The sequence below is a fragment of the Gopherus evgoodei genome, chromosome 3, assembly GCF_007399415.2.
Source record: "Gopherus evgoodei ecotype Sinaloan lineage chromosome 3, rGopEvg1_v1.p, whole genome shotgun sequence".
Lineage (NCBI taxonomy): Eukaryota > Metazoa > Chordata > Testudines > Testudinidae > Gopherus > Gopherus evgoodei.
This window is the reverse complement of record NC_044324.1, coordinates 298098-438389: the sequence shown is the minus strand read 5'-3', so window position 1 is coordinate 438389 and position 140292 is coordinate 298098. Positions and strand designations below refer to the sequence as shown.

The 140292-nt window shown below is 59.4% G+C and overlaps 2 protein-coding genes across 5 annotated transcripts; both read right to left on the bottom strand.

Moving 5' to 3' along the window:
• Nucleotides 1–59983: 59983 nt before the first annotated feature.
• GPR84 (G protein-coupled receptor 84) lies at nt 59984–61590 on the bottom strand. The gene has a single exon (XM_030558383.1). The coding sequence runs from the start codon at nt 61510–61512 to the stop codon at nt 60349–60351; it is 1164 nt and encodes a 387-aa protein (XP_030414243.1). The 5' UTR covers nt 61513–61590; the 3' UTR covers nt 59984–60348.
• Nucleotides 61591–83423: 21833 nt separating this feature from the next.
• Nucleotides 83424–135902, bottom strand: ZNF385A (zinc finger protein 385A). Of its 4 annotated transcripts, none has more exons than XM_030554390.1 (7): nt 135798–135902; nt 104222–104332; nt 97575–97740; nt 94285–94605; nt 90588–90766; nt 90139–90234; nt 83424–84999 (listed from the first exon to the last, which is right to left on the bottom strand). In XM_030554390.1, exons 1-7 carry the CDS (start codon nt 135885–135887, stop codon nt 84775–84777), a joined length of 1188 nt encoding a protein of 395 aa, XP_030410250.1. In that variant the 5' UTR covers nt 135888–135902; the 3' UTR covers nt 83424–84774. The 4 variants fall into 4 exon arrangements, with proteins under 4 accessions (XP_030410250.1, XP_030410248.1, XP_030410247.1 ...); XM_030554388.1 differs by lacking the exon at nt 135798–135902 and adding an exon at nt 127588–127626; XM_030554387.1 differs by lacking the exon at nt 135798–135902 and adding an exon at nt 126976–127005.
• Between the last annotated feature and the right edge of the window lie 4390 nt (nt 135903–140292).

Here is a 140292-nt window from a genome sequence, read left to right as displayed (position 1 = left end):
GTCGCTTAGGACAGAAGAGACCAGATAGTTTCAATTAAAAGTCATCCCCCCCTCAGCGACCCAGAGCCCCTGCCCCCTCCCACAGCCCCCCGAATCACACAGCTCCCCCCCCAGCCCCGCCCTCCTGCCTAGCTCAGCAAACAGCCTGTCAAGCTGCAGTGTGACTGATTGCTGGGTAACTGAGGACAGCCAAGGACAGACCCAGCCCCCCCCAGCCAAATCCACCCCTGCCAGCTCCTTGGTAACTTTGGGCCCCTGCTGCAGATGATGTGGGTTCCTGGCACCCCAGGGCTGAGGGGGGTTGCTCTGCAGCCTCTGATGGATTGCAAAGGTCAGCTCATCTCTGTTCCCCCATCTGGCCATCTGCACCCCCCGGCTGTCTGTGCCTCTCTCTGGCTGTCCCCATGAAGGCACCAGGCAGATCCAGCCACACTCCTCCCAGCACAGCCTGGCTCCCCCTCCCCTCAGGGCTGGCCCTGGCTGGGAGAAGGGACAAGCTGGGATTATTTATGCTCCTTTTGTCCCTGCTGCAAAAAATACGGTTTGAGAGGGAAAGCAGCTGCCGGAGTGCCCATAAAGCACCCGCCCCAGCTATGGATGAGCTCACGGCTTCTCCAGTCCGGGCCTAACTCCTGGCCCCATGCTGCCCTAAGCACTGGAGCCCACTCCACACCCAGAGCTGGGGAGAGAACCCAGGAGTCCTGGCTCTCAGACCCACTCCATCCCTTTACCCACTAGACCCCACTCCGCACCAGAGAACCCAGGAGTCCTGGCTCCCAGCCCCAACCCACCCCTGTACCCACTAGACCTCACTCTGCTCCCAGAGAACCCAGGAGTCCTGCCTCTCAGACCCACCCCATCTCTGTACCCACTAGACCTCACTCTGCTCCCAGAGAACCCAGGAGTCCTGCCTCTCAGACCCACCCCATCTCTGTACCCACTAGACCTCACTCTGCTCCCAGAGAACCCAGGAGTTCTGCCTCTCAGACCCACCCCATCTCTGTACCCATTAGACCCCACTCTGCACCAGAGAACCCAGGAGTCCTGCCTCTCAGACCAACCCCATCTCTGTACCCACTAGACCCCACTCTACTCCCAGAGAACCCAGGAGTCCTGCCTCTCAGACCGACCCCATCTCTGTACCCACTAGACCCCACTCTGCTCCCAGATAACCCAGGAGTCCTGGCTTCCAGCCCCACCCCATCCCTGTACCCACTAGACTCCACTCTGCTCCCAGAGAACCCAGGAATCCTGGCTTCCAGCCCCACCCCATCCCTTTACCCACTAGACCCCACTCTGCTCCCAGAGAACCCAGGAGTCCTGCCTCTCAGCCCCCCCCCCCCCCCCCAGACCCAGCTCCCCTCCCATTTCATTTAACGTTTCCTGTTCCCCTGCATGCAGTGTGGGGACCAGAGATGTGGGGAGAGGGGTCTGAATGCCAAGGAGCTGGCAGGTGGGGGAGGGGAGACAGGTGAGCAGGTTGGGCACTGGAGGGTCATGGCCTGGCGGGGGAAGAGGATGAGCCATAGGAGATGGGCAGGAGCATTGGCAGTTGGGGAGAACGTGAATGGGGAGGGAACTATCCTCTGTAAATACCAAGCCCAGGTGCTCCAGGCAGGCACTACCTCCCCATTAGCCAAACACTCCCCCTGCCCCACAGGAGAGACCCCCCACCCCTCACAGTCCCCAGCAGGAGGGGGGCCGAGAGGTGCAGGACACAGCTCCTGACACAGAAGGTGGTTGGGATGGGGAAACGGGTTCCCTGTTCACATGGGGTATATAAATCAGGAGTGAGGCCGTGGTGTGCATCTAATTCAGGAGTGAGGCCCAGGGTGTGTGTGTGTAAATCAGGAGTGAGGCTGGATGCTGAGAGAGACACAGGGTCAGCCAGTGCCCTGCCGCTTTGGGCTGGGCCCAGCCCTGTTTCCTCTCTTCCCCATGCAGGGTAAGGGGAGGTTCCGGGGGGGGTCACCAGCGAGGGGTGGGCAGGGGGGAGCCTCCAGGGTCAGGTTAGATGAGCTCAATGGGCCTAACAGAAATCTCTGGCCTCACTCCTGATTTACACCCCCCCAGCCTTACTCCTGATTTACACACACACCCCGGGCCACACTCCTGGTTCCCCAGGCAGAGCCCCCCCGGCTCCCCCAGCCGGAGCCCCCCTCTCCAGCTACCCCACTGCCCCGGGGGCCAGGGACAAGGAACGTTGGGGGAGGGAACCAGCATCTTGTCTCTGGCTGTTCTGGGCCCTGGAGTGGGGGTGGGGAGCCATTGTTCCCATTGTGGTTTGTCTGTCTCCCTCCCCTCCGGCTCTCCCAGCCCCCCCCCCCCTTCTCCGTCTCAGGCCAGTCTTCCTCCCCCAGATGGTCCACCCTGGAAACATCCCGGGATCCAATGGGCAATGGCTCATTCCCAGCTCCTTGCGACTCCCCCACCCGGCTCTGACCCTGTGTGGTCCCCCCTCAGCAGCTGGCAGAGTAGCCCCCAGATCAGCCTGGCTCAGACACCGGGTGCCTGCGGGGAATGGTGCTCTTGGGTGGGGCAGCGAATTCCCATCCCAGGTTCATGGAGGAGGCTCCACTGGTGGAGGATTCAGTCCCATTAACAACAGCGTCTCCTCTCCGATTGGCTGCTGCCCTGGGACAGCCCTGGGACCTGCCCCCCAAACTAATGGGATTGGGGCTGCGGCCACAGCTTGTTGAGGAAAGAGCCCTATCTGGTTCGGACACTGGGGAGCACCACACGGTCGGGAAGGGGAGACGGGGGGGGGGGTGTTCTGGACCTCGTTGGGAGCCAGGGGCTGAAATCCACCCCTCACCCCACGGTGCTGAGACGGCTCCGATCCTGCTCTCTGGGCTGAGCAGCGCCGTGCCCGGAGCCGGCACTGAATCTCTGCGCAAAGGCCAGGGGAGTTACGGCCCCTTATTAGCCGAAGTGGACAATGAGAGCCGTGGGGATGGGAGAGCGGGAGGGGAAGAACGCAGTGCCCTTCTGCTGCCCCCCCAACTGACAGCTCTGAGGGCCAATGCAGCGCGGGGGGGGGGGGCGACGACGACAGATTCCACCCCCATGGGAGCAACACCGTTACAGCCGCTGCCCTGCAGCACCAGCCACTTGCCACTAGGGGACGCTATGGGGACAAGGCTGCTCTGGGGCAGAACCGGGGGTGGGTGGTTTGGTGCATGGATCTCTCAGCACAAGCCCTGTGAAGGGGGAGGGGCACCCCATGGGGCTGATTTGAGCTTCTCAGAGGTCGGTGGGAGGCCGGGGGGGCTGGGGCTGAACCACGGCGGAGGCTGGGGCTGCCTGTGGTGCCGTTTGGTTTCTCGCCAGGGACGTCCGAAGGCCTGGTTCCCCATAACACCACGGGCGGCTCCGCTCTCCAGCTTGGTCAGCCCATCTGGCCAGTTTGTCTCAGGCCCCCGCTCCCTGGCTCGCCTGCTCTGTGCCTGTCTCTGCTGGGCCCGTCTCGCGCTGTGCGGTTTTGCACCGGGCCCGCCTGCTCTGAGCAGGACCCAGCGACCCCCACCTGGTGCTCAGGGCTGGGCCTGCTCTGCCAGGCCTGTGTTAGCTGCCTGCCTGGCCAGCTGAGGTCCCACGGCCGTTCTAGCCAGGTTCCCCAGGTCTAACCCAGCGCAGGACAATAAATATTTCAAAGCCTCCTTGGAGCTCAGACCTGAATGGTTTTACCCCCCTCTCCTGGTTTCGCTATCAGCATAATTTTAGTCTCCTTTGCCCTGGCTCAGGGCCAAGGACCAGCCCACCTGCCTGGCGTTTGCTGCGGGCCCTGGCTGGGTCCCACTGGCCTTGCTGATCCCTCCCCAGCACCAGAGCCGGGGCAGAAGAAACCCCATGCAGCCAATGGCCCCGTGGCAGGAGTCCCACCCAGGTCACAGGCTCCAAAGGGCACTGAGCTGGGAGATTTATGGCCCGTCGGTGGGAGCTGCTGGAAACGGAGCAAGGCCGTTTCCCAGGCTGTTGGGACGGCAGCTGAAGCTGCCTTTGCCAAGCACAACAATGTGCCGGCCGTCCCGGGGGCAGCACTGTGAAGAGACGCGGCTGCAAATGCCTGCGCTCAGCTGAAAGCAAAACCAAAGGCCAGCGCTCAAAGCACATGGCTGGGGACTAGGCTCCTGGGCACTATTCCCAGCCCTGGGAAGGGAGTAGGGTCTAGTGATTAGAGTCATAGAATATCAGGGTTGGAAGGGACCTCAGGAGGTCATCTAGTCCAACCCCCTGCTCAAAGCAGGACCAATCCCCAACTAAATCATCCCAGCCAGGGCTTTGTCAAGCCAGGCCTTAAAAACTTCTAAGGAAGGAGATTCCACCACCTCCCTAGGAAACTCATTCCAGTGCTGGGAACCAGGACGCCTGGGTTCCATGCCTGACTATGCCCCAACCCGCTGGGTCAAGCTTCCCTGTGCTATTGCCCAGGCCGTGATACTGTCCGGCTCACTCATCACATGGTGTTTCCCACACCTGCCTGTGACAGGTCCCATCACCTCCTGCTCCCATCCCCAGTTGGAGGAGCCGGGCCCAGCAGCCACAGTGCAGGTGTGAGTGTTGGTGGATCGCAGCTCAGCCCCTGCCCGGGAAGCCGGAGATTTGGGCTAGGAGGAGGGAGGGGTGCCATAAGCCAGATGGGCATCCTAGGGGTGCTGAACTCAGCTGGGCCACTGCTGATCCCCTATAATCAGCCTCCACCAGCTCAAATGAGGGGAACACCAGGGGCTTCAGAGCTTGTCCCCCTCAAGCCATCAGCACGCCAGTCAATAGCTGGGCTCAGGCTAACGCTAACGGCTCCAGGGTGCAGCCCTGTAGCAGGCGGGCTGTAGGGCGCCCCCACTTGATGGCACCTGAGCTTGCAGGCTGGGGGCCAGTGAGAACCGCAGTCTCTGGCCGGCATCCACCAGTCGCAGCAACAAAGGTGCTTCATGGTCATGTCAGGTGTTGCTGGCCTTTCTCTGCCACAAGGGGGCGCTCTAAGCACTGGGATTCCAGCCCTGACAGGGCTGGGGTCCTGACTGAGGGCACACACCCTCCTGGAGTTGGGGATGGAACCCAGGAGCCCTGACTCCCAGCCCCCCTGCTCTGACCACTAGACACCACTTCCCTCCAAGATCTGGGGATGAACCCAGGAGTCCTGGCTCCAGCCAGATGCTTTGAGCACTATGGCCAAGCAACAGCACTTGCCAGGCTAAGTCATGTCCCTACCTCCCATGCTGGGGTCCCCTGCTGGAGCGTCTGGAGCCAGTGGGGACACTCAGTTGGCAGCCCCTACCTCATCACCCCCATTCCCACTCCATCCCCCCTCAGGGGAGGGCGGCTGGCAGAGGGCTGCGGTCCACACAGGCTGGCAGGGGCACTGATGTGAGTAGGGAAGGGGCTCTGTGCCCTGTGGGTCACCCAGTCCCAAGTGCCATGCCCACAGCTGGCCCCCCCATTGGCAGAGGATGCAATGGTCATGGGGGCCAACCTCGCCAGTGGTGGGTCCCTGCAGGGTGTGGGCAGGGGCATCAGAGAGACCCAAGGGCACAGGGGGTCCTGTGTCTGGCTCTGTCCCTATCCTGGTTCCCCACAGCACTGGCCCTGGATTTGAACCCCAGCACTGTGCTTCCCACTCTGGGTTCTCTCATCCCACCACCACTCTCGCACCACAACACACTAGGGTGGGGAGCGCCAGCTACCCCAGCTCTGCCGTCACCGGGGGGTTGGTTCTGCCCAGCCTGGGCCTGGAGCCAGGTGGGGTTTGGAGCCACTTCAGCCTCCAGGGGGTTGGATTTGAGAGCCCCGGGCCAGTTGCGCAGCACAGCAGGGACAAACCACATGTGTAGAGACAACGTATGTGTGTGTGGGGGCGGGGGGGGGTGTACACCACTGCCCCCCGCAGGACAGGATCAGCATTGCCTAGCTGTGTGGGCATGCGCTGCCCTCTGCTGCATGGACCCAGAACTGCTGGGCTGTGTGCTGTAGGCCCTGCACTGCATTCCGGTATCATGTGAGCAAAGAAGACCATGTCTAGGAGAAACAACAGGGGGGCCTGGGAGCCAGGGTTTCTAGGTTCTGTCTCCGGCTTGGGATGGGGAACAGGGTCAGTGGTTAGAGCAGAGGGGGGGCAGGGAGTCAGGACTCCTAGATTCTAGCCCCAGCTCTGTCCCTATCTGGCTACGTGACCTTAGGCAAACACATCTCCTGTGTGTGGGTCCCTTCCCCCACCTCGGGGGCGGGGGAGGATAATGCCCAGGTATTATGGTAGAGGGGGGCAGAGAATCCTTAGAGACGCACGCCGTTGCTCACCAGCTACACTATGGTCTGGGTCAGGGGCCGATCGCATGCTGGGCAGGGGGACCTGGCCTGTCTCGCAATGGGGCAGGGAGGAGCTGGGCGCTGACAGAAAGGACAGAGCTGATTAATTGACTGTCCTAGAGGTTTGCCATTAAGAATGTTCAAGACGCCCAGGGGCGGCTCCAGGCACCAGCACGCCAAGCGCATGCCTGGGATGGAAAGCCACAGGGGGCGCTCTGCTGGTCGCCGCGAAGGTGGCAGGCAGCTTGCCTTCGGCGGCTTGCCTGCAGAGGATCCGCTGGTCCAGCAGCTTCGGCAGACCTCCCGCAGGCGTGCCACCGAATCTGCGGGACCAGGGACCTCCCGCAGGCAAGCCGCCAAAGGCAGCCTGCCTGCCGGGCTTGGGGCGGCAAAATACCTAGAGCCGCACCTGAAGACGCCAAATAATCAAGCTCAGCAAAATTTGTGGTCTAAAGCCCAAACAATACGGTGCGGGAAGGAAGGGTGACTCGATCACAGGACCTCCAGGAAACCAAGTCTCCCAGCATGTTTAGTCCCTCTTGCACAGGTCCCTTCGCTAGGACGGCCGTTTGCAGCAGGGCTCTCATCACTTAACATGCACCTCGCCGGCTGGTACCGGCTTTGGCACTATGATACTGTGCCTCATATTCTTCATAGAGATAGTGTTATGATCTGAATATGGCATAACTGAGATATGCTTCATGCAAGATGGCTTGTGAGGTATCACTGGAAAGGTAATGATTTACTGAATGTGATTGTTCTATTTTTAGGCATGTATCGTTTCTGTATCCGAAGTTAGGAATATCCACTATGTAACAATTACAAGTGGGTTTGCACCTGGGGAACGCCCACCAGAGAAAATGCAGTCGCCTGTCTGGTTAGACAATGGGCCATTAGGAGAACAATAGGAGAGCAATGCCCCTCTGCTATGTACATCGGCCAAACTGGACAGTCGCTACGGAAAAGGATAAACAGACACAAATTAGGAATGGCAATATACAAAAACCTGTAGGAGAACACTTCAACCTCCCTGGCCACACTATAGCAGACCTTAAGGTGGCCATCCTGCAGCAAAAAAACTTCAGGACCAGACTTCAAAGAGAAACTGCTGAGCTTCAGTTTATCTGCAAATTTGACACCATCAGCTCAGGATTAAACAAAGACTGTGACTGGCTTGCCAATTACAAAATCAGTTTCTCCTCCCTTGGTTTTCACATCTCAACTGCTAGAACAGGGCCTCATCCTCCCTGATTGAACTACCTCATTATGTCTAGCTTGCCTGCATATATATACCTGCCCCTGGAAATTTCCACTACATGCATCTGACGAAGTGGGTATTCACCCACGAAAGCTCATGCTCCAAAAGGTCTGTTAGTCTATAAGGTGTCACAGGATTCTTTGCTGCTAATAGGACTTTAAAAGTGCTAATCTCCCACCTTCCTGGGAAGTCTTCCTGAGAACTTATGGCTTCTTTGACACTGCAGGGTCATGTGATCATGTCACCTGGTACTGGACTCCATCTTGGACTGCTAGTGGTTTTCCATAAAGGGGGTGGGGGTCAAACTGGGAAGCAAAAGGATTCCCGCCATATGTAAATCCTATTTAAGGCAGAGAAGTGAGTTAATCAGGGTCCGTTCTTCACTGAATCCCAGCCTAAGATGATTGCTGAAAACATCTATGAATGATCTGGGGAAGAAAGGATTGGACCCAGGTTGTCTGGCCTGTGAAAGGAATATCTGGAGTTCTAAGCTGCAAGCAAGAGCAGTTTGTCTTCAAGAAACTCTGCAACCTAGGGTGAGAAATCACTACCTGTGATTTCTTTAGTGTATTAAGCTTAGTTTGCACGTTGGCTTTATTTGCTCAGTAATCTGCTTTGATCGGTTTGCTATCCCTTGTAATCACTTAAAATCAACCTTTGTCATTAATAAACTGGTTTTTGGTCTCTCTAAACCAGTTTTTGCCATTCATAAAAGGGGACAAAAGGCTGTGCCTCTCTTCCTCCACATTGAGAGAGGGAGCGGATTTCAACGAGCTGACGCTGGACAGTTCTCTGTGCCGCGCAAGGCAACACAATTTTGGGTTTACACTCCAGAGGGGCTGTGCACTTGAGTGCTGGGCAATTCCCGAGCTGAGTGTTCCTGTGCAGAGCTGATCTCAGTGTCTGTGTCTTTCTGCAGCTGGGTGTGTCCCTACCTGTGTGCGTCCTGGAGGAGGCTTGAGGGCCTGGCTTAGCAGGACAGTGCAAGGGAACCTATGCTGATGGAACCGGTGGGCTTAGTGATAACCCAGTACATCATGCTGCACCCTGGGGGGGACAACCCATCACAGGCGCCTCCTGCACTTTCCCATCTGAATGTCAAATGCCATCCATTAATGGGCGGAAAGGTACTTCCAACTGCAAAGCATCCGTGCAGCGTCCACCACGTCCTTGTACCCCCCGTGTACCGTGGGTTCATAACACTCTGCCAGCTATCTGCCTGTGCCAGGTGCTGAGCTCTGCTTGTCCCAGGGCACTGTGGGAGATCTGCCTTAGCATAAGTGAGCAAGAAGAAGCAGAGTACGATTTAGCAGGATTACCCAGCCCGTATTAGTACCACGGGCATAATATTCTATGATATAGATTATATTAGTACCATGGGCATAATACCTATTTGTGTGTGTATCTAGCCTATGCTGCCAGGGAAAGCGCTGGGCTGACCAGACCGTGCTGTACACAGCCCCTTCTTGACCCCTCCGAGGTGCCTGCATCCTACAGCATGAGGATGGGGTTGCCCCCCCAACGCCTCGACAGTGCGAATTCTCCCACCCCCCATGGCAAAAGGGATTCCCCTGTGACTCTGCAGAGCACCTCGCTTTAGGACGGAGGGGCAGAGATGGGGTGGCCCAAGCCTGCCCCAAAGGGGAATGGTTCACACACGTTTGTCCGTCTTGAAAGGGCTGGAGAGCTAAAGCTGGAGCACCCCCTGCTGAGGAAACTGCCCCCTTCTGACCTGACCATAGGCACCGGTGGCAAGATGCCATTCCCCACATCACTATTGAGAACCTGAACTTGCCAGGCGAGGAGAGGAGAGAAAGGGGCCCAGCCCCTCCGCACTTGGCCCCTGATCAGAGCTGGGGGCATAACAGCAGAGCCCCTTCCCTGCGGCAGAACAGGGGTGTCACAACACCACTCAGCTTTGACTGCTTCACCCCCCGCCCCATTCACAGTCCTGCCAGTGACCTGTACCTGACAATGTCAAAGGCCAGCACAGATCGTGAACTGTGCCACAACCCATCCAGAGGGGAGCCAGGACTTATCCCACTGTAACAGGGCAGCAAAGTGATGCACAGAACAGGGACGGAGCTAACCCCAGCTCAGAGAGTCAGTGGCAGAGGTGGGAATAGAACCGGGAGTCCTAACTTCTCCCCCTCCCCAATACCACTTCCCTCCCAGAGCCAGCACTGGAACCCAGGCGTTCTGGATCCCAGCCGCCCTGCTCTGATTCTCACCTATGCAGTCACAGGCACCCCGGTTCTGCCTCTGGCACGCCGCATGTTCACACTGCACGGCACCTCCAATCTCCTTGCCCCCATCCCTGGTGCACAAGAGCAGCGGTTGTGCTCCTCTCACAAAGGGGGAGGGAGCCCCAGGCTCTGCAATGATAACCCCCTCCTCAAAAAAGCTGCTTGTAATAACCTGGCTCTGTGGCTGGCCATCAGCATTGTCCTCTGCTGGCTAGAAACAGCACTGCTCAGCTGGGAGTCACAGACCCTGTACTGCTAACAGCTAGTGGGGATTCTCCTGTGTCACGGAGTATGGGGGAGACAAGTCCCTGCACCCCCAGCTTCCTGCAACTCACCATGACTCTTAGCCAGCCAGTAAGACAGGAGGTTTATTTAGATGACACGAGCACAGTCCAAGACAGGTCTTGAAGGTACAGACAACAGGACCCCCTTTAGTTAGGTACATCTTGGGGAGCCCAGGGAGACCAGAGCCCCGTTCGGACACCTGAGCCCCATCTGAGCTCCCCTCCATTTTCCCAGCCAGCTCCAAACTGAAACTCCCTCCAGCCGTCTCACTCAGCCTCTCCCCGGCTCCTGCCCCAGCCTTTGTCCATTTCCCGGGAAAAGGTGTCACCTGGCTCCATCCCCCCTCCTGGTTCTCATGTTACACGCTCAGGTATCTGGCCTCAAGGAATTTCTCCCATCCCCAGTGCAGACAGTCCCAGCAAAACTCCCCTGCAACCTTCCCAGGTCAATACTCCCCTCTCCCTGCTGCGTCACAGGCACCCACATAGTAGTCAAAGAAAACATTAAGAACATTTCCAGTTTGTCACATCGTGTAGCTCAGGTGGGGATGGGCCTGGGCATTTGTGGCAGGAGGACATGAACTCTCGCCTTGCTGTGTGGCTGTCAGGGAGCACAGAGACCCCTGGGACGGGTCCTTGCTGTTAGAAGTTTGGGAGCTGTTGCATCTCCTGGGGGAAGCATGGCAGGGGAAGGTAGATCCCTCCCAGGTCCCTGGCAAATCCAGGGATCCAGCCCTGGATGGACCCTGATCAGACACACTAGATACAAAATAACCACCTGACCAGGCTCTCAGCAGTGTGGGATCCCGTCACACTGGAGAGGGCTCAGGGGTCCAGAAATTGCAACATCCTACCAGGGGCTCAGAAGTGGGGGAGCCCTTCACCCTGCTGTGGTCTTGGTGCTGGGGGGAGCCTGTTACTTGGCCAGGGGCTTGGTGGTACAGGTAGCCCGTCACCCATGGCGTCATAGCTAGAGGGGAAGGGATCACAAAGCTCCAGAGGAGGGGAGCTGGCAGGGTAGGGATCCCAGCACCTGTGGGGAGCCTGTCACCATGGCATCAGAGCTGGAGGGGAAGGGACCACAAGGCTCCAGATGCGGGGAGCCAGCAGGTCAGGGAGGCTGCAGAGGAGAAGGCTCTTGACTCACCACGGGGCCGACGAGTGGAGGCAAGGCGGGTCTGAGGAAAGCAGGGACTTGGAATGGGGTCCCAAAGCACCAAGGCTGGGGGGTGCCAAGCCCTCGGGCAAGCAGAGCCTCGTTAGTGGAGCGAACAAGCTAACGAGAATTGCAGGCCAGGCCCCGATGCCAGGCTCCCAGCTTCCCACGTTCTGAGCCAGCGAGACAACTCCATGGTTGGCTCCTACTGGAGCAAGGTCACCCCCACCCCGCGTGCCCATCCCCCCTTCGCTGCGTCAGCCTCCCGCCCTCTCCCCTAGCTCTATAAATTCTACACTATTTTCTTAAAGCAGCTTGGCGCGTTGCTCGGGGAGACGAGAAATCATCTTAATGGGGAGCTGGAATTGCTGTTTGCCCACCCATCTGTCATTCGCCTGTCACAGGAGAGGTGGTGCAGGGGGGCTGTGGGGGCAGCAGCTGGCATGGGGGGGTTCCCCAGAGACAGTGCCCCCCAGCTGGCGGGGGGGGGCAGAGCTCAACGTTGGGTCCTGGGAAGATCCCATCCTTCCTTTGCTGGGGATGTGACGACGCAGGCTGATTTGGGGCTCTGTGTGGGACGCACCAGTCCAGTGTGGAGGGGTTGGATGGAATAGTTCTGGTCTCTGATCTCACGCCATTCAGTGTGGGGCTCAGAACCCTTCCCAAAGGTGGAAAAACCAAGGCAGGGAGAGAAGAAGGGACTTGCCCACGGTCACATAGTGAGTGGGGGGCAAAGAAAGGAATGGAACCCAGGAGTCCTAGCTCCCAGCCCCTGACCCCCACTCCCCTCCCAGAGCTGGGGATAGAACCCAGGAGTCCTGGCCCCCACTCCCCTCCCAGAGCTGGGGATAGAACCCAGCAGTCCTGGCTCTAACCACTAGAATCTACTCCCCCCCACAGAGCCAGAAAACTGCTAATGAGGAGACTATAGTTAGCATGTTGTGCAATGTTCTGCTCCCAGTGGTTCCTGTCTGGGCATCGTGAGTTGCTCCATGGTGACCAGTCTTGGCTCTGTGACAAGAACATGCGTCTCCCACCAAGGCCGTACCCAACACCTGTGCAGGGCAACAGACCCCCCGCTCCTCCCCAAAGGCTGGGACCGGACTGTAGTGTCCTAACCCAGTTCCCCAGACTTTGGATCCCGAGAGGAATTTTGTAGCACAAGGTTTTTTTTACCAACAACCTCATCTTCCCTCCCTCTTGATATATCGCCGGCGGCTGGGCTGGCGCAGGAGTTATTGGGTGGGATTCTCTGCCCTGTGCCCTGCTGGGTCAGACAGATGTGACCACCATGATGGTCCGTTCTGACCTGCCCATCCATGCGTATCCCCTGCATTACAGTAACAATTTGCAGCGTGTGTGTGCAACCAAAGCAAGAGTCTGTCATTGCAGCCTGTCGAGCATCGTCCTTCCAAGCCTGTGCCCCCGATTTTTCCTGGGATGAGCACCCTCAGTTGGGGCTGGTATCCCCGAAGTGCTCAGCCCCCAGGCACGATCTCCTCGGTTCTCTCCCTGGCAAGTTGGGTCCCCAAAGGCTGGCTTAGAAATCATGAGATTCCCCCCTCCCCCATGCACGGTTGGGTTTTTTTTTCTTTGCCTTCGGGATCATTCTTTCAGCCCCCCTCCCCAGCGGCCTAGCCGCTGCCTTTCCTGTGGAAACGGAGAGCCGAGCTTGTGATCTACGCCCCGTGAGTGGGGATTTACAGGAAAACACCAAACAGCGGGAGCCCCCTGCAATGCACTGGATGCTTTGGAAAATCCAGCCGCTGGTTTCAGGGCCTGCCGCAGCGCTAGGTCCGGCGTGGAGTGCTGCACTTGGAGAACAATGTGGCCAAACTGCAGAGTCCAGGGGAGAGCAACACAGATGATCCGGGGTTCAGAAGACGTGGCCTCCGAGGACAGGCTGAAAGAAATGTACATGTTCAGTCTAGAACAGAGATGGTTGAAAGGGTGACCAGATGTCCTGATTTTATAGAGACAGTCCCGATACTTGGGGCTGTGTCTTATAAAAGCTCCTATTACCCCCCAACCCCCTGTCCCGATTTTCCACACTTGCTGTCTGGTCACCCTAAGGCTGAAGGGGATACCTGGCCACAGGCTCACACTTGGCAAAGGTCGTTATAAAGAGAATGAGGATCAGATGCTCTCCATGTCCACTGAAGGTAGGAATCGGCTGCTTACAATGGGGGGTGATGCTGGCAGACCAGGTGTCAGCTCACGCCGAGGCCTCCGGGCCTCACCGAACCACACCAAATGCACGGCTGGAGACCAGGTTGGCAGGCTGGGGGTTAGGATGGTTAAAATCAGAATTAGATTTATAGAGACGGGTTTAGTGTTTGGACTTTATGAAGGGCTTGTGAATTGCTGCCTGCATTCATCTCACTTACAGTAGCTGTGCCCTGTGTTACCAGCTAACATGAAAGTGTTTGCTCTGAAACTGGAAACCCTCCATCAGGAGAGAAGCATGTGAAATGCCAGCTTAGCGCAAGAGGTGTCATCTCCTGCCTCACACAAGAAGGCCCCTAGACACCTGAGGAAACCATGGAGGAACAGCAGTGGACAGGAGACTTTGTGCATTGTTTTCCTCACATCCACAAAGAGGGGATGTGCACATCCTGGCTTGACCGCTGGAGGAAAGGAATACAAATCCCTGCTCAGGAGGAATTGTTATCACTGCGCTGTTTGGAATTGAAGAGGGAAAGATTTCTAAGCATAAGCAAGGGATCCCCAGCTGCTTGGCTTGGGTTTGCCCTAGAGGACATTGAAAGCTTGCAGATAGCAGCAGCTTCTAGTACCATTTGGAACCTAAGACTGTAACTCATTTGTGTGCATTTGTTTGCCTGCTTTAACCTTGTCAATAACTCTCATTTCTTTTTCCTAGTTAAACCTTTAGTAAGTTTATGACTGAACTGGCTACAAGCGTTGTCTTGGGTTAGAGATCTTGGGTGCACTTGAGCTGGGGACTGTGACTGGTCCTTGGGAATGGGAGTAACCTGAATATTAGTGTAATTTTTGATGAAAGGACCCAGGTGTCCCAAAGGCAGGCTTGCTGGGTGGCAGGATAGACCCAAGGGGACTGTCAGTGATGCCATGTTTAGGCTGTTCTAGCACTTGAGGAGTTCACACTTGACACGTGGTTGGTGACATTGGTGCCAATGTTCTCTGCACTGGTGGGTGCCCACACCCCTGCCCTTTTCCCCATCCCTGCCCCGACTCCACCCCATCCCCCTGGCCCCGCCCCAATTCCAACCCCATCTCCAAAATCTCACCTTAATTCTGTCCCCTCCTTGCCCCTTTGGATCCCTTCCCCAAATCCCCACCCCGGCCCCAGCTCTTCCCCCAGTGCGCCACATTCCCTCTCCTCCCCCCTCCCTCCCTGCCCCGCGAATCAGCTGTGTCATGGGGAGAAGCAGGACACTTCAGAGCACTCACAGAGGAGGCAGAGTGAGAGGTAAGCTGGAGCAGGGGAGTGGGGCCATGGGGAGTTGCTGGTGGGTGCAGAAATCTAAGTGCAGAACTCACAGCCAGTCCAGGGCTTGTGCCCTGGTTTGTACCAGTCTGCCCTGGGGTTGACAGTCACGGGCATGAGCTGCTCCAAACAGCATGTCAGGGTGGTTTAGGTTAGATATTAGGAAAAACTTCCTATCCCTAGGAGGAGTTGGGCTTGGAAACAGGCTTTCCAGGTGGTTATGGAATCCCCGTCACTGGAGGGGGAGTGTGGTGGGCGTGATGGGTAACAGGAGCTCTGGGGTGCATGTGTGGTGGGTGTGATGGGTAACAGGGGTCCTGGGGGGGGTGCAGTGGGCATGATGGGTAACAGGAGCTCTGGGGTGTGTGTGCGGTGGGTGTGATGGGTAACAGGGGCCTTGGGGGGATGTGCGGTGGGTGTGATGGGTAACAGGGGCCCTGAGGTGGGTGTGGTAGGTGTAATGGGTAAAAGGGGCCCTGGGGTGGGTGTGGTGGGCATGATGGGTAACAGGAGCTCTGGGGTGGGTGTTTGGTGGGTATAACGGGTAACAGGGGCCCTGGCGTGAGTGTGGTGGGCATGATGTGTAACGGGGGCCCAGGGATGGTGCAATGGGCGTGACAGGTAACAGGGGCTCTGTGGGGGCGCAGTGGGCGTAATTGGTAACAGGGGTCCTGGAGGGAGGTGGGGCGTGATGGGTAACAGGGGCCCAGGAGAGTGGGGGGCTGCAGTGGGTAAGAGGGTACTGGATGGTGCACTGGACATGATGGGTAGCGGGCCCTGGGGTGTGTGTGCAGTGGGTGTTACCCAGGGTGTCCAAGTGTCCAGGGTTGGGTGCACGGTAGGGGTGATGAGCATCACGGACTCCCAGGTTGTGCCCATTCTTAGCCCCATGCGATCCCTGGGGGAACCCCCTTCAGTGCGACAACCCTTCTCAGGGGTTCACTCCCTCTTGGGGACATCCAAGTCTCCCCTGCATGCAGGTGGACTTTGCCTGCTCCTTCTCTCCAGCCCAGAGCCCCCCTGCTTCCCAGCTGGGTCTCCCATATCCGCGGCCCCAAATCCCACCTCTGTCCATTGTCTTCTATCCGGATAAACAGGCTTGCCTGGGCCTCCTCTCCTTTTTTCTGTCCTCTGGCCCCCTCTGGCTGGAACCAGCTGCTCAGGTCACTGGGGTCCGGTCCCTGCAACCCATTGTCCCCACACTGGCCAGAACCGACTGTGACTCCTGGTGACTCCTGAGCTGGGCCTCCCGGTCACCAGGTCACCAGTCGCTGGGGTCTCCATTCTCCTGGCCATTGGCTGCGGTCCCAAGTTCCGTAGCTGCTCCTCTGTAACAACAAATGCCCTCTCCCAGCACCTCGTTAAATCCGTAACACCCAGGGAAACTGAGTCCCACCCCCTCTGCATGCAAACCATTGGAAAAAACAAGAACCCCCCCCCACCTTCGTCACAATGGGCAACAGGGGCCCTGGGGTGGGTGCGGTGGGCGTGACGGGTAATGGGGGCCCTGGGGTGGGTGCGGTGGGCGTGATGGGTAACAGGGGCCCTGGGGGTGGGGTTGGGGGTCGTAATGGGGAACAGGGGCCCTGGGGTGGGTGCGGTGGGCGTGACAGGTAATGGGGGCCCTGGGGTGGGTGCGGTGGGCGTGATGGGTAACAGGGGCCCTGGGGGTGGGGGTGGGGGTCGTAATGGGGAACAGGGGCCCTGGGGTGGGTGTGATGGGCATGATGGGTAACAAGGGCCATGGGGTGGGTGTGGTGGGCATGATGGGTAACAGGGTGCTGAATGGTGCACTGGACGTGATGGGTAATGGGCCGTGCGGGGGCATGAGGAGTAGCGGGGGCCTGGGGTGGATGTGCGGTGGGCGTGATGGGTAACAGGGGCCCTGGGGTTGGTGCGGTGGGCGTGATGGGTAACAGGGGCCCTGGGGTGTGTGTGGTGGGGGTGACGGGTAACAGGGTGCTGGATGGTGCAGCTGAGTGATTGCAGGGTGGGGGTCCCAGTGTGACGCAGTAGGGAGCAGGGCGGATTCACCTGGGAATGTCGTCTAGTTTTGCTGGGACTGTTTGCACTGGGGATGGGAGAGCAGGGGATGATTTTACTTGAGAGTTACCTGAGCTTGTAACCTGACACCTTTGCCCAGGAAACTGGACAAAGGGAGGGGAGGAGCTGGGGGAAGGGGGAGAGAGATGGCTAGAGGGGGTTTGGCTTTCAGTTTTGGGCTGGGTGGTGAAACGCAGGGACCCCCAAAGCTGGGGTCTAAGCTCCCTAAGCCCCCCCCAGAAGGACTTGACTGAGGAGTCCTGGTTGGACACGTCAACCTCAATATAACGTTGTCCTTGGGAGCCAAAAATTTTTACAGCGTTAAAGGTGAAACCGTGTTATATTGAACTTGCTTTGATCCGCCAGAGTGCACAACCCCCCCTCCCCCCTCCCCGGAGCACTGCTTTACTGCGTTATATCCAAATTCGTGTTATCTCGGGTGGCGTTATAATGGGGTAGCAGTGCACCTACAAGTCCTGCTTGGGACTGCGTTCCCGTCGTCTAATAAACCTTCTGTGTTACTGGCTGGCTGAGAGTCATGGTGAGTCGCAGGAAGAGGGGTGCAAGGCCCTGACTCCCCCACTCCGCTCTGGTGGCCTGGCTCCGTGACGGTCAGACACGGGGAGCGCAGGGTCTGTGCCAGGGTCCCTGCCCAGCTGGCACCGAACCTGGCTCCGGTGGCCCCTTCCCCAGCCCCAGGCCGGCTGCTGAGGCTGCAGTGGGGATGGAAATGTGGGGCGTGGTCGCCACCGTGTGGCTCTTTGCACAAAGTGCCCCGTCCTGTCGCGTTCCCCGGCTCATGTTAAAGCCAGCACAAAACAGCTACATCCTGGCCAAGCGCGTGTTTGGGGCGGCATGCCGGTGGGGGGGGGTCGCTCTGCAGGTGCCACAAGGTCCCTAGAGCCGCCCCTGATCCTGGCAGAGGTTCTCAGGGAGCCAGGCTGGGGATGTGATGAGAGCAGGGGAGCCAGGACACCTGGGTTCTCTCCCTAGCTTGGGGAGGGTAGTGGGGTCTAATGGGTTTGAGTTAGGGGTGGGGCTAGGACTTCTGGATTCTAGACATGGCTCTAGCACTAACTCACTTGAACAAGTCACTTCCCTTCTTTTTACCTCAGTTTCCCCATCTGTGAAATGAGGCTAATACTCACCCCTACAGGGAACCCGAACACGATTTAGGGAGGGCAGGGGGGCATCTGTGCTCCCCCCCGCCCCCGAGTTTCATACCACATTTGGGTGAAGTTTGCAGCAGGAGGGACATGCTGCCCCTGCCCCCCACACTCCCACCATGACTAGCCGCACTGCTCGGGACTGGGAGCCTGCCTCCTGATCATCTGATGTTGGGGGGTGTATCCTCCCCCCCGGCCATTGTGTACCCAGGCTAGGTAACCTGGGTGGAGATGGTGATCTTCTTCTCTGGGCCCTGCCATGCGGTGCTGGCCTGGGCCCCACGGGTTCCCACCTGCCCAAATACCAAAGTCAGACTATGCCTTTGAAAAAATCTAGAGTTTACAGGTGCCTAAGTAGCCCCTGGAATCCTGATTAAAGTGCCCCCCCACTCCCAAAAATGTGAACTGGCATCCTCTGGTGGGGATGCGGGTGTCTGCGGTGATCAGTGTGTCTGACCTGCCTGCGGCAGCTCTGCTGTGTGGCCTGGGAGGGTTGTTGTAATACCTGTGGTGAGCTGCCCCCGCACAGACAGACCCGCTGCCCCCACTCCTGGCCTCTTGCACCCAGTGCCGACTCTGCCCCAGTCGTGTCCTGCTGGCTGCACCTTCTGGCTCCCAGCGGATTGTCCCTCATGCTGCCAGCTGGGCAGCCCAGGGGCTTCTCATCAGAGTGGCGCAGTAGCATGAGGGTTGGAGAAACAACGAGGCCCGGGGGGAGGGAAGAGCTGAATTCAGAGTATGAATGAGACAAGGAGGTCGCCTCAGGGGGTCTCTCCCCCCACCCACTGGGGACAGTTGCAAGGCGGGGGAGCGGAGCACTGAGATCTTTGGGTCAGGGACCCAGGGGAAGCCTTGGCCAGAGCTGGCTTATGGGGGCTGATTAGTCAGGCCAGTCCCCTGGAGGTGCCAGCCCAGCAGGAGGTGCTGCCTGGCCAGGGGCCTGGTGCTGGGCACCTGCCTCAATCTGGCCCCAGTGACAGAGGCCTCAGGTCTGGCTGATGAGACGCAGCTGCCCAGTTACCCTCCTGGGGCTGCCTGGGCTTAGCCGGGCCTGACCCTTCCTCTTTGGGGGCCCGGGGAAACGCCCCAGGAAGGGGGACGTGGCGGGAAGGGGCTGGATTGATCGTCTAGGCTTGTCTGTGACTGCACAGACCTGGCTTCCCAAAGCAACCCTGGGCGCTGCATCCAGCAGGGACCTGCCCACAAACGGGGCTCGTTTGCTGGTGGAAGACCACGCGGAGAAGCAATCAAGGCTGCAATCTGGAGCCATCCACGTGGATTGTCTCCCAAGTGCTAGCCTAGCCCCTGGATCCCAGGGCTCCCAATGCAGGGGCCTGCCTGTGGGGCAGTATAGGGCAGGGGCTCAATGTCCAGCGGGGTGAGAAAAACTGCTTCATCTAGTTTAATAGTGTTGAGAGTTTAGACTGTGTGCTTATTTTCTTTCGGTAACCGCTCTGACTTGTTATGCTTTGACTTATAATCACTTAAAATCTATCTTTATTGTTAATAAATCTGTCTGTTTATTCTACCTGAAGCAGTGCGTTAGGTCTGAAGTGTGTCAGAGATTCCCCTGGGGAGAACAAGCCTGGTACATATCAATTTCTTTGTTAAATTGATGAACTCCTATAAGCTTGCAGTGCCCAACAGGCATAACTGGATAGTGCAAGATGGACGTTCCCAGGGTTGTGTCTGGGGCCGGAGATATTGGCTAGTGTCATTCACTTGCAAGTAGCCAGGAGCAGCTTACATGCCAGAGGCTGTGCGTGAACAGCCCCGGAGTGGGGGTTCTCACAGCAGAGCAGGGTCAGGCTGCTCCCAGAGTCGAGGATTGGAGTGACCTAGCAGATCACTGGTCCAGATAACACCAGGGGAATGTCACAGCAGATGAGCAGGGAGCCTTGGCGGGGGGGGGGGGGGTCAGGCAGGTGAAGCGTGGGGCTTGGGGAGCAGCAGGGCTGGTAGGATGGGGAATGGGGGGGGTGAGCAGGGAGCCGGGGGGTTGTTGGGAGGGTGAAGCGTGAGGCTAGGGGAGCAGCAGGGCTGGTAGGATGGGGAGTGGGGGCGGTGAGCAGGGAGCCGGGGGGGTTGTCAGGAGGGTGAAGCGTGAGGCTAGGAGAGCAGCAGGGCTGGTGGGATGGGGAGTGGGGGGCGTGATCAGGGAGCCGGGGGGGGTCAGGAAGGTGAAGAGTGGGGCTGGGGGAGCAGCAGGGCTGGCAGGATGGGGAGTGGGGGGGTGAATAGGGAGCCGGTAGGGGTCAGGAGGGTGAAGAGTGGGACTGCGGGAGCAGCAGGGCTGGTAGGATGTGGAGTCGGGGGGGGGGTGAGCTGGGAGCCAGGGATGGTCAGGAGGGTGAAGAGGGGAGATGGGGGGAGTAGCAGGGCTGGTAGGATGTGGAATCGGGGGGTGAGCAGGGAGCCGGAGGGGGGTCAGGAAGGTGAAGAGTGGGGCTGGGAGAGCAGCAGAACTGGTAGGATGTGGAGTGGGAGGGGGTGAGCAGGGAGCCAGGGAGGGGTCAGGAGGGTGAAGAGTGGGGTTGGGGGAGCAGCAGGGCTGGTAGGATGGGGAGTGGTGGGGGTGAGCTGGGAGCCAGGGGTGAGTCAGGAGGGTGAAGAGGGGAGATGGGGGGAGCAGCAGGGCTGGTAGGATGGGGAGTGGGGGCAGTGAGCAGGGAGCGGAGTGGGGGGGTCAGGAAGGTGAAGAGTGGGGTTGGGGGAGCAGCAGGGCTGGTAGGATGTGGAGTGGGGGGGTGAACAGGGAGTAGGGGTCAGGAGGGTGAAGAGTGGGGCTGGGGACAGACCATCAGAAGGTCCATAGCTGGCGCACGGGCCCGTGAAGTCATTTGGGTAGGTTCTATATTCCTGAGCTCAGACGTTCACTCTCCAGCCCCCACCCCCTGGCTTTCTGGGCTAGAAATTACCCCCCCTTCCAGAGTCTGCATTTGCAGAGCCTGAGCCAGCCAATAAATCCAGGGTTGCTATGAACAGGCCCAGCCCCTGTCTCGCTCACCCCCCAGCTCCCTGCTCTCCCCTCCCCATCCCCTGTCCCCCAACTCTGGTTCCCTGCTCCCCCCACCCCCACAGACACACTCCCCTCCAGGGTGCTGCTCCCATCCCCCACCTCTTCCCCACTCCCCTCTCAGCTCTTGACTAGGGTTGCCAAGTGTCCAGTTTGCGACCTGAATGCCCGGTCGAAAAGTGACCCTGGTGGCTCTGGTCGGCACCGCTGACCAGGCCGTTAGAAGTCCAGTTGGTGGTGCAGTGGGGCTAAGGCAGGCTCCTTGCCGTCCATGGCTCTGCGCAGCTCCTGGAAGCAGCCGGCATATCCATCCCCCTAGGTGCAGGGGTGGCCAGGGGATCTCTGCGCACTAACCCCGAGTGCCACCACCGCAGCACCCATTGGCTTCCGGGAGCCACCGGGGGTAAGTGCCACCTGGCTGGAGCATGCATCCCCTCACCCCCTCCTGCACCCCAACCCCCTGCCCCAGCCCTGAGCCCTCTCCTGCACCCAAACTCCCTCCCGGAGCCCACACCCTGCACCCCCTCCCACACCCCAACCCCTGCCCCAGGTTGGAGCCCTCTCCTGCACCCCAAACCCCTCCTCCTCGGCCCCACCCCAGAGCCTGTACCCCCAGCCAGATGGCCGTGAAGCTCCATGGCGACCCTTAGGTCCCAGGGTTTGTGTACCCCAGCGACTTCGGTGAAGCACTTCAGACCATAGCAGACCTCCTTGTTCTTCACCCCTCCAGCCCATCCGGACCTGCAGAGGAAATGGAGCAGGGGCTTTAGCCATAGGCCATTGTCCCCCTCTGCCTTGGCATCAAAGCCAGTCCCTTCCAGACAGTCAGGGGGCCCGCAGGCATTTTCACGGGACGCTCACAAACGTTGTACCAGTTTCAGAGTTTCTGTATCCTATTTCTCCTTTGTTTATGAACCACTTGTCCCACTTCAGCCGGGCATGGTCCAGTGTTACTACAGTCCAGTTCTACCCCTCCTTCCCACCCTCTCCCCTGGCCCTCTTCAGGACCCCTCTCATGAGCAACTTCTGGCCAGGATGGTCAGTCGCTTCTTCAGGCGGGGGGGGGGGGCGGCGGGGAGGGAGCCGTGGAAGGGGTTCCACAGAATCTCACTGGGGGAAAGGTTTTGCTCCTGTTATTTCCTAATCCCGAAAGCCAAGGGTGGTCTCAGACCTATTCTAGACAAGCACCAGCTCAAAACTATCTCAGGAAACTAAAGTTCTGCATGGTATCCCTGGCTTCCATTATCCCCTCCCTGGATCTAGGGGACTGCTATGCTGCCCTTGAGAGATGCCTGCTTTCACATAGGGATCCTACAAGGCCACAGTTTCCTCAGGTTCATTTTGAACCATACGCACTACCAATTCACAGTTCTCCCATTTGGCCTGTCAGCGGCCCCACGAGTGTTTACCAAGTTCTTTTTTGAACCCTGTTATAGTCTTGGCCTTCACAACATCCTCCAGCGAGGAGTTCCACGGGTCGACTGTGCATTGTGTGAAAAAAATACTTCCTTTTGTTTAGTTTAAACTTACTGCCTATTAATTTCACTTGGTGGCTCCTAGTTCTTGTGTTATGAGAAGGAGTAAATAACACTTCCTTATTTACTTTCTCCACAGCAGTCATGATTTTATAGACCTCGATCATGTCACCCCTTAGTCGTCTCTTTTCCAAGCTGAAAAATCCCAGTTTTATTAATCTCTCCTCATATGGCAGCCATTCCATACCCCTAATTTTTGTTGCCCTTTTCTGAATCTTTTCCAGTTCCAACAGAACTTTTTTGAGAGCGGGGTGACCACATCTGCACACAGTATTCAAGATGTGGGGGTACCATGGATTTATATAGAGGCAAGATGACATTTTTGGTCTTATTATCTATCCCTTTCTTAATGATTCTCAACACGCTGTCAGATTTTTTGACTGCCGCTGCACATTGAGTGGATATTTTCAGAGAACTCTTCACAGATCACTCAAGATCTCTTTCTTGAGTGATAACAAATAATTTAGACCCCATTATTTTATAAGCTCGGCCTGTATTTCATGAAGTGCTGATTCAGGAAGCTTTGCAGCATTCTGAATTGAAGAAAACTGGTTTGCAAATTAACCAACTTACCCCTGAAGTGTACAGGGCAAAATTGAGAAGTCTTAAAAGGAGTGGTTATGCTCACGGCGAAGCAATGTGACAGGCACCCAGGTTGGAGCGTTGAGAGGACACAACTGTTCAGACTGGACCCTGGGGAATGTCACAGCCTCCATCCCGCACGCAGAACGAGCCAGGGAGCCTAGGGAAACAGAGTCTGCGAGCTTGTCGTTAGCGATGGCTTCAGACTACGTAGCACAAGGAGACCGAATGAAGGTTGTGAAGGCCATGGTAAATCTGGCACCTCCTAACTTTTGAGTGCTTGACTTTGCAACCTTATGGGGTGTGGGAGGGGGGTGTCGTCAGTTTTGTAGTTGACTAGGGCTTTTTAAAACCATTTGTATTACGTGCACCTGTCAACCCCCATCAGGAAGTTTTGAACCTGGGGCCGCCTGCACCCTACCACACAGCCTGGTGCTGGCTGAGCTACATCAGCCAGAGAGAGGCTGGTGCATTTGGTCTATGTACTTGCTGGTGAGTCTTGCCCACATGCTCAGGGTTTAGCTGATAGCCATATTTGGGGTCAGGAAGGAATTTTCCTCCAGAGCAGATTGGCAGAAGCCCTGGAGGTTTTTCACCTTCCTCTGCAGAGTGGGGCACGGGTCACTTGCTGGAGGATTCTCTGCACCTTGAGGTCTTGAAACCACGATTTGAGGACTTCAATAACTCAGACATAGGTTAGGGGTTTGTTACAGGAGTGTGTGGGTGAGATTCTGTGGCCTGCATTGTGCAGGAGGTCAGACTAGATGATCATAATGGTCCCTTCTGACCTTAAAGTCTATGAGTCAATGAATCTACTTGGTCGCCGGGTCATTGAAGGGGCCCGGACTCTCTCTGCCCCTGCAAGAGCTGGGGGAGTTCCTGCTCCATGTGGGGCCTCCGGCAGCAGGGGATGGGCTGCGGGGAGCTATGTACTTGTTCCAAGGGGTGGTGGGAGGGAACACAGCCAGGGGTCTCAGGGCAGTGTGTGCTCCTGACGCCAGCATAAACTTCGTACTTCAGAAGGCTTGTGTTAGTTCTTGTGTTGGCAGGTGACCAACCCTTTCCCAAGTCACACGGACACAGGGAAGGACATGGAGATGTTTTCTGAGTTTATATCTCAGCAAATCCCCTTACAGCCTTTAAAGGGGCAAAGAAAAGGCACTTCCCTGGCCTGAGGGCTTCCCCCTGCTGAATCGGAATGACCTTCTGCAAATCATGGAGCTGTTGGAGTGTCTCAGAAAAAGTTCTCAAGACTCTTTTATGCTGGAAAGTGCTGGGCAGCCTAAAGACAGTGGTTGCTATCAATCCCCCCAGTCATAAAAGCCCAACATAAACCAACACAAGCTGGCCTGGGCCAGATTCTGAGCATCTGTTCTTCAGTTCCCCAGCACCCCACCCCACCTGTCCTGACACACCACTCTTTGCTCTCCCAGGGCCTTGTCTAGACCTGGGGGAAAAGATGCTTTTTTCAATCAAGTTTGCTCCATCATGAAAACCTCCCTTCACTCTGGCGTAGCCTTTACTCTTCTTCCCTTCGCTGTGTTGCTCTGAACTAAGGCAGCCAGACGGAGGGTGTGGGCTTGCTCCTCGTGCATGGAAACCCCCAGCCTGTGCTGTAGCATCCTCTGTGATGTACAGTGCCGAGCCATTGGAGATATTCAAGAATGAAGTTGGGAAAGAGACTCTGGGAATACCCAGAGTGTAGCCTACTTAACAATCTACCCATTAACTTTCAGCGTCTCCTGATTGGGTGGTGATGAATGTCCACGTCAGGGTGACCCTGGGACAGGGCAGTAAGTCTCCTGGAGATGCCCAAATGGAAGCCGCTAGGTATGTTTGGAGGGATACGTCTCATTCCTTGTCTCTCTCAGGGGCCCGGCTGAAGAGGGGATAAGCAGGCCCAGAGCAGGAAGGGATCTATAGCAGGTGAACACAGACAGGACAGGTTTACGCTACTGAGCAGCAAGCCCTGCTGAAGTGGCTGCCCTTGTTCACAGTGGCTGGGGTGGGGGGAGAGGGGGCCCTGCAGCAATCTCCTGCCTGATCTGTACATTCTGCTTCACCAAAGGATAGAGTGGGAGGTCATCAGTGAAAGCTGGGATCACATGGGTCATTAATGTAGCAGTGAAATGTACGTACAGACCATGTACGGAGTCTTGGGTGTATGCGACAAATCCGTTCTTAGACTCTGTATCAAGGTCTGAGTCACCAGCAGATGTGGGAAACCAGGCTTTCCGTCAATTTGTTCCCCTCGCTTTCTGTTGGGAGGTAAATGAACCGTTGGACGCTAACACAATGGAGGCCCATTGACACACGATGTCCACAAAGCTGTGACATCAAGAGGGACGCAGCACATAGGAGAACACATGCCCCAGGTGGCAGTGTTGTAACAAGGGCGAGGCGAGTGAGGCACAAAGTGCAGGGGCAAAGTGGAGGGGCACAAAGTGGAGGGGTGCAGCTCTACTGCGATGGGCAGTGCTTCGGCAGCAGCTCTACCACCGTCTCTGAGTCCCTTTCAGAGGGAAGGACCTGGCGCCGAGTTGCCACCGCCGCTTCATACATTCTTTGGTGGCAATTCGGTGGTGGGTCTTTCTCTCTGAGAGGGACTCAGGGACTCGCCGCCAATGAATGAACGAAGCGGCGGCGGCAATTCGGCAGCGGGTCCTTCCCTCCAACAGGGACTCAGGAACTCGCCGTCGAAGCGCTTGGAGCTGGCCCTTGCCTCGGGCACAAAAATTCCTTGTTACGGCTCTGGCAGGTGGGTATCCTAGCTCTGAGCACAGACCTTGGGGGGGGGGGTGTAGGAGGCAAAGAAGGGCCCACCTCCCCCTGCACCTAGGAAGTAGACAGGCAATGTGTTTGCATTCATCCAAAGGGGGTCTCAGCCAGGAAACATGGCAGAGGACTTTGCGGGCGAGAGAAAAGTCTCTCGACGGGAGGTTAGCCTGCTAGCTGTGCGCAGCCTCTAGGAAGCATGTGGTGCTTTTGTGTTATACGTAACCATTTGCCTCCACTGTCCTCGCTCACGATCACTTGCCTAGTGGCTAACGAATGGATCCCTCCTTTCCCTATAAATCCAGCTCCGGGCTGCGGTGTGAAGCAAAGTGCCGGTCCCGCTGAGTCCTGCGTGTGCGCCAGGCTCTGGAGCCAGCAGAGCTGATATTTCTGGGTGCACTCAATGTCAGGGGCTGGAGGCCACAGGGCAACGCTTCAGAGGGACTCGGGGGCACACCGCTGACCCGCAAGGCAAAGTGAGTCCTGGCAGAGCTTGTTCAGTGACTGGCGGGGGCCCGGAGCTGCCACCCAGCTAAGCACAAGCAAGTCCGCCTCTCGCGGGAGGCAGGGGGGTACCAAGGTGACGCCCAGTCCTGGGCACCCCGAGAACCGTCACCCACACGCATGCCCCAGATGGAGTACTCCGCCCTGCTCTAGATGCTGCCCAGCATGTTCAACAAACACAAGCCTAGCAACAGCCCATGCTTGCAGCCCCACTCACCTGATGACGCAGGTGTGGAACAACCCGGTGGCAGGGAATATGGTGAAAGTCACAGTCTCCCACCAAAGCCCCCCTCACTCTGGCTGGGCAAGGCCAAGAGTTCGAAGGAGGCTGGAACTGGCCATCCTGTGAGCCCTCATCCCTGTGGGATCCCTTGGCCGGCAGGGGTGAGGGGGCTGTTGCGAACTCCGGGGGAAGAGGATTTGAGAAGCCAGCTCCTAAAGGACCAGAGGGGCTAGCGACCAGGGGAGGCTGGTGAGGGAGCTCAGAGATGGAGCGTGAGAGCAGGATACACCTAATGAATGTTCTCTTAACACATGGATGGCAGGGGTAGCTTCCTCTTGGGAAGATGAGCCCCCCCCCCTCGCTGTGGCCCCTGAGACCAGAAAAGCTCTGTGCCCCTGCCACAGGTCCAGGGCCACAGCAGGGAGCAAGATTTTCTCCAGCCTCAAGGATGTAGTGGGGGGAGATTTTTCTGGGGGCTCCAAATTCGCCACTGCCCTCCTGGTGACACGAGGTTTGGGGAGGCTTAATCTCCCCCAGCCTCCATTATGCACTGCCTATGCCTAAACTTAGACCAGTAATACCCCCCTGTGCACGTGTGCGCACACACACACTCACACCCACACACACGCCAACAAATCAACCCTGCACAAATAGAAAAAATGCAGCTGGAAGTGCAACTGGTGTGTGTGCGCGCTCGGGGCAAGCAGCTCCTGGTGCTCATAGACCAGGTATGAGCTCTTGGGACCAGAGTAGCTGAAGTGGAGGAGTTAAAAGAGACAGAAAGGTACAGAGACGAAACTTTCCGGGCACCGTAGAATGGTCCCACCACCCATCTGACAGCCTCTGTGCCGTAGGCACCGACTCCGGGGGTGTTCAGGGGCTGGAGCACCCAAGGGGAAAAAAGCACCCACTAGCAGCCCACCAGCAGCTCCTCCTTTTCCCCCCAGCACCTCCTGCTCACCAGTGGGTCCTGCCAATCAGCGTCCTCCCCCTTCTCTCCCAGCGCCTCCCGCCCGCTGCGGATCAGCTGTTTAGAGGTGCTCAGGAGGCTCTGGGTGGGAGGGGGAGGAGCGAGGATGGGGCGTGCTCAGGGTAAGGGCTGGGAAGAGGTGGGGCAGGGGCATGAAAAGGTGGGGCGGGGGGAAGGGGTGGAGTGGGAGCACAGCCTGGGGCAGAGTGGGGGGTCGAGCACCCCCTGGGAAAGGACAAAGTCAGCGCCTGTGCTCTGTGCTGTTGAGGAGGATAAAAGTCTCAGGAAAGGAGAAAATTCAGCTGGAGTGCAGAGAAATGAGTCCATAATTGGGACCCTCCTTCCAGCAGATGTCATGCGATCCTCTTGCACTGAGGACACCCCACCAGGGGAGGGGATCCTGGTTATGAGGAAGAGACTGGTCATAGCGATGGAGGAGTCGATTATTAGAAATAAAGGTAGCTGGGTTTGTGATGACCAGAACAGCCTGGTGAATTGACTGCTGGTTGTGAAGATTAAGGGCCTTTCAAGACATCTAGCTAGTTTTATGGGCAGTGCTGGGGAGGAGCTGGTGGCTGTAGTACACATAGGTACCAGTAACCCAGGGAAAGGAAGGAGAGATGTTCTGGAGGCCAAATTTAGGCTGCTCATAGATTACAGTCCAAGACTTCCTCTTAAATGCATGTGCAGGACCAGCTAGGTGGAACTGCAGGGTCTCAACGCACGGCTGAGAGATGGCGTTTGGAGGAGGGATTTAGATTTATTAGGGACTGGGGAACCTTTTGGGAAAGGAGGAGCCTACACAGGAAGGACGGGTTCCACCTAAACCAAAACGGAAGGAGGTGGCTGGCATGGAAAATTAAAAAGGTCACGGAGGAGTTTTTAAACAATGGCTGTGGGAAAGCAGACAGCTGTGGAGGAGCACACGGCTCGGACAGGGACAGCCCATTAAAAATCTGAAATGACTCAAACAGTGCTATCGCATCTCTGTGGATAGCACAGGCGCCAGCTTCCTTCAGGGCCCCAGAGGTGCTCAACCCCCAGCTCCGCCTCAGGCCCCGGCCAAACTCCACACTTTCCCCAAGCCCCCACCCCTGCCCCACCTCTTCTCACCCCTGCTCTGTTCCAGGGCCTGCCCCCACCCTGCCCCACCGCTTCTCACCCAGTTCCGCCCTCTCCAGCAAGCATGCCCCGTCCCCACTCCTCCCCCTCCCCAGCGCCTCCTGCACGCTGCAGAACAGCTGATTGTAGCAGACAGGAAGCACTGGGAGAGACGGGGAGGAGTTGATCCACAGGGCTGCTGGTGGCTGGGAGCTGCTGGTGGGGGTGGGGGAGAATTGGCTGCTGGTGGGTGCTAAGCACCCAAAAAATTTTTTCCATGTGTGCTCCAGCCCTGATGGATAGAAATTCCAGGCTTGAATAATAAGAGTATAGCAGTAGGAAGATACGACTGACCACCTGTCACGGAGTCACCGGGCGATGCTCCGGAACTCCTCCCCACCAAGCCAGGCAGGACTTTGGGGAGCCTCCTCTCCCTTGGAGCAGACTTGTTCAGGGCAAGAAGCTCACACGTCTTCACCTCCTGGGTCTCTCCTTGGAGCATTCAGCATCCTCTGCCCCTCTGTGCACTTCCCACAGCGAGTCCACGCCAGCGGGGTCCTGGGGAAGCCACCGGGTCCTGCACCCCCACTTTGCAGTCAGACGTGACTCTTAGCCAGCCAGTAACACAGAGGTTTATTCGATGACAGGAACAGGGTCTAAAACAGAGCTTGTAGGTACAGAGAACCGGACCCCTCGGCCGGGTCCATTCTGGGGGTCAGTGAGCCAGACCCCCACGTCTGCCCTCAGCCAGCTCCCGACTAACAACCCCTCCTAGCCCCTCCTCTCTGCTCAGCCCCTTTCCCGGGCCAGGAGGTCACCTGATCCCTTTGTCTCCAACACCTTCAGCTGGCACCTTTGCAGAGGAGGGGCCCAGGCCATCAGTTGCTAGGAGACAGAGTGTCAGGCATTTAGGTGCACTGGCCCTTTGCTCTGCCAGATACTTAAGAACTGCCATGGGGACACTGAGGCACCAACACAGTATTCAGAGAAAACATTAAGAACTTTCCCAGTTCGTCACATCTCTCCCCCATTTGAGACCGAACTGAGCGAGGTCACTTCAGCCAGTGACCTGGGAAAGTTCGAACCCACCAAGGTTCCCATGGATGCCCCAGCATCTCTCCCATTCCTTGGTGTGAGTTACACCAGGACAGTCCAGTCTCACGCCCTCCCTTAGGTCGGGTGTGCTTGATGGCACTTGCAGGCCGCATGTGGGAAGGTTTATGCGGCTTGAACCCTTTTGCTACCCCAATACCCCTGGGGTTCACACTGGGACGGGGTCTTCTCCCAGCACTCTGGGCTGCAATTCAGGCTCTCTTGGTTAAGAGCCCCCATCTTGGCCTTGGCCAGCTCTGGGCTTGGGAAGCCGCTTCCCACTTTGTGGCCCAGACACAACACCTCTGCCGTCCCCCCTTGCACTTTTCAGCTTTTACCGTCAGTCCCACCTCCTTGAGGCAGCCCAGCCCCCTCTTCACCTGGGACACCTGTTCCTCCCAGGTCTGGCTAAAGATGCACATGTTATCACTGTCTGCCAGGGCCAAGTTCTCCATTGCCCTTTGCTTGTTTAGAATCTCCCCAGGCCTAGGCATGGGGTCGGCATCGGACACTGTGATGGCTTTAAGCTTCCGATAGCCCCCACATAACCAGATCATCCTGTCTCCGTCGGGGATCAGCCCCACGGGTGAGGCCCATGGGCTGTAAAACGGCTGGATCCCATCTAAAGCCAGCAGGTCCTTGACCTCTCTCTCCAGGTTCTGGGCTGCTTTCCCAGTGACTCTGAATGGGGAACACCTGATGGGGAGATTGGCTCCCACCTCAGGGAAGAGATCCCCCTGGGGGTCTTCCCCCTTCTCCATCCAATCCTCCCTCTTCAGGTCTAGGGGTCCCCTCACTCTCCTCCCATCCAGCAGCTCGAATGGGAAGAACCCTGTGGATTCCTGGGGTACCACCAGCTGCCTCCCGATTCCCCCCAGTTCTACTTCCCCTTGGGGAGCCCATTCCCGGTACAGGAATCCCTTCTCCTGCAGGACTCTGTCCCTGCAGCCTTCCCCAAGGGGGTTTGCAGTGCTGTGGCCAGAAAGTTCCCTCAAATTCTCCAAGGAGGGATCCCTCTGCAGCTCAGTCTGGGATTCAGTGGCTGGGGCAGGGAGTGGGACCTGCTCCCTCTCGCTGGCTGGACCTGGGGTCACAGCCCCCCTGAGCCCTGTCCCTGGTAGCTCCCTTCCTGCTGTGTAATCACTTCCCAGCAGCACGTCTGGACCAGGCAAACCTGTTTGGCAGCTGCCCTGCCCTGCCCCGGGTGTCCTCCCACTCAGCTGGGGTCTCAGCTCCCCCCGTGCTCAGCGCTGCCCTTGCTGTCCCAGTGGGGACAGGCAGCGAGCTCTCTGCTCTGGTCACAGTATCAGAGCCAGCGTGAGCCCCGTCTCCGATGTGCAGGGACGCGGGGAGCATCTCTCCCTGCCACTCAGCCCCAGGGGGCTGGTTACAGGTAGGCAGGTATCCTGAGCCCAGCAGCCCCTCTCCCCTGCCAGCTAGGTTATTTGCATTTTCACTGACCATTTCCATCCTAGCCAATTGGTTCCCTGGATTTGAACTCAAACCCTCGGCCATTACAGGAGCGGGGCCTGGATCCTGTCCCATAGGGAGACAGTCACCCCCCAACAGGGCCTCTGAGCCGATATCCTGGAGAACCCCAACTATCAGCCAGCCCGACCCCTCCTGGGTCTGCACAGGGATCTGGGCCATAGGCAGGGTGAGGGGCTTCACCCAAGGGAACTTCACCCAGGTCCCACAGTCCCTCAGCATCTGGGGCTGCACGACCACAGTTCTCTCTGTCCCAGGGTCTCGCCCTCGCAGGCGTGTTTCCCCACTGACCCCTGGGCAGCCCCCTATGTCTCTCTGCTCCACCATCACCAGTCCACGCTGCTGCTGCTTCTCCTGCAGCTTTTCCTCGGGCTCTTGCTCTCTCTCACGGTCCTGTCGCTCTCTCGGGCTCTGCTCCCATCCCATCCGTCTCCAATCTCCTGATCGGGAACCCAATCGTGAAGACCCTCGTCTGATTGGGGACCAGACTCCTGGGGATGCCTGGCTGATGCTCCAGCTGCTCTCAGATCCTCTTGTAGCCCCATCTGGGCCAGGAATCTGCTCCTCAGAGCGGTGCTTCTCCTCCAACTGCATGATTAACTGTGCCTTGTTGAATTTCCCCATGTGTAACCCTCTCTTTGTGCACAGGATCACAATGTCCTTCTCAAGGAGATGGTGATAGGCCATCACTTCACCGTTCCCAAGTGGCTCTGGACTCACAGGCCTGTGTGCTCTTGGCTCCCCCATGGTTTCCAGGAAGAACCCGTGGTGTGCCAACCCTTCTCGTGGTCACCACCTCTTTGCCAGGGTCGAGCTGCAGACTCCTCTGCCCCTGGGACTGCTCCTGCAATCCCCCGGGGAACCCTGCTACTGCAAAATCCTTCTCTCTCCCAGGGTCGAGCGGCAAGCTCCTCCGCCCCTGAGACTGCTCGCTGCAGTCCTCAGGGGGACCCTGTTACTCCAACAGTCCTTCTCGCTGGTCACACACTCCCAGAGGTTAACTGCCCGCTGAAACCGTCCCCCTCTGAGCCTTCAGCACGCCTGGTCCTCATTATCCCTCCTTTGTTTTACTGCTCCCCAGTCACTTACTGCAAGCAGAGCCATTCATGGGGTTACGTCCCGCCGCTGCCACCAGTTGTCACGGAGTCACCGGGCGATGCTCCGGAACTCCTCCCCACCAAGCCAGGCAGGACTTTGGGGAGCCTCCTCTCCCTTGGAGCAGACTTGTTCAGGGCAAGAAGTTCACACGTCTTCACCTCCTGGGTCTCTCCTTGGAGCATTCAGCATCCTCTGCCCCTCCGTGCGCTTCCTACAGCGAGTCCACGCCAGCGGGGTCCTGGGGAAGCCACCGGGTCCTGCACCCCCACTTTGCAGTCAGACGTGACTCTTAGCCAGCCAGTAAAACAGAGGTTTATTCGATGACAGGAACAGGGTCTAAAACAGAGCTTGTAGGTACAGAGAACTGGACCCCTCGGCCGGGTCCATTCTGGGGGTCAGTGAGCTAGACCCCCACGTCTGCCCTCAGCCAGCTCCCAACTAACAACCCCCCCTAGCCCCTCCTCTCTGCTCAGCCCCTTTCCCGGGCCAGGAGGTCACCTGATCCCTTTGTCTCCAACACCTTCAGCTGGCACCTTTGCAGAGGAGGGGCCCAGGCCGTCAGTTGCTAAGAGACAGAGTGTCAGGCATTTAGGTGCACTGGCCCTTTGCTCTGCCAGATACTTAAGAACTGCCATGGGGACACTGAGGCACCAACACAGTATTCAGAGAAAACATTAAGAACTTTCCCAGTTCGTCACACCACCTGATCAGGATGGTGATAATGACTGTGAAATGCTCAGGGAAATTAGACAGGCTACAAAAACAAAAAAACTAATAATAACAGGGGATCTCAGCTATTCTATATTGACTGGGAACATGCCATCTCGGGGCATGATGCAGAGAGACAATTTCTAGACACCATTAGTGACGGCTTCTTGGAGCAGCTAGTTCTGGCACCCATGAAGGGAGGGGCAGTTCTTGATTTACTTCTAAATGAAGCACAGGATCTTGCCCAAGAAGTGAATATAGCTGAACCGCTTAGTAACAGTGATCACAGTGTAATTAAATTTAACATCCTGGTAGGGAGAAAAACACCAAAGAAATCCACCCCAGGAACATTTCACTTCAAAAAAGGGAACTACACAACACAGAGAAGGATAGTTAAATGGAAATTAAAAGGAACATTCACAAGCGTGAAATGCCGGCAAGCAGCATTGAAACTTTTTAGAAACTTAATAAAAGAGGCTCAAACTATATGTGTACCCCAAATAAAAAACAAAATAGCAGGAGGACCAAAACAATCTTGCCATTTAATAAGACAGAAAATACCATATTGCCTCTATATAAATCCATGGTGTGATAAAGTGGGGGTGTTTCTTGGTTTTTCCTTGTTTTTTTTTCCAATGGTTTGCATGCAGGGGGGGTGGGACTCAGTTTCCCTGGGTGTTACTGGTTTAATTAGGTGATGAGAGAGGGAATTTGTTATTACAGGGGACCGTGACGGAACTTGAGACCCCGGCCAATGGTCTGGAGAATGGATACCCCAGCGACTGGTGACCTGGTGGCCCAGCTCAGGAGTCACCAGGAGTCAGAGACGTTCTGGCCAGTGGGAGGACAATGGGCTACGAAGAGAGGACCCTGGTGACCTGACCAGCTAGTTCCAGTCAGAGGGGGCCAGAGGACAGAAGAGAGGAGAGAAGAGGAGACCCAGGTGACCCTTTTATGACCCTGTTTACCTGGATAGAAGACAATGGACAGAGGCGGGACTTGGGGTCAGTGATATTGGATGCTCAGCTGGGAAGCAGGGGGCTTGGGACTGGAGAGGGGGAGCACGCAGAGCCCAGCTCAATGCAGGGCAGACTTGGATGTGCTGTGCTGAGGGAGGCCAGGCCTGATGCCATAAGAGTTTCCTATGTCGTGTTCAGACGCTCAATAAACCCTCCTGTTTTATGCTGGCTGACAGTCGCTCCGGTCTAGAGACCAGGGGGCATTATTCCCTCTGGGAGTGGAGGCCTGGGGGGTCCAGAGCGAGTGGACTTCCTGAGGGGGCCCATAGCAAGAGACAGGCATGCGAAGGCTCAGAGAGGTATGGCTCCAGCAGGTGGAGAGGCTTAACCCCTGAGAGACAGTGGACGCCAGAAAAGGGCTGTCACACTGAAGGTGGTTCCCCCTAAGGACTGTACAGGGCCAAGAGTGGGCACAACCTGTGAGTCCGAGACACGTGGTACACCCACATCTTGAACACTGCATGCAGATGTGGTCACCTCCTCTCAAAAAAAAAATATTTGAATTAGAAAAGGTTCAGAAAAGGGCAAAAAAAGTGATTAGAGGTATGGAACCACCTATGAGGAAAGAATAATAAAACTGGGACTTTTCAGCTTGAAAAAGAGATGACTAAGGGGAGATATGATAGAGGTCTATAAAATCATGACTGATGTAGAGAAAGTAGATAAGGAAGTGTTATTTACTCCTTCTCATAACGCAATAACTGGGAGTCACCAAATGAAATTAATAGGCAGCAGGTTTAAAACAAACAAAAGGAAGTATTTTTTCACACAACACACAGTCAACCTGTGGAACTCCTTGCCAGAGGATATTGTGAAGGCCAAGACTATAACAAGGTTCAAAAAAAGAACTAGATAAGTTCATGGATGACAGGTCCATCAGCAGCTATTAGCCAGGATGGGCAGGGATAGTGTGCCTAGCCTTTGTTTGCCAGAAGCTGGGAATGGGCAACAGGGGATGGATCATTTGATGATTACCTGTTCTGTTCATTCCCTCTGGGGCATCTGGCACTGGCCACTGTTCAAAGACAGGATACTGGTCTAGATGGACCTTTGGTCTGACCCTGTATGGCCGTTCTTATGTTCTTACCATGACTAATCAAAAGAGTTAGAGACAAAAGGACATTATTTAAAAATTAAAAGTAAAATCCTACTGAGGAAAATAGAAGGGAACAACTTCTGGCAAGTCAAGCATAAAAGTATAATTAGGAAGGCCAAAAAAAGAATTTGAAGAGCAACTAGCAAAAGACACAAACTAACACTGAAATTTTTTAAAGCACACTCAGTGGCGCCACTGGACAACTGAGGTGCTAAAGGAGCACTCAAGGAAGACAAGGCCATTGAGGAGAAGCTAAATGAATCCTTTGCATCAATCGTCACTGCAAAGGATGTGAGGGAGATTCCCACACCTGAGTCATTCATTTTAGGTGACAGATCTGAAGAACTGTCCCAGACTGAGGTGTCAATAGAGGAACAAACTCATAGATTAAGCAGTAATAAGTCACCAGGACCAGATGGCATTCACCCAAGAATTCTGAAGGAACTCAAATATGAAATTGCAGAACTACTAACTGTGGTTTGCAATCTGTCATTTAAATCAGCTTCTGTACCAGATGACTGGGGAGAGCTAGCACCAATTTTTTAAAAAGGGCTCCCGAGACGATCCTGGCAATTACAAGCCGATGAGCCTAACTTCAATACCAGGCAAACTGGTTGAAACTACAGTGAAGAACAGAATTATTGGACATATAGATGAACACAATAAGTTGGGGAAGAGTCAACATGGCTTTTGTAGAGGAAAATCATTCCTCACCATATCTTCATCAACAACTTAGATGTTGGCATAGAAAGTACGCTTATTAAGTTTGCAAACGATACCAAACTGGGAGGGATTGCAACTGCTTTGGAGGACAGGGTCAAAATTCAAAATGATCTGGACAAATTGGAGAAATGGTCTGAGGTAAACCGGATGAAGTTCAATAAAGACAAATGCAAAGTGCTCCACTTAGGAAGGAACAATCAGTTTCACACATACAGAATGGGAAGAGACTGTCTAGGAAGGAGTATGGCAGAAAGAGATCTAGGGGTCATAGTGGACCACAAGCTAAATATGAGTCAACAGTGTGATACCGTTGCAAAAAAAGCAAACGTGATTCTGGGATGCATTAACAGGTGTGTTGTAAACAAAACACGAGAAGTCAGTCTTCCACTCTACTATGCGCTGGTTAGGCCTCAGCTGGAGTATTGTGTCCAGTTCTGGGCACCACATTTCAAGAAAGATGTGGAGAAATTTGAGAGGGTCCAGAGAAGAGCAACAAGAATGATTAAAGGTCTTGAGAACATGACCTACGAAGGAAGGCTGAAAGAATTGGGTTTATTTAGTTTGGAAAAGAGAAGACTGAGAGGGGACATGATAGTAGTTTTCAGGTATCTAAAAGGGTGTCATCAGGAGGAGGGAGAAAACTTGTTCACCTTAGCCTCTAATGATAGAACAAGAAGCAAGGGAGATTTAGGTTGGACATTAGGAAAAAGTTCCTAACTGTCAGGGCAGTTAAACACTGGAATAAATTGCCTAGGGAGGTTTGGAATCTCCATCTCTGGAGATATTTAAGAGTAGGTTAGATAAACGTCTATCAGGGATGGTCTAGACAGTATTTGGTCCTGCCATGAGGGCAGAGGACTGGACTCGATGACCTCTCGAGGTCCCTTCCAGTCCTAGAGTCTATGAATCTATGAATCACCAATCTATTAGAATTCTTTGAGGGTGTCAACAAACATGTGGCCAAGGGTGATCCAATGGACATAGTGAACTTGGACCTTCAGAAAACCTTTGACAAGGTCCCTCACCAAAGACTCTTAAGCAAAGTAAGCAATTATTGGATAAGAGGCAAGGTGCTCTCATGGGTCATTAACTGGTTAAAAGACAGGAAACAAAGGGTAGGAATAAACTGTCAGTTTTCACAGGGATAAATAGCATAAATAGCGGGGTCCCCAAAAGATCTGCACTGGGCCCAGTGCTGTTCAATGTTGTTACAGGCTGTCACCCCCCAGGGTGCAGTCTGGGAGCCGTGGGAACTGCTGCGCCCCTCTAACCTCCCAGCTGGGCTTACCTTTCCTAAACTGCTTTGTTAGTGACTCACAGCCCCTTCAGGCCCTGTTATCACCCAACATGACAACAGGTGGCGCCACACACCCAAACTGAGCTACCTGTGCATCTTAGTCGAAAACGGCAGGAGACAAGGTCCAATTTCCCAGCTCCTCCGCTTTGCACTAGGGTGACCAGACAGCAAGTGTGAAAAATCGGGACAGAGGGTGGAGGGTAATAGGCACCTATATAAGAAAAAAATATTGGGACTGTCCCTATAAAATCAGGACATCTGGTCACCCTGTTTTGCACCCTTGTTGGAGTATAAACCCAGAATGAAACCATTTTACACTGCACAGGGCTCTCTACGAAGTAAGCTTACGAATATGTTTGCTGTCCCCTCAATGTGGGGAAAATATGCACCACACGCTGGTGTTAACCAAGGTGAGATTTTTCTCAGCCGCTTCACTTAAAGGCACACTGGTTTAGATTAAAACATTAAAAAAGTTTATGAACTACAAAAGATAGATTTGAAGTGTTTATGAGTGACAGCAAACAGAACAAAGCAGATTACCTAGTAAATAAACAAAAATAACAAATTAAGCCTAAAATACTAGAAAGATCGGATATGAATTAGCAAATTCTGATCCTGGCTGATGGTACAAGCAGCCCACCAGGTTTCCATAGAGAGGCTAGAAAGCCTTTTAGCCTGGGACCAGCACTTCCCCCTGGTTCAGTCTTTGTGCCTCAGGAGTTCTCTTGTGTGGGGAGTGAGGTCCTTAGATGATGTCACACCCTGCCTTATATAGCTTTAAGTTATGGCGGGAACTCTTTGTCTCAAACACAGTTCCCAGCCCCCATTATGGAAAAATACAGGCATCAAAATAAGGTTCAGTGTCAGGTGACATGGTCATCTGCCCTCGCTGAGTCAGAGCAGTTGTCTGGAGCATTCTCAGGAAGGCTCCCCAGGTGGGGGATAAGCTTCTCCTAAGACCTATTGTTTTTCCTAATGGCCCATTACCTGAACTGGGCCTTCACAACCAGTTGTCCGGACTGGAAGCATTTTGCCTAGTGAGCGCTACGCAGGTGTAACCACATTTGAAATACAGATACTTAGTCAATATTGCTAACTTCAGGTACAGAAATGATACATGCACACCAATAAGATAATCCCATTTAGCAAATCATACCTTTTCCACAGGCACCTGACAAGACACATCCTGTACAAAATACATCATAGTTATGTCATAGCTGGTCAGTGATCCCTCAAGGTCAAGGATGATTTCTTTCACAGGTTTTACTTTTCATGGGTCCTTTGGTGACTGAAGAGTCTGATAGGTGAAGTGATCACCAGGAGTCCCTAGTCAGAGACACACACGCAGGCCCTGAATTGGGATGAGGGGGCATTTTCAGCAGCAGCGGTCATGACTGAGCAGGCCTCTTTAGGAACCCCTCTGCTCACCCCATATAGGGAAGGGGCTAGAAAAGGCTATCCCACCATACCTGCCTGGAGAACCATGTCCAGAGGGCTCACTCCCAATGCAGTCAAAAAACGAAATTGTTTCTTGCATCTTGGAATGTCCGACTAGGTGACTCAAAAAGTGGAAGACCCAAACCCAGACCAGCAATTGTTGCCCAAGAACTCTTGAGGTACAACATCGACATCGCTGTTCTCAGCGAAACAAGACATGCCAATGAAGGCTGCTTGAGGGAAGAGAGCGGCGGTTACACTTTCTTCTGGAAAGGAAAGCCAGCAAGAGACAGGTGAATACACGGTGTTGGCTTTGCAGTCAAAAATCTTCTAGTCAACCACCTGATTGAGCTTCCCGTTGGCCTCAATGAGCATCTTATGACCCTCCACATCCAACTGGTCAATAAGTCATCTGCCACTCTCATCAGTGTATATGCACCAACTCTTGATGTTGAAGAAGAACAGAAAGAATCCTTCTACACTGCCATAATTATATCATAATCATGCAGCTATGAAGAATATGGGGGTGCAATGTCACAAACATATTCATATGGGGAAAGAGGTAAACAGTGGGGTGGCAAAGTTTGCAGACAAAACAGAATTATTCAATATAGTTAAGTCCAAAGCTGACTGTGGAAAGTTACAAAGGGGCTTCACAGAACTGGGTGACAGGGTAACAAAATGACGGATGAAATTCAATGTCAATAAATGCAAAGTAATGCACATTGAAGAACACAATCCCAATTGTACGTATAAAACAAAGGGATCTAAATTAGCTGTTGCCACTCAAGAAAGAAATCTTGGAGTCATCATGGAAAGTACTCTGAAAACCTCCACTCAGTGTGCAGCGGCGTCAAAAAAGGGAACAGAATGTTGGGAACCATTAGGAAAGGGATAGATAATAAGACAGAAAATATTATAATTCCACAATATAAATCCACGGTACCACCTTGAATTTTGTGCACAGTTCTGGTGGCCCCATCTCAAAAAAGATATAATTGGCGAAGATACAAGAGGAGGGCAACAAACGTGTATCAGGCCATATGAACAACTTCCACATGAGGAGAGGTTAAAAGGCTTGGGACTGTGTATCTTAGAAAAGAGGCGAGTAAGGGGCGATATGATAGAAGTCTATAAAATCATGAAGGATACGATTCTGTCACAGAGGTTACGGATCCCGTGACTTTCCAGGACCTCCATGACTTCTTCCTGGGCAGGGTGGAGCATCCATCAACCCCGGGGCCACCAGAGCAGCGTTCAGCAGTCAGCTCTCGGGCCACCAGAGCAGTGGTCCGCAGGCCCCTAGAGCAGTGTCCCCAGGGCTGAAGCAGCATCTGGGGTTGGGTCGGCCGTCCAGGGGCTGGAGCAGCAGCAGGAGGTCAGCCCCCAGCAGCATTCTGAGTATTAGCCCAGGGTATTTTTTAAAAGTCAGGGACAGGCCACGGGCTTCCGTGAATTTTTGTTTATTGCCCATGACCTGCCCCTGACTTCTACTAACAATACGCATGACAGAATCTTAACCTTAAATAGCACGACTGGTGTGGAGAAAATGACTAGGGAAATGTTTCTTACCCCTTCCCATAACACAAGAACTAGGGGTCACCAAATGAAATTATTAGAGCGCAGGTTTAAAATAAATGAAAGGGAGTATTTCTTCCCCCAATGCACAGTCAACCAGTGGAACTCTCTGCCAGGATGTTGTGAAGGCCAAAAGTATAACTGGGTTAAAAAAAAAGTTAGATACGTTCCTGGAGGACAGGTCCATCAATGACTATTAACCAAGATGGTCAGGGATGCAACCCCATGCTCTAGGTGTTCCTAAATCTCTGACTGACAGAAGCTGGGAGTGGACGACAGAGGATGGATCGCTCAATAAATTGCCCTGTTCTGTTCGTTCCTTCTGAAGCACCTGGCACTGGCCACTGTCAGAAGACAGGATACTAGGCTAGCTGGACCATTAGTCTGACCCACTATGGCCATTCTTATTTTCCCTCAGTGCACTGGAGAACACAGGGGCTTTGCAGCCTGCCCTGCTCTGCAGAACAATGGGAGCTGCTGGGTGCTGGGCTTCTTAGCAAATCTTGTCTCACTGATGGGCGTTGAACACTTTGCAAAGCCCTTCGTGCCCCTGAACATCCCTGCACTGAAGCAGGATGGGCCCGCCTTGCTGTTACTTATCTGGGTTGGTTCCACACTCAAGGAAGCCTTGCCATGGGGCAGGAAGGGTTCCATATGCACTGGGCCTTTGGACACCAGACTGTTCCCGCTTTTGTCACATCCCCTTGGGGTGGGAGCAGTAGGGAAAGAGGGGTGGGGGTTGTGTCCTCCCCATGGCTTAGAGGGAGGGAGGCCTTGGGCTGCAACTGAGCTTGTTCATCCTAAAGCAGCTGCTGGTGGCTTCTCCCGTAGCATCTGTGTGGGCACTGTGAGCTATCACCCAACAGCCCTGCTGAAACTCGCATCCTTCTGTTCCATGGCTCCAGGCCCCAAATGGCAGGGGGGCTGCGGGTCGGGATTGAGGGGCACTGGCAGAGCTGCGTGGGGAGGTTAGCAGGGGGCTGCAGCCTGCAGGTCAGCAGGTCATTGGCAGACTGGGCGGAAACATGGGTGTCATGGAATGCTAAACTGTATTTTACTGTTGAACCACGAGGTGGTGTGTGTGTAGCGTGGTTTATTCAAGCTAACCTCAGCGGTACCTGGACCTTAGGGAAGACACATCTGCTGTGTATCTCTCTGAGATGGAAGCTAGCTAGCCAGCCCATATCTGGTACACTTACCCCAGATCAACTGGTACTCCAAATCTTACACCACAGACAATGCTGGCAGCCAATTCTGTAGTAAACTAATGAACAGCTTATTAGCTAAGAAAAGAAAATGAGAGTTACTAAGAGATTAAAGCAGGTGAACGATATGCAGCGGTGAGTCATAGCTTGTAATGCCAAACAGTGGCAGTGAGGTCATAAACTGCCAGTTTCCCAAAAGTCTTTTCAGGGTACCCAGATTGTCTCTGGGAATCTCTGCTTTGCATCTGCTACGTTTCCCTGTCAGAGTCCAAACAGTCCAGAGATGATGGAGCTTTCCTTGGATCCCTTCTTATAGCTTCTTCTCACAGAAAACAAGCTGTCAGGGTCACTACCCGCGTGGGCTTTTCCTCTGATGAGGGTGAATGAGGAATGCACTTAGAGTCTTTGACCTCTGATCATCACACACAATGACCACTTGCTTTGAAATTAGCACTTTTCTGTGAAAGTCCTTCATTAGCATTCCACAAGGCTTCTTTGCTGGGTTATATAGTTACAGGGCTATATACAGTGTAAATGTTTCCTGCTGCATCATAACAGGATACAGAGAAGTGAAAACATTGCAAGTAACGTCCCAATAGTTTTATGAAGTCTAAACACACTCTTCTACCTTCAACAAGCACATTGATCTATACCAATACGCAAGTGAATTGACCTGAATACACTCTGGCATGACCTGGACTGCCAGTGTCACATTTTATAGATCAGAGAATTATGATTTATGGAAGAGCATGTTTTCAGCAGAGAATTCAAGGAGTGGGGGAAATGTTGGATGTTTTATAAGGGCTCTGCATACATTGGCTGAAAAATGTGATTCTGAAACTGCAAAATATGAAAATATCAGTGACAAACTGGTTATTGGAGTTAACGGATAAAAATCTTCCACAACAGCTACAATTAAAAACAGATTTAACCCTACGCACAGCTATTTAGATAGCAAAGCAGTGCGAGCTGGCGAGACAGCAAAACAACTTGCCAAAGTTGCAAAACAAAAACTAGTTTACAAGTGTTAAAATATGCAGCATGGGTGCTACAAGTCATTACCATTAGACATCTGAGGAAAGGAGGAGTAAACTCCCAGGCTAAGAGGGACAAATTCCAGTCATACACCAAAGCCTAACAGCCTAAATGCACAAGATGTGGAAAAATTCTTATCCCAGGAGATGATGCATGGCCAGCCAAAAGCACAAGGTGTAATAAATGCACAAAATATGGACATTTGCAGCTGTTTGCCACACCAAAGCAGTTAGGGAGCTGACTTATATTACAGACAATCAAGAGCCATTGTTTCTGTGATCTTTCATGTGTGATCATAGAATCACAGAATAATAGAACTCGAAGGGACCTCGAGAGGTCATCTAGTCCAGTCCCCTGCACTCAAGGCAGGACTAAATATTATCTAGACCATCCCTGACAGGTGTTTGTCCAACCTGCTCTTAAAAATCCCCAATGATAGAGATTCCACAACCTCCCTAGGCAATTTATTCCAGTGCTTCCCCACCCTGAGAGTTAGGAAGTTTTTCCTAATGTCCAACCTAAACTGCCCTTGCTGCAATTTAAACCCATTGCTTCTTGTCCTATCCATAGAGATTAAGAAGAATAATTCTTCTCCCTCCTCCTTGTAACGAGCTTTTATGTACTTGAAAAATGTTAACATGTCCCCTCTTAGTTGTCTCTTCTCCAGACTAAACAAACCCAATTTTTTCAATCTTCCTTCATAGGTCATGTTTTCATGCCCTTTAATAATTTTTGTTGCTCTTCTCTGGACTTTCTCCAATTCGTCCACATCCTTCCTGAAATGTGGCACCCAGAACTGGCCACAAAACTCCAGCTGAGGCCTAATCAATGCAGAGTAGAGCAGAATAATTATTTCTTGTTGTGACGGGTTCAGTCACAGAGACTCCCTTGGGACTGTCACCATATGTGCTGAAATTACCTCTGAGCCTGTTTTCCCTGCCAGCATGGAACTTCCAGAACCCTGCCTTGTTGAGCCAGACACGCTAGCCTGCTGCAACACAGACCCAGGGTCTGATCCACACCCCCAAAGCTGCAGACTTAATGGAAAACAGCTCAGCAGGTTACCGATCTCCAGCACCCAGACACCCAGTTTCCAATGGGATCCAAACACCAAATAAATCCATTTTACTCTGTACAAAGCTTATACAAGGTAAATTCATAAATTGTCCACCCTCTATATCACTGATAGAGAGATATGAACAGCTGTTTGCTCCCCCCAGGTATTAATCACTTACTCTGGGTTTATTAATAAACAAAAGCGATTTTATTAAGTGTAAAAAGTAGGATTTACGTGATTTCAAGTAATAATAGACAGAACAAAGTAAGTCACCAAACAAAATAAAACAAAACCATGCAAATCTAAGCCTAATAAATTAAGAAACTGATAATAGGTAAGATCTCACCCTAAGAGATGTTCCAATAAACTTCTTTCACATATTAGACTCCTTCCTAGCCTGGGCCTAATCCTTTCCCCTGGTACAGTCCTTGTTAGTTCCAGCAGCATCTCCGGTGATAAGCAGGGGTTTTCTCATGACTGGCAGCCCCTTTTGTCCTGTTCCACCCCCTTTTATAGCTTTGGCACAAGGCAGGAATCTTTTGTCTCTCTGGGTCCCCGCCCCTCCTTCTAAATGGAAAAGTACCAGATTAAGATGGATTCCAGTATCATGTGACATAGTCACATGTCATTGTAAGACCCCCCCCTAGTCTCCATTCTTCCTGTGTTGGCCCACATGTACACAGGAAGGCTTGCAGGTAAACAAGCCATTTACAACCAATTGTCTTAGCTAATGGGAGCCATCAAGATTCTACACCACCATTAATGGCCCACACTTTGCATAACTACAACAGGACCTCAGAGTTATACTTCATATTTCTAGCTTCAGACACAAGAATGATACATGCATACAAATAGGAGGAATATATTCAGTAGATTATAGCCTTTGTTATGATACCTTACAAGAGACCTTTTGCATAAAGCATATTCCAGTTACATCATATTCACACTCATAAGCATATTTCCATAAAACATATGGAGAGCAACGTCACACTTGTGTCTTGTTTACAATACTCCTGCTAATACATCCCACAATGATATTTGCTTTTTTTGTAACAGTGTTACACTGTTACCTCATATTTAGCTTGTGATCCAGTCTGACCCCTAGATCTCTTTCCACGCTACTCCTTCCTAGGTAGTCAGTTCCCATTTTGTATGATCAACAAAACCTGCCCAGAGAGTGAAACTAAAGATTCATGGCAAGACTACTGACTTTAAATTGATTCAGGAGCAGATCGTCATAGTGATCTCAGAAGGGACTTTCAATAACCGTCAACCCCTTCCAGAGCTGAAGTCACCTGACACAGTCCTGACTAACCCTGGAGTTATTCTGAACTGCATGAGCCAGTTCACCACAGAAACAACTTACAAAGACAAAAGCTTTGCATTCAGAGTGCATGTGATCCATCAAAGACCAAGAACCTTCTCAGCCGCAGCATGGCAACCATGATGGGCCTAGTGAGGGAGGCGGAAGAACTTAAGGGCGTATTGGATGGTATTGGACTTTTGAAAGGACATTCAGCACAAATCAACTTAAGAGACAATGCTGAACCATACAGTGTACAAACACCTCTACCAGAGAGACCTTGAAAGAGACTAGCTACAGATTTATGTGAATTCAGAGGACATCATTATCTAGTCATTATGGACTATTTTTCCAGGTAGATAGAAACCATGTATTTGAAAGAGATAACATGTCACAGTGGTATGGAGAAACTGAAGTGCCTGTTTGCTCACTGTGGTGTTCCAGAACAACTAGTGATGGACAACGGACACCCATTCACTTCAGCAGAATTTAAATAATTCCAAAGGAAATATGATTTTGATCATATTACTGGCAGCCCACATTACTCACAAATGAATGAAGAGAGTGAGAGAGCTGTACAGACAGCCAAGAAAATCCAGCAGCAGGAAGATCCATTCCTTGCTCTTCTGAGCTACAGAGCAACACCAATAGCAGCTACTGGATACCGTCCAGCACAACTCCTAAGTAGGAGACACCTCAGAACTACTGTTCCAACTTTGGAACGGATCCTATCTCCAAAGTGGCCAGACATGAAGACAGTAGCCAAATCAGATAAAGGGGCAAAAAGACCCTACGGACACTTTTAGAACAGATGTCAGTCAGCGAACTGCTGGATCTAGAACCTAGTGACCGTGTTTGTGCCAAATAGGATGAGGGAAAAGAAGGACATCTCCAGCTAGCGCAAAGAAAAGGAATTCCGCAGCCAGACCATATGGGATTGAGACCGATGGTGGAGAGTTCAACAGAAACCATCATCTACAGTTTGTTCCTCAGCAAGTGCAATCAATGAGCAAATGCAACAGATGGTGGATGCAGAAGAAAAAGAGACTCAAGGATTCCAAACTGACCCCAGGCAGTTGTTGCAGCTAACAGACAGCCGGATGAGCAGGTTGCTATGCATTCAGGTTGCCCTCGCCCCGCTGCATCCCAACCCCCGGCCCTGCCCAGAGCCCCCTCCTGCACTCCAAACTCCGAGGCAGAGCACCTCTCCCACACAGCGCCCCCTACTGCCAGCACTGCCTGAGAAGAGAGCCGCCCCCCACACAGCGAAGTGGCATTTTCTGTAATCATCTCCCCTCTGAGGGCACGAGAGCCTCTTTAGCTCCCAGCAGCCACCAGTCACTCTGGGATGGGCCCTCAGCTGCCAGCCCCAATTCGTGGCACACAGAGGGGCCCCCTGGCCTAGGCGTGGGGCTGGTGTTTGCCTGGGCAGGGTGCTGTGTCTGGCTGCGAGATGAGCTCCTGCCTGGTCGCAGCTCCGACCGTGCGTCAAATGGCATTGGGGCAAAGAAATGCTGGACTCTGTTGGAACTGCAGGGGAGTTGGGGTGGGTGGGGGGGAGTTATTTGTATCCTGGCATCACCGACATGCTCCAGCTGAGCCCAGGGCCCCACTGTGCTGGGTGCTGCACAAACATGCAGTCAAACAACCCCTGGAGTGGGACTGGGGCCAAGGCCCAGGGAGCCGTGGGAGGCAGCTGCTGCAGCGACCCCACCATAGCGCTGAGTGAGGCCGGTGCCTGCACTGACAGGGGAGTGTCGCCCCCTGGCGGCTCTGGCGACGGGAGAAGCCCTCCCATCACCGGGGGGGGGGTGTGTGTGTCGGAGTCCCCCCCACCAGTGACGCAGTTGTTCTGGCAGACATTTGTAGTGTAGACCAGGGGTCAGCCCCAGGGTGAGGGAGGTCCTTGGCCAGTAGGTGGCGGCATCCCCTCGCCAATCCCCAGGGATCCTGGAGCAATTTGTATCGGGGGGGGGGCGGTGGGGGTGGCTGAGAGTCATTGAACCAAACTGTAAACCCGTGGGTAGAATGGAAACCACTTCAAGCCACGGGGTGTGGCAGCACCCCTAGTTCCAGCACGTACCCCGATCCCCCACCCTAGCCGCATCTCCTTTTCCTCTGTAATGTGTCCTGGCAATCAGGACTTGGGGGGGAGGGCAGCTGGGAGCAGCACAGCAGCTGGGGCTGTGTCCCCCATGGGCAGTGAGAGGGGCAGGGTCATTCCAGACAAATTGGGGGCAACAAGTTGTGCCAGCAAATAGGCTGTGATCTGTGAGTCCATCAGATCCTGGAGAGTCGGGGGGAGAGCAGATAAGACCTATGAAAAGTGTGTGTGGGGGACAGCACTGGCCCTCTTCCCCACAGCAAACGCTGCCCCTGGATGGAGGCTCCCAGGTGACACACGCCAGTGGTGGTGGTGGTGGGAGATGTCCCATGGTGTGTTCTGTGCAGCGAGATGCTCACGTTTGCTGCGGCCGGGAGATTTAGGGTGGGTGGGGTCTGAGTCACCAGGGCTCTGCCAGGCAGCAAGGCCCACGTGTACATGAGATGGGAGGGGGTCACTGGGGGCCAGGGTGAACTGCCTTGCCCCAAAGGGCTCTGGCTGATCACACACACCCAGTTCAGAGAACTACAGCATTAGCCCCAGCTCCCCCCTAGGGGGTGAATGTTCTTCTCTGTGCGCCCCCCACAATCCCAAACCACCAGACGCTCCCCTTTAGGGCTTTGTTACCCTACGATCTGCAGCTGCATCGGGGCAGGGAGAGGCCGCCCCGGTACTAGGCTGGCCCCCGGTACCACAGCACCGGAGCCTCTCCATCATCTGTGGCCTCAAGCCGTGCAGGCCTGTATTATGGAGGGGAACTAAGGCACAGGGAGCAAGGGTTCTGTGGCAGAGTCTGGATTTGAACCCAGATCTCCCACAGCCCATGCCAGTGCTCTGACCACTAGGCCAGCCTTCCTCACCACAGGGCAGGGGCGGTGCCTGGACTGGGGTCGCCCTTCTCTGGGGGCAGCAGAGCTTTGTACTTGGGGGCCTGGGACTGGGGCAGTGATGAAGGGAAGGGGTCCAAATGCTCCCCGCAGAAGGGCACCACAGAGTGGCAGTGCTGGGGGCCCCCAAAAAGGCTGGTTTGTTCTACAGGGGAAGCAGGCACAAGAGGCAGCAAGGGAAACATGGGCTGGGCCAGCTCCCAGTGTGGGAGTCCCAGGATCCCTAGCCAGCACCGTTGGACCGACACCATTACATGTCACCCCGACCAGAAAGCCGGAGGTGCTGGGCTCTGCACACGTTGCTGAGTCACTGGAAACTTTATGGGGAAGGAAACGTTCTGCCCGGAATCTGCGGAAGGAAACAGGGTTGATGCCACATCCCTTGGGGCTGGTGTTTCCCCCGCAGCCCCGGGGCCAACGGGAACATTGAGTCTCTTCTCTCTTGACCAGCAACACCAGGCAGGGTCAGGTGGGAGGTGACCCCCCTCCCCACCTCCACAGAGTCTCTGAGCTCAGCAAGACGGGAAGGGGGGCAAGTTTTGTGCATGTGGAAGACAAACAGAGAATCCCCTGGAGTCTGGAACTCCCTGCAGCCCCCCAGCTTAGCCTAGCTCTGCTGGTGCCCCTCAGTCCCAACCCACGGCCTCTGTTATCCCAGCCCTGGGCTCCCCCCAGCTCTGCTGGTGCCCCTCAATCCCGACCCGCAGCCCTCTGCTGCCCCAGCCCTCGGCTCCCCACAGCTCTGCCAGTGTCCCTCAATCCCCACCCACAGCCCCCTGCTACCCCAGCCTTGGGCTTCCCCCAGCTTTTCCAGTGTTCCTCAGTCCCGACCCGCAGCCCCCTGCTACCCCAGCCTTGGGCTCCTCCCAGCTTTGCCGGTGTTCCTCAGTCCCGACCCGCAGCCCCCTGCTACCCCAGCCTTGGGCTCCCCCCAGCTTTGCCGGTGTTCCTCAATCCCGACCCACAGCCCTCTGCTACCCCAGCCCTGGGATCCTCCACACACACAGAGCTCTGCGGCTGCTGCTCCTCAATCCCAACCCACTGCCCTCTCCCCGCCCCACGTCTCATTCTTGAGCTGAGGCCCCCCCCCTGCGATTCCAGCGCTGGGCCCCTCCTGGCCAACACCGAGGCTGAACTGGGCTGTGTTTCATGGTGGCACCGAGTGTCTTGAGGCTGCGGGAGCCATGGCCAGGCACAGAGCGATGGCACTGCTGCCTGAGCACGCTCTGTGCTGCCAGGGTCCCTCCTGCTGTGCTTTGGGATCTGCCCTGCCCCTAATTCTAGTCTCTGGGGGGGTCAGGCTTGCGGGGACAGTGGGTGCTCAGAAAGCCAGGGGGACCAGGCTGTGAGCACACAGACCCAGCCTTCCTGCGCATACAGCCCTCAGCCAGGGGCCAACCCCAGGAGCAAATGCTCCTGGAAATCAGATAAACCAGCCCTGCCCCTTCCTGTGGGTGATTCCCATACCCCCTCCCCCACATGCAGAGACCCCCTGGGTCCCCCCTCCCCTGCACACAGAGACCTCCTGGAACCCGGACTAAGGAAATCTGTTATCAAGGATAGGGAAGGGCCCAGAGGACTCACCACATCTAGACAATTACATACAAAAAACCAAGCCAGGATACCAGGAGCTTGGCCAGACTCCACCTCACAGACCACCCAGCCCAGACAAACCCCAAACCTGAGTGTCAAGCAGGCCCCCCACAGAAGAGCTTCCCTTTTCCACCCCCAAGCTTTCACTTCCCTACCCACCCAGGAGCCACCTCCCAACTTTTTTCTTAGAACACCCCATCCACCCCTCCCTCCTCCTGACACATCTCAGTGCCTATTGCTTGTCTCCCCTTGTGGCTCCCCTTCTCTGCCCAACCAAAGCCCAAAGGTTGGGGTGACCTTTCCCCCAGGGCAGACATGACACGACTCCAGGGCTCCGTGTTGGTCACCACTGGGATATTTGTTTATTTTTAAAAGAGACGCTTAAAACAGACACAAAAATGCAACACAAACCTGGCAGGTGGAATTATGGGTAAATAACATGGCAATAAAGCTGCCCACCTCTGCCATTCCCCTTCTCTCCACCACAGGGAGCAGAGCGCGGCTTGGGTCCTGGCCTTCCAGCCCCGGGGCACAGATACTCAGTGTAGCCCTGTGGCCCAGGCCCTTGGCTCTCTGCCCACCCAGTGCAGAAGTTTCCCTTGAATATCCCCTGTTGCATCCCGTGCTGCTGACGAAACACCCGCATGCCCCGGGCCTGTCCTGCTCGTTTCCTGCCGGCTAGGGCTGGCTGCTTCCATTTCACAACACCGCGGAGTTTCAAAAGTGACAGAGGGGCCCAGGACAGGGAGAGGGGGGAGGCTGGTGCTGGCCAGAGCCCAGGCCTCTGCTGGGCAAGGACACTTATTAGCACCGGCCTGTCTGCTGGGCAACGCAGCTCACCAGCACCAGCCCCATGCTGGGTGATGACGATCGTTGGCACTGGGCCCCTGCTGGGTAGTGCTGCTTATGGGCACCAGGCACCTGCCAGCAACAGCACTCGTGGGCGCTGTGACCACTAGGTCATGCTGCTTTTTGGAGAGGCCTGCAGCCCAGCCCCTGTCCCTTGTGCTCCGATGCCCCTGTGGGAGGGGACCTCTGGCCTGTGTCACGGACTTACAGGTCGTGCCCATTCTTGGACCTGTGCGGTCCCTAGGGGGGAACCCCCTTCAGTACGACAGCCCTTTTCGGTTGTCCACTCTCTCTCGGGGCTTAAGCCCCTCTGCCTCGTGGAACTGAACCTCTCTGAGCCTTAGCATGTCTGTCTCTTGTCGAGGGCTCCCTCAGGGAATCCACTTGCTCTGGACCCCCAGGGCCTCCGCTCCCGGAGGGAATAATGACCCCTGGTCTGTAGACCAGAGCGACTCTCAGCCAGCGTAAGACAGGAGGGTTTGTTGAGTGTCTGAACACAGCACAGGAATCTCTCAGGGCCTCAGGCCTGGCCTCCCTCAGCCCAGCACATCTAGGTCTGTCCAGCCTCCAGGTGGGCTCTGCCTGTTCTCTCTCTCTCCAGTCCAGAGACCTCAGTTTTCCAGCTGGGCATCCGATCACCTGCCCCCAAGCCCTGCCTCTTTTGTCTTCTATCCAGGTACACAGGGTCACCTGGACCTCCCCTCCTCTCAGCCATCCTTTGTTCCCCTCTGGCTGGAACCAGCTGCTCAGGTCACTGGGTCCTTTCTCCACAGCCCATTGTCCTCCCACAATAGGGCTGTCCAGAGGGTGGGGAAAGTGGGGCAATTTTCCCCGGGCCCAGGGCCTCACAGGGGCCCCATGAGCCCTGGCCGAGAATCCCTTCCCTGGCTAGAGATGCCTTTTTAATTTTTACTTACCCGGTGGTGGTCCGGGTCTTCGGCGGCAGTTTGGCAGCAGGCCCTTCACTCTCTCCAGGTCTTCGGCGGCATGTCAGCAGTGGGACCTTCATTCGCTCCGGGTCTTCATTGGCGGTGTGGCCTTCACTCACTTCGGGGCGGGGCCTTCAGATCTGCCAAAGACAAGACTCGGAGCGAGTGAAGGACCCGCTGCCGTCGAAGACTCGGAGCGCCGTCCAGTGAGTACCCGCAGTGGGTGGCGCCTTTTTTTATGTTTGCTCCCCTGCTTTGCCCCAGGTCCCCTGAATCCTCTGGGTGGCCCTGCTCCCATGGGCCAGAACCAGCTGTGACTCCCGAGCTGGGCCTCCTGGTCACCAGTCACTGGGTTATCCATTCTCCAGGCCATTGGCTGAGGTCCCAAGTTTCATCGCTGGTCCTTTGTAACAACAAACTTCCTCTCCCATCACCTAGTTAAACCAGTAACACCCAGGGAAACTGAGTCCCACCATCTCTGCATGCAAACCATTGAAAAAAACAGGAGAAAAACAAGAAAATCTCCCACTTTGTCACATCTCTCCTCCCTTCGAGTCTGAACTGAGTGGGATCACTTATCCAGTGACCTGGGGAAGATCAGGGGCCCTGCTCCGTGATAAACCATTGGCTATAAAATTGGCACTTCCCCTCACATAGACCACCTCCATGTCATACCCCTGGAGGAGTAGGCCCCATCTCAGGAGCTTGGCGTGAAGCCACGTCGGGGAGAATGGTCAGTATACACAGAGAAGCATCGCCTAAATGGATATGGCTGCAGTTTTTTAAGGGTCCATACCATGGCCAGGCATTCCTTCTCCATGGCTGTGTAGTTCTGCTCCCGGAGCAGCAGCTTCTTGCTCAGGTACACAATGGGGTGTCCCTCACCCTTAGTATCAGTTTGCATCAGCACCACACTCAGCCCAGTGTCTGAGGCGTTGGTGAACACCAGGAAGGGTTTGTTAAAATCTGGGTTTACCAGCACTGGACTTTGGATGAGTGCCTCCTTCAGCACACAGAGAGCCCTCTGGCATTACTTGGTCCAGACCACCCTGTCTGGCTTTCCCTTCCTACAAAGCTCCATGAGGGGAGCTGTCAGGGAGCTAAAGTGGGGCACAAACCTCCAGTAGTACCCCACCATCCCAATGAAAGCCTGGACCTGCTTCTTAGTCTGGGGAGCGGGCCAGTCCTGGATCACCTCCACGTTGGCCGGCTCCGGCTTCAGGTGGCCGCTCCCCACCTTGTGGCCCTCTCCCATCCCCATCTTGCATTTTGCAGCTTTTATGGTCAGTCCTGCATCTTGGAGGGGACCCAGCACCCCCTCCACCTGGGATACATGGTCCTCCCAGGTTTGGCTAAATACACAGATGTCGTCAATATATACTAGAGCAAAGTCCTCCGTCCTCTCAGTAACTGATCCACCAGGTGCTGGAAGGTGGCAGGTGCCCGCTTGAGGCCAAAAGGCAGGACCAGGAACTCAGAGCCCTACTAGGGTGATGAAAGCAGATTTCACCCTGGCCTCTGAGTCCAAAGGCACCTGCCAGTAGTCTTTGGTGAGATCCATGGTAGTGAGGTATCAGGCAGCCCTCAACTCATCTAGGATCATATCGGTCCTAGGCATGGGGTAGACATTGGACACGGTGATTGCATTGAGCTTCCGATAGTCACCACAGAACTGGACTGACCCATCCTTCTAGGGGACCAGCACCACAGGTGAGGCCCAGGGGCTGACGGAAAGCTGGATCACCCCTAAAGCCAGCATGTCTCCGACCTCTCTCTCCAGGTCCTGGGCTGCTTTCCCAGTGACACTGAATGGGGAACACCTGATGGGAGGGTTGACTCCCATATCCACCTGGTGGACAGCCAGGTTCGTGAGCCCAGGCCGGTTGGAGAACAGCTGCTGGTGTGAATGTAGCACCTCTCTGATCTCTGCCTGCTGGGCAGGGGTTAGCTGGTCTGAGAGGAGAATTGATTCCAGCAAGGGGTTAGCCCCAGCCTCAGGGAGGAGTCCCAGCAGGGCATCCTCTCCCTTCTCCTCCCACTGCCCACACACAGCCGGCACCAACATCTCCCTGTCCCAGTAGGGCTTCATCATGTTGACATGGTGCACCCGGTGGCTGGGTGTCCGGTTGGACAGTTCCACTATATAGTTCACCTTGTTTACCTGTCTGATGACCTCGAAGGGGCCGTCCCAGGCAACTTGCTGCCTGTTCTTCCTCACAGGGATGAGAAGCATCACCTGGTCCCCGGTAACATAGGAGTGGGAACATGCTGAGCAGTTGTACCAGACCTTCTGCTTCCTTTGTGCTCTGGGTCAGTTTCCCCTGGCCAAGCCCATGAGCTCAGCGAACTTTCCCAGAAGGTCCATGTGACGAACTGGGACTGTTCTTAATGTGGTCTGTGAATGCTGAGTGGGGAGTGTTGGCCTGGGAGGATGATCTGCACTGAGGGAAGTACCTGAGCATGTAACATGAGAACCCAGGAAGGGGTTAGAGGCCAGGTGACACCTCTGCCCGGGAAGCTGAACAAATGCTGGGGAGAGGAGATGGTGGGGAGAGAGAGTTTCAGGAGCTGACTAAGGAAGGAAGGGGAGCCCAGACAGGGCTCTGACCCCCCATTGGGGCTGTGGTGTCCATGGGACCCCAAGATGGACCTAATTGAGGAGGATCCTGTTGTCTGTACCTGCAAGACCTGTCTTGGACTGTGTTCCTGTCATCTAAATAAACCTGCTTTACTGGCTGGCTGAGAGTCACGGTGAATCGCAGGAAGCCGGGGGTGCAGGGCCTTGTGTCCCCCACACTCCGTGACGGTCCGTACATACTCCACCACTGATTCTCCATCGGGAGAGGCCTTCCCCTCCCACTCGTCCTTCATCAAATCCAGGGGTCCCCTCACTCTCTTCCCATTCAGCAACTTGAACGGGGAAAACCCTGTGGCTTCCTGGGGCACTTCCCTGAATGCATACAGCAGGTGGATTAAATACTTGTCCCAGTCCTGCAGGTGCTGGTCCATAAAGGTTTTCAGCATCATCTTTAGGGTCCCATTGAACCTCTTCACCAGCCCGTTGGACTGAGGGTGATACGCTGAGGTCCAGGTGTATCAGACCCCACACTTCTTCCACAAGCACTGGAGCAGGGTTGACATGAAGTTGGACCCCTGGTCTGTAAGGACTCTTTGGGGAACCCCACTATGCTGAAAATGGTCAGCAGCATGTCTGCCACAGTGACTGCCTTGATAGAGGACAAAGTCACCGCCTTGCAGTAGAGCGTAGCGAAATCCACCACCACCAGAATGTTTCTTCCCCAACCTAGTCACCTTGCTGAGGGGCCCTACTATGTCCATAGCCACCTTCTGGACAGGCTTCTTTATGATGGGAAAAGGTCTCAGAGGTGCTTTACACTTATCCTGGGCTTTCCCCACCTTCTGGCAGGAGTCACAGGACCTGCAATACTGTTGGACAGCATGATTCCTGCTACCAGAATCCCTTCTCCCACAGGAATCTCTCCTGGCGGTCCTCCCTCTAGGATCCTGCACTGCCGCGGCCAGCAAGGGCCCTCAGCTTCTCTAAGGAGGAATCCTCCTGCAGCTCCATCTGGAATTCAGCTGCTTGGTTTGAGGGTACAGCCCTGGCTGGTGGTGTCTCAGTTTCTCCACCTTGGGACAGAGGCTCCACCCCATCTCTGTCAAGCTCTACCCTCAGTACTTCATTTCCCCGCCTTCGGGAGGTCCCGTGTTCCCTCTCTGGATCTGATTCCAGGCAAGGACCAGGGCTCTCTGAGTGCCATCTGGCTAGTCCTCCAAGTCATGACCCAATAGCACCTTGGTAGGCAGGTGATCGTGCACCCCAACCTCTTTGGGTCTCTTCTTAGCCCTCCATTTCCGGTGTATCCTTGCTACAGGCATCTTGATGGGGGCCCCGAACACTCCCCTCAGTGTCATGTAGGCATCGGGCACTAGCTGGTCTGGGCCCACCACCTCAGGCTGTGCCAGCATCACCTCTGCACCTGTGTCCCAGAACCCCTGGATGCTCCTTTCCCCCACCTCAATGGGGATGATGTGGCAACTGTCCTCCCGTTGTCCCACAGTCACCCGGCAGATTGAGTACGGGTGCTCTAGACCTGGATCCCCGCCTTCCCCTGCTGGCCTGGCCTGGCGGTCCCCTCCCTCTGGCACAGTAGGGTCGACTGCACCCCCCTGGACTGCCGGTTCCCCTTCGGGGTGGTCTTCCACCAGTTGACACTCCGTGGGTTCTGCTTGGCCACCATTTCCTTCTTCTTCAGCACTGCGCTACCTTGTGTCCCTTTTGGCCACAGTAATTACATTTCAGGTCCCATGAGGGACGTCGGCTCTCCCTGGTCTTCACAGGCACCCCTGAGTTGGGCTTCCTGGAGTCCCACCTTTGAGAGGTCTCTGGGTGACTCCCCTTCTGAGCTGATGTGAGTCTCTCTCCTCCCCACCCCGATCTGCTGTTCACAAACTTCTCCGCCACTCTGCAGATCTTTCGGCTTCTGGTCCATTAACCACATCTTAAGGTCTGGAAGGCAGATGTCATACAGCTGCTCCAACCCCACCAGGTTATACACATACTCTGCGATAGTTTCCCCTGTGCCCTTCCCCCACTTGCCGAGATATTTCCCCAGCAGGTTGGCAAACTCCCTGTAAGTGACACCTGTGGTCCTGCGTACACCCTGGAATCATTTCCTGTACGCCTCAGGGGTCAGTTCAAACTTCAGCAGCAAAGCCTGTTTGAATGGGTTGTAGTCCATCCATTTGGCTGAACCCCTCTATGGCCTTGGGACCCAGCAGAGGGGTCAGACAGCGGAGTCTGTCTGCAGGGTCAATCTGATTCAGATCATAGGCCCTCTCAAAGGCTGTGAGATAGGCATCAACATCCTCCCTCTTCTTAAACTGGGGCAGCAGTTTGGTGTTTAGATTCTCCACAGAAATGGCATCTCAGGACCCTTCCCCGCTTACCCCCCGGCAGGCCCTCTTGGCCCGCCTCTCTGTCAACTCCAACTCATGCTTTCACTGTTCTGCATGGTCCACCAGCCCCCGCTCCACCAGCTCCAGTCTCTGCAGCTTCTCCAGGGAGAAACTTGACTGCTCCCCACCCCTCCGCTGACTGAGGAGTTGGTTCTGATAGACTCCCTGCTGCTACATGAACTGCCCCCACAGCTCCCTGGGCATCCTGGGAACCCCACTGGGGTCTGGAGCCTGTTTCTCAGACTGGTCATTCTCCACAAGCTGAACCATCAGCTGCTCCTTAGTGAGCCTCTCCACACTCAGCCTTTTCTCCTTGCAGACATGTCAGGTCCCTCTTATGGAGCTGGTTATAGGCCATTTCCACGCTGGTTCCTTCAATTCCCTCGTTTTATTGCTAGCAGCCACTCAGTGAAAAGCACCTGTGCTCGCAGCCAACTGTCTACATTGTGCATCCACAAACCATTCTCTGCTACCACCATGTCACAGACTCCCAGGTCGTGCCCACTCTTGGCCCCGTGCGATCCCTGGAGGGAACCCCCTTCAGTGCGACAACCCTTCTCAGGGGTTCACTCTCTCTCTCATGGGCTAAGCTCCTCCACCTCCTGGAACAGCACCTCTCTGAGCCTTAGCACACCTGTATCCCAACGTAGGCCCCCTCAGGAAGTCCACTCGCTCTGGCCTCCCGGGACCTCGGTTCCCAGAGGGAATAATGCAACCCTGTTCTCTAGACCAGAGCGACTCTCAGCCAGCGTAACACAGGAGGGTTTATTGAGCATCTGAATGCAGCCTAGGAAACTCTCAGGGCCTCAGGCCTGGCCTCCTTCAGCACAGCACATCTAGGTCTGTCCCACAACCAGGTAGTGCCTGCTCTCTCTCTCCAGTCCTAAGACCCCATGCTTTCCAGCTGGGCATCCGATATCACCTGCCCCCAAGCCCCATCTCTGTCCTTTGTCTTCTGTCCTGGTAAACAAGGTCACCTGGGCCTCCTCTCCTCTCTTCCGTCCTTTGTTCCCCACTGGCTGGAACCAGCTGGTCAGGTCACTGGGTCCTTTCTCCACAGCCCATTGTCCTCCCACTGGCCAGAACCAGCTGTGACTCGTGTGACTCCTGGTCACCAGTCGCTGGGGGACCGCAGCCAGTGGGTACCAAGTTCCGTCACAGGTCTTCTGTAATAACAAACTCCCTTGCCCATCACCTCATTAAACCAGTAACACCCAGGGAAACTTAATCCCACCCCCTCAGCATGCAAACCACTGAAAAGACCAAGGAAATCCCCAGCTTCGTCACAACCTGTTAGTAAACTTGGAATGCAAGAATCTCATTCCCTCACCCACCCCCGGCTCTGTGCAATATGCAACCCTGGGTATCCCCCTTCCCCACTCCATCAGCAGAGAACAAAGGGGTGGATGCAACTCAGAGCCTTGTGCAATTTCTTCAGGCAAGTCCAGGCCACCCAGGCAGCATGGGACGGGGGCGCTGGGGACACACACAGAGGAGGCTGGAGGTGACTGGAAGCTCATAGGGATGGGGCTGGGCGGGGAGGAAGATTGTGCAGATGTGGGGGGTGAGCTGAGCTGGGAATGCTCTGCCAGGATGTGTGTGTGAATCCCACTCCCCAGACACCAGGGGAGACCCAGCAACAGGTCTCCTGCCCCACAGAGGGGAGCTCCAGGGGGCATTGTGGCTGCTTCAACACCCCTCCCACCTCATGCACACACACACACACACACACACACACACACACACACACACACACACACACACACACACACACACACACACACACACACACACTGTGGAGGTGGTTCCAGACCTGAGGGGCTCTGTTTGGGGGCAGAGCTCAGGCCTGGGGAGGTTGCGGGGGCTCTGACTGGGGGTTCCAGGCCTAGAGGTAGGCTCTGGTAGGGGGCAGGTTACAGGTCTGGGGGACTCTCGTGGAGGGTCCAGACCTGGGGCGCAGTTCCCTGCAATGGCAGAATGATGAACGGATGTGTCTGGTTGGTGGGAAGGAAACGGGTGTGTGGCCAGTGCCCTGGGGTTGCTGGGTGGGCACTGCCATCTCTTGTCAGGGGCCCAGGCATCAGCAGGAAGTGGAGAGAGCGGGATCAACCCCTGTTTGCTGGCTGCATGGGCCCAGAGTGAGCCCCCAGCCGGTGATGACCCTTGAGCTGCGCTAGAAAGGAAGGAGGTGGGGCTAGCAAAGGGCCAGGCTGAGGGCTGGAGGCGGGGGTCCTGAGAGGCAGTGAGGAGGGGGAGGCGATGGAGATCCCAGCATGGAACAGGCCCCGGTTGGGCTGAGCTTTGCGCTGGCTCAGAACCAAGTGCCATCCCTTTGGCTTCAGCCTGTTTGTGCCCGGATGGACCCTGCACTCCCGAGGCCACCTCACAACTCACCCACCCCATCCCTGTGCCAGGCATTGTTCCCCAGGGCCGCCACCTGCCCCTTGCACCAGCCTGGCTGGGTCTCTGTCAGCCGGGCCCCTCATCCCTTTGTAATGCAGGTGATGGGGCAGGGGTAACCCTGGGGTGGGGGGCAGCCCTGTGTGCCAGCCAAGGGCCAGGACCAGCTGCTCTGCTGGGAGCAGGGGCGGGGCAGGCTCTGCCCATGCCCCCTGGCTGAGCTCCGCGGGCATGTCCCACAGACTCGGGGCCAGCGGGTGCGGTGGGAGTGCTCGGTCACGGGGCCCAGCTCTGCTCTGGTGGACCTAGCGGCCAGGGCCACGCTTATCCCACGGTGAGTGCAGCAGGGGCCTCTCCCCACTAGCCATCAGGGCAGGAGCCCTCTTTGCGAATAAAGAGACAGCAGTGGAACAGGATCTAAGCCCAGCCCTTCCCCACGCAGCCCCAACCCCCACCCCTGTGTGGCCCAGCCCTGCCATGGGTCCCATCCCTTCCGTATTTACTCTCCATCTAGAGCTGACAGTCCCACACAAAGCAAAGGCTGGCCCTGGCTCTCTGCCCTGGGGCCCATCTGCCACAGCGAGGCACTGTGTGTTGGGGGAGCTGCACAGCCTCCCGCCCCCCCCCCCGACCTCCCCAGCCCTTCAGAGAGTTTGGGGTCAGAAATGCTTGGGCTCAGCCAGCTTGAGTTGAGGCCCCTGTGCCAGGGCAGGGCACAGAGACGGGCCTGTTGGACTGTAGGGCAGCCCTACAAACCCCCCTCCTCCCCCTGGGGGGGCCCTGAGCTGCGGCGGCCCTGCAAGCCGAGGACTGGGCTCCCCCTGCAGCAGACCTCTAGGTGAGGGGCTGGCGAGGGGTCTCCCACCAGGATCCTGGCACCGGCTTCTCGCGCCCTTCCCAGCCAGAGCACCAGCACCTGCAGTGATGCCCGGCTCTGGGTCCAGCTCTGGGGGCTGCGCAGTGCCAGGCTGGGGCTCTCCAGGTACTGGTCCCCTTGCCCTGCATGGATCCTGGTCGTACCCTGGCCTGAGGAGCCAGAGTCCCAGAGAGTTCTGAATACGCAGCTGTGAGCCCCCCTTTACCACCTCTCGGGGCTCCCTGCCCCCCCCCAGCTTGGGCTGCACCCCAGATCCCTTTGCCAGATCAGCCACGTGGTGATGCTGAACCCCAATCACCCATCCCCCAGGGCTGGGCTCACTAAAGACCCCGTCACTGGGCTTTCGGCAGCACATTGCCAGTTGGAGGCCCAAGACTGAGGATAGATAGGGGGTGGGGTGGGGGGTATGGCCTTGGGGTGGGTTGGACCTAGAACAACCCAGGACCTCACTAATATCCCCCCTCCCCCCGCCCTGGTGCTTGGATCCGCACACAGCCCAGATCTATGGTCGGCCACAGCCCCAGGTCCCCCCACCCCACGGCCGATGGGGGGGCTCGTCCGCTGGCTGGGAACAGGCAATGCAGCCGATACTAGATACACAGGGATCCGTTTATTGCGGCAGTGCTAGAAAAATGACAGGGTGTGAATCAGGGATGGCAGGGCCTAGCTGGCCTCCACCACCTCACTGGGCCAAGGACAGTGGGTAAAGGGACAGTCCATGCTGGCACTCTGCTAAGGCAGCGCTGGCTGCCCACGTGGGGCAGGGCTCAGCACCAACCTGCCCCTGCCACCCCCACCCCTGCCCGAGACAGGGCAGTTCCTCTTGCCACCAGCAGGAGGCACCAGGGCAGGGCAAAGCCACATCCGGTATGAGTCCGTGCTTGGGTCCAATGTCCTCCCCTGGGGAAAGACAGGATATGGGGTCCCCCTAAGGGCAGCCCTGCCCCCTGCCACCCCAGCCCTCAGAGGCACCAGAGGCAGCGCGAGATGGTGGAGATGACACGGGTGTAGGCCTCGCGGAACTGGCGGTTCATGGCGGCGTACAGCACCGGGTTGATGCAGCTGTTCAGCCAGGTCAGGTTGGCGGCCACCATGTGCAGCGCTGTGGGCGCCCGGTTCTTGGCATCAAAGATGTTGAGGAGGAGGAAGGGGATGTAGCTGAGGACGAAGAAGAGGAAGACCACGAAGCACATGCGGGTGACCTTCCGGAACTCCTTGTTGCTGTCCTTGGGCTGGGAAGGCAGGCTTTTGGGCACCGCCGGGGCCTGAGCCGTGGGAGCGGGAACGGGGGCTGGGGTGGGGGCTGAGGCTGAGCCATTGTCCGTGACCAGCGTCTTGGAGGTGTGGCCCTGCTCCGAGATGCTGGAGGGCTGGGAGACACCCGTGTCGACGCCACTGTCCAGCTCCACAAACTGGCCCGGCGTGGTCGAGCTGGCCCCAGCGACGTAAGCCCCCTTCACACTGGCCTTCTTCAGCTTGTAGCGGTCCATGGCGTGGGACGCCCCCTTCACCTTGCGGTGGATGAGGAAGTAGAAGATGCCCACGCAGCTGAGGCCCACCACAAAGTAGAAGGCCATCAGGATAGTGGTGTAGGGCCGGCCCCTGATGCGGTGGAAGCTGCAAGTGCAGACTTTGGGAACTAACACAAAGACGGACCAGAGCGGGGCAAAGCTGGCAAAGCCGAGGACCCAGGTGCCCAGGGCCACGAGCCCTACGCCCAGGCGGGAGAAGACCCGGTTGAAGAGGGCCGAGTTGGCAATGAGTATGTAGCGGCTGACGGCGATGAGGCAGAGCGTCAGGATGGAGACCGAGTTGGAGACGAAGAGCAGCATGCCGAAAACGCGGCAGAAGCTGGGGCCGGCCCGCCAGTGCAGGTGCAGGTAGGAGTCCACGGAGAAGGGCTGCAGCACAGCACAGTACAGCAGGTCGGCCAGCGTCAGGTTGACGATGAGCAGATTGAAGCGGGTCTGCACCTTAGCGTCGACTGCGAAGGCCAGGAGGGTTAGCACGTTGCCCAGCGTGCCCACCACGGTGACCACCACGCCCCAGGTCACGGCCACGTAGCGATACCCCACGATGGATGCCTCATAGCACGAGAAGTTATCCATGGTGACGTTCGCCATCATCTCAAGGAGGGGGAGGGCTGGGTCTCAGGGAGGGGATCGGGTCCTGGAGCTCGGTCCTGGCCTAGTTCCTCGGCTTCTAGGAACTGAAGTAAAAGAAAAGGGGGTCAGGCAAAGCATAACCCCCTGCCCCACGAACCCCACCCTTCATTGCTCCAGCTGAGCCAGAATCAGCCACACATTCAAAGCATCCTGGGGAGGTACAGACGGGCTGCATCACCAGGGCTGGGGGCACCACCTGGGCTGGGCCAGTGGGAAGAGGCAGGAGGGCAGGACATCCCTTTGCTCCATTTGCCAGCCACAGCAAAACCCAGGCCAGGGCATGAGTTAGGGCAGCCGGAGGGCTCCTGCCCCTTTACCCCAGCTGGCTGAGCCCAAGCAGCCTTGGGTCTGGGGAGGGTGAGCTGCTCGGCTCAGCTCCAGCCCAAAGGCAGCTGTAAGCAGAGAGGGCTGGGAGAGCAGTGGGAGGGGAGGCAGAGCTGGGGTGGGGGTGGGGAGAGGCAGGATGGAGGAGTGGGGGGCAGGGAGGGCAGAGAAGTGGGGCACAGATCCTCCTATTAAACCATCTGGGGCTGGGAGCCCATCTTGACTCACAGGCATCGGGCCGCTAGAAACACAGGGGTCTCTCCTGGCTGTTGTGGGCTGGACTGGCCTCCCCACAGCTGGGACCCAGACCCCTCCCCAGGGCCTAACCGCTCTGACATGGCTGTATAGTTACAGAGGCAGCATGTCCTAGTGGGAGGCCATGGGGGCTGGGACTCAGGACCAGCTCTGTTCCCAGCTCTGCCACTGGCCTGCTGGGTGCCCATGGGCACGTCACTTCCCTTCCCCATGCCTCAGTTTCCCCTTCCCCTTGTGCCTGTTCAGACTGTGAGCTCTGCGGGGAGGGAGTCTCTCTCACTCCATGTCTGTTCAGCGGCTGGCCGGGGAGGCTGTGACGAAGTTGGGGATTTTTGTAGCGTTTTACATGAATAGCGTGTGTGTGTGCCTCAGTTTCCCTGTATGCTGCATGTTCAACAAGGTGATGGGAGAGGGTTGTTGTTGCAGAGGATCAGGTGTGACCTCGCCTAGCAGCTAAGACCCCCATACAATGGCCTGGAGATGGGGAACCCTAATAACTGGCAACCTGGTGACTAAGAGGATCACCAGTTCTGGCCAGTGGAAGGACAATGGGCTGAGGAGAGAGGACCCCAGTGACCTGACCAGCCAGTTCCAGCCAGAGGGGAACAAAGGACGGAAGAGAGAGGGCCCCAGCCACCTGTTTGCCTGGGACAGAAGACAAAGGACAGAGGAGGAGCTGTTGGCACCCCAGCTGGAAGGAGGGGGTCTCTGGGCTGGGAGGAGAGAACAGCCAGAGCCCACCTGGATGTGGGACAGACCTAGCTGTGCTGGGCTGAGGGAGGCCAGGCCTGAGGCCCTGAGAGTTTCCTGTGCTATGTTCAGATGCTGAATAAACCCTCCTGTGTTACGCTGGCTGAGATTCGCTTCGGTCTAGAGACCAAGGGGCATTATTCCCTCTGGGAGTGGAGGCCCCAGGGATCCAGAGCGAGTGGACTCCCTGAGGGGGCCCAGAGAGGTGCAGTTCCAGGAGGTGGAGGGGCTTATCCCCTGGGAGGGAGTGGACACCCTAGAAGGGCTGTCGCACTGAAGGGAGTTCCCCCCCCACCCCCGGGACCGTATGGAGCCGAAAGAGCACAAGTCCCGTGAGTCTGTGACAGAGGCTCCTGTTGCGATGCACCATTTCCCCTCCAGCCACAGCCCCGGGCCCCACGCTGCCCCGGGCGGGGAGAGCAGGGAGCAGATGCTGGATCCCAGGCAGGCCCGGGCAGGACCCTGGAATGAGGCACCAGCGAGCACAGGCCCCTGGCAGCCTCCTGGAAGGGAGATCAAACGCGGCCCCATTCTTTCCATCCTGGGCCTAACTGGGGCGTTTCCACGGAAACCGATGTCTCAGATGTCTGCAGAGCAGGTGAGGCCCCACCTGGCTCCCTTGTGAGTTAGGACTGAGCCAGCCCCTTCCCCAGCCCTGGGCATGCCAGGGCGTCAGGGGACCTGGCATAACGAGGCCCAGCCTGGAGCCAAGCGTCCTGCTCACACGCCCCAGCGAATGCACAGGAATCTGCACCCCTTTCCCCAGAGGGCATCATTACGTGACCCCCACAGAGCTCATCATGCCAGGCGCTGCACAGACGCAGCCTGAGACAGTCCCTGCCCCCAGAGCTCAGTCTGAATAGACACAGGCAAGGGGGCAGGGTCTGTGACCCTCGGGGGAGGGAACATGCTGCCTGGCCCGGGGGGGACTCTGTCTCCCAGCTGACGCAGAGGGCTCAGGGCTGGCGCAGTGCAGGAGACCCCAGCTCTTGTGCAAGCTACTCCAGATATCGCTCTTGCTCTGCAGCCACCGAGACCCGGCCCATTCGCCCCACCAGGGCCCACGGGCTCGAGTCCAGAGGCCAGAGCCCTGGCTCTGTGGCGGGGGCGTGGCCCCAAAAAGGATTCAGTGAGCAGCAGGGACTGGTAACAAGGCTCCCAGCTCCGTAGCAACAGCCACCCTGAGCCCAGAGCCGCGTGCGAAAGGGAACAAGCATTGTACGGAGAAGCCCAGCAGGCTCGGCACACACCCCAGCTCAGCTAGCCTGCTTGGCAGCCAGAATTGGGGGCTGCTCCCCCCACACCAGCTCTCATCTGGGCGCTAAAGGCTAGAGTCCCATCTCCTCCCTCAGTAGCCCCCTTACCCCATGAATCACCACACTGGGGACAGCATGGGCCCTGGGCACCCTAAGTGCTGCCCCTTCTCCCAAGCCCGATGAGCTGCAAGGAGCCAAGGACTCTGTCAATCAGCGAAAGGCCCAGAAGACCGGCCCGGCCCTCTCCCTCCCATGCACTCTGTTTCCCAGCCACTCCCTAGCCTGCCATCAAACCCTGTGCCTGCCCTGCCTGCGCCACCCTCCCTCGCCCCAGGCACAGTGCCCGCTCTGGCTGGGAGAGTTCCCCCAGCAGGGCGGTCCGTGACCCAGCCCCTCACAGATCTGATCAGCGCCAATAGTGGCTGCACACCGCCTCCTGCTGGACAACCCGAAGCCACAGGGGCTGCACTACGATGAGCCCAGCTCCCCATGGCTAGGCGCAGACCATCCGGGAGGGTCAAAAACCAGAGCGACTTACCGAGCCGAGGGGCAGATGTGCCCAGCTGTGCTTGGAGCGATCTGCCGGCACAGCCTCGCTCGCTGGCTATTTATGGGCTTCACGGCCCGGCAGCAAGAGAGAAAAGCCCCGAGTTGCCAAAGCCTGTGAGGCAACTTCCTCCTTCCTCGGTGCAGGCGTGAGCGGTGGGGCTGTTTGGAGAGAGGAGATTTAACGCAGTCGCTGAGGTTGGGGGTGGAGGCATCAATCACAGCTGAACACACAGGGCTCCCAAGAACACCAGGGCAAGCGCACAGGTGTTGGGTCGGAGGCTGCATGTTCCCTGCCAGAAGGGGGCGCCAGGGGAGCTCAGAGGGGAGGGCTAGTGCTTGCAAAGGGCTGTGGCAGGGGGTAGGGCAGGGCTGGGCTGGCTATGAAGGAGGTCAGCGCTGAGGCAGCTGCCTGCAGACACCCTGTGGCTCTCCCTGGCTCCTGGCTGCAGGCCTGTGGGGGAGGAATAGTTTAGTGGTTTGAGCATTGGTCTATTAAACCCAGGGCTGTGAGTTCAGTCCCTGAGGGGGCCATTTGGGGCAAAAATCTGTCTGGGGATTGGCCCTGCTTTGAGCAGGGAGTTGGGCAAGGTGATCTCCTGAGGTCCCTTCCAACCCTGATATTCTATGATTCAATGATAGCTAAAGGCCTGGCCTGCCCCAGCTGTCACACAAGGGCCTGGCGATAAGCCCCAGCCCTGCCTCTCCCACCCCATGCTGGGGGAAGGTGAGATGTGGCCCAGCCAGCCCTTAGCTGAGTGCCAAGCCCCCATGTTAGACTGGGGTGACTGCTTAGGGCTCTGCCCTGAAGGGGGAGGGGTTCTGTCTGCTGGGGGGCAGGGCTCCCCTCCTGTGGAGCTCCTTACTGGCCCCCTCCCCAGCCATGGGGCAGCAGGGGAGGGGGCAGTAGGGTAGGGAGTTATTTGAAGCCCTGGCATGGAACTTGTGGGGTAGCCAGGGGGTGCCAGCTGCCCCCTTAGGCCAGGGCTCAGGAGCTGCCATGGCCTGAGAGCTGATGGGCCAGGCTACCCCGGGGAGCTTCTGCAACTGGCAAGAGGCTCCTGAACCCTGATATTCTATGACAACCCCCTGCCCCCCCCCCAGCATGGGCACCAGCAGCCCTGGTGCTCAGAGCCAGGCTTCCCCTCTGGGGAAGGGAGACCCTATTTCTCCCACCCCCTGCCAAGGAGCCCCAGACACCACAGTGCCCTGCCACCAGCAGCTGCCAGTCACACACTTTGATGGTTAGTGCCAGCAGGGGGCAGCGCAGCCTGCGAGCCTGACTGGTGTGAGTACAAGTTCCAGGGGTGGGAGGGGGTTTGGATGGTTAGAAGTGAAGATTGGCACCCAGGACACCGGGGTTCTATTCTCTTAGTGAGAGGCGGTCAGGACTCCTGGGTTCTTTTCCCCACTGACCGACCCCAGGCAAGTCTCTTCCGTCTCAGGCCCAGCTACCCAGCTGGCTCCTGGGGGCGAGACACAGCGGGCACTCTGCCACTCATGCCAGGGCTCAAAGTGTGGGAGAAGTGCCAGTGAAATAACCCACTCAGCAGCAGGGGAACAGTGCCCAGAGCTATGCTCTAACAATTAGGCTGCCAGGACTCACAGGAAGGTTCGACAAGAGCTGCAAGAACCAGTCAGAGACCCATGGGGGAGAAGGACGAAGCGCTGGTGCCTCTGGGACTCTCCCAAGGAATATGAGGGATCCCTGACAGGGAGCTAAGCACCCTTCCATCCTGCCCCCCACTTCCCCTTCCTTTGTGGAGCTGAGCACCCCCTGCCCCCTACTTTACCTTCACTTGTGGAACTGAGCACCCTCCACCCGCCCCCCGCTTCCTCTTCCCTTGTGGAAGTGAGCACCCCCATCCTGCCTCCCACTGCCCTGCCCCCATTTTATTGTCCCACAGGCCATGGCCTGCAAAGCCTCAAGAGAGGTGGCGCTTGGAGTTCATCCACACAGCACAGCTGCCCGTGGTCAAAAGGGACGTTGCAGCAGGAAGGGGCCCTGCTCTGCAGGGTTGGCGCTGGGGTGACTGGTGATTTCCCAGCATGCACCGGGGTGCTAGCCCACACTCTGTCCCGTGCATGGCTTAAGCTGGGTTTGTCATAGCTGAGAGCCCCCAGTCCACTGCCCCCATCTGTCAGCTGCATGGGGTGCTGCAGGGAGCACGGAAATCCGGCTGGCCCCACACTCCGAGAACCTCCCCCACTGCTCTCTGCCCGCGGTGTGCCACAGGCCTGCTGAGTTCTCTTTAGGACTGTTTTTAAGCAGCGAAAGCTCTTGGGCTCCCAGATGAATTAATGCCAATAAAGCAGAGTTACACAACACGTTAACCTGTGGAACTGCCTGCCACTGGGGCTCATTGAGGCCAAAGTAGCACAGGTCACAAAAGGGCTCCATGTGGATGCTGTGGACATGCACATTTATGCCAGAGACTCAGATATAGCCATAAACCCTCATGCGCCAGACCCAATTTATCCAGGGCCCTCAATGAGCTGGGACCCGTGGGCACAGGCCCTGTTGGCCCAGTGGCTAATCCGCTGCCACTGCCTGCAACGCTGCTGGGGTAGGGCTGCAGCCAGGGCTTTGCTGGGTGGCCCACCCCTCTCTGCAGGCCATTGCCTGCTTCTAATATTAAATGCATGGGAGCCTGCAGACTTCCAAACTCCGTAGGGAGCCCTCCTGCCTCCAGCGCCCACCCAGGGGCCCTGCCACGTTCAGCACCTGCCCTGGGGCCCTGCTGCTGTCAGCGCCAGCCAGGGAGCCCTGCCACACTTAGTGCCTGCCCAGGGGCCCTGCCATGTTCAGCACCAGTCTGCACGCCCTGCCTTCTGGGGCTGGCATTCTATCCTGTGGCTGGTAAATGCTCAGTGGCTGCATCTTGGGCACAAGCTCTAAACTCCCCTGTGGCTGAGACCTTGAATTATGCTGTTGCTATATTCTGGCCTTCTGTAGTGTGCCCCTCTGGGGGTGGCCCATGTAAAGGGTAAGTGCCTACTATTGCTGCTAGGTGCTGGTGTTACTCTGCTAGCTTATCAGGGAGCGTGCTGTCCTATGGGGCTGGCTTGGTCCCCCCTAGAGACTCAAGCTGGGAGGGTTGTGTCACCGGGGTATCCCTTCACGTGGGCTTTGGAGCACTCAAGCATCTGCTTGGCTGGGGAGATCTGTAAAGCTGTCCCCAGGCAGGGACATGATGCTCCCAGGGAGTCGGGGGCCTTCTCTGTGAGGAGCAGCTGAGCCTAGGGGAGCATCCACAGGGCCCAGTGGAGTCAGCACTGGATCTGTTGGGGGGCCCAGCCTGAGGCTACACTGGCTTTATTTTCCATGGGGGCGCCCCTTCTCTGGGAGCACCAGCCCTTTGCCAACTTCCCCATATGGGCAGGAGGCTGTTCTTCTCCGGACTGTGCCCTTTGCAGAGGGAGCCAGCGTGGGCCTAGCGGGTTGGCCTAGAGTGCCAGGAGGGGCTCATGTGCTGGGGGGGGGGTCTCAGATCCTGGGGAGGCGGCATTTGTTTATTTGCCTTTGAGTTGACGTGAGGGGGAAATGGAGCAACATAAACAAACCCAGCTCTGCTAAGTGTGTCTGTCCGGCCTAATCCAAACATATTCCACCACGGCGTGTGCCATGTGGCTCTGGGCCGAGGTCAGCATGGGCACCACTCGAGTCCAGCCCCGAGCTGCCCCACCCCACCCCCTGGCTCCGGGATGAGCACAGCACGGGCTCCACTCAAGTCCAGCTCCAAGTCCCGCCTCCCTGCCCCCCGGCTTCGGGCCGAGCGCAGCACGGGCCCCACTCAAGTCCAGCTCTGAGTCCCGCCCCTCTGCCCCCTGGCTTCGGGCCGAGCGCAGCAAGGGCACCGCTCGAGTCCAGCCCCGAGCCGCCCTACCGCACCCCCTGGCTCTGGGCCGAGCACAGAACAGGCCCCACTTGAGTCCAGCTCCGAGTCCCGCCCCCCTGTCCCCCGGCTTCGGGCCGAGTGCAGCACGGGCCCCACTTGAGTCCAGCCCCAAGCTGCGCTCCCCTCTTCCCCCCCTGCTCCAGGCCGAGCGCAGCACGGGCTCCACTTGAGTCCAGCCCCAAGCTGCGCTCCCCTCTTCCCCCCCTGCTCCAGGCCGAGCGCAGCACGGGCCCCACTTGAGTCCAGCCCCAAGCTGCGCTCCCTTCTTCCCCCCCTGCTCCAGGCCGAGCGCAGCACGGGCTCCACTTGAGTCCAGCCCCAAGCTGCGCTCCCCTTTTCCCCCCCTGCTTCAGGCCGAGCGCAGCACGGGCCCCACTTGAGTCCAGCCCCAAGCTGCGCTCCCTTCTTCCCCCCCTGCTCCAGGGCGAGCGCAGCACGGGCTCCACTTGAGTCCAGCCCCAAGCTGCGCTCCCCTCTTCCCCCCCTGCTCCAGGCCAAGAGCAGCACGGGCCCTGCTTGAGTCCAGCTCCGAGCGCCCCCCGACCCCCCAGCATCAGGCCGAGCACAGCACAGTCCCTGCCCAAATTCAGCTCCGAGCCCCTTGAACCCCCCAGAACCCCCTGTGGGGCCAAGCACAGCACAAGCCCCTCCCAAGTGCAGCTCCGAGCCCCCCTCAGGCCTCCCATGTGGCACCGGGCCGAGCGCAGCACCAGCCTTGTCAACAGCCAGGACAAGCTGAGATTGTTGGCAATGGTGGCAAAGCCCTTGGGGTGACCACGCAAAGTCGTGGCCAATAAGAGCAGCCCCTAGCCCCTCCCTATGCTCCATCTGCCCCCATGCTGTGCCTCGAGCTGCCTCACACTGCTTCTGCCCTGCAATGCCCCCCAGCCCACGTGGCCCCATGCCAAGCTATGGTGGAGGGGACTTACCCAGCCGCAGGCTGAGATATGGGGCGGGAGGCAGCCTCTGGTCCCTGAGAGCGGTTCCCATCTGATGGCCACTCAGCAGCAAGGGATGGGGTGGGGCTCAGGCCAGTTCTGAGCCACCAGGGCATCAGGGCGGGTCCCGGGACCTGGCATGCAGAGATGCCAGGAGCGGGTGGGCTGCCAAGGCTCTCTGGCGATGGCCCTAGTGACGGGCCGAGCTGGGAATCCCACCGTGGGTCCGTCCCAGATCAGAACCAGCACATTCGAGCTAGTAGAAGCGATTGGTTTTGATACCATCAAACTGTTAGTGCAGGAACCAGGGACCGGCCGCTCCCCAGGCAGGACACACTGCCCGTCGGAGATCAGGGACTCTTCTCACATTTCTACGGGTAACGTCTCAGCTAATGAATCCGATCATCCGGCATGTGACAGCCAGGACTCCCCAGGGCCCCCCAAGTCAGAGCTCCATGCTAGCCCAGCCCTCCGAGTGGTGTCTCCGCAGCCGGCTAGGGGTGAGCCGCACCTCATTAGGGGCTGTAAGTCTTGTTTGCCCTCCGGCCTCGACCCATCAGCTGAATCTCAGGCCGTGGTCAGTGCTTCACACCCCCGAGCAGAGCTCACAAGCTCACAGGAAGAACACTCCTGTGGTTAGGGCCGGAAATCAGGGGACCTGGGCTCTATTTCTGTCTGTGTCACATGCTTCCTGCATGACCCCTGTCCACTGACCTCACACCAGGCCTGGCTGAGAGGGAGCAGCAGTGCCCAGATGCTACAGTGATGGGCGCAGGACAGCCTACAATAAGCAGCATTCACCATCCAGCTGGGGCATTTGCCTCCAATGGCAGCATGGGTGACCCCTGCAGGTGCCGCCTAGGAAAGCACCTCTGGTTCCAGCGCTGGGACCTCCTCTCTCTGCCCCCCAGCGAGGGGCTGAGATGACCCCACGGCAGGCACGGCACGGTGCTGTGGCGGCTGCTCGCACCAATCTCAGCCAGCGGGGAGGGGACAGGTTCTGGCAGAACTGGAAAAACCACCCCGTGGGCTTGCCTTGCCCAGCTCGGTTCTAGGTTTAATTGGAACCCGGGGCACCTCCCAGCTCTGAGCCCTGCCCGGCCCCTGGCAGGTGGGGCTGGGACCAGGCACTTCCCGTTCTGCAGAGGGTGAGCTGGCTTTATTGCCTCTTTATGGGACAGAGGCCCCAGTTGCTGCTTTTTTTTTTTTGCTTGGGCTTTTCACCCAATAAATCCAGCTCGTTTTCCCAGGACTGTCTGGGGATGGCTGGAGAACGGACGGGGTTCTGGCCCTGGGGCAGCAGGAGCCAGAGTGGGCGGGTTTCACTCAGCCAGCCCTCCTGCTCTGTTTGGCGGCTGCGTGGGGTCAGCAGTGATTTAACTCAAATGCCCAGTGCACAGTGGGAGAAAAGATCTCTGTGATAAAGTCACCGAAAGGTGGGGCTTGCCACAGGCCTTCATCACAGGGCCTGCCCCAGAGCCCCTGCCCGAGCAGGGACTGAGTCATTGCTAGTGTTCAATGTGGGCAGGAAAGGAGAGCCGCGTGGGAAAAACACCCAGGCCTGGCAGCATCGACTAGTGCAGGGGTAGCCGCAGAGTGCAGGGGTACCCCAACTCTTGCTGGGGCCGCACTGGCAATTTTCCCTGAAATATTGAATTAACTTTAGAAAAAACAAATAAATATCCACAGATACGTCCATGGCTCTGGCTCTGCCTCCCATGGCACTTCAGCAGGAGCCTGTGCTGGGGAAGGTGGGCCAGGAGCACACCAGACTCCTGCAGCTCCCCAGGGTCATAGAATCATAGAATATCAGGGTTGGAAGGGACCTCAGGAGGTATCTAGTCCACCCCTTGCTCAAGGCAGGACCAATTCCCAACTAAATCATCCCAGCCAGGGTTTTGTCAAGCCTGACCTTGAAAAACTCTAAGGAAAGAGATTCCACCACCTCTCTAGGTAACCCATTCCAGTGCTTCATCACCCTCCTAGTGAAAACGTTTGTCCTAATATCCAACCTAAACCTCCCCCACTGCAACTTGAGACCATTACTCCTTGTTCTGTCATCTGCTACCACTGAGAACAGTCTAGATCCATCCTCTTTGGAACCCCCTTTCAGGTAGTTGAAAGCAGCTATCAAATCCCCCCTCATTCTTCTCTTCTGCAGACTAAACAATCCCAGTTCCCTCAGCCTCTCCTCATGTCATGTGCCCCAGCCCCCTAATCATTTTTGTTGCCCGCCGCTGGACTTTTTCCAATTTGTTCATATCCTTCTTGTAGTGTGGGCCCCAAAACTGGACACAGTACTCCAGATGAGGTCTCACCAATGTCGAATAGAGAGGAATGATCATGTCCCTCGATCTGCTAGCAATGCCCCTACTTACACAGCCCAAAATGCCATTAGCCTTCTTGGCAACAAGGGCACACTGTTGACTCATATCCAGCTTCTCATCCACTGTAACCCCGGGAACCCCTGGGTCCTTTTCTGTGGAACTGCTGCCTAGCCACTCGGTCCCTAGTCTGTAGCAGTGCATGGGATTCTTCCATCCTAAGTGCAGGACTCTGCACTTGTCCGTGTTGAACCTCATCAGGTTTCTTTTGGCCCAGTCCTCTAATTTGTCTAGGTCCCTCTGTATCCTATCCCTACCCTACAGCATATCTACCACTCCTCCCAGTTTAGTGTCATCTGCAAACTTGCTGAGAGTGCAGTCCATGCTGTCCTCCAGATCATTAATGAAGATATTGAACAAAACAGGCCCCAGAACCGACCTGGGGCACTCCGCTTGATACCTGCTGCCAACTAGAGATGGAGCCGTTGATCACTACCCGCTGAGCCCGATGATCTAGCCAGCTTTCTATCTACCTTATAGTCCATTCATCCAGCCCATACTTCTTTAACTTGCTGGCAAGAATACTGTGGGAGACCGTATCAAAAGCTTTGCTAAAGTCAAGGAATAACAACACATCCACTGCTTTCCCCTCACCCACAGATCCAGTTATCTCCTCATAGAAAGCAATTAGGTTAGTCAGGCATGACTTGCCCTTGGTGAATCCATGCTGACTGTTCCTGATCACTTTCCTCTCCTCTAAGTGCTTTGGAATTGAGTCCTTGAGGACCTGCTCCATGATTTTTCCAGGGACTGAGGTGAGGCTGACTGGCCTGTAGTTCCCTGGATCCTCCTTCTTCCCTTTTTTAAAGATGGGCACTACAGTAGCCTTTTTCCAGTCATCTGGGACCTCCCCCGATCACCATGAGTTTTCAAAGACAATGGCCAATGGCTCTGCAATCACATCCGCCAACTCCTTTAGCACCCTTGGATGCAGCGCATCCGGCCCCATGGACTTGTGCTCGTCCAGCTTTTCTAAATAGCCACAAACTGCTTGTGAGCCCCGTGAGCTGCTTGTGGCTTTTTGTTCCTTTGCATTGACACAAATCGAACTCATAAAGGGTTAATAGCTCTCCTGGTGAAGGGGTGGGGGGTTACAGAGGCAGGACCTGAGTTTGCCTCAAAGGGGCCAGGGCTCCATGGAGGTATGCCAGACTGACATCAGAGCCAGGGAGACTAGAATAGAACCAGGCCTGGGAGGTGGGTAATAAGTATCATTAGCTCCATTGTACCAATCGGGAAACTGAAGCACAGAGAGGGGACGGCAGTACAGCTGAGATCAGAACACAGGAATCCTGGCTTCCAGGCCCTCACTTCTCTAACCATTAGACCTACTTGCTTCCCAACACAGAACCCAGGTGTCCTGGTTCCTAGCTCCCCTGCTTAAACCACTAGCTCCTACTCTCCCACCCCAGCCAGTGGGATGTAATTCACCTGTGTGAATGCTGGCCCTGGCATGGGAGCCCGGCACTCAGCCGGTCCCACGGTGGGCAGGCTGCCCAAGCATGCAACTGAACTGAGTGATTGGTGGGGCCTATAGCACACATAATTTACAAAGCAAATGAGCAGGGTCAGGCTGGCTGACAGGCCCTGACCCAGCCATGGGGGAAAGAGGAGGAGAGGGGTTGGCGCATGGCCCCACTTTGGCTTGGAGACACAGGGAAGGACCTTTGGGCTCCATATGCCTTGAGAACCCACACAGCTGGAGGAAGCTGTGGGGCTCTGACCACAGGGGGCAGGGGCTGGGGGATACTGATGTCGGGTTTGTGGGTTCCAGGGATTTCCCTACCCGCCCCCCCCCGAATTCCACCCCCCCAGTTTTGTGAACTAGTTACATGCAGTGTTGCCAATGTAGTGACTGTTGGGAAATTTGAACTGAAATTGAAACATTAATACACACTTTAAAAGCAGATACAATGTATGATAAAATACATGTATCTGAAAAAAGTATAATGGATTTGAAAAGTATGAACAGAGACTAGCTTCCTTATACAGCTGCTGTTTTTTATGACAATGTCAGTGCATTCATTCTGGTGATGTTGGCCAACCTAATAATTTCAAATGATGATTTATAAGCAAAGTCTAAATGAGCTCTCCCTGATAGCCAGTGATGAGCTGGGGCTGGGGGGAATGGCTTCAGGACCAGATTGTATTTATAGTCACACCTAATCTACCTAGGTATCCAGCACACAGAGCTGTGTTGCCCAAGTGATAGATTTTGGCTGGGGTTGGGTTACAAATCACTTGAATGCGGGAGGTGGGGGCGGTCATGAAATGTTGTTATGTTTATTGTACGAGTAAAGGGCAGCAGTGGAACTGTACTTGGGCTGTGCTGATTTAGGGCATCAAGAGAGAGGGTGGGGATAGGTGTTTTGCTTGATGGTCTGCCTGAGTCACAAGTACTATTTGACCTGCCCTCTCCACTGTTTAAAGACAGAGCTGATTAGGCTCCATAGATCAGAGGTGGGCAAACTATGGCCCAGGGGCCACATCCGACCCTTCAGATGTTTTAATCTGGTTCTCGAGCTCCTGCCGGGGAGTGGGGTTGGGGGCTAGCTCCGCACAGCTCCCAGAAGCAGCGGCACATCCTCTTTCTGGCTCCTACGCATAGGGACAGCCAGGGGGATCCACAGGCTGCCACAAGCACTGCTTCCACAGCTCCCATTGGCCAGCAAATGGGGCGAATGGGAGGTGCAGTGGTGGTGCCTGCAGACGGGGCAGTGCTCAGAGCCACCTGGCTGCTCATCCGCATAGAAGCCAGAGAGGGGACATGCTGCTGCTTCTGAGAGCTGCTTGAGATAAGTGCCACCCAGAGTCTGCACCCCTGACCCCCTCCCGTGCCCCACCCTCCTCTCGCCCTCCAAATCCCTTGCTCCCACCATTCTGCAACCCAGAGCCCTCACTCCCCACCTGCACCCCAACTCCCTCCCCCAGCCTGGAGCCCCCTCCCGCATCCTGAACTCCTAATTTCTGGCCCCAACCCAGAGCCCATACCCCCAGCCAGAGCCCTCACCCCCTCCAGCACCTCAACCCCCAATTTTGTGAGCATTCATGGCCCACCATACAATTTCCATACCCATATGTGGCCCTTGGGCCTAAAAGTTTGCCCACCTCTGCCATAGATAGTCTTTCGTTTTGTTAAGTGACCACTACAGCTGAAATCACTGATAATCAGGCCTAAGTGCTTCAAGTAGGCTGTGGGACAGTGTTTCTGTGGAAGAGACGGCCCAGTCTGCACGAGCAGTGAGGTTCCCCCACTGAGAGCTCAGCTGAAATCACTGAGAGCTGGTGGAACCTCAAGAGACCAACTCGCAGAGGTTACAGTGGCAGGTGGCAGCAGAAGTTGACGGCGCAGGGCCATTGGCAACAGAGCGATGGAGTGAACGGTGACATAACAAATAGCAGTGGCTAGGGTGAACAGTGAGCAGCTGGAGGAATGAACAAGGTGCCTTCTTGCCCCCACACCTGAGAGCTGAACTCATGTGAAAGTACCTCTGAATTCTGAGTCGCCACTGACAAAGGACAACAGTGGTGAGTGTCAATGAGACTGTTAAGAATGCTGGAGACACAACACAGTTCATGTGAAGAAGCATGGCTGTGGCATGCTATTTTCTATTTAAGCGAGAGATACCACACACTACAAACTGGAGGCCAGTGTTAAGTGCATTGTCACTTGTTCATCCTGCAGTTGAACACTGGTTCCGAACAAGACCAGCAAATGCTCACTATCTTTCTGCAAGAAACTCAGCTGACTGGCTAGAAGCATGTGGTGCTAAGGTGAAAGATTCAACAGTTGAAAAAGTGAAGAACTCCCTCACCACATTCAAAAAATTTGCATACATGGCTCATGAATGCACCAATGCAAATGTACGTCAAGCATCAAGTCATTGTGTACGTTATCTTGATGTCAGGGGTAGGCCAGTAGATGCATTTCTAGATGTTCAAGTCATAGAAGACACATCAGCTGCATCTGTGACCCACATCTTAGAAGAGTTAACTGCTTGTCGATTGGACCCCAAAGAGATGGCTGCTTGTGCATTTGATGAAGCTGCAAACTTCTCTGGAAGACATGGTGGAATACAAGCTTTGCTCAGAGAAAAGTATAACCCTAATCTCTCCTATACATATTGCAGAGGCCATCTACTCCAACTAGCACTAGTACGAGCTGCAGACTCTTCAAAAGACATTTAAAAAGCTATAAATGTAATGTCTTCATTATATTCTTTTTTCAGCAAGAGTCCAAAAAGACTGAATATCTTGGAAAATAGAGAAGATACACTGGGCCTGGAGTTCAAATTAGCCCAACCTGAGAAAACCCTCTGGCTTCTCATGAGCGATCCTTGGCTCTAGTCTTAAAATTACTCCAGGCATTATTCCTGGCTTTGGAAAGTATCTACCAAGATGGGATGGATCTAAGTAGTGAGGCTGGTGGATTACTTTTGCGACTATGTTCAGAGAAGACTATTGCCATTCTCTCTCTCGTAAGTCTACCGCTGAAACCACTTGGGTCATTAAATAATTCCATCCGGGCATCTGCTACCACAGTAGCAGGTCTTTGTCCAGCAATAGAAGCTACATTTGGATCAATCAGAGATCTATCCATTGAAAAAGTACTGGAAGAAGCAAAGACTTCAGTCCAGAAGTTGACTGATGAAGGCATTTATATTGAATCCTTAAGTGAAGAGGACAAGAAGTGTTTGTTAAGAGAACTGAAAAAGTGCACAGACTTGATTCTTAAAAATCTACAACAGTGACTTCTAGATTCTACTCAACCGCTACGTAGCTTTGACAGATCCCAGTCCTATAAAACACAGACAGTTGAGTGGAGTGAGGAACTACCAGCAATGGGGCTGCCATGTGCTCAGGACAGAAGAGAGAATTTGAACACAGAGTGGAATATCATACGATGAATGAATGAAGATTTGACATAAAATTCTTTTTTATCGTCACTAGTGGCTCGACCCAATCTCTGTGTTATGTTTCCTGGGATGAGAGACGCAGGAATTCATCTCTTGCTGCTCCCAGTCACAACAGCTACAGCTGAGTGTTCTTTTTCATCACTGACTAGAATTTTGTGTTCTGAAATAAGTCACCTTCTGCCTGATCATGTGAATGCATTAATGAGCATATCAGTTGAAGGACTGGAAGTACTGGACACATGAGAAGCCACCAAAGATGAATGCATTGCATTCGAGAAGTTCATTAACAGAGTTGTGCAAAATTATAACAAGAAATCAAGAAGGATGTAGACGTTGTGCTTCATAGAAGGCTTGAGTAGCCAACTTTAATTTGTGTGAGGATTTTAAAATGAGTTACATCTCATAAAATAGTTGTGAAACATTTTTCAGTTTTTACTGTGGTGCTATACAGGCTACCTTCACCCTCACGGGTCTTACCTCTCATCGGCCCTGACCCCACCCCTGTAAATTCAACCCCCACTCCCCAATTTCAATTCCTGGGGAAAACACTGACCCACTCACTTCCCAGAACCCAGGTGTCTGGTTCCTAGCTCCCCTGTTCAAACCACTAGCCCTTACTCTCCACCCTAGACAGTGGGATGTAATTCATCTGTGTGAATACTGGCCCTGGCATGGGAGCCAAGTGCTCAGCCGGTCCCAGGTTGGGTAGGCTGCCCGGGCATGCAGCTGAAATGAGTGATTGATGGGGTCTATAGATCTGTCCTCTCCACCGGGTGCCAGTACACACCATTTACAAAGCAAATGAGCCGGGGCAGGCTGGCTGATGGACTGTGATCCAGCCATGGGGGAGAGGGGGGAATGGGGGGACATGGGCTGGTGCATGGCCCCACTGTGACTTGGAGACACAGGGAAGGGCCTGTGGGCTCTATATACCCTGAGAGACCCACACAGCCGGCTGGAGCTGTGGGCCTCTGATCACAGGGGACAGGGGCTGGGGGGACGTGGGCTCAGACACTGGAGTTGGGGGCGGGGGCAGGAGCAGGCCAGGTCTCTCCCCACAGGGAGGACCAACAACAGCAGCTTCCACCTGATGCCCACTTGGTGTGAGTTGATTGTGAGGGCCTCAGCCCAGCTCCCGGTGAGACAGGGGCCCTTCCCGGCACTAATCACCCACTGCCGAGAGGCCTGGCCTGGCTGAGCAGGGTGTGATGCCCCCAGTGGATCCCAGCAGGGCAGGGCAGGGCATGAGGGCAGCAATGGGGCTGTTGTGCCCGCAGGCCTCAGGGCAGCCCAGTGTCACTAGGTGGCACTCATGCCCCATTGCTGAGTCCAGGCTGTGGCATGTGTCCAGGCCCCTTCACTCCCTCTGAGGCTGGGCTGGGAGGCTGCCCCCACTCAGACCTGGATGGGGCACCGAGGGCACCCACCCATGTTCTCCCATGACTGGTGGGAGGGGACTCAGGCCCTGGGCCCATTTCCCAGGACCATGGGGGGCGGGGACGCCCTCAAGGAGCCGGGCTATGAAGGTGGGGAGGGACAGGGGGCATCTGTGTGTACTGGGCAGGGGGTGAAGGGGGCTGAGAGGTGGAGGCTGGGGGTATTGTCTGTAACACTGTGGTAGCAGGAGGGGGGACAGTTCTGGTTCTGACCAGGGGTTGGGGGAGGAGTCTCACAAGCCCTGAGAACCGTGGGGAGAGGGGGCTGGTGCCACCACAGCCTGGTTCTTGGCCTGTGTGGGAGGGCGGTTCCCCAGGGTCCTGTCCCCGCTCTGGGGCTATCAATGCAGAACCCAGGAGTCTGAGCTCCCAGCCCCCCCACTCCCGCCATACTCTAACCCAGTAAACTCCACTTCCTGCCCTAACCATTGGGGAAGAACCCAGGAGTCCGGGCTCCGCCCACTGCTCTGACAACTCTTCCAGGCTCCTCCCTCCCTAGTGTGGTCACTGGGGTGACACTGCCCCTGCTGCTTGGGGTATTGGTGCCTTCCCAGGCATTGCTGTCACCGTCGCTCTTGGATGGGGCAGCACCGACACCTGCTGGAGAGTGCGTGAATGCAGGGCCTGGCTCAAGAATCTCAGAGTTCGTCATTGTAGCAAATCCTGTCTCTGCCCCACCCCTCGGGCGTGGAGGAACTTTGAACCCATGAGCTAGGCGAGGCTGGGGGCCCATGGATGGGGAAGGTGGAGGGGACTGGGGGTCCATGAATCATAGAATCATAGACTATCAGGGTTGGAAGGGACCTCAGGAGGTCATCTAGTCCAACCCCCTGCTCAAAGCAGGACCAATCCCCAAATAAATCATGCCACGCTGGGCTTTATCAAGCCAGGCCTTAAAAACCTGTAAGAAAGGAGATTCCACCACCTCCCTAGGTAACCCATTTCAGGATGGGGCAGGTGGAGGGGTGACTGGGGGCCTGTGGATGGGGGATGTCGGGGGGGCTGAAGCAGGGCCGGTGCAACCTATTAGGAGATGTGGCACTAGCATTTGGGGGGCAGCATTTTCTTCGGTGGTGACTGCGGCGGCCGGATCTTCGGCCGCCCCGGCCGCCAGCATTTAGGAGGGGTGGGGAGCGCCACAGTGCTCAGGGATGGGGTGGAGCAGAGGTTAGCTGGGGTGCAGGGCTGCTCAGAGGATTCAGGGGGCCTGGGGTCTTCGGTGGCAGGTCCCAGGGCGGAAAGACCCCGCACCACCAATAGCTCTGGGGGCTCGGACCCCACGAGAGTTTTCCGGGGCTCCCAGAGCAAGTAAAGGAACCCACTCCAGGGGCCCCGAAAAACTCTCACAGGGGCCCCTGTGGGGCCCAAGGCAAATTGCCCCTCTTGCCTCCCCCTCTGGGCAGCCCTGCTGGGGTGGGGAGATGCCGCACGGCTCCTCGGGCCAGAGGGGTTGGGGAGCTGCCACAGGGGGTTCGCCTCAGGGCAGGGGCGGGGGGGGGGAGCTTCCGCTATCGGAAGGGCACATGGTGGAAGTTTCACCTAGGGCGCGAAACATCCTTGCACTGGCCCTGGTCTGAAGGACCAGTGATAGGGAAGGTGGAGGAGACTGGGGGGTCCATGGATGGGGGAGGTGGGGTCCTGGGGGACTAGGAATGGGGAAGGTGGAGGGGGCTGCTGGAGGCCCGTGGATGTGGGAGATGGGGGACTGGGGGACCAGGGATAGGGAAGGTGGAGAGGGCTGGGGGCCTGTGGATGTGGGAGGTGGGGAACTGGGGGACCAGGAATGGGGAAGGTGGAGAGGGCTGGGGGCCTGTGGATGTGGGAGGTGGGGGACTGGGGGACCAGGGATGGGGAAGGTGGAGAGGGCTGGGGGCCTGTGGATGTGGGAGGTGGGGGACTGAGGGACCAGGGATGGAGAAGGTGGAGAGGGCTGGGGGCCTGTGGATGTGGGAGGTGGGGAACTGGGGGACCAGGGATGGGGAAGATGGAGAGGGCTGGGGGCCTGTGGATATGGGAGGTGAGGGGGGCTGGGGGATCAGGGATGGGGAAAGTGGAAGGGACTAGGGGTCCATGGACGGGGGAGGTGGAGGAGCTGGAGGACCAGAGATGGGGAAGGTGGAGGGGGCTGGGGGCCTGTGGATGTGGGGGGGCTGGAGGACCAGGGATGGGGAAGGTGGAGGGGGCTGCTGGGGGTCCATGGACGGAGGAGGTGGGGGGCCTAGGGGACAAGGGATGAGGAAGGTGGAGGGGGCCTATGGAGAGGGGGAAGCAGAGGTGGGGCTGAGCAGTCACTCTCCCATGTGCCATAGGCCACGGGACCCAGGATTGGGGTCACTCCAGTGTGGGGCATCTGGTTACTATGCTGACAGCTTGGCGGGATCAATCCCCACCCTGTCTTTGTGGTCTCCCTCATCTGCCAGCTAGACTCATGGGAGATGGGGAAGGGTCTCAGAGTCAGTCCCAGCCTCCACCCCCCAAGGGCTCCGCTGCAATACTGGGCTGCTGAGTTGTCTGTCCCTGGAGTGCCAGGGTCATGCCCTCCCATTAGGGTGAGTCTTGCTCCCCCCCTCCATGGAAACTGAGGAAAAAATGGGTGAGGGCAGCAGAGGATGCCCAGGGTAGGACATGGCATGGGCCAAGGGCTGGCACCAGGGCCATCCTTCCCCTAGGTGCCCCACTCCCATCATGCCTCTGGGTGCAGAGGAGCCCCAACAGGACACTGCCAGGCTCTCCCCGGGGCTCAGGGTCCCAGTCTCTGTCGGCTCCTCCCTTGCTGGGCCTCCGGCTTGTATCTCCAGGGCCCCGCCGTGTGCCCCACAACCAGCCAGTGGAGCTAGGAGGGTGCCAAGGGCTAATGTCTCTCTGCAGCCTCCCTGGGGGGTTGTGACCAAATACCCTAGGCACCTGCCCAACTGCACTCCTGCCCCTAGGCACAACCCACTGTGGCCTCAGCACCCTCTAGGGCCAGGTGATGATCCTGCCAGGGCTGGAGTCACATTTCTTCCCCGACATGCTCGATGGATGCAGGGACCAGCCACGTCATGGGCAGGGAAGCAGGAACACAGAATTGACCCAACTGAAAAATCTCAAGGCTGCTTCGTCCCTTGGCTCCTTGGGCTGGGAATCCCCATGAGCAGCCTCACTGAGCCAGTGCTTCGGTGCTCCGCCTAACAGCTGCCTTGCTGCAGCCCAGAGGTGGCTGCATTTCAGTGCTGGGAGCCTGCCCCACTCTGAGTGCCATGAGCCCTTTGCTGCCCTGGGGTGCCATCCGGAGGGGGAAGGGGAGGGACCTGGGAACCTGGCTACACTAAGCCCCATCTGCAAAGGTTTGACAGCCTCATGCATGATGCTTCCCCGCAGACACTACTCCACAGCAAGCATGTCAGCCAGCCAGGCATTAGCCGGGCAATGAGCTGGCTGGTGGGCAGTGCCCATGAATGTGGGCACCACTGCCCTCTGCTGGCTGAAATCAGATGTGCTCTACTCTGAGTCATAACCCATGCACTGCCCCCAGCTAGCAGGGATTCTCTTTCACCTCCTGGGGCTGGGAGTCTCCTGGGTTCTAGCCCTGGGTGGGCGCAGCCAGTGCAGTGCCAGGGAGCTGAGTGGGGGACGGGTGCTATAGGGCCCAGGCCGGCGCAGCGACAGACACAGTGAACCTGGGTATTGTGGAGTCAAACCTTGAACTTTATTGTCGTCAGGGTGCAGGGGGCTCGAGCAGAAACACATCGGTGTCACAGCGAGAATCCAGCACAGGACGGACAGGGAGAGACGTCTGGGGTGGAGGCAAAGCCTGGGAGGCGGTGGGGGGGGCGTGCAGGATCTCACCCGAGCGCCCCACGTAGGACAGTCCTTGGCTGAGGTAATGCAGGGAGCATGTGACCCGGCCCTCCCCCCCTCAGCGGAGCCCCCCTTTGTCTATTGCTTTTGCTTTATCACAGTTTTGCTGGCGGAGTTGGGAATTGCAGGCGTGAGCTTGGGGGATCTGATGCTGAGCTCTGAACCAGCAGGGGTATGGGCAGCATGGGGGGCTCAGGAGCCCAGGGCAGGAGCCAGTGTCTAGCCTGGAGCCTAACCCCAGCCTCTGACCCCCAATTGTCCCAGGGCGCTGAGCTCTGAGGCATTTCCCCCACCCCAAACCGTGGCTGAAGGAGGGGGTTGGGATGGCAGCATCCAGCCCCATCAAGTGCCTGCCCCACAGCTAAGGAGCTAGAGGGGCAGGACCCCTTGTCCCTGACCATGAGGGGGTGGCCCAAGGGCTAGATCAGCTCCCAGCCAACCTCTTGGTGGTAGAAGCTGTTTCGAGCCCCCACCCCGGGCCTGGGGCAGGAGCGGACGTCCCTGGCCTCACAGTTGAGATCAGCGTCCTCTGCTGCCCCACAGGGTCAAGGGAGCCACGGGAGCTGAAACACTCCAGACAATCAGAGGCTGCATTTGGGCAAGTGGCCAGGCCAGGGGCCTGCTGAGGTGTCATGTGTCACGGGCCCCGCACTGCTGGGGGTGGAGGGCAATGCTCCTCCGGCAGAATGGGCTTTGGGGGCAGTGACTGACACCTGGGGGGTGGGGGTGAGGTGCTGGCCTGTCGCACAAGCCCTTTGCTGGGGGACGTCCAGTCAATGGAGCACCAGGCACCATACAAAGGGGCAGCCATGGGGGCCAGGCCAGGGGGGTCAGTGGTCCCAGGGTTGCTGAGGTAAGGCTGAGGGGCTGTAGGGTATTAGCCCACCCGTGCCTGGCACGGCCAGCCCCGGGCATTTAACGAGTGTCTGGGATTTATCGGCTGGGGGGTCGAGCGGGGACGGGAAGACGGCTGGTTAATCTCCAGGAAATGACCTGGCCTCTCTGGCTAAGGCTGAGGGGCCTGGGGCCAGGCTGCTGGCTCATTGAGCAGCTTCGGGTGGCTCCACAGGGGGTGAGGACGTGCTGGGGGGGCGGCCGCCATGGCAACAGCATCACAACAGCCCTTCACAAGTCTGTGTCTGGGGCAGCGCTTTTCCAGCAGCACTTGGAGCTCCCCTGGACACCCGCCCACCCCTCCCCTGGGCACTCTAGCCCTTCCCTCCCATCCCCCGATGGGCACCCCACACATCCCTTCCCAATGTGCCACTGACCACTTGATCCACCCCCATCCCTTCCCCTGGCCCCCAAGGGGCACCCCCTATCCCCTGCACACCCTAACCCCAGCCTCTCCATCCCATGTATTTGAGCTAGGGTTTGGCCAGCTGACCCCCTACACATGGGGGGGAGGGATCCTTCCTGGAACTTGGGGCACCACCTGCTCCCTGGCACAGGGAACCCCACCCCTACTCCCTATTGGGGTAGCAGGGGCCCCATGGCAAGGCAAAGGGTGATTCAGCTTGTGCCCATTGCCTGGGCTGAGCCCCTCAGGTCGGGGGGGGAGGCAGGGCCTAGCATGGGTTGCAGCCCCAGGGAGGTAACAGCTGGGCACCCACACAGCCCAGGCTGGGTTCCCCTGCCCCACTTGGATCAGACCCCCAGGGCCTGGCCGGGGCTCCGTCCCTGAAGCATCTGAGCAAGTGCCCTGGCTGCCCTGTGGACCCCCATCCAGTCCTGCCCTACAGGGTGGCCATCCCCAGCCCTCCTCCCACCAGCTGGGACACCCCCTCTCATTCTCAGCACAGCTGATAATATCACCCAAATTTGGGGCTTCCCCTCAGCCTCCTGGCCCCATGGCAGGGGGCTCAGGCCAGGCCCAGCCAGTGGCTCCCTAGGAACAGGGGGGAGGGCGCTACCTCTAGACACAAAGCTCCTGCCTGAAGGGTAGGGGGCGGGCACGGGGGGCACAGTGTGGGCCGCAGGCTGCTGGCCAGGGGCCGTGGTGGCAGCGGGAGGAAGCATGGAGGCAGGTGGCGGGTGCTATGTACACGGGGCAGCCCAGGCCCAAACGTTATTGCAATGGTGTCCGTTCTCCTGGCGGGCCGGGCTCAGTGCAGGCGGACATGGCTTGTGTAGCTGGCGGGCTCCCTGCCCCCACATGGATCCTGCTGGGGGGCTGTAGGGAGCCCCCCCAGCTCTGGGAGGGATGGGGGCACCTCCCCATGGAGAGAGAGATACAAAAAAGATTGCTTGCGATCAGTTCCCTGAGGTACCGGGGGACCCTCCCCCCGATCTGGGGTTGCCCCCCCAACCTGACACTCCATGGAGTCTGACGGGGGGGCTTCTCCCCTCCCCCGTCCTTCTCCCAAGATTCAGATCCCCCCCACGCTTGGTACCAGGGAGAAAAGAGCAATGAAGGGGGCTGTGGGGGTCCCCTCGGCCGCATCCCCGGGGGGCCCAGCACTTGTGCAGAGTTGGCTGGGCCTGGGGGGACAGAGCTGGGGGGCGGGCGGGGGATGGGCTTGTCCCTTTTCTTCTGGGGAAAAAGGATCCGAATTCCAGTTACAAAGCCAGAAACGAAAGGCCCCAAGCCCCGCCCAGCCCCCGCCCAGAAGCCAGGAGCTCGAGTGGGCGCCGGGCGGGTCCAGCGGAGGTGGGCGTCGAGGGGCACAGCAGCGGGCGTCAGTACGGCGAGAAGAGGATGGGCCCGTGAGCAGTTCTGATGGGCCCCGGGGCCGGACGCAGCAGCGGGTGCGTCAGGGGAGGCCCCTGCAGGAGTGGGGGCGTTGGGCGCAGCGTCAGGGGGGCGGAGGCTGCGGCTGCCATCGCTGCTGCCATGGCCAAGGGGCTGGGCAGGAGTCCGGCCGCCAGCGACTTGGGCAGGTCCTTGGGGAAGGCCAGGGGGCTCTGCAAGAGAGAGAGAGGCGGGCTCAGGGGGCGCCCAGAGACAGAGCCAGGTGTGTGGGGGTGGGGTGCCACAGAGAGTGTCGGACATGGGGGGAGGGGCACCCACAAACACAGCACCGGGCTGGGGGGCACCCACAGAAAGAGCACTGGGGCGGGGGTGCCCAACCATGGGGGCAGACCAGGAAAGGCCAGGGTGTGCAGAGGGCACCGGGGGCCATATTTGTCAGCCACCCTCCAGCTGCCTGCCCACTGCATCCATCTGCCTATGGCAGGGTTCTCAAACTGGGGGTCAGGACCCCTCAAGGGGTCGCAAGGTTATTACATGGGGGGTCGCGAGCCGTCAACCTCCACCCCAAACCCCGCTTTGCCTCCAGCATTTATAATGGTGTCAAATGTATAAAAAAGTGTTTTTAATTTATAAGGGGGGGTCGCACTCAGAGGCTTGCTGTGTGAAAGGGGTCCCAGTACAAAAGCTTGAGAGCCACTGGTCTATGGCACCCATCCGTGCCCGTGGCTTCCAGAATACCCGTCCGTCCCTCCATCTGTCCACGGAACATCTGTCCACTGGTCTATGGCACCCATCCGTGCCCGTGGCTTCCAGAATACCCGTCCGTCCCTCCATCTGTCCACGGAACCTCCTCCAACTACCCTGGCCCTCGGCCTGGTGCTCCTGCCCCCTCGGCCCCTGCACTCCCAGGAAGCTCCAGCTCCGCGCCAGCGACCAGCCACAATTCTCTCTGCAGCTGGGCCCAGCAAGGTGAAGGGAGCACCCCGACCCCCTGCCTCTCAGCTCACCCCCTACTTCCCCCCACCCCCGCCTCTCAGCTCACCCCACTTCCCCCACCCCCTGCCTCTCAGCTTACCCCCCTACTTCCCCCCACCCCTGCCTCTCAGCTCACCCCCTACTTCCCCCCACCCCTGCCTCTCAGCTCACCCCCTACTTCCCCCCACCCTCACCTCTCAGCTCACCCCCCTACTTCCCCCCACCCCCTGCCTCTCAGCTCACCCCCGACTTCCCCCCACCCCCGCCTCTCAGCTCACCCCCCTACTTCCCCCCACCCCCGCCTCTCAGCTCACCCCCTACTTCCCCCCACCCCCGCCTCTCAGCTCACCCCCTACTTCCCCCCACCCCCGCCTCTCAGCTCACCCCCTACTTCCCCCCACCCCCGCCTCTCAGCTCACCCCCTACTTCCCCCACCCCCGCCTCTCAGCTCACCCCCCTACTTCCCCCCACCCCGCCTCTCAGCTCACCCCCTATTTCCCCCACCCCCGCCTCTCAGCTCACCCCCCTACTTCCCCCACCCCCGCCTCTCAGCTCACCCCCCTACTTCCCCCCACCCCGCCTCTCAGCTTACCCCCCTACTTCCCCCACCCCCGCCTCTCAGCTCACCCCCCTACTTCCCCCCACCCCCGCCTCTCAGCTCACCCCCCTACTTCCCCCCACCCCCGCCTCTCAGCTTACCCCCCTACTTCCCCCCACCCCCGCCTCTCAGCTCACCCCCCTACTTCCCCCACCCCCGCCTCTCAGCTCACCCCCTACTTCCCCCCACCCCCGCCTCTCAGCTCACCCCCTACTTCCCCCCACCCCCGCCTCTCAGCTCACCCCCCTACTTCCCCCCACCCCCGCCTCTCAGCTCACCCCCCTACTTTCCCCACCCCCCCTCTCAGCTCACCCCCCTACTTCCCCCCACCCCGCCTCTCAGCTCACCCCCCTACTTCCCCCCACCCCTGCCTCTCAGCTCACCCCACTACCCCCCACCCCTGCCTCTCAGCTCACCCCCTACTTCCCCCCACCCCCGCCTCTCAGCTCACCCCCCTACTTCCCCCCACCCCCGCCTCTCAGCTCACCCCACTACCCCCCACCCCCGCCTCTCAGCTCACCCCCTATTTCCCCCACCCCCGCCTCTCAGCTCACCCCCCTACTTCCCCCCACCCCCGCCTCTCAGCTTACCCCCCTACTTCCCCCCACCCCCGCCTCTCAGCTCACCCCCTATTTCCCCCACCCCCGCCTCTCAGCTCACCCCCCTACTTCCCCCCACCCCCGCCTCTCAGCTCACCCCACTTCCCCTCACCCCCGCCTCTCAGCTCACCCCCCTACTTCCCCTCACCCCCGCCTCTCAGCTCACCCCCTACTTCCCCCCACCCCCGCCTCTCAGCTCACCCCCCTACTTCCCCCCACCCCTGCCTCTCAGCTCACCCCACTACCCCCCACCCCTGCCTCTCAGCTCACCCCCTACTTCCCCCCACCCCCCGCCTCTCAGCTCACCCCCCTACTTCCCCCCACCCCCGCCTCTCAGCTCACCCCACTACCCCCCACCCCCGCCTCTCAGCTCACCCCCTATTTCCCCCACCCCCGCCTCTCAGCTCACCCCCCTACTTCCCCCCACCCCCGCCTCTCAGCTTACCCCCCTACTTCCCCCCACCCCCGCCTCTCAGCTCACCCCCTATTTCCCCCACCCCCGCCTCTCAGCTCACCCCCCTACTTCCCCCCACCCCCGCCTCTCAGCTCACCCCACTTCCCCTCACCCCCGCCTCTCAGCTCACCCCCCTACTTCCCCTCACCCCTGCCTCTCAGCTCACCCCCTACTTCCCCCCACCCCCGCCTCTCAGCTCACCCCCTACTTCCCCCCACTCCTGCCTCTCAGCTCACCCCCTACTTCCCCCCACCCCCGCCTCTCAGCTTACCCCCCTACTTCCCCCCACCCCCGCCTCTCAGCTCACCCGCCTACTTCCCCCCACCCCCGCCTCTCAGCTTACCCCCCTACTTCCCCCCACCCCCGCCTCTCAGCTCACCCCCCTAATTCCCCCCACCCCGCCTCTCAGCTCACCCCCCTACTTCCCCTCACCCCCGCCTCTCAGCTCACCCCCCTACTTCTCCCCATCCCGCCTCTCAGCTCACCCCACTTCCCCCCACCCCCGCCTCTCAGCTCACCCCCCTACTTCCCCCCACCCCCGCCTCTCAGCTCACCCCCCTACTTCCCCCCATCCCGCCTCTCAGCTTACCCCCCTACTTCCCCCCACCCCTGCCTCTCAGCTCACCCCCTACTTCCGCCCACCCCCACCTCTCAGCTCACCCCCCTAATTCCCCCCACCCCGCCTCTCAGCTCACCCCCTACTTCCCCCCACCCCCACCTCTCAGCTCACCCCCCTAATTCCCCCCACCCCGCCTCTCAGCTCACCCCCTTACTTCCCCCCACCCCCGCCTCTCAGGTCACCCCCCTACTTCCCCCCACCCCGCCTCTCAGCTCACCCCCTACTTCCCCCCACTCCCTGCCTCTCAGCTCACCCCCCTACTTCCCCCCACCCCCGCCTCTCAGCTCACCCCCTACTTCCCCCCACCCCCTGCCTCTCAGCTCACCCCCCTACTTCCCCCCACCCCCCGCCTCTCAGCTCACCCCCTACTTCCCCCCACTCCCTGCCTCTCAGCTCACCCTCCTGCTTCCCCCCACCTCCACCTCCCCTGCCCCTCAGCCCACCCCCCTACTTCTCCCCACCCCTGCCTCTCAGCTCACCCCCTACTTCCCCCACCCCCGCCTCTCAGCCCACCCCCTTACTTCCCCCCATCTCCGCCTCTCAGCTCACCCCCCTACTTCCCCCCACCCCCGCCTCTCAGCTCATCCCCCTACTTCCCCTCACCCCTGACTCTCAGCTCACCCCTACTTCCCCCCACCCCCTGCCTCTCAGCTCACCCCCTACTTCCCCCACCCCCGCCTCTCAGCCCACCCCCTTACTTCCCCCCATCTCCGCCTCTCAGCTCACCCCCCTACTTCCCCCCACCCCCGCCTCTCAGCTCATCCCCCTACTTCCCCTCACCCCTGACTCTCAGCTCACCCCTACTTCCCCCCACCCCCTGCCTCTCAGCTCACCCCCCTACTTCCCCCACCCCCACCTCTCAGCTCACCCCCCTACTTCCCCCCACCCCCACCTCTCAGCTTACCCCCCTACTTCCCCCCACCCCCGCCTCTCAGCTCACCCCACTTCCCCCCACCCCCGCCTCTCAGCTCACCCGCCTACTTCCCCCACCCCTTGCCTCTCAGCTCACCCCACTTCCCCCCACCCCCGCCTCTCAGCTCACCCTCCTACTTCCCCCCACCCCCGCCTCTCATCTCACCCCCTACTTCCCCCCACCCCGCCTCTCAGCTCACCCCCCTACTTCCCCCCACCCCCGCCTCTCAGCTCACCCCCACTTCCCCCCACCCCTGCCTCTCAGCTCACCCCCACTTCCCCCCACCCCTGCCTCTCAGCTCACCCCCTACCTCCCCCCACCTCATCTCTCAGCTCACCCCCCTGCTTCCCCCCACCTCCACCTCCCCTGCCTCTCAGCTCACCCCCCTACTTCCCCCTACTCCCTGCCTCTGAGCTCACCCCCTACTTATCCCCACCTCCACCTCCCCTGCCTCTCAGCTCACCCCCACTTCCCCCCAACCCCTGCCTCTCAGCTCACCCCCCTACTTCCCCCCACCCCTGCCTCTCAGCTCACCCCCCTACTTCCCCCCACCCCTGCCTCTCAGCTCACCCTCCTGCTTCCCCCCACCTCCACCTCCCCTGCCTCTCAGCTCTCCCACTTACTTCCCCCCACCCCTGCCTCTCAGCTCACCCCCCTGCTTCCCCTCACCCCCACTTCCCCGCCTCTCAGCTCACCCCCCTGCTTCTGCCCACCCCCATCTCCCTGCCTCTCAGCTCACCCCCATACTCCCCTCTGCCTCAGCTCACCCCCACTCTCACCTGCCCGCCTCTCAGCTCACCCCACCCCACTGCCCCTCCGCTCACTCGGGCCGGCTCAAGGCACCAGCTAAGGAAACTGGTGCTTGGGGCGGCCAATTGAAAGGGGCGGCACGTCCGTCCGGTATCGGGGCGGCACGTCTGGGTCTTCGACGGGAATTTGGCGGCGAGTCCGTCATTCCCTCTCTTCCTCTTTGAGCTGCTGCCGAAGTACCACCGAAGAAGAGGAGAGGGACTGAAGGACCCACCGCCAAATTGCCGCTGAAGAAGTGGTGCATTTGTGCTGCCACTGAAGTGCGCCGCACGTCTTTTTTGCCGCTTGGGGTGGCAGAAAAGCTGGTGCCAGCCCTGCAGCTCATCCCCACCCTCCCGCCTCTCAGCTCACCCCCCCACTCCCCGCCCCGCCTCTCAGCTCACCCCCAGCTCGGCTGAGCTGCGCTGCTTCTTGTGCCGGCTCAGCAGGGGGTTGGGCTTCCCGGCTACCCCATCCCGGTGTCTTCGGCTGGAAATGTGCTGCGGGGGGAAGGAGAGAGTCAGAGCCCTGCCTTGAGCTGCTAGAGTCTAGACCCTGCTCCCCTCCCAGAGCTGGGCAGGGAACCGAGGAATCCTGGCACCAGCCCTCTGCTCCAACCACTAGACCCTGCTCCGCTCCCAAAGCTGGGCATGGAACCCAGGAGTCCTGACTCCAGCCCGGGTTCAGAGCTGAGACTCGGTGTCTCCAAGCACCCCCAGCTGGGATCAGACCCAGGAGCCACCTCCTTCCCGACGTGGGAGACTGGCCTGCCCCCACCCCACATGCCCTGCGGGAGGCGTGATGGTGGGGTGGGGAGGCTGGGAGGACATGGGGGTCCCCAGCAGTGCCTCACCTGTTTGAGCTGGATCTCTGAGTTGACCTTGACGTTGCAGATCTCACAGTGGAAGGTGCGCTCCTGAGCATTGGGGTCCTGGCTGCCTGGCTCCCCGCTGGCCGTGGGGCCCAGCCGCGGGTATGCCTTGATGGGCCCCAGCCCGCTGCGCGCCTCCAGGATGGTTTTGTGCTTGGTACCTGGGCGGGCAGAGGGGGCAGTGAGGGGGAGCAGTGGTGGGAGCAACCCAGCCCTATGGCCAGGGCTCCCACCCTGCTCCCCACAGTACCCTCTGCTGGGAGAGGCTGGGCTGGAGGAGCTAGGAGCTCACCCCTCCATAGCCAGTGCTCCCACTCCACACCCCACAGCACCCTCTTTTGGAGAGGCTGGAGCCTTGATTAGTTTCACTTTGGATGGATTGAGTTTGCTGGCTCTTTGCTGGACCAATAAGAGGGCAGAAGCCCCCTCACCTGGCCCTGTGCTCAGCTCGGCTGGGCCAGGGCAGATCCCTGGGGCTGGGGCTGTTTGGCACAGCACAGATGCTCCTCGCAGGGGCCTGGCTGCTGCCCCTCACACGCCCAGCACAGACAGGGCCACCGGCAGGGGGCAGGTGGGGAATTCCCTGGGCACTCACTGAGGGGCGGGAAGCTGGTCACGAACGTCCCCTGCCCAGCTCACTTGCCCCAATCCGCAGCTCCCCCCACTCTGCCGTCCCAGCCCTGGCTCCCCCCACACACACAGTCGTGCCAATTCCCCTCAATCCTGACCCGCAGCCCCCTGCTACTCTAGCCCCGGCCTCCCTCACACAGCTCAGTCAATGTCTCTCAATCCCAATCCACAGAGCCCCTTTCTAGTGGGTGTGCCCGCAGGGCAGGTGGGGGCAGGGTACGGCTGAGGGGGGGCTAGATGAGCTGAGAGATGGCTGGAGGAGGTGTGGGGGGTAGAGGACCCAGGAGGATAACTAGACAAGCGGAGTGTGGCTGGATGAGCTGGGGGGGGCTAGACAAGCCAGGGGGTAGCTGGATGAGCAGGGTGTGGCTGGATGAGCTGAGGGGGGAGGCTAGATGAGCTAGGGGGGCTGGATGCATGGGAGAGGCTAGACAAGCAAGGGGTGGCTAGAGGAGCGGAGGGCGTGGATTAGCCAGAGGGCTGAACGAACCAGGGGGTAGCTGGATGAGCAGGGTGTGGCTGGATGAGCTGGGGGGGGAGCTAGACAAGTCAGGGGGGGCTGGACGAGCTAGGGGGGCTGGACGCACAGGGAGCTGGATGAGCTGAGGTGGGGCTATACAAGTGGGAGGGGTGGCTGGATGAGCTGGGCAGGGGCTAGATGAGCCGGGGGTAGCTGGATGAGCAGGTTGTGGCTGGATGAACTGGAGGAGGGGCTAGAAGAGCTGCTGGGGGGGCAGACAAGCAGGGGGTGGCTACAGGAACAGATAGGGTGGATTAGCCGAGGGGCTGAACGAACTGGGGGGTAGCTGGATGACTGCAGTGTGGCTGGATGAGCTGTAGGGAGCTGGACGCACAGGGGGCTGGATGAGCTTGGGATGGGGCTAGATGAGCTGGGCAGGGCAGGGGCTGGACACACTGGGGGCGTGGCTGGATGACGAGTGTGGCTGGATAAGCTGGGGGGGCTAGACGAACTGGGGGGGCTGGACGCAAGGAGGGGCTGGACGAGTTGGGGGAGTAGCTGGATGAGTGGAGTGTGGCTAGATGAGCTGGGGGGAGGCTGGACACACGGGGGGGTGGCTGAATGAGTGGAGTGTGGCTGGATGTGCTTGGGACGGGGCTGGACGCACGGGGGGGGCGTGGCTGGATGAGCTTGTGACGGGGCTAGATAAGCTGGGGGGGCTGGAAGCACAGAGGGGCTGGATGAGCTGGGGGTGCTGGATGCATGAGGGTGGGGGGTGGCTGGAAGAGTTGGGCAGCAGCTAGACAAGGCAGGGGGTGGCTGGATGAGTAGCGTGTGGCTGGACGAGCTGGGAGAGGCTAGACGAGCTGGCAGGGGGCTGGACGAGCTGGGGGGTGGCAGGAGGAGCCATGCAGGGTGGCTGGATAAGTGGAGTGGGGCTGGATGAGCTGGGGGGGCTAGACGAGCTGGGGGGGGTGGCTGGACAAGTCGGGGGGTGGCAGGATAAGTGGAGTGGGGCTGGATGAGCTGGGAGGGCTAGACAAGCTGCGGGGGGGCTGGACAAGCCGGGGGGGGCTGGACAAGCCGGGGGGGGCTGGACAAGCTGGGCAGCGGCTAGACGAGCTGGGTGGTAGTTGGATGAGTGGAGTGTGGCTGGATGAGCTGGGGGGGCGGGGGCTAGACGAGCTAGGGGGAGCTGGATGAGCCAGGGGGGCTGGACGAGCTCGGGGGGTGGCTGGACGAGACGGGGGGTCGCAGGAGGAGCCATGGGGGGTAGCTGGACGGCAGCAGGCCTGGGAAGCGTGTTGCAGCCAGGCAGGGTGGGGCTGCCTGGACTCAGTGTGGCCCTTGCTCTGTTTTTCCAGGGCTGGGGCAGGAAATGCGGGTCCCTGGGGAGGGCGCCGGGAGCTCAGGCCAGGGCCCGGGCCCGTCTCTGGCAGGCTCCGGAGGCCCAGCCCCGGCTGCTTCTGGAAATTTAGAGGCTCCCTGGCCTGAGCCCCAGCAGCTGAGCACGCTGGGAAATTCCAGTCTGGTAAAGAAGGGCTGGGGTTGCAGGACTCAGGGAGAATGCTGGGGGGTTGGGACTGAGGGGCACTGGCAGAGCTAGGGGGGCAGAGCCCAGGGCTGGGAGAGCAGAGGGCTGCAGGATGAGGTTGAGGGGTGCCGGCAGCACTTGGGGTTGGGGGGAGCCCAGAGCTGGGCTAGCAGAGGGCTGCGGGCAGTGGCGAATTAACAAATTTGCCGCCCCTAGGCCCTCAAAAAATTGCCGCCCCCTGTGCGCCAGCTCACCTCCGCTCCCCCGCGGCAAGCCTGGGAGGGAGGGGGGAGAAGGGGAGTTGCGGCGCGCTCGGGGATAGCGGAGGTAGCGTGGAGGTGAGCTGGGGCAGGGAGTGGTTCCCTGCCCCCCCGAAGAGTTACTCCCCACGCCCGCCAGCCCCAGGTCACCTCCGCTATCCCCCAATCGCGCCGCTACTCACTTCTCCCTCCCAGCATTTCCGCACGGCTAGCCTGGGAGGGAGGTGGAAGGAGGGAAGCGCGGCGCGCCTGGGGGAAGAGGCAGGCTGGAGATTTGGGGAAGGGACGGAGTTGGGGAGCGGGCGTGAGCAAATTTGATGCCCCTGCAAATTTGCCGCCCCAGGCCTAGGCCTTGGCCTTGTTGGCCTAGGCGATAATACGCCGCTGGCTGCAGGTTGGGATTGGAGGCACTGCCAGAGCTCTGTGGGGAGCCACATAATTTCATAGATTTCTGCCCTAGGGCATGTGCCCCGGTGCTGCCCCTGCCCGGCCGCCAACTGGCCTGGTGCTGCCCTGCCCACCCTACTGACATCCCTGATTGTAGAACCTTGGAATCTGTTTCGAAAAGGACCTGAACTTTCCCACGTGGCACCGTGTGGGGGCCCAGTCCTGGGGCAAGGACCCGGTTATTTTAGTCTCTAGAATAAAGGCAGCATTGTTGGGCCTGGCAGAACCCAGATGGCCCAGGAGGAGGCGCCACATGGCCCAGGAGAAGGGGCCACATGGCGCTTGCTGGCACAGCCCATGGTGGAGCACCTGTTCCACAGCAGGGCTGCCCGTCCCCCGTCCCTGTACCTTTGTTGTGGGCCTCCAGCTGCGACAGGGAGTTCACAGCCACCTTGCAGAGGGCGCAGTACAGCAGCTTCTTGGCCTTCTCCTCGTCTGACTTGGAGGTCGCCCCTGGCCCCACGCTGCCATTGTTGCTGGGCACAGAGGTGCCAGCGGGCACTGACGCCACGTCCCCCATGGCCAGCGTGCCCCTGGGATCCTGGTTTGCTTCTGCAAAGGAGGCCTGGTTGGGTGGCACGGCTGGGACCGGAGATGCCAGGTACGGCGGCTTGAAGGGTGAGGTGGGCGCCGAGGGCGCTGTCCCCCCCAGCCCGTTCTGTTGCTCGGCTGCAGGATAGGAGAGCAGGTTCAGAGCTGGGGTGGGGTGGGGAGCCAGGCAGGGCTGCAGACACAGCTGGATCCTCGGGGTCTGTGCCCCACGGCAGGAGGGAGCAGCCAGTTGGAGTGCCTGGACGAGGGGTGAGGACCCCGGGTTACCTGGGCACAGGACAGGCTCAGTACCCCTGGGGCAGGGAAAGGACTGGCTGCAACCTCTTTCCCCTGTGTCCTGCCTATCCCTGAACACCCCACAGGCCCCCGTGCACCCCAGGTGCTGCAGAGCCAGCTAGCAGGGGGGAGGCTGCCCCCCACGGTGCCCATGGAGGGCGCGATCCTGGCCCAGTGCATGCCCTGCTGTTGCAGTGCGAGTAAGTCAGTGGCGCCATTAGCACTTGCTGCTCACCCCTCGGCGCAGCGTGGCAGGAGATGGGCTGGTGGGGCTGGCAAAGGGGCGGCCTGTGGAGGGTCACTGGGGCTGGGATTCAGGGGCCTCGGCACAGCAGTGTGTGGTGAAGCCCCGGGCTGGGGGTTGGGCCTTAGGGGCATCACCCCCTCTATCCAAACCAGTCCGGCTGGGCCACCAGGTCGCCAGCTGAGCCGGGGGCACGGGGCAAACTCAAGTGAGCCCCACGGAGGAGCAGCTCCCACGAGGCCCGACAGGAGCCCAGGGCCCTTCCCCGCTGACTGCCCACAAGGGGCCAGCTGGGGTTGGGTGCAGGACAGGTTCTGGGGCGCCAGGCTGCACAGCGCCCCCTAGTGCCACTCTGGGGTCAGCCCTGCTTGAAGGGAGAGCACCCCCGACTGAGCCCCCCTGCTCCCTACAGCCCCTGTAGTGTTTTGCGGTGGGCTCCTGCGCCAGCCCTGCCCCTACTCAGCCCGGCTGGCTGCCTGCCCCATGCCACAGGGGGAGGGATCTATCACTGAGCACGGCTGGGCAATGCCAACCATCGGCTCCGAGAACGAACCTGCCCAGCCCGGGCAGAGCCCACGGCCCCTCCAGACGGGCTTTCCCGGCTCAGGAGGCCCAGGCTGCCACATACACAGGCCCCTCCCCCACCTAGTCCCCCCACCCCCCCATGCTGGCCCAGCCTCCTTTCCCCCCACCCAGCCTCCTCCCCCCAACACTAGCCGCTCTGCCCCCTGAGCACAAGGCCCAGAGTGCAAGTGCTGCTCTATAATTCATGGGGCCCCATCAAACATCCCCCCCGCCCCAGTTCCACTCGTAAGGAAAGTTTCCAGGCCAGGGGCATGCAGGGCAGCGCAGCTCCGGTAACCACGCTGATCGGGTTCCCAGCTCACACGGCGGTGGGGTGGGGGTCGGGGGCTTGGAGCCAGCTGGAGGCACCCATAGGCTGGCTGGGGTCCCACAACTGGGCACTAGCAGCAGGGGGCGGTCCCCTTCCCCCCAGCCTCCCTGTGCATGGAGCTAGGGCAGGATGGAGCTGGGGCTGGGGCTGGGTCCCTACCATCCCAGCCCCGGGCTTCCTGCCCCCCAGCTCTGCCAGTGCCCCCCAGCCCTCTGCCATCCCAGTCCTGGCCTTCTTGCCTCCACCTCTGCAAGTGCCCTCCAGCCCCCTGCCATCCAGCCCTGCCCTTCCTGCCCTCACCTCTGCCAGTGCCCCTCAGCCCCCTGCCATCCTAGCCCTGCCCTTCTTGCCCTCACTTCTGGCAGTGCCCCCCAGCCCCCTGCCATCCCAGTCCTGGCCTCACCTTCCTGCCCCCCAGCTCTGCCAGTGCCCCATCGTCCCCTGTCCCCAACCCAGTGCCCCACAGCCCCCTGCCATCCCAGCCCCGGGCCTCCTGCCCCCCAGCTCTACCAGTGCCCCCCACCCACTGCCATCCCAGCCTGGCCTTCCTGCCCCCAGTTCTGCCAGTGCCCCACAGCCCCCTGCCATCCCAGCCCTGAGTTTCCTGCCCTGCAGCTCTGCCAGTGCCCCCCAGCCCTCTGCCATCCCAGTCCTGGCCTGGCCTTCCTGCTCCCCACCTCTGCCAGTGTCCCATAGTCCCCTGTCCCTCAACCCAGGGCCCCACAGCCTCCTCTTCCCCAACCCAGCGCCCCACAGCCCCCTGCCATCTCAGCCCTGGGCTTCCTGCCCCCAGCTTTGCCAGTGCCCCCCAGCCTCCTGCCATCCCAGCCCTGGCCTTCCTTCCCCCCCAGCTCTGCCAAACCTGATGCCCACGCCCCTCTGTTGCAGCCTAGTTCGCTGTTGGCTCTAAGGATGTGATGCCAAGGGGAGAACAGGATCTGGATCCAGTCCGTCCCCTCCCCACCACCCCCACATACATGGTGCCAGCTGCAGGTGCAAGCCATGATCTCAGCCTTGGGGTGGTGTGGGGATGGGCAGGGGTGTGTGTGTGTGTGGTGGTGGGGAGGGGCACGAGTTAATTGTCTGGCAGCACCACAGCGCCAGACTCTGCAGAGCCACCCGGCTTCCGGGCACCAAACGGCTCCATTACCCTCCTGTTGCAAGCGGAATCAATTTTTAATTCGATGCTATTTAATTAGCCGCCCAACTCGGCTGACGGGCCAGCTCGGGTTCCCACTGCAGAGGGAGCTGCCCCAGAGCTGGAGTATGGGCCGGGGCTGCCCTGTGTGGTTGGGGATGGGATAGAATTGCCCCTCAGTCCCAGGGTAGCGTTGCTGGGCACCACTGAGCAGCTGACGTCCCACCCCAGAACCAGCCGCAATTCAGCCTGTCACAGCAGGCTGGCAGCTGCCACGCAGGGCAGTGCTGGGACTGCCCCCTGCCCTGTGCCGAGAATGGGTCCCCCTTCTGGCACTACCGCTGTCTGGGGCAGGATCTCCCAGCCCCCAACCCCAGGGGTGCCACAGTACTCCCTCAGGCACCAGCACCAGACCAAGGGGGTGGGGAAGGTGCTAAGGTGGGGGTTACCGCTGTGCATGATCAGCAGCCGGGGGCACATGGGTGCCGAGGGCCCGGGGGGAAGTGGGAAGGGCCCACGGGGGCAGGGAGCACCTGGCTTGTCTGAGTCGCTCTCGCTGACGCTGGACATGGGGCTGCCCACGGGCCCCAGCTTGTCGCCCTCGCGGGGCCCCGACTCCTTCTGCCGCGTCTTGGCTGCCTCCATGCCCTTGACGCGCCGGGCGTGTCGGTTCCCCTTGTAGTGCGCCTCGGCCTGGCTCTGTGGGGAGAGGGGAGGTCAGGGCACCCTGGGAAACCCTGACAGAACGACCTCCACCTTACCCCCATCCTCCCCTGCCCTGCCCCCCAAGCCTCCCTGCCCTCTAACCTCCCCAAGCCCCAGCGCAGTCCCCCACATCAACCCCTGATCTGACACTTCTCCCACTGTGCAGACTCCCCACATCAACCCCTGACCCTCCCCCCACAGTGCAGACTCCCCACATCAACCCCTGACCCTCCCCCCACAGTACGCCCCCCCCACCAACCTCCAACCCTCCCCCCACTGCACAGCCTCCCTACATCAACCCGACCTGACACTTCCCCCACAGTGCAGACTCCAGACATCAACCCCTGACCCTCCCCCCACAGTGGGGCCCCCCCACATCAACCCCTGACCCTCCCCCCACAGTGCGGCTCCCCCCTACACCAACTCCCTCCCCCTACAGCGTGACCCCCCCCACATCAACCCCCCAACCCTCCCCCCACTGCACGGACTCCCCACATCAACCCCCAACCTGACACTTCGCCCATAGTGTAGACCCCCCACACCAACCCCCAACCCTCCCCCTAGTGTGGCCCCACACACCAACCCCCAAAACTCTCCCCACAGTGTGCCCCCCAACCCTCCCCCCCACAGTGTACCCCTCCCACCAGCCCAACCCTCCCCCACAGTGTGGCCCTCCCACACCAATTCCCCCTCCCATAGTTCGCCCCCCCCGACCAGCCCCTGACCCTCCCCCCACAGTATGCCCCCCCACCAATCCCCAACTTTCTCCCCCACAGTGCGGACCCCCCACACCAACCCCTGACCCTCCCCCCAGTGCAGCCCCCCCATAAACCCTTGACCCTCCCCCCACAGTGTGGCCTATCTACACCAGCTCCTGACCCTCCCCCCCAACATGCCCCCCCAGAAACCCCCGACCCTCCCCCTACAATGCACCCCCAGAAACCCCTGACCCTCCCCCACAGTGCAGCCCCCCTACACCAACCCCCGACCTGACACTTCCCTCACAGTGCGCCCCCATCAACCACTGATCTTCTCCCCACAGCTTCCTGACCCTCCTTCCCCCCCAGCAGCCTCCCCCAGTTGCTTGGCCCCCTCACCCTGCAGCCAGCACAGACCCTTGGGGCAGAACAGGCCCCAACCACCCCCAACTGGCCACCCCCGCTCCTGAGCTCCAGTCAGCTCAGCCCGGCTGCGAGGGAGGGGTGCAGTGCATCTTCTAGTAACTGCTGGCAACACCCTGCCATGAAGGATCCCAGCTGGGAGCTCTGACAGCCTGGGGAGGGGAGGGTCCAGCACATTGCAGCCGATGGGCCCCTGCACCCATGCAGCTCCCCACTGGGGGCCTGGAGCACTCAGCAACTGGGCCAGAGGGGAGAGCTGCGGGATCTAGTGGTTAGAAAGGGCTGGGAGCCAGGACTCCTGGGTTCCATGCCCTGCTCTAGGAAGGTGAGGTGGTAAGAGCAGGGGGGTAGGAGCCAGGAGAAGGAATGATTGGGGTGCTGCTAACTCCCTGGGGTGGATGTGCTGCCTTCACAGCACCCCCACATGGCAGAGGCTCTTGCTGCAGCTAAGCCCAATATGGATTCTCTTCTGCTCCTAATGAGTCTGGTTGTTCTCGGGCCATTGCCCCCAGGGCACCCCGGGAGATCTCCTGAACCCCATCCTGCCCGGCTGGAGAGACACAGCCCTCCCCAGCCACACTGGCTACCAGAGCCAGCAGGGGCCACCCAGGAGCAGAGATGGGGCTGTGCTGGGCATGGGGCAGAGAGATAGGGGTGTGCGGCTCCTGGGAGGGCACGATGGATGGGAGTGTTGGGCTGTACGCTGCCCAGAGGGGGCACTGGATGTGGGGAGCTTCAGGCTGTACACCGTCCAGAAGGGGTGCTGGGGGGGGAGCATCGGGCTGAACATTGCACAGAGTGGGAGCTTGGTGGGGAGCGCTGGGTTGTAGCCGCCCGGAGCAGATGCAGAGGGGAGAGCCGGCTGTACACTGCCTGGAGGGTGTGCTGGGGGGGGAGCGCAGGGTTGTAGCTGCCCGGAGCGGGTGCTGGGGGGAGCGCTGGGCTGTAGACACCCCAAAAGTGTGCTGGGGAGAAGTGCTGGGCTGTAGCCACCCTGAGAGGGTGCTGGGCGGGAGCGCAGGGCTGTAGCTGCCTGGAGGGGGTACGGGGGGGGAGTGTTGGGCTGTAGCCACCCTGAGGGGGTGTTGGGAGGGGAGCACAGGGCTGTAGCTGCCTGGATGGGGTGCGGGGGGGGGGAGTGCTGGGCTGTAGCCGCCTGGAGAGGGTGCTGGGGGAAGCACTGGGCTATAGCCGCCTAGAGGGGGTGCTGGGGGGAGCACTGGGCTGTAGCTGCCTGGAGGGGGTGCTGGGGGGAGCACTGGGCTGTAGCTGCCTGGAGGGGGTACTGGGGGGGGAGAGCGCAGGGCTGTAGCTGCCTGGAGCGGGTACTGGGGGGGGAGCACTGGGCTGTAGCTGCCTGGAGGGGATGCTGGGGGAGAGCGCAGGGCTGTAGCTGCCTGGAGGGGGTGCTGGGGGGGAGCACTGGGCTGTAGCTGCCTGGAGGGGGTGCTGGGGGGGAGCACTGGGCTGTAGCCACCTGGAGGGGGTGCTGGGGGGAGCACTGGGCTGTAGCTGCCTGGAGAGGGTGCTGGGGGGGAGCACTGGGCTGTAGCCGCCTGGAGAGGGTGCTGGGGGGGGAGCACTGGGCTGTAGCTGCCTGGAGGGGGTGCTGGGGGGGGAGCGCAGGGCTGTAGCTGCCTGGAGGGGGCGCTGGGGGGGAGCACTGGGCTGTAGCCGCCCGGAGGAGGTACTGGGGGGGGAGCGCAGGGCTGTAGCCGCCTGGAGGGGGTGCTGGGGGTAGCACTGGGCTGCAGCTGCCCCGGGCGAGGCTGCTGCTGGCCGCACTCACCCTTGTTTGTTTATCCCAGGACTCGGCGCTTGGGCTGCACCTGGGGTCACAGCTTGAGATGTGGCTGCAACCACAGCTGGGAGACAACAACAAACCGCAGCCGAGCTAATCCCCAGCCACCGGCCACCAGCCCCCGGCGCCACCCCCGCCCCGCCCCGCCTCCAGTGCTGAGGGTCCACAGCCCCTGGCTGCTGCTGGGAGACGGACAAGCCCTAGGGCTCTGCCAGTGCCCCTCAGTCCTGACCCGCAGCCCCGCTAGCCCAGCCCTGCCCCTCACCCCCCCAGCTCTGCCAGTGCCCCTCAGTCCTGACCCGCAGCCCCACTAGCCCAGCCCTGCCCCCCGCTCCCCCAGCTCTGCCAGTGCCCCTCAGTCCTGACCCGCAGCCCCGCTAGCCGAGCCCTGCCCCTCGCCCCCCCAGCTCTGCCAGTGCCCCTCAGTCCTGACCCGCAGCCCCGCTAGCCCAGCTCTGCCCCTCGCCCCCCCAGCTCTGCCAGTGCCCCTCAGTCCTGACCCGCAGCCCCTACTAGCCCAGCCCTGCCCCCCGCCCCCCAGTGCCCCTCAGTCCTGACCCGCAGCCCCCTGCTAGCCCAGACTTGCCCCCCGCCCCCCAGTGCCCCTCAGTCCTGACCCGCAGCCCCCTGCTAGCCCAGCCCTGCCCCCTGCCCCCCAGTGCCTCTCGATCCTGCCCCGCAGCCCCTGCTAGCCCAGCCCTGCCCCCCGCCCCCCAGTGCCTCTCAATCTCAAACCACAGCCCCTGCTAGCCAAGCCCTGCCCCCTCCAGTGCCCCTCAATCCCGACCCACAGCCTCTGCTATCCCAGCCCTGAGCGTCCCCTAGCTCTGCCGGTGCCCTGGTGCTGCTGGCAGGCCGTGGGGCTGGCTGTGGGGTGTTGGTGCCCGTGGGCAGATGGCACCCATTTTCGGGACGGGTTTCCGCCATTAGCAAGGGTTTAAACATCCAGTGACTCATGCCATGTAGCAGCAGCATCCCCCACTGGGACCGGCACCCTTCGCTCTGGCAGATACCCGCTGGCCCCACGCTGCGCCCATGGGCTCCAAGTGCATCCTGGGGGGAGCAGATCCCCCTCCCTCACCTCCTTTGGAGCCGCTGGCCAGACGGGGGCTGGGAGCAGATCCTGGCCAAGTTGCGGGAGCCGATAGGAATAACAGCTGCACTGACGCAGGACAATGCTGCGGGGTGGGGGAATCTCTCCTGCTGAAGTAGCTCGGCACAGCTGGCCAGGGGCAATGCAGATAAGCGGTGCCCAGCCTGCAGGGGGCACTGCTAGCCCCTGGTACCCCCTCCCTGTGCTCTGCCCAAGGGGCCCAGCCTCGGATGGGGCTCACTCTAGCTGGGCCCCACCGCCAACCCGCTCCAGCCCAACTCGAACCATAGAGCTGCAAAGAACCCCACCCCCGAGACCCAGGCCCCAGGCCAAGGGCCTGATGCAGCGGGGAGCAGAGCCGGGGCAGGGGTGGGCAACAGAACAGAGCCCAGGGGTGCTCAGAGGGGTGTGGGGCTCAGCAAGGCATGCTATCCCCCCGGGTCAGTGCTGACCCTGGTGCTAGGGGGTGCTGTGCCAGAGGGAGGGGGGCTTGGTCAGGGGAGCTCCCTTCCCGGTCAGTGCTGACTCGTGGGCCGTGTCCTGACTGCTCCCTGCATGCACCCCCCCGACACCACCCTCCCTACATGCACAAACTGCCTGCCGGACAGCACTTTCCGCACATTCCCACAATGCTCCTGGGCAGGGCAGGGGGCTCAGGGCAGGGGGGTGGCATATAGGAGGGGTGCAGGGAGCGGCAGGGGGCTCAAGGCAGGGGATTGGGGTGCAGGAGGGGGTGCGGCAGGGGGCTCAGGGCAGGCGGTTGAGGTGCAGGAGGGGTGCGGGGTGAGGGCTCTAGCCCGGCGACGCTTACCTGGAGTGGCCCCGGGGTGGCAGTGGGGCTAAGGCAGACTCCCTGCCTGCCCTGGCCCCGCACCGCTCCTGGAAGCAGCTGGCACCATGTCCCTGCGGCCCCTGGGGTAGGGGGAGCAGAGGGCTCTGTGTGCTGCCCTCGCCTGTGGGTACCTCCCTCAAAGCTCCCAGGGGCCGCAGGGACATGGTGCTGGCCACTTCCAGGAGTGGCGCAGGGCCCACGCGCCACAGGGGTGGCGATCCCGAGGGCCGGATCCGAAGCCCTGACAGGCCAGATCCGGCCCTCGGGCCATAGTTTGCCCACCCCTAATTTAGACTGAGCCCCAGGGGGAGGGTCAGTGTCAGACAGGGGTCAGGCTATGGGGGGAGGGGAAAGGGTGTGACCCCAACCCATCCACCAGGGAACACACAGAAGAACTCTCAGCAGCTCCAATGTCCGCTGGTGATCAAGGAGCAAGCCTGGTCTATACAGCCAGCGCTGCCTAGGGAAGTCGTCCCATCCCTGGCCTGGTGCAGCTTGGCCTGGCCCGCCCCTCCTGTGGGGCCCAGACCAGCTCTGCCATCCCCCACCTCGGGTCATGTCCCCGGGGTCCAAGCAGAGCCAAGCCCCCATCAGCCCTGTGACCAAGTGGGAAGATTGAGTAATATTTTTAAGAAGCTGAGCTTTGCCTCAGTTTCCCCTGTGTGCAGCACTGCTCCCTAGTGAGGGGGAGGCTTGTGTGCTCTCAGGGCAGGCTAAGACGCAGGTGGGTATCACCGAGCTGTCTGGGCCTTGATCCCCACCTCAGGGCAAACCCAATCGCCACGACATGGCCACCAAGCAACCAAGGCCCCAGAGAGATACGGACGCCGCCTCTGTGCAGGGGGGTGAGCCCCTCCTGCTTGGGAGCCCAGGCTAGGCCTAAGCGCTGGCTGCTGGAGGAGCAGGGGGTTCAGGGGAAGCCCACTGAGGCACAGGTGTCAACTTCTCCTGGTGCCAGTGGGTGCTTGCGCCCCCCAGCCCTTGGCCCTGCTCTAACTCCAGCCCCGCCCCACACTCATTCCAACCCCTTCCCCAAAGTCCCCGCCCCAACTCCACCCCCTCCCTGCCCCTATTGGACCCCTTCCCCAAATCCTGGCCCTGGCCCCGCCTCCTCCCCCTCCCTCTCACAGCCTGGGAGGAGAAGTGGGCACACGGGGCGCTCAGGGGAGGAGGCAGAGGTGAGCTGATGGGCGGGGCCGGGAGCTTGGCTGCCAGTGGGTGCAGAGCACCCAGCAATTTTTCCCCGTGGGTGCTCCAGCCCCAGAGTTGGTGCCTATGCACTGAGGCCAGGCTGAGTGACAGAGGGGCTCGGGCTGCCCAGGATGGACTCTGCTAGCCAAGGACCCCGGTCCAGCGAGCCAAGAACCCTGCCTCTGTGGCTGCGCCGGCTGAGCATCCCTGTGGTGCTGGCAGCGAGCCGCGTGGCTTGCCCTGGGGGACGAGTGACACCCTAGGGGTCTGGGTCACTGAAGGGGGCGTCCCAGGGACTGGTCCAAAGCTGGGGCCACAGCACCCAGCCCGTGGATCTGCGATAGGTTCTGGGTCCAGCCGCCCGGCTGGAGGGGGCTGGCAATACCGGCTCACAGTGTGGGGGCCTTTGCCAGGAGCCAGGGCAGCGGGGCACTCACCTCTGAGTTGAAGCGGATCTGGCAGACGTTGCAGGAGATGACGGGGCGCCGGGCCTTGCCGAGGGGCGCCCCGAAGGTGTGGTTAATCACCGCCTTTTGCACCGGATCCATCTGTGGGGAGAGTGATGCTGTGAGGAGCCATAGGGAGCTGAGCACCCACAGAGTCCCAGGCACAACCTTGGGGGGCTCTCCTCCTGCAGGGACTGGGGGAACTGCTCCCGGGGAGGCTGGAGTAAACCCCACTGGGTGGGTCTCTCTCCAACGAGCAATGTCCCCAACCTGGGACGAGGTTGGCATTTCCGATGCCATGTTGTGGCCCAGGCTGGACAGCCTCTGATTCCTGCTGACCATTCATAGGGGGAGCTCCACCCCCAGCTCTCCCAGCCCCACCCCCCAGCTCTGCCAGTGTCCATGGGCAGGGTGGTAGTGGAGCAGCAAGCCCCCACCCCCTCTACCAGAGCCAAGGACACCCCCTGGAAAGCAAAAGGGAGGAGTCAAGCTCTCATGGGGAGTGTGACCCCAGGGACAGGAGGAGAGGGCTTGGCCCTGGCCCTGCCATGCTATCCCCAACTCTGCCCACTACACCCCACAGCCCCCAAAGCCGGGCTGAGAACCCAGCCCTTGCTCTGCCCACTATACCCCACAGCCCCCAAAGCCAGGCTGAGAACCCAGCCCCTGCTCTGCCCATTATACCCCACTGCCCCCAAAGCCAGGCTGAGAGCCCAGCCCACCAGTCCCTGCTCTGCCCACTATACCCCACAGCCCCCAAAGCCGGGCTGAGAACCAAGCCCCCGCTCTGCCCACTATACCCCACAGCCCCCAAAGCCAGGCTGAGAACCCAGCCCTTGCTCTGCCTGCTATACCCCACAGCCCCCAAAGCCGGGCTGAGAAGCCAGCCCCTCAGCCCTTGCTCTGCCCACTACACCTCACAGCCCCCCAAAACCAGCATTTCCATCTCTCCAGCCATATCTGAGCCATGGCAGATCCCCAGGGCTCCATGCTGGCCGCTGCCCCGTGCTGTCCTGGCAATGCTGACACACCAGCCAGCGAATCCGCTATGGCCAGCGCACGGCACAACGCCAGGGTGTTGGCTGCCATGTGGACGCTCTCCCCAAATGAACGGATGATGGGGAGGCGGATTAGCTGGTGCGATGGGTCCCAAGCGTGAAGCGAGATGGGATCTGGGGCCACAGGGACACACAGAGTCTCACTAATGGGCTAGCCCAGCCCCCTAGATCCAAACAGCCCCCCTGTGATCCAGCTCCAACCAGCACCTTGGGCCCCTCCCTCGCTCCTGGGGGAGCTGGCAGCTCACCCTCCCCCCAATCACAGCCCCCCCAGCCGCTCCTCGATACACATGCTAGCAGCTTCCCCTCCCACCAGCCATGGTCCCCCTGCCCCCCCAATACACAAACTAGTAGCTCCCCCTTCCCCCCAGCCATGGCTCTCCTGCCTCCAATACAAACACTGGGGGCTCCCCCTTTCCCCCAGATACACACACTGGCACCCTGCCCTCCCCAGCACCTCCAGCCTGGCACCCTGCCCTCCCCAAAGCCCCCAGCCTAGCACCTTGTCCTCCCCAGCACCTCCAGTCTAGCACCTTGCCTTCCCCAAAGCCCCTAGCCTGGCACCCTGCCCTCCCCAAAGCCCCCAGCCTGGCATCCTGCCCTCCCCAGCACCTCCAGCTTGGCATCCTGCCCTCACCAGCACCTCCAGCCTGGCACTCTGCCCTCCCCAAAGCCCCCAGCCTGGCACCCTGCCCTCCCCAGCACCTCAAGTCTGGCACCCTGCCCTCCCCAAAGCCCCCAGCCTGGCACCCTGCCCTCCTGCTGATCCCCGGTGCCACCAGCCCTGCCACCTGCGCTTCCCCCAGACCCACCATTTTCCATTTGCTGCAGTAACTGGCTCAGATTAAAATTCCAGCTGCAAACACATCCTGTGCTTGCAGGGAGCGGGGGCGGGCGCCAGCCACGGGTGCTGGGAACGGGGATGGGCCAGAACTGGGGGGTCAGCTGCAGAGGTCCAGGCCCCTGCAGGGATCGCGCTATCTCACCCCCGCCACAGGGGAAGCCTGCAACTCCTGATGCTGAAGTCCAGGAAGGGAGCTCGGCCTCCAGTCGGCTCAGTCCCCTCTGGGAAGCAGGGTCACAGGGCAGGGAACATGCAGCCACCCTGGCCCTGGAGGAGCTGGAGGGGGCTGGATCCACCTCCAGGCTGTGTTTGATGTGAGGCCAGACTTGCAGGGTATCCCCACAGCTCCTGCAGCCCACTCCCCTCACTCCAGCATCCCAGGCAGGCACTGCCTGGTGTACCACCCCCCACCCCAGAGCTCATCACTGCCCTAGTCCCCCACTTCCTTAATCCCTCATCATCCACTTTAGTGCCCCCAGCCCCAACCCGGGGCCCCTCACCCACCCTCATCCTCCCTCATCCGCCCCAGGGCTTCTCACCTGCCCTAGTCCCCCATCACCTGCTCCCATCCCCCATCACCTGCCCTGGGGCCCCTCACCTGCCCTAGTCCCTCATCACCTGCCCTGGGGCCCATCATCTGCCCTAGTCCCCCACCACCTGCCCCCATCCCCCATCACCTGCCCTCGTTCCCCACCACTTCCCTAGTCCCCCACTTCCACCCCAGGATGTGCTGCCACCCAGGGGTCTGGGCCCTGCTTGCAGGTCACTCTCCTGCCACCATACTCTGTTGGGTGCCATGATATCGGCTGCCCCAGATTGGGGATGGGTGGCACAGTCAGTCACAGATACAACCTGGAATAGAACCCAGGCGTCCTGACCCCACTCATCCTCTACTCTGACCACTAGATCCCACTCCCCTCCCAGAGCTGGGATAGAGCCCAGCAATCCTGACTCCCAGCCCCCTGCTTTGACTATTAGGCATTACTCCCTCCGAGGACAATGCCCCAGTCTTGGGAGCACCCTGAGACCCATTGTTTCAGCCCCACACATCGCTGCGCTCCGAACATGTCACTTTGGCTGTGTTTTGTTTATTCCAGTTTTTACCCCAAATGATTAGCGAACACAGCGCTCTGATTGGGTGGTGACAAAGCCGTGCAGTGCTGACTGGCTGGCCAAGCACTGTGATTGGCCAGCACAGAGCTCGACCCATCAGGGGGCCAGACAGCATCACCCTTGGGGCGCTGGCACAGGGCCCAGCCTGGCCAGGCATTTGGCCCCGATTTTACAACAATAATTGTCAACCGCCTGGAACTGCGACAGCACCAGGGCCACAGAGTCCAGCACTACGACCCTCCCAGAGCCCAGCACTATGACCCCCCGGCACAGCCCAGCCCTACCACCTCCCCAGAGCCCAGAGCTAACCCCCCCCCCCGCCCCAAGCCAGGTGCCACCACCCCTCCAGAGCCCGGCACTACGACCCTCCCAGAGCCCAGCACTATGACCCCCCAGCACAGCCCAGCCCTATCACCTCCCCAGAGCCCAGAGCTAACCCCCCCCCCCGCCCCAAGCCAGGTGCCACCACCCCTCCAGAGCCCGGCACTACGACCCTCCCAGAGCCCAGCACTATGACCCCCCAGCACAGCCCAGCCCTACCACCTCCCCAGAGCCCAGAACTAACCCCCCCCCCGTCCCAAGCCAGGTGCTACCACCCCTCCAGAGCCCGGCACTACGACCCTCCCAGAGCCCAGCACTATGACCCCCCAGCACAGCCCAGCCCTACCACCTCCCCAGAGCCCAGAGCTAACCCCCCCCCCCGCCCCAAGCCAGGTGCTACCACCCCTCCAGAGCCCGGCACTACGACCCTCCCAGAGCCCAGCACTACGACCCCCCAGCACAGCCCAGCCCTACCACCTCCCCAGAGCCCAGAGCTAACCCCCCCCACCGTCCCAAGCCAGGTGCCACCACCCCTCCAGAGCCCGGCACTACGACCCCACCGCAGAGCCCAGCACTATGACCCCCAGCACAGCCCAGCCCTACCACCTCCCCAGAGCCCAGAGCTAACCCCCCCCCCCCCCACCAGCCAGGTGCCACCACCCCTCCAGAGCCCGGCACTACGACCCTCCCAGAGCGCGACGCTACCACCCCTCCAGAGCTGGGTGCTACCACCCCCCGGCAGAGCCCAGCCCTAACACCACCCCCACCCCCACGAGCCCAGCACTACGACCCTCCCAGAGCCCAGCACTACGACCCCCCGGCAGAGCCCTGCCCTATCACCCCACACAGAGCCCAGCCCAACCATCCTCCCCCGAGCCCGGAGCTAACCCCCATCCCAAGCCAGGGGCTACCACCCCTACAGAGCCCGGCACTACGACCCTCCCAGAGCGCGACGCTACCACCCCTCCAGAGCTGGGTGCTACCACCCCCCGGCAGAGCCCAGCCTTAACACCACCCCCACCCCAGAGCACGGAGCTACCACCCCCACCCCCACGAGCCCAGCACTACAACCCTCCCAGAGCCCAGCACTACGACCCCCCGGCAGAGCCCTGCCCTATCACCCCACGCAGAGCCCAGCCCAACCATCCTCCCCCGAGCCCGGAGCTAACCCCCACCCCAAGCCAGGGGCTACCACCCCTACAGAGCCTGGCACTACGACTCTCCCAGAGCCTGATGCTACCACCCCTCCAGAGCTGGGTGCTACCACCCCCCGGCAGAGCCAGCCCTACCCCCACCCCCACCCCAGAGCCTGGAGCTACCACCCCCACCCCCACGAGTCCAGCACTACAACCCTCCCAGAGCCCAGCACTACGACCCCCTGGCAGAGCCCAGCCCTACCCCCACCCCCACCCCAGAGCCTGGAGCTACCACCCCCACCCCCACGAGCCCAGCACTACAACCCTCCCAGAGCCCAGCACTATGACCCCCCAGCACAGCCCAGCCCTACCACCCCGCGCAGAGCTCAGCCCTACCACCTCCCCAGAGCCCAGAGCTAACCTCCCCCCTCCGCCCCAAGCCAGGGGCTACCACCCCTACAGAGCCCGGCACTACGACTCTCCCAGAGCCTGATGCTACCACCCCTCCAGAGCTGGGTGCTACCACCCCCCGGCAGAGCCATCCCTACCCCCACCCCCGAGAACCCGGCACTACAACCCCACCGCAGAGCCCAGCCCTACCACCCACTCACCCCCCAGAGCCCAGCACTACGACCCTCCCGGAGCCCGACGCTACCACCCCTCCAGAGCTGGGTGCTACCACCCCCCGCCCCCCGAGTCCAGCCCTAACACCACCCCCCAGAGCCTGGAGCTACCCGCCCCCCCCCACCAGCCCAGCCCTATGACCCTCCCAGAGCCCGGCATGACCACCCCCAGGACAGCCCAGCACTACAACCCTCCCGGAGCCCGACACTACCACCCCTCCAGAGCTGGGTGCTACCACCCTCTGGCAGAGCCCAGCCTTAACACCACCCCCACCCCAGAGCCTGGAGCTACCCGCCCCCCCCCCACCAGCCCAGCACTATGACCCTCCCAGAGCCCACTGCTACCACCTCCCGGCAAAGCCGGGTGCTACCACCCCTTCCGAGCCCAGAGCTACCATCCCCTCCACATGAGCCCAGCAGTACATCCCTCCCAGAGCCCGGCGCTACCACCCCCTGGGACAGCCCAGCACTATGACCCTCCCAGAGCCCTGTGCTACCACCTCCCGGCAGAGCCGGGTGCTACCACCCCTTCCGAGCCCAGAGCTACCATCCCCCCCACACGAGCCCAGCACTACAACCCTCCCAGAGCCCGGCGCTACCACCCCCTGGGACAGCCCAGCACTATGACCCTCCCAGAGCCCGGCATGACCACCCCCTGGGAGAGCCAGGGGCTACAACCCTCCCAGAGCCCAGCCCTACCACCCTCCCAGAGCCCAGCCCTATGACCCCCTCGCAGAGCCGGGTGCTACCACCCCTACAGAGCCCGGCATGACCACCCCCTGGGAGAGCCGGGGGCTACAACCCTCCCAGAGCCCAGCCCTACCACCCTCCCAGAGCTCAGCACTATGACCCCCTCGCAGAGCTGGGTGCTACCACCCCTACAGAGCCCGGCACTATGACCTGCCCAGAGCCTGGTGCTACCACCCTACAGAGCCTGGCCCTACCACCCCGTCCCCCCCCCCGAACTCGGCCCTTCCCCCCGCCAAGAGCCCAGCACGGCCACCCTCCCAGAGCTCAGCACTATGACCCCCTCGCAGAGCTGGGTGCTACCACCCCTACAGAGCCTGGCACTATGACCTGCCCAGAGCCTGGTGCTATCACCCTACAGAGCCTGGCCCTACCACCCCCACAGAGCCCAGCACTGCCACCCTGTCACAGAGTGTGGGGGAGTCAGGGCCCTGCACCCCTCTTCCTGGGATCACTGCGACTCTCAGCCAGCCAGTAAAATGGAAGGTTTATTGGACAATAGGAATGCAGCCTAAAACAGAGCTTGTAGGTACCAGGAGCCCTTAGTCAAGTCCTTCTGGGGGTCAGGGAGCTCAGACCCCAGCCTTGGGGTTCCCTGCGTTCCACCACCCAGCACCAAACTGAAACTAAAAACTCCTCCAGTCGCTCTCTCCCCCTTCCCCCCAGCTCCTCCTCTCCTTTGTCCAGCTCCCAACCCCCTTCCTGGCTCAGGTTACAGCTCAGGGATCTTCCTTCAAGGGAAGTCCCCCATCCCCAATGTAACTCCCCTGCAACATTCTCAGGTCATCTCCGCCCCCGCCCCGTTGGAGACTGAACTGAATGGGGTCACTCTGACCAATGACGTGGGGAAGTTCAGGGAACCCTCTCCGGGACAACGCATCTGCTATCATGTTGGCACTTCCCTTCACATGGACCACGTCCATGTCATAATCCTGCAGGAGCAGGCTCCACTCAGGAGCCTGGTGTTGGCTCCTTTCATCTGGTGTAGCCAGGTCAGGGGAGAGTGGTTGGTGTACATGGTGAAGTGTCGCCCAAACAGATACGGTTGTAGTTTTTTGAGGGCCCACACCATGGCAAGGCATTCCCTCTCGATGGCCGCGTAGTTCTGCTCCCAGGATAGCAACTTCTTGCTCAGATACACAGTGGGGTATCTTTCCTCCTTTTCATCCTCCTGCATTAACACCGTCCCCAGTCCCATGTCTGAGGTGTCGGTGAACACCATAAAGGGCTTGTCAAAGACTGGGTTTGCCAGAACTGGGCCACTGACCAGAGCCTCCTTCAGCGCCCGGAGAGCCTCCTGGCACTCCTCGGTCCAGACCATCTTGTCTGGCTTCCCCTTCTTGCACAGCTCAGTGACGGGGGCAGCTATGGCGCTAAAGTGAGACATGAACCTTTGATAGTACCCCACCATCACAATAAAGGCCTGGACCTGCTTTCTGGTTTGGGGAGCAGGCCAGTCTCTGATCACCTCCACTTTGGCTGGTTCCGGCTTCAGGCACCTGCTCCCCACCCGATGGCCCAGGTAAGATACTTCAGCCATTCCCATCTTGCATTTCTCAGCCTTTCTGCTCAGCCCAGTCTCCTGGAGTCGGTCCAGCACTTGTTTAACCTGGGAAACATGGTCCTCCCAGGTCTGGCTAAAGATACAGATGTCACCAATATGCACCACAGCAAAACTCTCCATCTCCCTCAGTAGCTGATCCACCAGGCGCTGGAAGGTGGCCAGTGCTCCCTTGAGGCCGAAAGGCACGGTCAGGAACCCACAGAGCCCCAGTGGGTGATAAAGGCCTATTTCAGCCTGGCATCTGCATCCAGTGGCACTTGCCGGTAGCCCTTTGTAAGATCCATGGTGGTAAGGTAATGAGCACCTCCCAGCTTGTCTAGGAGCTCGTCAGGCCTGGGCATGGGGTAGGCATCAGGTACAGTGATGGCATTAAACTTCCAATAGGCCACACAGAACCAGCTTGACCCATCCTTTTGGGGACCAGCATCACCGGCGAGGCCCAAGGGCTGGAAGATGGCTGGATTACCCCCAAAGCCAGCATGTCATTGAGCTCTCTTTTCAGATTGTGAGCCGTTTTCCCTGTGACTTGGAAGGGAGAGCATCTTATAGGGGGGTGCAATCTTGTCTGCACCCGGTGGACAGTCAGATTAGTGCATTCAGGCTGGTTGGAAAACAGCTGTCGGTAGAGATGCAACACCCCTCTGATCTCAGCTTGCTGGGCAGGAGTTAGCTGATCAGAGAGGGGAATTGTTTCCAGCGGGGGGAGCCAGCTCTTGTCCCAGGGAATAGATCTACTAAAGGGTCATCTCCCTGCTCCTCCCAATGTCCACACATGGCCAACACCACATTCCCCCTGTCATAATATGGCTTCATTGTACTGACATGGTACACCCGGCAGTGGTGCGCCCGGTTAGACAGCTCCACTATGTAGTTTACCTCATTTAGTTGCTTGGCCACCTTAAAAGGACCTTCCCAGGCGGCCTGTAGTTTGTTTTTCCTCACGGGGATGAGAACCAGCACCTGATCCCCGGTGGCGTAGGTGCGGGCCCATGCCGTGTAGCCATACCAGACCTTCTGCTTCCTCTGGGCTGTGAAGAGATTCTCCCTGGCCAGGCCCATGAGTTCAGCAAGTTTCTCTCGGAAGATCAGGACATACTTCACCACCGATTCTCCATCGAGAGTAGCCTTCCCCTCCCATTTGTCTCTCATCAGGTCTAGGGGCCCCCTTACCCTCCTGTCATATAACAGTTCGAAAGGCAAAAATCTGGTAGACTCCTGGGGCACTTCCCTGTACGTGAACAGCAGGTGAGGTAAGTACTTGTCCCAGTCCTGTGGGTGCTGATTCATAAAGGTTTTCAGCATCATCTTTAGTGTCCCATTGAACCTCTCCACCAGCCCATTGGACTAGAGGTGATATGCTGAGGCCCAGCTGTGCCGAACCCCATATTCCTCCCACAAGCACTGGAGCAGGGCCGACATGAAGTTGGACCCTTGGTCTGTCAGTACGTTCTTGGGGAACTCCACTGGGCTGAAAATGGTCAGCAGCACATCCACCACGGTGTCCGCTTCAATGGAAACTAAGGGCACTGCTTCGGGATAGCAGGTGGCGTAATCTACCACCACCAGAATGTATTTCTTCCCCGATCAGGTCGTCTTGCTGAGCGGCCCCACTATGTCCATAACCACCTTCTGAAAAGGCTCCTCTATGATGGGCAAAGGCCTCAAAGCCGCCTTCCCCTTGTCTCGGGCCTTCCCCACCCTCTGAGAGGGGTCACAGGATCAGCAGTACTGTTGGACCATAGTAAAGACCCCAGGCCAGTAAAAGTTCTGTAGCAGCCTCTGCCTGGTGCACTGGATTCCCTGGTGCCCTGCGAGAGGAATGTCATGGGCCAGGTACAGTAGCTTGTGGTGAAACTTCTGGGAGATCACCAGCTGCCTCCTGCTCCCCCATGACTCCACTTCCCCTGGGGGAGCCCATTCTTGGTACAGAAATCCCTCCTCCCACAGGAATCTCTCCTGGCAGCCTCTCCCCATAGTCTGTATCACACTGAGGTCAGCCAGGTCCCTTAGCTTCTGCAAGGAGGGATCTTTCTGCAACTCGGCCTGGAACTCAGCGGCTGGGGAAGGGACGTGGGCCTGCTCCCTCTCGCTGGCCAGATCTGAAGCTGCAGCCTCTCTGAGTCTTGTTCCTGGGCACTGCCTCCCCACTACGGTAGCATCCAGCACCTTCCTGAGGTCAGGGCATAGTGCCCCTCGCTGGCTCTGGCTACGGGTCACAACCAGGGCGGTCTGGGGGTTGCTTGGACAGTCCTCTAGGTCCCACCCCCATCAACACCTCAGTGGGCAAATGATGGTGCACCCCCACTTCGTTAGGGCCCTCCTTGGCCCTCCATTTCAGGTGTACCCTCACCACAGGCACCTTGAATGGGGTCCCGCCCACCCCCGTCAGGGTCAGGTAAGTGTTGGGCACCACCCAATCTGGGGCCACCACCTCGGGCTGGGTCAGCGTCATCTCAGAGCCCGTATCCCAATATTCATTGACCTTCCTCCCATCCACCTCCAAGGGAACAAGGCACTCTCTCTGGAGGGACAGCCCACCTTGTAAACCAAGAACCCTGACTCTGGAGCATCTATCCCTCCAGAGGAGCTGGCCTGGGGCACTCCTCCCCCCTGAGCAGGTGGTAAACTGTCAGTCCCCCTTCCTTGGGCCGTCTGCCTTGCATCCGGCAGGGTCTCTACCCAGTTAACCCTGAGTGGTTTGGGTCTGCTCAGTCTGTCCGTGAGCCTGGGGCACTGGGACCGTATGTGGCCTCTCTGGCCACAGTGATAGCAGCTCATGTCCCATTGGTCCTCTCAAGTGGGTCGGATGGTCCTGATTCCAGGTGACCCCCTTTGGAGGGGGTTCTCCATATTTCCCCGCTGGGAGGTCCCATGGTGACTCTCTCTCTGCATTGGGGTGGGTCTGTTCTTTTGGGACTCCTCCCTGCTATCCCCTGCCCGACTGTTCACAAACTCATCGGCCAGCTGCCCTGCATGCTGCGGGTTCTCTGGCTTTTTGTCCACCAACCATAGCCTGAGGTTGGATGGGCACTGCTCGTACAGGTGCTCCAGTATGAATAGGTCAAGCAGGTCCTCTTTAACTTGGGCCCAGCTGTCCACTTGCACGAATATCCTGCATCCGGTTGACGAGTTGTTGGTATGTGACCTCAGGGGTTTGATGCTGACTCCGGAATCTCTGCCAGTACATCTCGGGAGTCAGCCCAAACTCGCGGAGCAGGGCCTGTTTGAACAGTTCGTAGTCCCCTGCCTCCGTCCCTTTCATTCGGCTGTATACCTCCACGGCTTTGGAGTCCAGTAAGGGGGTGAGAAACTGGAGCCTGTCCGCAGGGTCAACCCTGTGCAGCTCGCAGGCATTCTCAAAGGCTGTCAGGAAGGTGTGCATGTCCTCCCCCTCCTTACGCTGGGCTAGGAAGCACTTATCAAAGCTCCTTGCAGTCTTGGGTCTCCTCACTCACAGCAGCCGGGAGCCCACTGCTCCTCAGCCTGGCCAGCTCCAGCTTATGCTGTCTCTGTCTCTCTTCACGCTGATGCTGTTTCTCCATCTCCTCCAGCTCATGCTGATGCTGCTTTTCTTCATGCTGCCGCTGCTTTTCCCGTTCTTCCTGCTCCTGCTTCAGTTCCTGCAGCCTCAACTCAAGCTCTTTCAGCCTCATCTCCCTTTCACATTCCAGCTGCCTCAGCTCCAGGGATGAGGGGCTCGGCCGGGACAATCCCCTGCTGGCCGCCAGAGTCAGGGGGCCCTTGGTATTCGCTGGGCTTCCCCCAACCCCTCCCCGAGGCATAGGTAGGAAGGGTCTCAGGATGTCCTCAGCAGCAGTAAGACCCCTTCCAGCCAGGTCAGGCCCCGGGGCCCACGCTGCGTCCGCCAGGCGGCTTTCCTCAGGGACAGGGGATCGGTTCATTCAAGCGATCCTTCTCCTCCAACTGGGCAATCAGCTGTTCTTTGGTGGACCTCCCAATGTGCAGCCCCCTCTGCCTGCACAGCTCCACCAGGTCACTCTTAAGGCGTTTAGCATACATCTTCCTGCTGGCCACTCGCAGGTCTGTGCTCTCAGCTTTCCACAGTTTCTAGGAAGAACCCCTAGTGTGCCAGCCCTTCTTGAGGTCATCTTTTCTTTGCCAGGGTCGAGCTGCAGACTCCTCCACCCCTGGGACCGCTTGCTGCAGTCCCCAGGGGAACCCTGTTACTGCAAAAGTCCTTCTCTCTGGTCACACACTCCCAGGGGTTAATCACCGCCTGAAACCGCCTCTCTCTGACTCTTCAGCACACTTGCTCCCTGACAATCCCCCTTCGTTTTACTGCTCCCCAGTCACTTACTGCAGGAAGCGCCATCCATGGGGTGCAGTAGATCCCACCACTGCCACCAGTTGTCACCATGGTGGGGGAGTCAGGGCCCTGTACCCCTCTTCCTGGGATTCACCGTGACTCTCAGCCAGCCAGTAAAATGTAAGGTTTATTGGACAATAGGAATGCAGCCTAAAACAGAGCTTGTAGGTATAACCAGGACCCCTCAGTCAAGTCCTTCTGGGGGGCAGGGACCTTAGACAACAGCCTTGGGGTTCCCTGCGTTCCACCACCCAGCACCAAACTGAAACTAAAAACTCCTCCAGCAGCTCTCTCCCCCCTCCCCCCAGCTCCTCCTCTCCTTTGTCCAGTCTCAGGGCTAGAAGGTGTCACTTCTCCCAACCCCCCTCCTGGCTTAGGTTACAGCTCAACTGTCTGCTTACCCCCCTCCTGTGCCTGATTCTCCCTGATCCACTCCCTGGGGAAGAGGGGTCCCTCTACAACCCCCCCCCCATTGATTTTAATGGGCCTTCCACAGCACTAGCTATCTCAACATCCCTTAACCCCATGCTGAAATGCATCTGCCTCGGGGTGGGAGGGGGAGGAGGCAGCCAGTGTGAACAGCACACAGCATCGCTGCACAACAGATTAGGGCAGGACATGAAGGGTAATGACGTATCTAACTGAAAATACAGGGGGAGGTGGGATGTACCTGCCCAGCTCGTCTGGGAACACAGGGGATATGCAATGGCCAGAGGTGGCTGATGTCTCACTTTGACAACTCTTTGACAAATAGCAGCCCCAAGCCTCACACTGGGACACTGGTTCAGCCCAGGCTGTGAGGGGAGAGCGCCCCCTGCTGAGCCCCCGCCCTTCTCCCTGCAGCATAGCGCCCCCTGCTGACCCCGCCTTGCTGCCTGCAGCACAGCGCCCCTGTGACGAACTGGGAATGTTCTTAATGTTGCTCTGAATACTGTGTTGGTGCCTCAGTGTCCCCTAGGCAGTTCTTAATATCTAGGTGGTGGGATAAGGGTGTGTGATTGCTGCAGAGCAAAGGGCCAGTGCACCTAAATGCCTGACACTCTGTCTCCTAGCAACTGATGGCCTGGGCCCCTCCTCTGCAAAGGTGCCAACTGAAGGTGTTGGAGGGATCAGGTGACCTCCTGGCCCGGGAAAGGAGCTGAGCAGAGAGGAGGGGCTGAAGGGGGTTGTTAGGCTGGAGCTGGCTGAAGGCAGACGTGGGGGTCTGGCTCACTGCCCTCAGAATGGACCCGGCACAGGGGTCCAACCTACAAGCTCTGTTTTAGACCCTGTTCCTGTCATCGAATAAACCTCTGTTTTACTGGCTGGCTGAAAGTCACGTTTGACTGCAAAGTGGGGGTGCAGAACCCTGTGGCTTCCCCAGGATCCCGCCTGGATGGGCTCGCTGTGGGATGCACATGGAGGGGCAGAGGATGCTGAATGCTCCAAGGAGAGCCCCAGGAGGTGAAGACGTGTGAGCTTCTTGGCCTGAACAAGTCTGCTCCAAGGGAGAGGAGGCTCCCCAAAGTCCTGCCTGGCTTTGTGGGGAGCTGTTCCAGAGCATCACCCGGGGACTCCGTGACAGCCCCCAAAAGCTGTGCTGAGTTCAGCACTGACTACGATGGGAGAGTGCCCCCTACTGAGCCCTCACGACACTCCATGCAGCACAGCACCCCCCAAGTCTATACTGGGTTCAGCCCTGATTGCAAGGTGAGAGAGTCCCCTGCTGAGCTCCCATCTGGACCTCTTCAGCACAGCACCCCTTGCTGAGCCTCTGCCCCACTCTCTGCAGCACAGCGCCCCCTGCTGAGCCCCTGCCCGGACCCCTTCAGCACAGTGCCCCCTGCTGAACCTCTGCCCAGCCCCCTGCAGCACAGCACTCCTGGCACCTCGTCAGGTTCAGCTCTGAGGGGAGAGTGCCCCCTGCTAAGCCCCCCCAGCAGCTGACTTTTCCTAGTCTCCCATGCAGGCAAGGATGCCAGGTGCCCTGCTTAGCTCATGAGCTGCCCGCGGCGGCCGAGTGGCTCCAGGAACTGGAGGGGCTGGGGCAGGCGATGGATTCGGCTCCCTGCAGTTGCGATCTCCCCTGTGCTGAGTGCTGGAAGGCCACCAGGGCAGCTGAGCCATCGTGCTCCCAGCCAAGCCCGGCAACTGTTCCAGCATTCGCTAGCGGGAGAGGAATTTCCCTTCTTGGCCCTGTCCTGCCCTTCCCAGCCATCCGGGAGGAGAGGGGCTCTCTGCTGCTCACGTGCAGCAAGGGCTGCAACTCAGGGCCAGCCCCGATTTTCGGGGCAGAGCGTCCTAGCTCCTCTCCTCCCCAGCCCCTGGGAGCTGGATTCGCTTCACAGGGCAGCTGTTCAAACAACTGCCAGCAGCACCCCAGCCCACTTTAGGACAGGAAGTGAAGAGGCTTTGGAGCCAGCCAAAAGGATGGGGGCTGGGCGCAGCTCTCGGAGCTGGGGCTGGAGTCGAGCCTCACCCCAGGGTTCACACCTCAGCGTTAGGAAGGGGCGGCAGCAGCACTCACGTCTTTGCACAACCAGAGCCGGGGATTTAAGCCTCAGCTGCAGCCCCAAGAGGTTGGCTGGGGCTGGCCTGGCTGTGGGGAGAGGGGAATTACCCAGCTGGGTCACCAGCATCCCTCTGAGCTCCCGCTCAGTCCTGAGATCTGGTCATGAACCCGGGGGGGAGGAGGGATCCAGCCTCAGGGCAAGGCACAGACAAAGGGGGTTCAGGGGAGGCCGTGGGACAGCAGGTTCGACTTCCTGGTCTGCCACCAACTGCCTCTGTGGCCGTGGAGACTCAGGCAGCCCCTCTGGGCCCCGGCTTCCCGCTGGGACATGGGGATGACAGCCCTGGCCAGCCTAGCCCAGCTCAACCCTCTCCTGCCCTGCCCAGCCCAGCCCTCTCCTGCCCTGCCCTGCCCTGCCCAGCCTCTCAGGAGTGTTTGGCTGTGAGGCATCCAGATACCAGGATGACAGGGGCCATAAGACAGACAGAACCGACAGAGCCCGATTCTGTACTGTATGGAGGACAATGCCCCCACCCCATGCTGGGCACCCCCTCGCGCTCACACCCCACCCCACACTGGGACCCTCGCTTTCACTCACACAGCCCAGATCCACCCCGACACATCCCACCAGCCACAGCCATGTTCCTTGTACCTACTGGGTTTCCGGGAAGTGGAGTGTTCCCTGTACTTACTGGGTTTCCAGGAACTGGATCCCCCCACAGCCTAAGGAGAGGATCTACAGGATGTCAAAAACCCAAATGAGTTCGGGGGACAACTAATAAAAGAACAGGGACAGGAGTGCGGTCAGAGGGTCATAAGAAGGGAGCCTGACAGGGGCACCGAGCAGAGAACCTCGGACAAAGCCCACTGCTCCTCAAAGGCGTCAAAACAGCCAGTGGACGCTGCCCAGAGGAACTCCGCCCGAATACGTGAACGGACAAGGGATCAGAAACAAGCCCCACAGTCACAGGAGTCTCCATTGGCCAACCTCCTCTCCCTGGTTGCGTGGATGGCTATTTTAGCCAGGGCGAGGAGGAGGTTGACCAGGAGGTCCCGCAACTTTGTGGGGCCACGGACAGGGAGTGCGTAGAGAAGGAGGTAAGGGGAAAAGTGCAGCCAGAAACGCAACAGGATATTGGTGAGGAGCTGGTATAGGGGCTGCAACCTGGCGCACTCTAAATAAACGTGCGCCAGGGTCTCCCTCACGCCGCAGAAGGGGCAGGTGTCTGGGGCAGGGGTAAACCGCGCCAAGTACACGCCCGTGCTCACGGCCTCATGAAGGAGGCCGCCAACTGATATCCCCGGTGGGCCTTGGGACCAGGGTAGATTATAGGCTGGCCCACTGGGGTTCCTCACTCTTGAGAGGTGGCAGGAGGTCCTGCCACTTTGCATCAGGGTGGGACACAAGGGTGAGGAAGTGAAGGGTGTGGAGCATGAGCGTGTAGAGATGTTTCCTTGGCACGGTATGGAAGCGGACCAGCTGCAGATCGTGCAGCCAGCTTGCGGAGAAGGGGCAGGGTGGCCGGTCGGGTCCACGGGGCAGGGGCCTGATGAAAAGGTCCAGAGGGCTCAAGGTGGAGGGTGGGCAGGGCGTGCCCTCATGTAGGACCTGTTTGAGGTAGGCCCGAGCAGCGGGCGGCAAAGCGGCCTTCACCTCCTGTAGTACATGCCGGGGAGTACAAGGTCTGGAGAGCTCCACACGCTGAGCGAGCGTCAGGGGATCCAGCCAGTCTCCCCAGTCGTAGTCCAGGAGGTCTCTGACCCTGGTAGCTTCTGCCAGGACCAACCTCTGGCGCACCGCGGGGGACTCCGCCACCTGCACACGGAGCTGGGAGTTGTGTAGCGGGGCTCCGCAAGGAGGTTCCTTGTAACCAGATAAGCAGCTGCGACCCAGAGACCTATTAACTGGGGCAGGGAGGCAGGCAAGGAGCCAGGACCTCGGCTTCTAGTCCATGCCCAGCAGGGGAGGGAGTGCGGCTTTGTTGTTAGAGCAAGGATGAGTCAGGACTCCTGGGTTCCCTTCTTGCCACTGCCCCGCTGTGTGACCCTGCTGCAGGGCCCCATGGGGTGGCTGACTCTGGAAAGGAGCAATGGGGCAGATTTGGCCAAGCTCAAACAGGACGTGTGCGGCAAACCAGGGAACTGACCCAGGTCTCCTAAACAGACAGAGGAGCGTGCTAGGCACAAGGCCACCCTTCCTCTGCGAGGGGAGCCGCAGGGCAGCCACCACAAGCCCCCCCAACAGAGCTTGGGTACAGGTCTGGCACTCCCTGGGCCAGGACCCTGGGGCCATCTTACTGCAGGCTTCTGCTGTCCTGAGCCCAGGGTGCTGCCTATGGGCACAACTCCCTCCCAGCCCCATGCAGCCCTGGGCGGTAATTTGCACATGCCCCCTTGGCACCCTGGCCACCTGTTTCCTAGTCTTTCATTCCCCCCGCACCCCCTCAGGTCCTGCTGATGGGCAGAGCCGGGAGCACTGAGAGTTAACCACGGCAGGCGGATTTCCGCCCAGCTAATCCAGCACGGGGCTCCCACAGCAGATTAGGGGGCGCTGAGCCATGGGGCACAGGGCCAGAGCAAACATCTGCACGCTGCCGCCAGGGGATTAGGGGCTTTATCTGGTCAGAGGCCCCACCCAGCCCATCCTCCCCAGCACAGCCAACTCCCCATGGATCACCCCTCCCAGCACCCCCACCACAGAGCGCTAGTTGGGGTGGGGGGCAGGGAACAGAGATTTCTGCTTCCACCTCATCTAAGCTGTGGGTCGAGCCGACTCAGGCGCCCCCTGCCCCCCCACAGCTGGTCACAGCCCAGGCAGACGACAAAGAGAGCCATGGGGGGGTGGGAATGTTCAGCAACGAGCCCTGTATGTTCCCTGCAATGGATCCCTGGCTCCGCTCCCCTACACCCTACTGAGCCCCAGCGCCGCTCCCCCCAGACCCGCAGAGCCCCAGCTCCACTCCCCAGACCTGCTCCCCCCCAGCCCCGCAGAGCCCCAGCTCCGCTCCCCAGACCTGCTCCCCCCAGACCCGCAGAGCCCCAGCTCCACTCCCCAGACCTGCTCCCCCCAATCCCGCAGAGCCCCAGCTCCGCTCCCCAGACCTGCTCCCCCTAGACCCGCAGAGCCACTCCCCCGAATCCTGCAGAGTCCCAGCTCCGCTCCCCAGACCTGCTCCCCCCAGCCCCACAGAGCCCCAGCTCCGCTCCCCAGACCTGCTCCCCCTAGACCCGCAGAGCCCCAGCTCCACTCCCCAGACCTGCTCCCCCCAATCCCGCAGAGCCCCAGCTCCGCTCCCCAGACCTGCTCCCCCTAGACCCGCAGAGCCACTCCCCCGAATCCTGCAGAGTCCCAGCTCCGCTCCTCAGACCTGCTCCCCCCCAGCCCCACAGAGCCCCAGCTCCGCTCCTCAGACCTGCTTCCCCCACAATCCCGCAAAGCCCCAGATCCGCTCCCCAGACCTGCTTCCCACCAGCCCCATAGATCCCCAGCTCCGCTCCTCAAACCTGCTCCCCCTAGACCCGCAGAGCCACTCCCCCGAATCCCGCAGAGTCCCAGCTCCACTCCCTAGACCTGCTCCCTCCCAGCCCCGCAGAGCCCCAGCTCCACTACTCAGACCTGCTTCCCCCACAATCCCGCAGAGCCCCAGCTCCGCTCCCCAGACCTGTTCCCCACCAGCCCCGCAGAGCCCCAGCTCTGCTCCCCCCCTGCCCCATGGAACCCTAGACCTGCTCCCCCCTGCCCCGCCAAGCCCCAGCTCCTCCCCCACCCCACCGAGCCCCAGCTCCACTCCCCTCTGTCTCATGCAGCCCCGGCTCTGCTCCCCCCTGCCCCACAGAGCCCTAGCTCTGCTCCTCCCCCCATCCTGCTGAGCCCCGAATCTGTTCCCCCCACCTACCCTGCCCTGTGGAGCCCCAGATTTGCTCCCCCCTCCAGCCCCAGCTCTGCTCTCCCCGTTCCCTGCCCTGTGGAGCCCTGGCTCTGCTCCCTCCCACCCCAGGAGCACTGAGGCCTGTGCCAGAGTCACCTGCACCGGATGAGGGAGATGCATTGTCAGCCTCATGCAGCCTGGAAAGGTGACTTTGGGAGCCTGCAGAGCCAGCCCCTGCAGTGGGGCCGCTCAGGGGTGAGAGGATCCGGCCCTGAGGGAGGGACGCCCGCTGGCTGCCGAGGGAGGGGGATGCATGTGTGGCAGCAAAGCCTGGAGGCCCCAGACCTGCAATGCAGGGAAGAGAGCAAGTTCTGGGGCTGCCAAGGCCCTTTCACACCGACTGCAGCCTCTGGGAGGGGATCCCTGCTAGCCTGCACCCCCAGGGCCGAGCTCCCCACACGGCTTCCGGCCCCTCATCTGCACCAAGCTCAGCACCACTGGGGGCCCTGGCCCTTCTGCTCCCACACCAACATCCTCTTCGGCCAGAGCGAGGGAACCCTGGCCAGAGGGGAGCAACCCCAGCCCTGATTCCCATGTCCTCCACCTCTCAGTTCCAAGCACAGTCCAAGGTCACCCCAAGCCAGTGGCAGAGACAGGAAGGAAACCCAGGAGTCCTGACATGGCCCCTGCCCTAACAGCCAGCCAGGGGGTGCAGAGCTCCCATCCACCCTGGGAAGGCTCAGCCGCTCTTCCTGGTCTGTCCCCGCAGCATGAAACTAACCCCTGCCCCGCTGTCAGTTCTGCCCTAAGCCACTGGGTCACAGCCCCTACCCCTGGGCAGACGAGGGGTTTACCGAGAGTCTCAGCCCCCTTGACTGATAACTGTCCCGCATACTCCAGGCCCCACCCAGGCATTACCAGCCCTAGTTGGGACTAGAACCCAGGCCACAACCCCTCCTCATCGGGCCCAGAGCCCCAAGGGGAGAATTTTCTATAATGTTTTTAGGAAGCCCCTGTGTGCCTCAGTTTCCCCTGTATTTCGCATGGCTACCCAGTGGGGGAAGGGACTGTTTGCTCTTAGGGCAGGTAGAGAGACCTAGGTACCAATGTCACCGGCTGCCTGAGCCGGGATGAGTCATTAAAAAGGACTGGCCGAGGCGACCCTTTATCAATGGAGAATCCGTGAAGACAATGGCAAAGCCAAACACCAGGACGCTGACACCCAGCGCCCCAGGGAGATGGATTCCACCCCCTCACCCTTGGGGAAGCTGGGCACAGACCCAGCAGAAAACAAAGAACAGGGAAGGTGTGTGGATATGAGCTGGCTGCTGGGAGTCGAGGCTCTCACCAAGGAGGGCAGACAGGCAGACAGACAGCGCCTGACCTACAGCTTGGCGAGGCCTCGGGCTGAGGACTCCAGTGCTGGGCTCCAGGAGGGGTGTCCGACCCTGAGGAGGGGACCCGGCTGCATCAGATGGGGCAGGAGGGCTGGAGCCCCGAGGGTCAGTCTCAGAAGGCCAGGAAGCCCCAAGGCTGCCCTGGAGGAAGTGAGACTCCCGGGCACATTAAAGGGGTCCCTCCAAGGGCCTGTCCCAAAGCTGGGGCGTGGCACTGATCCTGGGATCCAGAACAGGCCCTCACAGCACTTTGCAAATGGGGAAGCAGAGCCCTGCACTCTGACGCCAGGAGGCTCCATTACCCACTTGGGACAGATGAGTCATAGTCACAGCATGAGCCAGGAACAGACCCCAGGAGTCCGGACTCCCAGCCCCCTGCTCTAACCACTAGACTTCACCCTCCTCCCAGAACTGGGGATAGACTCCAGGAGTCCTGACTCCCAGCCCTGTGCTCTAGCCATCAGATAAGGCTTCCTGGGCAGCGGGAGGAGACAGGCTGGCATGGGAGGGAGGGCTGGTTTCACTTGCTTTAAGGGAGCAAGGCTGAGCTGAGAGCTCCCCAAGGGTAATATCATTGGGTAGTTCCCCCCTACATGGCTGGGCCTGTCTTTCTCGGTGACTACCTGGTGTGGGCACCCCTGAGTGGATTAGCAAAATACAGTTCCACAGGGTGGCAAAGGCTGGTAGAATCATGGCACACCTAGAAGTCCCCCTTTGAATCCTGCCCCTGCCTGCTCTGCCAGAGGCTCCCCTTCTCCTGGCTGCTGTCTGCAGAGCTCCACCCCAGAGGTGACTGCATTTCACTGGGGCACAAACAGCCACGAGATCGTTGGGCTCTGGTGAGATTTCACAGGCACATTAAAACAGCCCATCTCATTATTAACAGCCCTTGGGATTCCACAGCCCAGCAAGATGCATGGGGGCCTGGAAGTGTGCGATGATTCCCCTCCTACACTCCCGCCCAGCAGAAACCCAGCCCTGGGAATGGAGGCAGCAGAATGGAGGCCAGTGGCTGGCTCCGTGTGCTGGGCCGCAGGCATCACACAGCCTATGGAGCACGGTGCTGGTCACCAGGGAGAGGATGTGGCTACATCTTGTCACCGACAGTCAACAAGCAACCCCCCAGGCCTAGCAGATAATGGCTTGGAATAAACCCAGAGCCAGGAATAGCTCCCCGGCGCTGACCCGTCTCCCAGGCCGGAGCAGGGCAGCTCCCTGCACGTTCCTGACCATGATTAGATGCGCTAATGGCCCTGCCCAAGTTGTCTCCTGCCCTGCCCCTGTTCCAAAGAAACCAGCCCAAGGACTCGCCCCTTCTGCACTCTGCCTTGTCTGTCTGCTCCTGTCCCCAGCCCCTCTCGGCGCAAGAGCATCCTCCATTGCAGCTCCGGAGCCGCCTCTCTGCATCGCTCTGCCTCCTCAGCTCTTCCCCCGGGCGTCTGGCCTGGGATTTCCTACCAGTGCTGCCTGGACAGGAGCCTGGGTAACAGGCAGCGTGAAACCACGGCGCAGGAGCAGCGAGAGGAGGAGCTGGGAGCCCGGACTCCTGGGTTCTATTCCTGGCCAATCCCTTCCCCTCTCCCTGCTTCAGTTCACCCCACCTCTAAAAGCAGGCACAGCAACGCGGAGCCAGCAGGCCGGAGCGATTGGAGCTCAATTACCAGTCATGCAGCGTTTGGGTTCTCAGGAGCCAGAGTCGGGGGAATTGCTGCCAGCAAGCAGGGACTGGGCCCTAGCGGGCAGGGGAAAAGAGAAAGGGCTGGTTTATAATGGCTCCTTCGTGGGGGCGGGGATGGAGCTGGGGGGGATCTGCTGCAGTTCCCCGCACAGCCCCTGACTGAGGGGCAGGAGCCATCCCCCCTGGGGGTGGGGAGGGGAATTACCTCCAGAGCTGCCAGCTCTCAAGAGCTTTAGCAGAGACGCCCGTCTAGCAGAGGGCTCTTCGCACAGATGGGCTTGCACAGCCGCCTGGGAAAGGCCCCTCTTGGCAAGTGCTCCCCACAAGCCCCCTGCTGTTCCGCTTTCACACAGAGTCGTCCTCCCCCCCCCCAGCACGTTCCTCACGCACTCGCCTCTGAGACCTTCTGTCACTGCACAGAGCAGAAGGCTGGGAGCCAGGATGTGTGGGATCTAGTCTTACCTATGGGAAGGGGAGTGCGGTCTACTGCTTAGGGAAGGAACTGGGAGTCAGGACTCCTGGGTTCTGTTCCCAGCTCTGGGAGGGGAGTGGGGTTCAGTGGCTAGGGCAGGGGTCTGGAGATCAGGGGCTCCCAGGGATGGATTTCCAGAGGGGTTGCACCCCCTTAAAGCTGGAATCGTGTGTGCTCAGCACCCTGACAGGCCAGTATCACCTGAGTGACCTTGGGTGAGTCCACCTCTGTGCCTCAGTTTCCCTAGCTGTAAAACAGGGGCAATTCTCCATCTGCCTGGGGGCCATGAAGCAAAGTGCATCACTGCATGCTTACAAACCTCCCCCAGCCCCTGTTTCCCGGCAGGCAATGAAAACCCACAGAGGGGGTTGTGAGGAAAGTTGAACAGGTGAGCACCCCCTGGGGCTTCCTGGGAGTTAAAGGTACCTCCCACCCCCCAGACACCAAACCGCTGGGCTGATCACGGATACAGCTTGGGACCAGCTGCTGGATGCTGTTAAGGGAGCTGGGGTGGCTCTGCCATGGGGGGATCCCTACCTCGCTGTGGGAGTGGAGAGCTCCCCTCAGGGCAGTCTGTAGCGCTGGTGCAGCAGGGACTGCTTAGCGCTTGGAGGTCGCCGTGAAGGGACCTCGAGGAGGGTGTGGGGTGGTGACACCCCGGGTGACCCGACCTCAGGGGAGACAGGAAACCCGGTCTGCGTCTCAAAAATACATTAGCAAAACAACCATCAGGAAAGGAACTGAGGGACGGGGGGGGGGGGGCGCTGCGGGGAGGCAGGGGGCGCTGCAGCGAAGCAGACGGAGTGCAGTGTGCTGCGGGGAGGGGTACACGGGGAGCGGGGCGCTGCGGGACCCGGAAAGCGGTGCAGGTGGATGCGGGGAGCCGGGGAGGACGGAGCGGGAGCCGGAGACCGGTCTGCGGGGCTGGGCAGGGACCCTGGGGGATGAACGCGCTGGGGGGCGGGGAGATCGGATGGGGGGGATCGGGAGCCGGACTCTCCCCCTCGCCAGTCCGGGACACCTGCCGCCCCCCCCGCGGGGCCGCGCTTCCCGCAGCAGCCTCCGGTGAGCCGGTCCCGCAACGCGTCGCGCCGCCGCCCCTTACCCCGCCCGCCGGGGGCGACGCCGCGCTCCCCCAGCCCCGCCGCGGCGCTGATCCCGGCAGAGTCCCCGGCGCAGCCCGGCTGCGGGCGGAGCCGCCGGGCCGGGGCGGAGCGAGCAGGAGGAGCCCACCCCGGCGCGCCGCCGGCTGCGCTCCGCCCGGGGCAGGAGCAGCGGGTCCGGGCCGTGCGCTCCGCCCAGCGGGGGCACCTGGGGCAGGGCGGTGAGCGCTCAGCCCTGTCCAGCCCGGGAGCACAATCCAGCCGGGCCGAACAGAGGCCGGGCGCTGCAATCCGCCCCACTGGAGCTGCGCTGGCTGGGGGGCCAAAGCCCCTGCTGGACCCCAACTGCCCCAGCCGCATTTGAACCGGTCCCCGATCCCTCTGCAACGTTGGGGGCCTGAGAGCCAAGCCCCTGGCCCTGGCCCTGCCCCAGATGGCGGCTGAGGCCTCCCTTTCCAGGTGGGACGTGGGTTAACTGCGGGGACGGGACTGGTCCCTATGGCAGGGGGGGCGGGGGTCCTAGATGGCTCAACCCATTTCACCAAACACTTTGCCTCAGGCTTCAACCAGCCTGGGCAGTGCCAGCCCCCAAGGCCCTCGTTCCAGCCACTTACCAGCAACTGGACAGCGGGAAGAGGGAGAATTCAGGTTGGAAGAGCCAAGCTTCCTGCTCCCTACACCCCCCCATACACACACGGGGACCCCCCTGCCATGCAGCAGCCTGAGACGGCAGGGGGCCCTGGGCTCCCCCCAACTCACTAGAAGAGGACAGGCCGAGTCGCTCTGTGACCCCTCTGCTGTGTGGGTGCAGCCTGCTCCTGCTGGAGGGCCTGGAGAGGGGGGAGCTCAGGTGTAGCTAGCACAGCTGGGCGGGGAGCCGGCCGGGTGCCAGAATGATCTAATCAGGCCCTCCTGGAAGCCAGGCATCTGCTACACCAACAGCTCATATATTATTTTAATCTATACATAACGGCTAATGTAATGGGCCTCTGATCTACAGCAACAGCAGCCCCTCCCGTGGGCTGAGGCCTGAAGAACGCATGCTTCTCCCAGACCTCCCTGTTGTGGGGCTGGCTGGTTCCCCGCACCAAGCCAGGGGCTCCCAGGCCCCAGCACAAGTGAGAGAGACAGGAAGGGTCCTCGCTGCCTAAAGCGGCTGGGCCATGCTGCCCCCTCCCCAGCCAACTGAGGAACTTGGCAGCACCCTGCTAGCAGGCAGGCCACTGATGCTGTGGGGATAGGGGAGTTAGCCACAGGCAAGTCCTGCTCTCAGGTGGCTGAGCCAAATCCAGGGCGTGCAGCAGCCCTCCAGTGGGCACCACGGTCCCCCCCCCCCACACACACACACAGAGTGACTGACCAGCAGGGAGCCCAGTTTTCTGTCATTAAAAAAATAAATAAATAACCATAAAAATCTGTGTTTTTTTCGCAATTAAAATGAAACATGGAACTTTACTTTCCCTACCACAATACGGGAGGGACCAATGGAACCCCGTGAACCCCGTTTGTGCAATCTAAGGGGACTGGGCCCAGATCGGATAATCAAAAATTCAGATAATCCGGAGAGCTTCAGCCCTGGGCCATGGGGCTCCTGCTGTCAGTCTCACGTGGCAGGACTTGGGCTTCACCTGACAGTTGGAGCCCGGAGCCCCACAGCCTGAACTGAGCTGCTCAGGACCCACAGCCCAAACCCTGCCACCCAGGGCTGACAGCCCAAGTCCTGTTGCTCAGAGCCAGGCTGTCAGCTTCCATTCGGTGAATACAGGGAGCCGGCTAATGGAGACTCGCTAAACAAGGTTCAGATGTTTCTCATTTTTCAAAAAGTAAAAAAAGGCTAATTCAGCGTTTTCCCATGGCACACAGCTGTCGAGGCTCCCTGCTGGTCAGACAGCGCTCGTGACACTTGTGCATCAGTCAAGGGCTGTCATGCGGGCCCAGTGAAGTGCCTATAGATGGAGAGTCCTTCTCCGCACCAGGCCCACCCAAATCAGGGCAAAAGCCCCCCAAATCCACAGATTGGGAGGGAGGGAGTTGTCCCAGGTTGGGGGCGAAGGGGGGGCTAGTGCTGGGGCCGGAGACCGGAGCAGCGGTCAGCTGGGCAGACAGACACTGAGCCAGTGCAAGAGGAGCAGCCGGAGTTCAAACCGTGGTGGGGCTCTCCTCTGCCCCATGGGTGAGCCCTGCAGCCAGTGTGCCTTGGGCAGCCTCATCTTCTAGCACCTGCTAAGCGGTAGAGGGGGTGGGGGGAGGCAAACCCTCATCCCTCCTATCCCCCTTCATTGCCTGCCCACCTGAAAGTTGGGGTCCACCCAGGTTTCCTGTCCTAGCTACACCACTGCTCTGCACAGCCCCTAGCCTGGAGAAGAGCAGCGAACTCCCAGCCCTTCTACAGACTGTGCTCGAGTCTTCTGCACCCCTAACCACCAATCCCCAGAGCCCCCCTCTGCGACGGACGCAGCTCACTCCCTCGAGGCAGCTGAGGGGCGGGACAAGGTAACTTCAGGGAGAGAACCCAGGACTCTCAAACAGCTGCACCCACTTTGCCATGCTGCCTTTCAGGGGGCGCTGCCATGTTATGTGCCTGTCTGCCCCACATGACGACGGATGGGTTTCCATCCCTTTCCAGCAGCCAGATCGCAAGGGGAGCTTTAGGAATCTGCCGCTGGGTGTCGTCCTTTAACTCGAATGGCAGCAGCTGGCGCTTTTAGCGCAAGAGAGCCCAGGCTCCTGCCTTCCAGAGGGCCCAGTCCCATTGTTACATTGGCTATGGGGCCTTTAACAGGAGGCTGCACCCTGCTGCCAGAGCCCAGCAGCCTCGGCCCTAGCCCGGTCACAAATAGCTGTGCGCAGCTGGGGTGCCATGCGGTTTGTCGCCTGCTCTAGGATGATCCTCTGTGATCCCAGCACCCAGCTGTCTGCAGCTATTCCCCTCCCGAAGGGCTGGGCCGGGGAGACAGGCCTAAGGAATGGTGCCTGTGAAGTGGCTGTGCTTTGGGGAGGGTTGTGTTCAGAGGTGAGGTCACTGTTTGTTTTACTGGTGTATTCTGAGTGTTTTGGATAATGGGTGAGTCCTGACAACTCGTTCAGAAGAGGGAGGGGCCCCTCCTTAGCGGTTTGCTGGGATCAGAGAGAGGAGGCTGGGCTGGGCCAGCTCCCCAGAGAGCAGAACCGGGTTTAACAAATGTGTCTTTCCTGAGAGGCAGCTCTGTCCAGGGGGAGGTCAGCGTGGGGGACCTGCTGCCTCGGGGCATCGCTAATGAGACAGAGAGCCCTTGGCCTGCTGGTCTCTGCCTGGATCAGCACAGCGCAGCAGGGATTATCGAGGGGGGTGGGGGGTCTCAGCTCCAGCTCCTATATCACAAACTCCCCTCAGTGCTTTGAACTAATGGACCAACTCAGCCAAGAGCTGCTGGGGCCGTCAGGGAGTCAGAACTGCCCCAGATCTGGTCCCCTGCAGGAGCCACCCCCCATTTTTGCTCATATGCAAATTAGGTACAAACATACAAACGCTCTCCTTACATAAAATGTTGCCCAGGCAGGTGCCCTAAGCTTGGCAGCCATGGACAGCAGGATGTTCCTGTCCCCGGCTGCAGGAGTCCCAGACCAGTGGTCCCTCCCCGTGCTGCGGCCCTGTGGCAGGGGCTCCTGTGCCCAGCAGAGCAGTAGCTGCTGCACGGTTATGGTGTCAGCAGTGGGCTCGGGAGCGCTCCGCTCTCTGCACTAACTCTATGGACAGACGTCCAGCAGCCTCCGATCCCTGAGCCTCAGCCACCCAACACAGCCACCTCTCATCCCCACTCTGAAGCTGGGCCAAATCCACAGTTCGGTGTTCGCCCAGGGCCCGGGCTCCCTTCTGCCTTCCCACTTAGCTGGGGTTCCACATGGATGCTGGACCCCCCCCCCCCCCCGTTGCGTCTGTTGAACATTGCCTGTGCCACACTCATCCCAGAGGTGGCTGCATTTCAGTGGTGGCTGGACGCACGCTACAGGAAGGCCAGCAGAGTCCAAAGGGACTTCAAAACTTTTAAAACCAAACTCAAACCGAACGACCCCAGAACACAAACACTCCAAGACCACACCAAGCAGCCCCCCGAAAAGGAGAGACAGACCCAGTAAGGTGCCCCAGCTGCTGCTGATCTGTGTGGTGCAGAAGGCAGATGCCCAGAGACGAAGGTGATGGGCGGCAGCAGCCCCAAGCCCTCAGGCTAAGTTCTGCAAGCCAGTTTGGAGAGCATGGCAGGCCCGTCTACTTCATGGGGACCCTAGGAACAGATCCAGCACAATGCCCCCAGCCCTGCCAGTGCCCCCTCTCCTGAACCACAGCCCCCACCTCTACTGTTCCAGTCCTGGGTTTGTAAAATACTCAAGGGAGCCCTCAAGGGACCTGGGTTTTGTAAAATACTCAACAGTGGATGTTCTGCCCCAATGCCAAGCAGGGCTCCGCACACACTGGGCCAGACACTAAGCTGGGAATCAGGTGGCCTCAGTTCTGGTCTCACCTCTGCTGACTCCTAGGGATTCTTCTGCACACTTAACAGTTCTCAGTATTCACCAGCATTAGGTCCCCATTTTAGCTATGCTACTAGTGAGGTTACACAAGGTGAGCTGAAGCCAGCTGGGAACCGAATCTGAGTCCCTTATTACAGCAGACACAAGTCTTATCCACTCAGCCACATCACCTTTCAGATTAACTGTGCCAAACATACATGCTTCAGTTATCCCACCTCTAATCAGTAAAGCGAGCCCCCCCCCCCCATACACACACCGCTCTAACCTACCAGACTCCACTGCTCTTCCAGAGCCGTAAATTGAACCCAGGAGTCCTGACTTCCAGACACCCCCACCCTACTTTAATCCACACTGCCCGCCCAAAGCCAGGAAAAGGACCCAGGAGTCCTGATGCCAAGCCCCCCTGCTCTAACGCACAAGCCCTCACTCCCCGCCCATGGATAGAACCCAGTTGTCCTGCTCTCCAGTGCTCTCCAGTTGTCTAACAAACAGGTGTTGGGTATTTTTTGCCCATCTTCCAACAGGGTATTTGAAGTGGAAGCCAGATTGCCAAAGTCCCTTCTCCCTGAGTTGCCCATCACCATGGCATCTGGGCCCTCATGCCTCTAAAGAGCTCACTTCCAGATAGTGGGCATGATGTAATGCTACACCCCCTTAAAGTGCCAACGCTCCACCCAAAGGAGAATGCTTGTTTAGCTTCCCATGGCTGACACTGTGCCCTCCTGGGACCACCTTGCCCCACAGACCTGGACCAGGCTGCAAGGGCACCCCAGGGCTGGCAGAGAGAGAGCTGTGGGGTCAACCCCAGCCCCAAGCTGGGGACAAAGGGGCAAGGCCAGTCAGGCATGGTGGGCACAGAGTCCTAGCCCCACTGCCCTGGCACCGACACAGACCGCTGGACAGACAGACACTAGGTGCCTCCTGTGGTTATAAAATTCCAGGGTGGCTAGTGGGCCCTGGCCATGGCTTCCCAGGCCCTCCAGTTCTGGGCCAGCGTTATCCCAGGGTGGGGACCTTTCCCTGCTGTCGGCTGCCCCCTCCCTGTGGGGCGGAGCCTGGGGACAATTGTGAGAAGCCTGGCTCCAGTTAATGGGTGTTATGAGCTGAGCTGGGCTGTGTGGACAGGGCTCTCCCAAGGGCAGGGCAGGGCAGTGGGATGAATGCCCACAACCATCCCAGTCATGGGAAAGGCTGAACAAGGGCGATCGAGATGCTGGCTTGGACTGACCAGGCCCCTGGATCGAACTCCAGGGCGTGTGAAGATCCCACCCGGGACCCAGAGCCATGTGGGGCTGGAAACCAGCTCCCCAGCACTGATGTGTCGGAAATTAGGCCTAAGTGGTGGACAAGTGAATGGGTGCACTGGGGAGTCCCCCCACCATTCCCTAGTGTTGGGCTCCATAAAGGAAGAGCCTTCGGAGGCTGGGGGTGTGGCCGGGGGTGCAGCCGGATGGACATAACTGGTGCCATCCTGGCTGCCATGGGACCCACCAGCACCCTGCTGACCCTGACAGACGCCCCAGCCAGCCTGGGCCAGAGAGGCCACAGCAACACCGAGCCAGGAGCCAGCCCGCAGCCCAGGCAGCCCTGCTGTCGTGTGTACTGAACACAGGTGTGCGGACACCGGGCAGCACTTCAGGGTCCTTAGCCCTCCCAGCCCATGTGTCTGAGCTCGGGTGGCTGGCCTGAGTCTCTGTCCACACTACTCATTAGCGCAAGCGGGTCTGCCTGGGCCGGGGCATGTGGACACGCCCGGGGGGGGCTCACTGCCTGTCTGCCTGGTCCAGAGGCTCATGGACACGCCCAGAGAGGGACCCACAGCCTGTCTGCTCAGCCCTGGCACATGGACACACTCAGAGAGGGACCCACTGCCTGTCTGCCCTGGACAGGGACATGTGGATAAGCCCAGAGAAGGACCTACTGCCTGTCTGCCTGGGTCGGGGCATGTGGACATGCCCAGAGGGGGACTCAATGCCTGTCTGCCCGGGCCAGGGACACGTGGACATGCCCAGAGAGGGACCCACTGCCTGTCTGCCTGGCCCAAGGGCTCATGGACACGCCCAGAGAGGGACCCACTGCCTGTCTGCCCGGGCCGGGACACATGGACACGCCCAGAGAGGGACCCACTGCCTGTCTGCCCGGCCCGGGACACGTGGACACGCCCAGAGAGGGACCCACTGCCTGTCTGCCCGGGCCAGGGACATGTGGACACGCCCAGAGAGGGACCCACTGCCTGTCTGCCCAGGCCAGGGACACGTGGACACGCCCAGAGAGGGCCCACTGCCTGTCTGCTCAGTCCGAGGCCTCATGGACATGTCCAGAGGGGGACCCACTGCCTATCTGCCTAGGCCGGGGCATGTGGACATGCCCAGAGAAGGATCCACTGCCTGTCTGCCCAGCCCGGAGAACGTGGACTCGCCCAGAGAGGGACCCACTGCCTGTCTGCTCAGCCCGGGGCCTCTTGGACACACCCAGAGGGGGACCCACTGCCATCAACACCTCCAGCTAAATCCCAACCACCACATGGGACATGAGACTTTGTGCCTGCCCCCGGCACCCCCTGCTGCCATGTCTCTTTCCCTTCCCCATCTTACTGCTCCTCTTTCCTCGCCTCCCTGTTTACCGTCTGGCTCACCAGAGTCTGGCCTTGCTGCCAAGACACTATATTTTGCAACACGGCTGCAAGCCTGTGCCCAAGGGAAGAGAAGAGCAATGCCCCAAGTTTGCCGGGTCTTGGCCTGGCTCATCAGCCCGTGGGCCAGGATGTAACACGCAGAGGAGAGAGACGCTGCTGGTCTCCTTCCCTCTGTGGGCGTTTGTTTTGTTTTGTTTTGTTCTGTCTGCAGGGAAACGGGATGGGACTTTAACAACAGCAGCAGCAGCTCCAGCCCAGCTCAGCCGGCAGCTCCGTCCTCCGGCCAAAGGCCAGTTACTCCCATGGCTGGTCTATCCAGGAGCTGAAGGGCTGGGGCCGGGCATAAAGGGGCGCTGGTCTGGGAAAAGCCTTTAATACCTTACAGCTCAAAGGCTTTCACTGGCTTTTCTTCTTCCCCTGGGCTTTCATACAGGCTTCCCGAGCTGTTCCCGGGGCGTTTGCCATGGCACTGCTCAGCTGAGAGCTCTGATAACCAAACCCCGAACCTTGTCTGATGCTGGACACAGACTGGGGCATGCTCGTGCCCACGGCTGCCCGGGGAGGGGCAAGTGGGGCAATCTGCCCCGGGCCCAGGGCCCTGCAGGGGCCCCACGAGCCATGGCCCTGCGGCGGTCTGGGTCTTCAGCACCATTTTGGCAGCAGGGGGCCCTTCAGTGCTGCCGAAGACGTGGAGCGACTGAAGGCCCCCCCCACTGCTGCAATGCTGCTGAAGACCTGGACCGCCGTCAGCTGAGTACAAGCGCCACAGCTCCCCCACTTTGCCCCAGGCCCCCTGAATCCTCTGGGCAACTCTGCTCACCTCTTGCACTCATTGGACTCCTATATTCCATTTAAAGTAATACAACAGCACCCCCTGGGGGGCAGGGGATGTACAGGGTATGGCACCCCTGGGGCAGGGGACGCGTGGGGCCTGGGCACTCTGATGGGGGGGCAGGGGACCATGGGCATGCTGGAGGGGGAGGGGATGTGTGGGGTACAGGCACCTAGAGACCTAGGTAAATCCATCCCTGTCTGTCTGTAAGGCCTGCGCAGGGCTTGCTGGGGCTTTGTGCTCTAACACTCATGACTCATAGACTTTAAAGTCAGAAGGGACCATTATGATCATCTAGTCAGACCTCCTGCACAATGCAGGCCACAGAATCTCACCCACCCACTCCTGTAACAAACCCCTAACCTATGTCTGAGTTACTGAAGTCCTCAAATCGCGGTTTGAAGATCTCAAGCTACAGAGAATCCTCCAGCAAGTGACCCGTGCCCCATGCTGCAGAGGAAGGCAAAAAACTTCCAAGGCCTCTGCCAATCTACCATGGAGGAAAATTCCTTCCCGACCCCAAATATGACGATCAGTTAAACCCTGAGCATGTGGGCAAGACTCACCAGCCAGCACCCAGGAAAGAATTCTCTGTAGTAACTCAGATCCCACCCCATCTAACATCCCATCACAGACCACTGGGCATACTCCCCCGGCTGTATCTCTCAGAGCCCCCAGCCCTGCCACGGGCCAGGATCCCTGTCCCTCCCCACTTCGCCCAAGTGCATCTCCGTCTCGCCTGCTTTCGGGGGTTCCCCAGGCCTGGACAGGGGAAGGGAAAGCAGAGAAGTGAGGCAGAGTCCTACCCGAGCCTGCAGGGCAGGGCATGGTGGCAGCCAGGGCCTTACCGTGCTGAATCCTGGGAACAGGCCCACGGTTGGCTGCGCCTCCATGGGGAAGGGCAGGAAGTGCTTGATGTCCAGTGGCGGCTGGATCATGGCGGGGGGTGCACGCAGCATGGCATGGAGCGGGGCCGCCCGGCTCAGGCTCCCTAGACAAGAGACAAGGAGAGAGCGTTAGGAGCAGCATGGGTGGGGGGGCCCAGCAGGAGCCACGTCTGCAATGGGGAGGGGGAGTTTCCCCATCACCCGCAGGGATCCGACCCAAACCACAGGCTCTGGGAGCAGCAGCTGCAACCTGCAGCTGGACACCAGGGGGTGCAAGGCTCCCACACACACTAAACCAGCCTGGGGTACAACCTCAGTGGGTGATGGCCTGGCCCATTAGGGTGACCAGATGTCCCGATTTTATAGGGACAGTCGCGATATTTGGGGCTTTTTCTTATACAGGTGCCAATTCCCCCCCCCCCTCCGATTTTTCACACTTGTTATCTGGTCACCCTATGGCCTATAGATGCTGGAACTGGGGGGGCTCACCCCAGGCTCAAAGTGGCTTACAGTTTGGTTCAACGGCTCTCAGCCCCCCACTATACAAATTGTTCCAGCCCCCCTGGTCTGACCCACCTGCAGAGGGAGCCCCCAGGACAGGGCAAGGGGCTCTGGCCTGGTCAGCACAGGCAGGATCCAGGCCTGAGCCTCACTAGCCAGCGTCCAGCCTCCTGGGCCGGTCTGTGCCAGGCCTGGGACCGGCTCCGTGGTGGCAGCACCCAGGTGCACTGGCCACAAGGCCAGGGCCAGAACAAGTCCCCCGGGTGCAGGCGTGTGCTGCTCACTGCCCCCACCAGCAGGCGACACCTCGCCCAGCCGTGGAGGGATTCAGAGACCAAGAGGGAGTTAACCCAAAACATGCTGGGCTGTCACAGCAAGGCAAACGAATGCACGTTGGAGGCTGTGGGTCAGAATTGAGGGGCACTGGCTGAGCTGGGTGTGAGGGAGCCCAGGGATGGGACAGCAGGGGATTATGGGATGGGACTGAGCAGCACTCGGGGGATAGTGCACACGTGTGTAAGTGTATTTTTGCACTTGCATGTGAACATGAGTGGGGGTTGCATGTTAGCATGCGTGGCGGGGAACACGTGCCCATCTGAGTGCAGCACAGTTTGGGAGAGCCGGGGCAAGTGGCACCCGTCTGGGTGTGGCTAGGTGAGAAGCGCCCGTCTGGGGAGGGCTGGGCGAGAGGCCCTGTCTGGGTGTGTCTGGATATCTCCATCTCCAGAAAAGCCCCATGGAGCCGAGCTCTTTAATCCCCTCCCCTACTCTGGACAGACAGGGGCTCTAGGCTCCGACCCCCTCTCCTGTCTTGGTGGCGTCATGCTCCCTGGTGGTGGGACAAAGCAGTGCAGCCCTGCTCATGCCTGCTGTAAGGGCAGGGGCAGCCCTGGCTGAGGCTGCGCTGGGAGTCTGGTGGGGCGAAGGGTGAGGGACCTGCACCTCAGGTCACGGGCCAGTGGAATGATCTCCCAGAATGCACTGCAGCAGGCGAGCCACCCTGTTCGCATGCTCCCACACGCATGGCCATGCACCCTGACACACGATGGGCCCCTCTTGCACACATGACACACAACACCCCCCTGCGCACAAGCGCTCAGTTGTGTTCTCAGGCACGCGTCACACCCCAGCAGCAGCCCCATGCAGAAGAAGGGCCTGCTGGAGGGGAGGTGGCTGGGGCCAGGGTGGAGCTGCAGGTGCTCTGTGCTTGGGCTCAGTCGTGCCTGTGCACCTTGGGAGGGCAGCTGGGCCTGCCCCTGAGCACAGCCCCAGAAGGTATCGCTGAGCATATCTTACCAGTTACCTGGCAGAGAACAGGGGCACTGAGGCAGAGAGGCTGTGGGGCCTCCTGGCATTGCTGACCCCTGTGGGCAGGTCCTGGATGGCAGGCCGAAGGGTCCTGCAGCGATTGCTGCTGGGAGCCCAGGCCTGGGGGGCAGAGGGGTGGCTGGCAGTGTCCCTGGAAGCACAACTAGCTGAATGTGTCTATGCCCCCTGCCTGGGGTGGTGTCTTGGGGTGGGCAGCCCCCTTTCTCCAGGCTGGGTTGAGCCAGCAGTGCTGCTCAGGCAGCCGTGGTGCAGCAGAAATACCTGCCCAAGTGCTGCGAGATTAGACCTGCAAAACCCTTTGCAACTCCCCCCTCCCCACTCCCACCCTGGGGCCCCAGGCTCCAGAGGGTGTCTCTGCCTAGGGAGCATGCCCTCCCCTCCCACACCCTAGCCCAGGGGTAGGCAACCTATGGCACACGTGCCGAAGACGGCACACAAGCTGATTTTCAGTGGCACTCACACTGCCCGGGTCCTGGCCACTGGTCCAGGGCCTCCGCATTTTAATTTAATTTTAAATGAAGCTTCTTAAACATTTTAAAAACCTTATTTACTTTACATACAACACTAGTTTAGTTATATATTATAGACTTATAGAAAGAGACCTTCTAAAAACGTTAAAATGTATCACTGGGACATGAAACCTTAAATTAGAGTGAATAAATGAAGACGCGGCACAGCACTTCTGAAGGGTTGCCGACCCCTGGTCTAGCATCACCAGAGAGCTCCTCACCCACTGGCGAGGCCTGGGATCTGCCAGCGAGAGCCAAACCATCACGGTCAGCCCCATGGGCCCAACAGCCCGGTATCCCTCCCCCGCCCAGTCAGCCCCATGGGCCCAACAGCCCGGTATCCCTCCCCCGCCCAGTCAGCCCCATGGGCCCAACAGCCCGGTATCCCTCCCCCGCCCAGTCAGCCCCATGGGCCCAACAGCCCGGTATCCCTTCCCCGCCCAGTCAGCCCCATGGGCCCAACAGCCCGGTATCCCTTCCCCGCCCAGTCAGCCCCATGGGCCCAACAGCCCGGTATCCCTTCCCCGCCCAGTCAGCCCCATGGGCCCAACAGCCCGGTATCCCTCCCTCCCCCTCAGTCAGCCCCATGGGCCCAACAGCCCGGTATCCCTTCCCCGCCCAGTCAGCCCCATGGGCCCAACAGCCCGGTATCCCTCCCTCCCCCGCAGTCAGCCCCATGGGCCCAACAGCCCGGTATCCCTTCCCCGCCCAGTCAGCCCCATGGGCCCAACAGCCTGGTATCCCTCTCTCCCGCCCAGTCAGCCCCATGGGCCCAACAGCCCGGTATACCTCCCTCCCCCGCAGTCAGCCCCATGGGCCCAACAGCCCGGTATCCCTCCCCCGCCCAGTCAGCCCCATGGGCCCAACAGCCCGGTATCCCTCCCCCGCCCAATCAGCCCCATGGGCCCAACAGCCCGGTATCCCTCCCCCGCCCAGTCAGCCCCATGGGCCCAACAGCCCGGTATCCCTCCCCCGCCCAGTCAGTCCCATGGGCCCAACAGCCCGGTATCCCTCCCTTCCCCGCCCAGTCAGTCCCATGGGCCCAACAGCCCGGTATCCCTCCCCGCCCAGTCAGCCCCATGGGCCCAACAGCCCGGTATCCCTCCCTCCCCCCAGTCAGCCCCATGGGCCCAACAGCCCGGTATCCCTCCCCCGCCGAGTCAGCCCCATGGGCCCAACAGCCCGGTATCCCTCCCTCCCCCCCAGTCAGCCCCATGGGCCCAACAGCCCGGTATCCCTTCCCCGCCCAGTCAGCCCCATGGGCCCAACAGCCCGGTATCCCTCCCCCGCCCAGTCAGCCCCATGGGCCCAACAGCCCGGTATCCCTCCCTCCCCCCAGTCAGCCCCATGGGCCCAACAGCCCGGTATCCCTCCCTCCCCCCAGTCAGCCCCATGGGCCCAACAGCCCGGTATCCCTCCCTCCCCCCCAGTCAGCCCCATGGGCCCAACAGCCCGGTATCCCTCCCCCGCCCAGTCAGCCCCATGGGCCCAACAGCCCGGTATCCCTCCCTCCCCGCCCAGTCAGCCCCATGGGCCCAACAGCCCGGTATCCCTCCCTCCCCGCCCAGTCAGCCCCATGGGCCCAACAGCCCGGTATCCCTCCCCCGCCCAGTCAGCCCCATGGGCCCAACAGCCCGGTATCCCTCCCTCCCCCCCAGTCAGCCCCATGGGCCCAACAGCCCGGTATCCCTCCCCCGCCCAGTCAGCCCCATGGGCCCAACAGCCCGGTATCCCTCCCCCGCCCAGTCAGCCCCATGGGCCCAACAGCCCGGTATCCCTTCCCCGCCCAGTCAGCCCCATGGGCCCAACAGCCCGGTATCCCTCCCCCCCAGTCAGCCCCATGGGCCCAACAGCCCGGTATCCCTCCCCCGCCCAGTCAGCCCCATGGGCCCAACAGCCCGGTATCCCTCCCTCCCCCCCAGTCAGCCCCATGGGCCCAACAGCCCGGTATCCCTCCCCCGCCCAGTCAGCCCCATGGGCCCAACAGCCCGGTATCCCTCCCCCGCCCAGTCAGCCCCATGGGCCCAACAGCCCGGTATCCCTCCCCCGCCCAGTCAGCCCCATGGGCCCAACAGCCCGGTATCCCTCCCTCCCCCTCAGTCAGCCCCATGGGCCCA

Bases quoted from the DNA above. Each gene is read 5' to 3' on its own strand.
- GPR84 (XM_030558383.1), bottom strand. From the start codon at position 61,512: ATGATGGCGAACGTCACCATGGATAACTTCTCGTGCTATGAGGCATCC.
- ZNF385A (XM_030554390.1), bottom strand. From the start codon at position 135,887: ATGATCCAGCCGCCACTGGACATCAAGCACTTCCTGCCCTTCCCCATG. The intron at 104,333-135,797 runs GTAAGGCCCTGG...CTCTCCCCACAG, and splicing joins TGTTCCCAGGATTCAGCACG to ATGGATCCGGTGCAAAAGGC. The intron at 85,000-90,138 runs GTGAGCTGAGAG...TCTCTCTTGCAG, and splicing joins GCAGCTCAGCCGAGCTGGGG to AGCCCCCTGGCCTTCCCCAA.